The 117,582-nt window shown below is 37.1% G+C and overlaps 8 protein-coding genes and 2 pseudogenes across 16 annotated transcripts; 9 read left to right on the top strand and 1 right to left on the bottom strand.

Moving 5' to 3' along the window:
* The first annotated feature begins 3,119 nt into the window (after positions 1 to 3,119).
* On the top strand, positions 3,120 to 9,550 carry LOC133865870 (probable metal-nicotianamine transporter YSL7). The gene is made up of 6 exons (XM_062302378.1): positions 3,120 to 3,616; positions 6,789 to 6,943; positions 7,251 to 7,348; positions 7,474 to 7,608; positions 7,774 to 7,963; positions 8,225 to 9,550. The coding sequence occupies exons 1-6, from the start codon at positions 3,214 to 3,216 to the stop codon at positions 9,326 to 9,328; spliced, it is 2,085 nt and encodes a 694-aa protein (XP_062158362.1). The 5' UTR covers positions 3,120 to 3,213; the 3' UTR covers positions 9,329 to 9,550.
* Positions 9,551 to 16,152: 6,602 nt separating this feature from the next.
* Positions 16,153 to 19,960, top strand: LOC133865848 (probable metal-nicotianamine transporter YSL7; annotated as a pseudogene).
* An 884-nt stretch (positions 19,961 to 20,844) lies between these two features.
* Positions 20,845 to 22,916, top strand: LOC133865850 (GCN5-related N-acetyltransferase 10, chloroplastic-like). Its single transcript, XM_062302350.1, has 4 exons — positions 20,845 to 21,266; positions 21,909 to 21,961; positions 22,100 to 22,276; positions 22,569 to 22,916. The coding sequence occupies exons 1-4, from the start codon at positions 20,919 to 20,921 to the stop codon at positions 22,792 to 22,794; spliced, it is 804 nt and encodes a 267-aa protein (XP_062158334.1). The 5' UTR covers positions 20,845 to 20,918; the 3' UTR covers positions 22,795 to 22,916.
* On the bottom strand, positions 22,906 to 102,079 carry LOC133865849 (DNA-binding protein RHL1). 7 transcript variants are annotated; one of them, XM_062302346.1, is made up of 13 exons: positions 101,664 to 102,078; positions 99,999 to 100,109; positions 93,193 to 93,279; positions 92,858 to 93,069; positions 91,924 to 92,039; positions 91,501 to 91,727; positions 88,235 to 88,274; positions 88,099 to 88,148; positions 87,017 to 87,062; positions 84,595 to 84,629; positions 82,573 to 82,616; positions 66,848 to 66,925; positions 22,906 to 23,042 (listed from the first exon to the last, which is right to left on the bottom strand). In XM_062302346.1, the coding sequence occupies exons 1-12, from the start codon at positions 101,988 to 101,990 to the stop codon at positions 66,892 to 66,894; spliced, it is 1,329 nt and encodes a 442-aa protein (XP_062158330.1). In that variant the 5' UTR covers positions 101,991 to 102,078; the 3' UTR covers positions 22,906 to 23,042; positions 66,848 to 66,891. The 7 variants fall into 7 exon arrangements, with proteins under 7 accessions (XP_062158330.1, XP_062158333.1, XP_062158332.1 ...); XM_062302348.1 differs by lacking the exons at positions 22,906 to 23,042; positions 82,573 to 82,616 and adding exons at positions 66,544 to 66,673; positions 67,227 to 67,270 and having other exon boundaries at positions 101,664 to 102,079; XM_062302345.1 differs by lacking the exon at positions 22,906 to 23,042 and adding an exon at positions 66,545 to 66,673.
* LOC133865846 (probable metal-nicotianamine transporter YSL7) lies at positions 28,107 to 32,127 on the top strand. Of its 2 annotated transcripts, XM_062302340.1 has the most exons (6): positions 28,107 to 28,669; positions 29,374 to 29,528; positions 29,825 to 29,922; positions 30,048 to 30,182; positions 30,351 to 30,540; positions 30,802 to 32,127. In XM_062302340.1, the coding sequence occupies exons 1-6, from the start codon at positions 28,264 to 28,266 to the stop codon at positions 31,903 to 31,905; spliced, it is 2,088 nt and encodes a 695-aa protein (XP_062158324.1). In that variant the 5' UTR covers positions 28,107 to 28,263; the 3' UTR covers positions 31,906 to 32,127. The 2 variants fall into 2 exon arrangements, with proteins under 2 accessions (XP_062158324.1, XP_062158325.1); XM_062302341.1 differs by lacking the exons at positions 28,107 to 28,669; positions 29,825 to 29,922 and having other exon boundaries at positions 29,410 to 29,528.
* LOC133866797 (probable metal-nicotianamine transporter YSL7) lies at positions 39,634 to 43,512 on the top strand. 2 transcript variants are annotated; one of them, XM_062303443.1, is made up of 6 exons: positions 39,634 to 40,054; positions 40,759 to 40,913; positions 41,210 to 41,307; positions 41,433 to 41,567; positions 41,736 to 41,925; positions 42,187 to 43,512. In XM_062303443.1, exons 1-6 carry the CDS (start codon positions 39,649 to 39,651, stop codon positions 43,288 to 43,290), a joined length of 2,088 nt encoding a protein of 695 aa, XP_062159427.1. In that variant the 5' UTR covers positions 39,634 to 39,648; the 3' UTR covers positions 43,291 to 43,512. The 2 variants fall into 2 exon arrangements, with proteins under 2 accessions (XP_062159427.1, XP_062159428.1); XM_062303444.1 differs by lacking the exons at positions 39,634 to 40,054; positions 41,210 to 41,307 and having other exon boundaries at positions 40,798 to 40,913.
* On the top strand, positions 54,814 to 58,668 carry LOC133865847 (probable metal-nicotianamine transporter YSL7; annotated as a pseudogene).
* Positions 64,455 to 66,472, top strand: LOC133867256 (GCN5-related N-acetyltransferase 10, chloroplastic-like). Its single transcript, XM_062303974.1, has 4 exons — positions 64,455 to 64,900; positions 65,548 to 65,600; positions 65,739 to 65,915; positions 66,203 to 66,472. Exons 1-4 carry the CDS (start codon positions 64,553 to 64,555, stop codon positions 66,426 to 66,428), a joined length of 804 nt encoding a protein of 267 aa, XP_062159958.1. The 5' UTR covers positions 64,455 to 64,552; the 3' UTR covers positions 66,429 to 66,472.
* Positions 74,965 to 78,808, top strand: LOC133865845 (probable metal-nicotianamine transporter YSL7). The gene is made up of 6 exons (XM_062302339.1): positions 74,965 to 75,393; positions 76,052 to 76,209; positions 76,528 to 76,625; positions 76,754 to 76,888; positions 77,053 to 77,242; positions 77,484 to 78,808. Exons 1-6 carry the CDS (start codon positions 74,988 to 74,990, stop codon positions 78,585 to 78,587), a joined length of 2,091 nt encoding a protein of 696 aa, XP_062158323.1. The 5' UTR covers positions 74,965 to 74,987; the 3' UTR covers positions 78,588 to 78,808.
* On the top strand, positions 79,818 to 81,894 carry LOC133865851 (GCN5-related N-acetyltransferase 10, chloroplastic-like). Its single transcript, XM_062302351.1, has 4 exons — positions 79,818 to 80,262; positions 80,905 to 80,957; positions 81,096 to 81,272; positions 81,565 to 81,894. The coding sequence occupies exons 1-4, from the start codon at positions 79,918 to 79,920 to the stop codon at positions 81,788 to 81,790; spliced, it is 801 nt and encodes a 266-aa protein (XP_062158335.1). The 5' UTR covers positions 79,818 to 79,917; the 3' UTR covers positions 81,791 to 81,894.
* Positions 102,080 to 117,582: the final 15,503 nt, after the last annotated feature.

Below are 117,582 nucleotides of genomic sequence, written 5' to 3'. Positions count from 1 at the left end.
GGCCTTGAAATTAAGCCCCAGCCCGAAAAAACCCGACCCGACCCGTATTTTTATCTCAATGGTTTGAAAAACCCTAAAACCTGAAAAAGAAAGCCCCAGCCGCCACCCCTCCTCCACCCCTGCCGCCGCCCCTTATGCGGCGGCCAAAAGAGGCCGCCGCTTTGACGACCACGGCGACCCTTGGGTCGCCGTTTACCGCAGAAGCAGTGGCCAAGAGGCCGCTGCTTGGGTACCGGAACGGCGACCCAAGGGTCGCCTTTTACCGCAGAAGCAGCGGCCCCTTGGCCGCTGCTTGGGTGCTGGAACGGCGACCCAAGGGTCGCTGTTTACTGCAGAAGCAGCGGCCGTTGTGGTACCGGAACGGCGACCCAAGGGTCGCCGCTTTTTCTGTAGGGGCACCCGAACGGCAAACCAGGGGGAGGGGTCTCAGCTTGGTTTCCAGGCAGGGGCAAAACAGTAATTTTCTCTATAAACAGTAAATCCCACAGCTCAGATTCATGCGTTTCTTTCACAGTATATAGATGAAAACCGCAACACTCCTCTACAGAGTATTGACAAACAATAATAAACAACAACAAATAAAATACACTGGATTAATTATCGAAAACGCATGACAAAAACTAAATGCTAAGCAATACGGCATAGAGGTTGGCTCTGATACCATATGTTAGAAATAATCAACATATTATTTAAACTAACATGCGCAGCGGAAAACGAATAAGACAGGATTCAGGCTTACCTCTAGCCATATTTGCTCAAGCATTTCCACGATCCATCTGAAGAACAAGAAAATATTATTTGAGGGATCTTCTAACCTATGCCTATTACCGAATTACCGTACTGATGGTGTACACAGGCTGTTTATTTATAGGCTAGGTCAGGGACCCTCAAATATGGTAAGTACCGTATTGTTCCTCCCATCAAGGAAACAATATTATTAATTGATTTTAAATCAATTAATCGATTCCATTACGGTAATTTAATTAATTAAATTACCTAACCGTAATACCGTATATACTATTCATTTATTAAATTATTAATAAATGCTTCCTTATGTGGCATATAGGCCATATATGGAGATAAAATCTTACATTGTTATGATTTTTTTTAGTAGTAATAAGAAATGATTGTGTGATATATGGTGAAAAAAAAAATATTGAAGAAAGTTGGTAGGTAATATGAAAAAAAGTGATTTAACCCCATTTTTTTTTTTTTTAAGAGAAAGAGAAGTGACAAAAAGGGGAGGACACACCCATGTTTTTCTTATTAAGGCATACCTTATCTACTTTAAAAAAATTATTGTAATACAATATTATTGAATTAATACCATCAAAATATGACCTATTAAACACTTTCTAAAGTGCATTTAGGCTCCTACTAGCAAATAGGGATTCTTTTCAATCCTTGCTAAAAAGAGTGGGGGCAAGGAAAACTGTAGGGGTCAAGAGAAGACTCTTGTTCAAGTGGGCCCCTATTCGAAACGAGAAGCTTTCTCTCAGATATTCCAGACGAAAGAGGAGAAAGGCAAGGATAATAACAAAAATCTCAATTATAGGTGATTGGCGATCCCAAATCCCTATTGACGATCCACCCAATTTCCACTCATATTTAATTTTATATTTCAACAGCTTCCATTACGCGATTAGTTTATTACTTGGCCCAACACAAACGCACTGTTATTTAGATCACTACTTCGCCTTCGTATATAGGGCTATAAATGAACAAGTCCGTTCGACAATCCAGTCTTATAAACTCGGTTCATTTAATAAAAATAAGCAAATCATGAGCACAAAATTATGCCCAATTATTAAACGAGCTATATTTTTATAAACTCGGCTCAACTCGTACAACTTCATTTTATTATTTTAATTTTGTAATTAGAACATTTGAAGTAAAATGAGGAATTCTTTTCCTAATATAATAGATATAGCTTTAGTTATTGTTACTGTGGCTTTTGTCTTTTGATATAGATATATGTGTGTTTGTATGTATGTATAAATATATGTATGTGTGCATAGTAAATTTATTTTATTTATGAGATTGTGATATATCATTTGAAAATCACTTTTGGGGGAAAAAAATTTAGAAACTAGAGTATTTTTCATAAATTTATATACATATTCTAAAACATACATGTAAACTAGAGATTGAATTACTTAAGATCCAAGTTAATTTATTTAATTGCTTTAAATGATAAAATATTGACAATAATTAATTAACTAATAATTAGTATGGAATTAGTAAAAATAAAACCATAATTTTATTTTCTTTACTTTATATTAGAAATGAATGAGTTAGGGATAATTTGAACAATTTATTGAGCCATTGATCAGCTAGTAAACAAGCTTGATTTCGCTTAAAAAAAAAAAAAAAAAAATTTAAGATAAAAGTATACATATCTCCCTTAAACTACCGCTTAATTGTCAATATCCCCTAAATGTCCAAATTATCAATTGCATCAATGTTACCCCTCAAATTATCAAAACATGTCAATATCTTTCCCGAAGACAAACATAAAGACAAAAATAACCATAATTTTTTTCCAAAACGACAAAATTGTCCTTATAAATTCAAAAAAAAATAATAAATAACTTTTAAAAAAAATACAAAAAGAACAATTTTTTTTTTTTTTAAAAAAATAAAAACAAAAAATAACTGAAACTTATATAAAAAAATTTAGAAAACAAACGAAAAAAAAAACCTGTTTTTATTTATTTATTATTTATTTTTTCGTATAACTTTTTTATTTTAGATTTTTTTAAATAATTTTTTTAGTTTTTTTTGAAAAAAAAGTTTAATAATTTTATGAAGATTATTTTTATTATTAGAGAAGAAACTGACATTTTTTAATAGATCGACACAATTAATAATTGAGAAAGAATATTAATGATAAAATAATAGTTTAAAGGAATTAGGTATAGTTTTTTTTTTTTTTTTTTTTGATGAATCAGTAAGCATTATGTATAGTTCGTAGCAAAGTATAAACAGATGCACGACTACTGACTTTCGGGTCACTCTATCTTCACGCCTCGATTGATGTGAGAGGTAATAAGTACCTTCGATAACTCCAAACAGGAAAACTCCCATTATATATTGAAGCACCCCCCCAAATATATTTATTCTCATTCTACAGATTCTAGTTCTATCCACATTTTCATACTCCCCAAAGATTCCAACTCCATAATCCATTTTCTTGGAGAGAAAAAAAAAAAAATGAATCAAAAAGGGGGGGAGGACAAGGCGGAGAAAGTTTACGATCCGGAAGATCGGAATCATAACCACGACATCGGGAAGCTCAAGGATGTGGGAGAGTTGTCTGTGGAGAGGCTATTTGAGGACCAAGAGGTGCCTTCGTGGAGGAAGCAGCTGACGGTGAGAGCCTTCGTAGTGAGCTTTGTGCTGAGCATACTGTTCTGCTTCATAGTGATGAAGCTCAACCTCACGACCGGTATCATTCCTTCCCTCAACGTCTCCGCCGGTCTCTTAGGGTTCTTCTTCGTCAATACTTGGACCAAGTTGCTTGGGAAGTCCGGCTTGTTGAAGCAGCCCTTCACCAGGCAGGAGAACACTGTCATCCAGACCTGCGTTGTCGCCTCCTCCGGCATCGCCTTCAGTGGTATGCCTGCCCTTCACTCATCTCTCTCTCTCTCTCTCTCTCTCTCTCTCTCGTTCCTTTTTTTTTTTTTTTTTTTTTTTTTAAATAAATTACTAATTACCTCTATTTAAATGTACTTTTTCATGCTTTTATAATGATGATTATGTAATTATTACAAAATTTGAAAGCATTAGAACTAGGGGTGTGCAAAACCCGCAGCACCCGCCCCACCCCGCAGCACCCTCCCCACCCCGCCCCGCAGAGGAGCGGATTTTCGAAATTTTTTGCGGGTTAGAATTCTAATTTGAGAAATTTATGCGGGGCGGGGCGGGTTGCGGGTTTAGGCTTTTAAAAAACGCGGGTCCCCGCCCCGCACCGCACAAAGAAGGAAAAAAAAAAAACCCTAATCGTCAATTCACTCATTCCTTCTTTTCCCTCAGCCATTTTCTTTTCTCCCCCAGCCGTCGCAGGTCGCAGCCCTCGCCCTATTGCCGTATTTTTCAATCAGAGGGGTTTCAGAGATTCTTCAACTATTGTTTAAGCCCGGTGAGATCTAGCTCACTCACTTGTGCGCATCGATAATTAGAGAGAGAGAGAGAGAGAGAGAGAGAGAGGCTATGAATATGGAGGCTCGGGTGGGTGTGGTCGTGGAAGGAGGGCAGAGAGCTTTGAACTCCACTCACGGGAGCGTCGTCGACCGGAAATTTCTGCAGCAGCAGCAGCAGCCGCAGCCGCAGAGCCACGCGAAGCCGGAGCAGATTGGCACGGTGCAGCAGCTTCTCGCCGGTGGGATTGCGGGCGCTTTCAGCAAGACCTGCACGGCGCCTCTGGCCCGGCTTACCATCCACTTCCAGGTCCGTTTTTCCCACTCTCTGTCTCTGATTGGTAATCTGAGATACCAAAAATCTTTTCTTTTTTAGATGGGTCTTTGTGGTTTGTGATTTTTAAACGTTATTGGTATTGGGAAAGTGGGAATTGTGACTTATTACATGGGTTGGTTTGGTTGGGACTGGTGAAAGTTTTAAGCTTTGTAGAGATCAGGAAAAGACTTCACTATAATGAAAGTTCTGCCATCTGGTGTTTACCAGTATAGGTTTATTGTTGATGGACAGTGGAGGTATGCCCCTGATTTTCCCTGGGCCCAAGATGAGGCAGGCAACACTTACAATGTCTTGGACTTGCAGGATTATGTTCCAGAAGACATTGAAAGCATTTCTGGTTTTGAACCTCAAAAAACCCGCCCCGCCCCGCAATCCCCGCAATCCCCGCCCCGCACAAACCCACCCCGCAGTGAACCGCCCCGCACGGTTACTCTTTATAAAGTGTGGTTTGCGGGTTGGAAATTTCCAACCCGCAAAGGTGCGGGGCGGGGCCAAAAAATGCGGAAACCCGCCCCACCCCGCCCCATGCCCACCCCTAATTAGAACAAGTAATATTGGAAGTATTAATTAATGGATTGCGTAGGTATTGATTTATAAATCTGGATTAAGGGTGTGTTACCTTGTTATTCTCGCAAGGCCTTTGAGGATGTGTTGGCTTGGCCACTGGCCAGACCACTAAATTAAAATACGAGTAAAATTACCATTTAATAACTTGACCACTTGATGACAGTAAAAATCAGTCTGGTAAAAAAGTAAATAAATAAAATTAAAAATTGATTTTTACTGCTTCTTCATTTCGGTTGTATAAAGATGGTATAGCATTACTTTTAAATAGATTTATTTTGCACTGAATGTGTGACTAAAAATGATACCCCACTCATTAAGAATCTAAGATTATATTCTTCCTTCTCTTCTTTGAGAGATATGCTTGGGTAAATCTAATTTTTAGTTTGCAAGTGCCAAAGAGTCAATACCCCGCTAAATTGTAGTCAACTAAACCGACTGTGCAAGTCAATTTTTGCCGTAATTGGAAAAAAAAAGTCAAACTTTTTTGCTTGTCATGTTGGGCTCTATCAGGAATCTACGGAGTAACGGAGGCAGTGGAGCCTACTGCCTAGCCGACTGAAAAATTTGAGGGAATATTTTAAAAGAGTAAATCTATTTAGTTGTCATCAAATTGTATAATAGTAGTTATAATAGTCTACTAAATAAATAAATAAATAATAAAAAGCAAAAAATTCTTAGTGAACAATATCCCCCTTTCCCCGCATTGAATAGAAAAGAAAAAGAAAAAGAAAAAAATCTTTAGTGAATAATATTCGTGTGTTGCCGAGAGGCCATAAAACAAGTGGCATGAAAGTGTATCATCATGTGCTCTACATGATTATCGGGTTTTATCTTACTTTATTGCTTTTTCATAGGATGAGGCATGTGGAATGGGCACGTGCACCCATAATCTTAGCACCATACCACCACCACCCAGCCCAAAAAATTTGAATGATCTGTCACAAACAAGAAAGAACCCTCCTCCTCCTCACCTTACACAAAAAACAAAGAACCAAAAATAATAATAATAATGGAACATGGAAAAACATGCTTGCTTTCTCTCCACACATGACATATCCTTTCAGGCTGTGTTATCCACAGTAGTTTTTGGTCCCATCTTGGTTACGCATTTTGTCTCTTGTAGTTAAACACGTATTTAATGAATAATGCTACATACCACACAAACATCTCATAAATATTTCATATGACAAGGTTTAATAGTTATTGGATTTTTTTTTTTTTTGGAAAAAAAAAAAAAAAAAAAAAAATAGTTGATCCAAAGACTACTAGACCCTACCACATCAATTTTATGGGATATTTGTATGGTATGTAGCAATACTCTAAGCACAAACATATTGCTTTCTATAGTTGAAGAGTTGTTAATTGTGAAACATATATAACTCTTTCATGATAATTATTGCCCAGAAGTTTTTTGACAAATTCTTGCTCGATTTCTCTTGTCGTCTGCCAAATTATAATTCATTATAGTACACCTTTTGCATTTTACATCTCCGTGATAATTGCTTCAATTTTTCTTCTCGTTCAAAAATATGTTAGTTTGTCGAAAAATCAGAAAACCAGCTGGATGAAGGAGACAGTTTAAAAGTACTGTTGCACAAAGACTTAATTTTTGTTTAGCAATGTCATGTTTCTAACCATGTTTTATGATAAATCTGGCCCAACCCAATATGCAAGCTGAGAAATATTTATTTTCTTGTAATTTATAAATATATGACACGTTTTTCTCAATTGATTTCTATTAACAGGAGGTTTTGGAAGTTATCTCTTCGGAATGAGTGAAGAAATTGCCAGACAATCATCAGATACTCATGATTTCAAAAAACCGTCATTGGTATGGATGATCGGCTTTCTCTTTGTTGTCAGCTTTCTTGGACTCTTCTCGGTGGTGCCCCTCCGAAAGGTATAATAGCATATTTCTCATGCTCAGTAAATTCACATATAAAAGTTATAGGAAAGAATAAGTTAAGAAAACCTGGTCATAGTGCTCGTTTTCTCCTAGAGATGTGTTATACATCCTTCTCTAATCCTTCTTTCATTCTCCTACTTTTCAAAATCACCATTGAATTTGTGGGGTCCATGGGTATCTCAGCATGGACCCCACAGATCCAATAGTGATTTTGAAAATAGAAGGATGAGAGAAGAATATTTAGAAGAGGAAATGAATCATTTCTCTTTTTTCCAATGATGCGTTTCATGTTTGGTGTCAGATTATGGTCATAGACTTCAAACTAACATATCCAAGTGGTACTGCAACTGCCCTTCTTATCAACAGCTTCCACACTCCTAAAGGAGCCAAACTAGCAAAGTAACGTATCTGACACTTAATGGTTTCTAGGAGTGCCTAGAAAGAAAAAAAAAAAAAATGGTATCTAGATAAATGTGACCATATGAAAATTTAAAATGTCATTCTTTTCTGTTCTACTTTTTCAGGAAACAGGGGAGAGAGTTGGGCAAGTTTTTCACCTTCAGCTTTTTATGGGGTTTCTTCCAATGGTTCTATACTGCTGGAGACGATTGTGGATTTGCAAGCTTCCCTTCATTAGGGCTCAAAGCATATAAATACAAGTAAATATATATAATTACCCTTTGACTTTCCTTTTAATAAAATTTCAATCTAGCTACTTTATGCAAAGAAGAATTTGCATTTGAAAAAAATTTTGCTTCAACTAAGCCTAGCTTGTTCTCATTTAGTGATGTTGTGGCTAATGCAAAATCTTGATTGTCGTGCAGATTTTATTTTGATTTCTCAGCAACATATGTTGGAGTCGGAATGATTTGTCCCTATATCATAAATATATCAGTCCTGCTTGGAGGGATTCTTTCTTGGGGTCTGATGTGGCCTCTCATAGAAAAACGAAAGGGTGACTGGTATTCTGCAAAGCTGTCAGATTCCAATCTACATGGTATTCATGGATATAGGGTAAGTTCCCACTAACAGAGACAGCCATAACGCCCCTATATTTTCATGAGGTCATTCTCTCATCCTTTCACTTTTCAAAATTACCATTAGTTCTGTGAAGTCCATGTGTGGGTTCTACCTGAGCCCCACAGATTCAATGGTGATTTTGAAAAGTAGAAGGATGGGAGAAGGACCAGGGAAAGAAGTATAACACATCTATATTTTCATCCTCCACGAGGGCTTTTCTGTTTATTGAAAACTTAATTTATAGCCTTTCTTCAGGTATTTACAGCCATAGCCATGATCCTAGGCGACGGTCTATACAACTTCCTCAAGGTTCTAGGTCGAACCATCATAGGTTTGTCTTATCAGTTTAAGCACAAAGATGTGAGCTCTGATCACCCCACTGCAGACCATTCCTCTCAAGTGAACTCTGAGGTGTCATATGACGACAGTCGCCGGACCCAACTCTTTCTCAAAGATCAAATTCCAGCATGGTTTGCCATTGGAGGCTATGTTGCTATTGCTGCCATATCTATAGCCATTCTTCCACATATCTTTCACCAGCTCAAATGGTATTACATATTGGTGATCTACATATTTGCCCCCACATTAGCTTTCTGCAATGCATATGGTTGTGGGCTCACTGATTGGTCCCTGGCATCCACGTATGGAAAGCTTGCCATCTTTACAATTGGAGCGTGGGCCGGTGCCTCTCATGGTGGAGTTCTTGCAGGCCTAGCAGCTTGTGGGGTTATGATGAACATTGTCTCAACAGCCTCTGATCTCATGCAGGATTTCAAGACTGGCTACTTAACTCTAGCTTCACCCCGGTCCATGTTTGTGAGCCAAGTAATTGGCACAGCAATGGGTTGTGTGATTTCCCCTTGTGTCTTTTGGCTCTTTTACAAGGCCTTTGAACTTGGGGTGCCTGGAAGCCAATATCCTGCCCCTTATGCTGTTGTGTACCGGAACATGGCTTTGTTGGGGGTAGATGGCTTCTCAAGTCTCCCAGATAATTGCCTTAAGCTTTGTTATGGGGTTTTTGCTGCGGCCATTCTGATAAATTTGATTAGAGATTCAGTGGATAAGAGATGGGCGAGGTTCATTCCATTTCCAATGGCAATGGCAATACCTTTCTATTTAGGATCGTATTTCGCCATTGATATGTGTCTTGGGAGCTTGATATTGTTCGTGTGGGAGAAGATAAACAAGGCCAAGGCAGATGCTTTTGGGCCTGCAGTAGCTTCTGGTTTGATATGTGGGGATGGGATATGGACTTTGCCTGCTTCTATTCTTGCTCTGGCTGGGGTTAAGCCACCAATCTGCATGAAGTTTTTGTCACGAGGGACAAATGCTAGGGTTGATAAATTTTTAGGTAATTAATAGGGTAAGTTTTAGCATGTGATATATGGATGTGAAGTCTTAAAAGGTGTGTTAGTCCATCCAAGGACTTGTAAATATCCCTTGTTTCTCTTTTTCCCTTTTCTTTTGAGCCGTGCACAAGGTTAGGTTTGGCAAAGGCAGCCATAAATGTGATCAAGAAAAGTTTGTGTAGTATCTGTATTAGAACATTGTATCGATAAGGTGAATGTTTTGTTTCTTCTCTCTCTCTCTCTCCCCTCGTTTTTGACTATATGTAAGGTACAATGAATCAACGAATTTTACAGAACAAAAACCATTTTCTAAAATAAATAATGCAATCAATTAAAAAGATTATACAGTAAAAACCATAGAAGAGTTTGAGAATAAATATCATAATCTCATTAAAAGTTTCATCCCTAACCTTAACTAGAGATTTAGCTACGCATGTCTATGAAAATATATTCCATCATCAAAGTCCTAAACATCGAGCTAGTAAAATAAAAATAAACTCTCCAGAAAAATAAGAAGAAATATCAGTTGAGAAAAATGTTGAACATCTGGTTCCACCTTTTGTTTTTCTTTTTATCCAAAGCAAGGCAGGAGATTCCAGAGAGCATGAGATTGAGGAGAGAAATGATAACTGATGACCCTTCCTGCTTTCAAATTGTAGATGACAAAAGGATAGGATTGGAAACCTGAAAATTTATTTATCTATTAGTATTAAGACTTTTCACACTAAACAACTAATTGCCTAATGACACATACTCTAATGATATTCTAATAAAATTATTAGCATATTCTGATAGCTATTAATCTAACAAATTAACAAACAATAGCAAATAACATACCTGAGAGTGGCAAAAATTCTACTGAAACTTGTCACTTGGCCAGTTGAACCAATCCCAAAATATAAAGAAAACCTTATAAAAAAAAAAAAAAATGACAATGTTGTTCTCATCAGAATAATAAATAAAAAACTATAATAAAAAAGATGAGTCAATAAAATTATATATACTTCAAATTGCAATTTGCAATGACCGTAAGTAATAAAGAAAAGCAAAACAAAGAAAATTAACTTAATAAAAAAAAGAAAAAGAAAAAAAATGTGGTTGTGGGCCTGACAAGTCACATGACTCACATTGCAACAATTAAAAAAAATAAATAAATAAATAAATAAATAAATAAAAACCTGAAAAGAAGTCAACAAAACAAAAAGGCAAAAAAAATAAATCTGAAAAGTCAATAAATTAACAAAACAAAACAAAAAAAATAAAAAATAAAAATTGAAAAGTTAGAGAAGTCAACAAAATAAAAAGAAAAAAAAAATGAAAAGTTAGATAAGTCAACAAAAAGAAAAAAAAAAAAAAAATCCTGAAAAGGCAACGTTGAAAAGTCAAGATAAGTTGGAAAAAAAAAAAAAGAAAAAAAGGAAAGAAAGAAAATCAACAAAACAGAAAGAAAGAAAGAAAAAAATAAAAAAATCTGGTAACGTTGAAAAGCCGCGAACCACTCAACCACATATTTCACCCCTTACCTAGTTATCTTGAAAGAAAAAAGCAAATGTAAAAAAATCTGCAGTCTATTACTCGTCTCGTCTCATCCACTATGCCCATTGCCCAGTACTAGAAAAGAAAAGAAAAAAAGGTAGATGGCTTGCTTAGTGCTTACCATGAGAGATATTGCCGACTGCAGTTTGCCGAGGAGCGAGGAGGTGGTGCAGATGCCGGAGGTCAGAGAAGAAGATTTGTATTACTGGCTTAATGGCTTCTTATGGTTGGCTTTTGCAGATTTGTATTTTTTTTTCCAAAAATTGTTCGTTCGACCGTTCCTCTTCCTGAGCAAGTGAGAATTTAATGATTGTTGTTGGTTTTTTTTTTTTGATAAAATTTTCTTTGACGGTTGGTTTTTCCATGTAAATGTAATTTTTTTTTTTTTTTTTTTCCTTTTGTTATCAGCAGGAGGGGCGGACTAGCATCAACATTTTTTTTTTCTTCTTTTTAATGTAATTTTTTTAAAAAATATCTGTAAAAAAAAAAATTCTCAGCCATTTAGGGGGGGCGGGCCCTGCCCGCCTGCCTTTGTCTCCGCCACTGGGTATGCAATTAAGTAGGAAACACTATCATAAGAAACTATATTTAAATCTGGAAAAATTCCCAGTTCACTATTTGTTTGCACTGTTCATTAGATGGTGAGACCAGTTTCTTAGGGAAACAAGGGGTTATATCTGTACAGCTTCAGGCATTTTAAACATCTCAGTGGAATCTTACCACTTTCATTTACTAGGTATAGGGTTTTAATGCTACTTTTGTGCCTCACTTGAAGGACTACGTAGTCTTCCTCCAAAGCACGCACCGAAATATTTTAAAATGTTTACACATATATAAGACATTCAATAGGCAGCAGCAGTGGAATCTTTCAAACAAGATGGAGCTTTTTGGCCATAACCCACTTTGCCCCCCATTGTCGTGGCCCTTTTCTGCGTCTACCCCGCCCTACCCAAAACCTCCAAATAAGACCTTCTGTTAGAAACTTCCACCCAAGCCTTGCCCACTGCCACTGAAGAGCCACCCAAGTCGCCGAGAGAATGTCGTGAAGGCAATGCTCTGCTTCCCTCGCTGAAGGACAGCTTGAGAAAATCAACCACCTTTAGCAGCTTGGCAGTACAACTTCTCCAACCCCTCCCTTCGCAACCCTCCGGGATGCAACAAAACCTCTTGGTCCATCACCCCTATATTCCACTAATGCCAAATACCAGTCGTGCCTGTGCTATAAACTCCTTTCTCCCCACCCTCAATGATTTAACAAATTCCTTCAACTCTACTCCTTGGACCAACACCTCCACAATAGTTAATTTAATCATTTAATTTATATTCTAACAAAACCAATTCAAGAATCCCATACAGAATACCAAACAAACGAGGACTGCAAAGAACACCGGTGTCTGAAAGTAACACAATAGGATGAAAACCACAGAATGCACCTACACGTGTCGACGAGAGAGAGACATCAAATAAGAAATTTCTCATAACAAATAAGGATTAATCCCTCAGTTCCTTTCACAACAAAAACTGTTTTAAAGGAAGAAAAATGAAACAATGTTATTCAGTAAACTACTTCGTACTCTTATTCTACCAAACAATCTATTAAAACCTTACCTTCTCCTCCACTTTCTTAAACAATTTGAATATAGTAGTCTGAACAAGTGAACCATTATGACTCGAAGATCTTTTCTTTTCTGTGGTTACTGTTTTTTTTTTATAGATATCTGTGGTTACTGTTGTGGCAGTGTGAGAGAGTCTCTTTGACTTGGACACGGACATAGCAGGCTCTTCATTCTTTTCAGGAAACAGAGTCCTTACTACAGCATCCTTATTGTCAATGTCAAGGGCTACGTAGCCAAGACTTTCGGTTTGCGTTTACAATTTAAGGTAATAAACATACTGCTGATGAAAAGGAACTTTGGCATAATGAAATATAAGACTTATCCAAAAAACAAATAAATATAAAAATAAAGCTCTAATGTTCCAGTATGGCTCGCATGCAGAGATGTTCACTGAAAAAGTAACTTATGAAACAGTTATTAATCAAGACAACATAATCAGGATATTTCCCCTAGTGTATTTTGTGGTTGAAGAATCAACTCCCACAACTTTCTTTTATTCGATCTCCTTCAGTTCTGATACATCTGCATCACTTTCAACAGAATCTTCCCCAGAAGAAGCTTCTGAAAAACTGACCAACAAAAAGAGTAGAGATAAAAGGAATTATGGACTTTTTAAGGGAAAGGATTAACTTAAACTGGATAGAACATCAAAGCTTAATTATTGAAAAAAATTCAAACGGATTGCTGAAGCATGAGCAGAAGCATCAGAGGATCACAAATTCTAATTTTGGTATCTTCTAGATGATCAACAACCTTTCTCATTTCATCCTAAGTTTTTTTTTTTTTTTTAAAAAAAAAAAAAAAAAAAAGTGCAAAAGATTATTCATGTAGCCTACTCACTTGCAATTTAAAGACTGGCCGCAATACTCGCATGATTCCATCCCAAATCATTTGGGAAAGTAGACACTTTAAAGAATTTGCTGTTCTAAAAAGTCTACCTTTTTTAAAAATATTTTTTTAATATATAATTAAGCATAAAATAATTTATTAAAATTACAGGCCGGGCGCCACTTAAATTCTAATTTCTACTTATTCGATGATTGAAGTTTGTATCAAAATCACAAGCTTTTAAGAATTAGAATCCTCTTAAATTATTTGTCCAATTTTGAGAGAATTTTTAGTCAAGTGGGTTCTATAAGTGGTCTCTCACGATCAGTTACCTAAATTCTCTCAAATTCAAACAAATAATTTAAGAGAATCCTAATCATTAATTTTTTGGATTGGTGTGGTGTGGTGTGGTGTACAATCATTAATTTTTTTATACCAAATGAGGAAATTTGAAGATAGACAGATCAAATTTTGCATCTTAAAAAAAAAAAAAAAAAAAAGTAAATATTTATAAAATTGGAGATGTATAACCTCTCCTAAAGATAAAATATAATAGAAATATTAACATCAAGTGAACGAAAGGATATAAAATTTGGGTGAAAATTCCCATAACAAAATTCAAACCCGCTTGTCAACTTGCAAGCATGCATTTCTATTTTCGCTCGAGTCATCTATAATTAACTATCTTTATTCATATCTAATTTTCAAACATCAGATTTTCTTTTTTCCTTTTTATTTCTTAATTTTTTGAGAGTATTTGATCCGCTCATGGCACCCCTAGCCTCATGTGTTAATTGGGGGTATTTATTTCTATGGATTTTCCACTCTTTTGTCCATATCAATCTTTCAGTCAAGCCAACTCACTGATTGCTCGGTCAGGCCTTATTAGCCAAAGTTCCAACACATTTTATGGCTACAATCTATTAGAAGTATCCCGCGTGGACTTGAAATACATCAAGTCAACTTGCCCAAATGTCTTTTTCTATTTCCAATTGGTTTTGGAATTATTCCAGCATTTTCCAATTGGTTTTGGAATTACATGCACCAGCGACGTAAACTCTTTCCCTCAACCACATCTATATAAAAGAGAAAGACACCTCTATTCGGCCTTTTGTGGGGGTGACCGAAGAACATAGAGAGCGACATCGTGAGAACACATTGAGAGTTCAAGAAAGTAGCCGCTCTTTAATACTCCGGCTTAAATATTAAATCGGTAAATGTAATATTTTTGCATATTATCTTTGAAATAGAAAAATTTTGTTGGAGAACATTCAAACTAGTTTGAGAGTTGCATAATTCATGATTGATGACCGTTACTTAAGAAGTTTTACCGGGTATTGCACGGAAGATGCATGACAATTGACATATATCTATGATCATTTATTAATCTAAAGTGTGAAAGCAATAATGTTTAGGCTTGACTCACGCGCTTTCTCTTTTTCTTGTCATATATTTCGAACACTTTGGAATAACGTCCACACGCATGACCCATCATATCACCTATATCATCATCGGTTTGATCACACCTTTGTCCACGTGGTAATTTTTATTTTTATTTTTTATTTTTTTTTTTAAAAAAAGGGAGTTTGACTTAAGTATGAAATCATTTTCTATGACTAGTTCGGCAAAGTCTTAAATCTTATCTCTTTTGCAGGTGTTCGTCGTTTAGAAACTATCGCGCAATGTAATATCATAAATAATGTAATATCATAAATATCTAAGTTTGTTTAGGAAAGAGTTTTGTTATGATTTTTTTTTTTAAATAGTAATAAGAAGTGATTATTGAAGAAAGTTGGTTGGTTTTAACTCACTTTTTTTTTTCTTTTTTTTTTTAAGAGAGAAATGACAAAAAGTGGAGGACACACCCATGTTTTTCTTATTAAGGCATACCTTATGTACTTAAAAAAAATTATTGTAATACAATATTATTGAATTAATACCATCAAAATATGGCCTATTAAACACTTTCCAAAGTGGATTTAGGCTCCTACTAGCAAATAGGGATTCTTTACAATCCCTGTTAAAAAGAGGGGCAAGGAACACTTTAGGGATTAAGAGAGGGCCCTTGTTCAAGTGGGCCCCTGTTTAGAACGGGAAGCTTCCTCTTAGATATCCCGGACAAAAGAGGAGAAGCAAGGATAATAACAAAAATTCTCAATTATAGGTGATGGGGCGATCCCAAATCCCTATTAACTATCCACCTAATTTTTGCTCATATTTAATTTTATATTTCAATAGATTCCATTACGTGATTAGTTTATTACTTGGCCCAACACAAATGCACTGTTATTTAGATCACTACTTCGCCTTCGTATATAGGGCTGTAAATGAACAAGTCCGACAACCAGCTTTTATAAACTCAGTTCATTTACTAAAAATAAGCAAATCGTGAACACAAAATTATGCCCAATTATTAAACGAGTTATACTTGTATAAACTCGGCTCGACTCGACTCGTACAACTTCACTTTATTATTTTTATAGTATTATTTTAATTTTGTAATTAGAACATTTTAAGTAAAATGAGGAAGTCTCTTCCTAATATAGTATTTTTTTATTTTTATCTTTTTGTTTTTATTTTTTTTTCATATATTTTTTAATTTTTGTTATTAAATGAGAAATTGACATTTTTCGATAAATTGACAGAATTAATAGTTTAAAAAGAATATTGCTAATGGGATAGTAGAAAAGTTCAAACAAATGGACGAGTTCGGACTTTTCCGATCCCTCTATCATTCACACCTCGATTGATGTATTAAAGCACCCCCAAGATATTTATTCTCATTCTACAGATTCTAAGTTCTAACCACATTTTCTTACTCCCCAAAGATTCCAACTCCATAATCCATTTTCTTGGAGAAAAAAAAAAAATGAATCAAAATAGGAGGGAGGACAAGGTGGAGAACAATTACGATCCGGAAGATGATCGGAATCTTAACCACGACAACCGGAAGCTCAAGGATTTGGGAGAGTTGTCGGTGGAGAGGCTATTTGAGGACCAAGAGGTGCCGTCGTGGAGGAAGCAGCTGACGGTGAGAGCCTTCGTGGTGAGCTTTGTGCTGAGCATACTGTTCTGCTTCATAGTGATGAAGCTCAACCTCACGACCGGTATCATGCCTTCCCTCAACATCTCCGCCGGTCTCTTAGGCTTCTTCTTCGTCAATACTTGGACCAAGTTGCTTGGGAAGTCCGGCTTGTTGAAGCAGCCCTTCACCAGGCAGGAAAACACTGTTATCCAGACCTGCGTTGTCGCCTCCTCCGGCATCGCCTTCAGTGGTATGCCTGCCCTTCACTCATATCTCTCTCTCGTTATTTTTTATAGATACATGTGTTGGCTTGGCCAGACCACTAAATTAAAATATGAGTAATTATACAATTACCATTTAATAACTTGACCACTTGATGACAGTAAAACTCAGTCTGGTAAAAAAAAAAAAAATAAAATTAAAAATTAATTTTTGCTCCTAGATCATTTCAGTTGTATAAAGAAAGTATAGCATATACTAAATAGCATTACTTTTAAAAAGATTTATTTTGCACTAATTGTGTGACTAAATGATACCCTACTCATTAAGATTTATTTAGTTGACTGCTATAGTAGTGAAAATCATTCTTCTTATATTGTTTTTATAAGAAAAAGTACTGATTCAAAATATTAATATTTACTGTCACGTTATTAAATTGTATAAGAGTAGTTATAATAGTCTACTAAATAAATAAAAAACAAAAATTGTTAGCGAACAATATCCCCCTTTCCTCGCATTGAATAGAAAAGAAAAAGAAAAAGAAAAAAATCTTTAGTGAATAATATTCATGTGTTGCCGAGAGGCCATAAAAAAAGTGGCATGAAAGTGTATCATCATGTGCTCTACATGATTATCGGGTTTTATCTTACTTTATTGCCTTTTCAATTGATTTCTCAATTGATTTCTATTAACAGGAGGTTTTGGAAGTTATCTCTTTGGAATGAGTGAAGACATTGCCAAACAATCATCAAATACTCATGATTTCAAAAACCCGTCATTGGTATGGATGATCGGCTTTCTCTTTGTTGTCAGCTTTCTTGGACTCTTCTCGGTGGTGCCCCTCCGAAAGGTATAATATATAGCATATTTCTCATGTTCAGTAAATTCACATATAAAAGTTAAAGAAAAGAATAAGTTAAGAAAAGCTGGTCATAGTGCTCGTTTTCTCCTTAAAGATGTGTTATACATCTTCTCTGGTCCTTCATTCATTTTTTTACTTTTCAAAATTATCATTAGATTTGTAAGGTTCATGTGTATTTCAACATGAACCCCGCAAATCTAATAGTAATTTTAAAAATAGAAGAATGAGAGAAGAATTAGAGGAGGAAATGGATATTACTCTTTTTTCCAATGATGCGTTTTGTGTTTGGTGTCAGATTATGGTCATAGACTTCAAACTGACTTCAAACCGCTCTTCTTATCAACAGCTTCCACACTCCTCAAGGAGCCAAACTAGCAAAGTAACGTATCTTACACTTAATGGTTTCTAGTGACTAGAAAGAAAAAAAATAAATAAATAAATGGTATCTAGATAAATGTGACCATATGAAAATTTAAAATATCTTTTTTTTCTGTTCTACTTTTTCAGGAAACAAGTGAGAGAGTTGGGCAAGTTTTTCACCTTCAGCTTTTTATGGGGTTTCTTCCAATGGTTCTATACTGCTGGAGACGATTGTGGATTTGCAAGCTTCCCTTCATTAGGGCTCAAAGCACATAAATACAAGTAAATATATATAATTACCCTTCACTTTCCTTTTAATAAAATTTCAATCTAGCTACTTTATGCAAAGAAGAATTTGCATTTGATAAAAATTTCAATCTTGCTCGCATTTAGTGATGTTGTGGCTAATGAAAAATCTTGATTGTTGTGCAGATTTTATTTTGATTTCTCAGCAACATATGTTGGAGTTGGAATGATTTGTCCCTATATCGTAAATATATCAGTCCTGCTTGGAGGGATTCTTTCTTGGGGTCTGATGTGGCCTCTCATAGAAAAAAGAAAGGGTGACTGGTATCCTGCAGAGTTGTCAGATACCAGTCTACATGGTATTCAAGGATATAGGGTAAGTTCCCACTAACAAAGACGGCCATACCGCCCCTATATTTTCATGAGGTCATTCTCTCATCCTTCCACTTTTCAAAATTACCATTAGTTCTGTGAAGTCTATGCATGGGATCTACCTGAGCTCTACAGATTTTGAAAAGTAAAAGGATGAGAGAAAGACCAGGGAAAGAAGTATAACACGTCTCTATTTTCATCCTCCACGAGGGCTTTTCTGTTTATCAAAAACTTAATTTACAGCCTTTATTCAGGTATTTATAGCCATAGCCATGATCCTAGGCGACGGTCTATACAACTTCCTCAAGGTTCTAGGTCGAACAATCATAGGTTTGTATTATCAGTTTAAGTACAAAGGTGTGAGTTCTGATCTCCCCACTGCAGACCATTACTCTCAAGTGAGCTCTGAGGTGTCATACGACGACAAGCGCCGGACCCAACTCTTTCTCAAAGATCAAATTCCAGCATGGTTTGCCATTGGAAGCTATGTTGCTATTGCTGCCATATCTACAGCCATTCTTCCACATATCTTTCACCAGCTCAAATGGTATTACATATTGGTGATCTACATATTTGCCCCCACATTAGCTTTCTGCAATGCATATGGTTGTGGGCTCACTGATTGGTCCCTGGCATCCACGTATGGAAAGCTTGCCATCTTTACAACTGGAGCATGGGCCGGTGCCTCTCATGGCGGAGTTCTTGCAGGCCTAGCAGCTTGTGGGGTTATGATGAACATTGTATCAACAGCCTCTGATCTCATGCAGGATTTCAAGACTGGCTACTTAACTCTAGCTTCACCCCGGTCCATGTTTGTGAGCCAAGTAATTGGCACAGCAATGGGTTGTGTGATTTCCCCTTGTGTCTTTTGGCTCTTTTACAAGGCCTTTGAGCTTGGGGTGCCTGGAAGCCAATATCCTGCCCCTAATGCTGTTGTGTTCCGGAACATGGCTTTGTTGGGGGTGGAGGGCTTCTCAAGTCTACCAGATAATTGCCTTAAGCTTTGTTTTGGGTTTTTCGCTGCGGCCGTTCTGATAAATTTGATTAGAGATTCAGTGGATAAGAGATGGGGGCGGTTCATTCCACTTCCAATGGCGATGGCAATACCTTTCTATTTAGGATCATATTTCGCCATTGACATGTGTCTTGGGAGCTTGATATTGTTCGTGTGGGAGAAGATAAACAAGGCCAAGGCAGATGCTTTTGGGCCTGCAGTGGCTTCTGGTTTGATATGTGGGGATGGGATATGGACTTTGCCTGCTTCTATTCTTTCTCTGGCTGGGGTTAAGCCACCAATCTGCATGAAGTTTTTGTCACGAGGGACAAATGCTAGGGTAGATAAATTTTTAGGTAATTAATAGGGTAAGTTTTAGCATGTGATATATGGATGTGAAGTCTTAAAAGGTGTGTTAGTCCATCCAAGGACCTGTAAATATCCCTTGTTTCTCTTTTTCCCTTTTCTTTTGAGCCGTGCACAAGGTTAGGTTTGGCAAAGGCAGCCATAAATGTGATCAAGAAAAGTTTGTGTAGTATCTCTATTAGAACATTGTATCGATAAGGTGAATGTTTTGTTTCTTCTCTCTCTCTCTCTCTCTCTCTCTCTCTCCCTCGTTTTTTACTATATATGTATAAGATGAGGCTTGAGGAGCCGAATTAGAATTTTAGGTGTGGGGGAAAACTTAAAAGAATGCTTTTTTAAGGGTCTATCTTATAAGAAAACATAAAATTAAGACGAAATTTAAAAATTCGGGGGGTCTATTGCCAAGCATGTAGCTTGTACGTTTCGCGTTCAGCTTGAGGTTTTATCACATGTTGTAACCTCAAGTAACTATTGTTTTTTTTTTTTTTAAGATTATCAAAATGGTACCATTTTGTTGATGTTCTTTCTTTTCAAGAAATTTAAAACATTATTAAGTTTAGATCGCATGTAATTAACGCTCCCAGCCTGTGAGGGCTATGTTATTTAACTAATTAACAGGACTCATGCACAAAAAAATTACCAAAAAACCTTGAGCACAGATAATCTAACCAAAGAATTTATTTTAATGAAGGAACATAATTCAAATAAGAGAAATGATTTTTTGCCACCTCAAGACACAACTCTTGATGACCTTTGCCCTAGCTAGTTTTAGGATTTTTATTTTCTAAAAAAAAAAAAAAATCAAAGTAAAAATTACAAAGTAAACAAAAATAGTCAAGAATTTATGTCTTAAAGTGACAATATACTACACCTCTTCGAATAAATACTCCAATTATGTTCTTACAACATTAGTTAAACAGGAGTGAAACCAGGCCTATATCCTTTCCCTAACCATAGACAACGTTAGTTCTTCAAATGGACACGTGTTAGCTTGCCTTATTCCCTCATTTGGTCTGAATTTATGGCCACTCATGCGCATACATACCTTATCTTTCCCTCTCACGTTCGATCAGCATTAATCTCACTCTTCCATCTTTTATAGGCTATATAGCTAACATATATATATATGGGAATTGTCCCAAAACATCGGTTATTGAGTTGCTCAAAACATTGGACATGCCTCATTTGCTAGCCAACCACCACAGCATTCTTCTCCCACGCACGCCAACAACTACTCTTAGAGAAGGCTGCCGGAGGAGTATGTTGGTGGATTGTGGAGGAAGTTGGAGAAATGCAGGCCAAATGAGAGGTCTTGTGGTGCATTGTAGTTCAACGACCTCGTCGTCATCGGCTGATCAGAAAGTGGGGTCGGTTGGGCATGATCATTTGGTAAATGATTTTGGGTGGAAGGTGAGAAGGTTGGTGGAGAAGGCAGATGAGATGAGGATGGTAGCTCGAGTTCAAGCTGAAGCATTCCATGTTCCTGTTGCTCTTTTCAATGACTTCTTCTTCGACTTCTTTCAGGTTTCCCACCCTTACTTATTTTCTTCCCCTTTATTTACATTTAATTTTATTTTTACTGAGCTCCCTTTCCTTTCCTTTTCCTTGGTTTGATCACATTTCCACTTACTATGGCCGGTTAGGAGTGGCCAGATAAAAGTTTATATAAGCAAACCCTAACTCGACCCATTTAATTAAATGGGTTAGACTCCTCAATCCTAACGGACAAATCTCGTGTTGGGTTCATATTGAATTTACGGATTGAGTCAAAAATTCTCATCAACCCCTAACTATATAGCTATAACATATCCTTTCCATTGTTCTTACATGTTTATTTTCAATCTTTCTTAGCTTTCACTACTTCCATCATTTTTTATGGCCATTACTGTGGATAGAAATTTCTAGCAATTTTGCTATCCAGATTGCTAGTAATTTGGACAGTAATTGTAAAAAATATAATATAGGGTCCACTTGCTCAAGCAAATTTTGGGTTGTTTTTTGTCCGCCCACTTATTTGAGCAGGTGCACCTCATATATAAGAACTCTCTCATATTTGCTATTCAGATTGCTAGAAATTCAAGAATCAAATTGCTGGGAATCTGGACAAAGAAGGTTATATTGAGCATCATTTTGTAACACTTGTATGTTGCACTGCTGCTAATACAGGCTGAAGTGCTTTCTGGGCTAGCATTCAAACTTAGGAGCTCACCTCCTAACAGGTAAATATTATTTTTCCCTCAGATCTTATTTTAAGCCAAATAAATCGTTTGAACCAGAATTTTGTTGGTGTAACCATTTAGGCCCTCAAATTGATTTTACCAAATATTTGATTCAAAATGCTTAGATATCATAAACAGATACGCTTGTTTGGTCGCTCATGAGGCTATTATCACCAATGTTTCTGATTCACAAAAGCAAATTGTGGGTGTTGTGGATGTCACTGTGTTGAGAGATAAAAATGTAATGGTCCATCTCCCACCTCAAGCAGAAGAGTATCTTTACATCTCTGGTATTGCCGTCTTGAAAGCTTTCAGGTTAAAGATTTCCATTCTACTCCCATTTCCTTGATTGTTAGGTTCTAAAACCATTCAATTAGATAAAATGTTCTATTTATTTAGGAGAAACTTCACTTACCCCCGCCCAATGTCACGTGTTTTGCAATCGTTGTCTCGAATTGTCAAAAGGAATTGAAACATGAGATAACAACATTGTAAATTTTGATAATTAATTAAGGTTACGATTGTAAAACCCGTAATACTTGGAAGTTGGAAGTGAAGTTTCTGTGTGTGTGTGTATATATATTAAGAGGTAATATAATGAACACAGGAGACGGAAAATAGCGACAGTGTTGCTAAAAGCCTGCGACGTGCTATCTACTATGTGGGGTTTTGAGTATCTTGCCCTTCGGGCTTATGAAGATGATTTGGGAGCACGCAAATTGTATGCAAGTGCAGGCTATCAAGTTGTCTCAGGTGATCCGCCGTGGCTGACTACGTGGATCGGAAGAAAACGACGTGTTCTTATGATTAAACGGTCTAATTTACATTCGTAACTAGGTTTCTTATTTGTTCATTTGTACCATGGCGTTTGTGTACATTTTCCTCTCATAATGATCTTCCGGAATATTACTTACCAAAAAAAATAAAAAAAAATGATCCTCCAGTATATTGTACATTTCTTCGTATTTCTTCTCCAAATGATCTTCCAGGTAGAATAAATGATCGCTCAATCAACATTAAATCGTGCCTCAAAAACCCGATTTCACACCTAAAATCGCAGTTTCTGAACACGGTTTGTTTCCTGAATAGTTTGGAAAGTGTAGTATTTAAATCAATTTAAAAGAAAAAAATGTAAAACGAACAAAAGAAATAAAATAAATGATCGTTAAGACTGGCTGTATGTTTTGAAGATCAATCAGAAGCCTGCAAGCTCCTGGGATATTAGATGCTTTGACAGGGAAGTAATATACATCATCTGCTTGAGAAGTATTTTGGAATTTCCTGAGTAAGATTAGAATCCTACGCAGTCCAATCTTCATCACTTCCACTGGCAACCTAAACAAGATTGTAATGAATGTAATTAGGAAGATCAGCACATTTGCTATATCACTTCAAATATGCTTCAAAAAATTACTTGCAACATTGTTACAGCATCAATGGCTACCGTGGTAACAGTTCAAGTTTAGTGCCAGTTAAAGAATCATTTATCACAACCTGGCTTCAAGTAGGAATATATCTGCAATTAGTACCAACGATAGCACTGAAATATCTGATGTTTCGTCGTTCACCACTGTGCCTTGAGACTCGGTTTGCAAATGCAATCTAGATATATATATTCTAGTTGGTAAAAACTCACCTTTGAAGAGTTCGAGAATTCTTCAATATCTTCATCTTCAATCTACAAGGTTTATGTAAGGTGTTAGTTACTTGTTCAATGACATTCAAGGACTTCACTCTTAGAATCAGTTGGAAGTTATTCAATGGCCAGCAGAGAAGCAAATCACTTGGTTGAATCGAAATTCAGAAATAGAAGGATCTAAGAAAACCAATCTTAAGCTTTTGAATACAAAAGTCAATCCCTCACAAGCTCTCAATTGCGCTCGTTACAGATGCACCCCATCACGCATAAAAGGCACTGCCTTCCAAGCAACAGTATGCCTTCCTTTACTAACTGCTCCTCACCTAGACTTTAGAAACTACATTACAGACTTGGGCATAACCAAGACTAAAGCGAAGCTAGCTGGCAACCAAACCATGCAAAAGAAGTGATCAGTTGATGCCCCATCATTCTTGCAGACATCGATCCTCGCCATTTCAAATGAAATTAATAGTATCAATTTTATGGTCAGTATTTAAAGTTTGTGCATTTAACAGTGTACATAATGCTACATTATTTAAATTTTTTAAAGGACGTGCCAACATTGACATCATGTATACTATTAGATGCACTAACTTTAAATCTTAGTCATAAAATAGGATCCTGTTCCCATTCTTGCACATGTTCCATTCTTATTTGAAGCAAGTAAACAGACAAGTCCCTACTTAAATTGAATTACTCTTTCTTAACGGTGCATTTATTGGTTTCCATTGCAAATGATCAATCCATCCTAAGCACTTCCTTATCTTGATCACCTCTACCTTTGCAAGCTGAGAAAAGCAGATCTACAGCTCACATTTTTCAATCACCATAAAGCTCCCATTAACTTATCTTGACCCCTTGTCAGTGACCACATCACCCAAGTTCTCCATAAAGTCAGGAATTCTGAAATTTATCTGGTTAACCCTCCTACAAAATTCTAACAGTAGAACTAGGACTCTTTTTTGGTTCAAGTAAACATGTATTCACCAACCTTATATAAGTAGAATATGCCAATACTTCTTTCACAATTTGTTTGCTGATTTGTTAACTACTCCTGTTCAATGTCCTCCAACCCAAGAGACCGAAAAGGTCATTATGGGACAAAGCCTCTACTCATACATGAGACTCTATAGCACCCACAACACAATAGTGACTACGCAAAGATGCTCTGTTGAAACTTCTGGTTGATATACAAGAAGAAATTTTCAAATCTATCACCATTGAGACTCTATATCATCCTTTAAAAATTGTTCTTGTTGAAATCTAAACTTCTGATAAAAGAAAAATGAAAAGGGAAAAAAAAAAAAAGAAAAAAAAAAAGAAAAAGAAAAAAAAGGAGCTATAAGAAAGAGTAGATACTAATAAACAATCGGTGATTTGGCATATGAGAACCCATCCATGATCTCATGAATGCCAGCAAAATTACACACCATCAATGCCAGCCAAATTTAGCTCAATCACAAGCATGAAGCGCACTTCTAGGTTAGACAGCATAATGCTTTCATAATGCTGACACATATCTTTGGCAGGCAGATTCTCCTTTTCATACCTCACTGACAACCCAATGTTTCATGCACGCATGAAGCACGTTGAAATTTATATCACTTGGTGAGTGACAAAGCGGTATCCAAAAATCTACATGTGCGGTTCATATCTACTAAAGACCAGAAAGCTAACATTTTTAAGAAGGCATTGGTGTCAACTCATTTTCTTACATTGTGTGACAATCTCAGAGTCATGGAAGTTCGAGTTATTCTAGACGTCATACCTTGTCCCTCTAATAATGATTTAGTTTTTAAAATTACAATTTGATCAAAATTCAATAATGAATCACAAATTCAATGATGATTTTAAAAGCCACATCATTCTTAGAACTTAGAAGGACATAAGAAAGACATAAATATGACGTCTAGAATTACTCCGCTTAGCTTGAGGGGCCTATTAAGACACTTGATGATATTCCTGAGACTTAGTCTCAGCAACGTTCAAATAACAACAATTCAAATATCAAACGCAAGATAGGAGATGAGGATAAAGATGCCAAGTCTGTTACATAAGAAATAGGGGATCCAGGCGTTTTTGGTGGGATACAGGGGAAAACATCAGTTCATCCTTTTTTGTTGGGTGTCCCAGGCCCGAGTACTTTTCTTTTTCCCAATAATAGCCTAGATGAAGTAGGGAACATATTAAACTTAATTCTTTTATTATTATTATTATTATGATTTATAGGATGGTTCTCATTCTAGGAGACACAAACACGAAAATGCCTGATCATATTCAGAAGAAATAATAACACGATAAAGGCTAGAGAACAAATCTAATAACACCTTTTCAGTTAAAAATATATATCTACACAAACGACTCGACTCGCTAGACCCGTGTATATATATATATATATTAAATTCATGTTGAAACGGGTCAAACAAATCAAGCGAGTTGTGTTTGGGTCGAAAAGGTCATGTTGGGTTAAGCCAAACGAATTAAACATATCGCTTTTGAGTCAAATAAGTCGTGCCGAGTCACTCGCGGGTTGTATCAGAGTTAAAGGGTTTGACCCGTCTAAGTAAACCGGTCGTGTTTGAGTTAATCCTTAATGTGTTAAGCGGGTCGACTAGAACCCAACCCAGATTGCCAGCCGAAAATCAAGCATTAAAACAAAATTAAAGATGATCATCCCCCTCTTCATCATAATACCAAGACAATCAACTTTATATGCAATTCCAATTTCTTATATTAAACTGTGAAAAATGAAGACCCATAGAACTTGTAGGCAGAGAGGCCCTGATAGCATGGCAGGCTGGCAGCTGTATAATCCTGCCTTGAACACCATCCACAATAACACTCAGAACTACCAAAAACAACCCCATTATCCCGCTTTCTCTAGAAAAGGAATTAACAACTTGTATTCATGCATGCAAACAACTAAGGAGGGAGGGAGGGAGAATTTGGGGGGCAAAGACCCAACCACGGTTGGGATTTGGCCAGAAAGCTTATTTCTTGAGAGGTTCAAATTAGTCAACAATTTCCATGACATGATCTCTTATGGAAGTTCGCCAGAAAGTTGATTACAATCCACCAAAAGAGAATTAAGAAAAGGAAGACTTGTTAATTCCACTGAAATTTTCCCCAAGAGCAGATTGTTGCTTGCCTCAAAGAAGACCAAGTTCACCCAGGAAGCAACTCCAACAGGAATTTACCTGAAAATTTGTTGTTTCCGATATCCGGCCAGCCTTGACAACTTCCAAGCAAACTTACTTGAAAGCTCGCCCGAAAACTAGTTGTCAGTTAACATAAAGCTTGCTCACCTGAGAAGTTGTTTTCGTGACGCTGAACCGTGCACAACTAGTACAAAATTTCCAACCCATTTCAGCAGTTCCTTGCTGAGATTGTTAAAAAATGCAACCAGTCCTTGCAAAGCACCTCCATCTCATAAATGTTGAGGCAATTGACCGCTTAGTTGATTTCCTGAGACTTCAAATGCTTCGAATTATTATACCATCTAAATGCCAATGCCTTATGGTTTGGGTGAGTATCTCTTTAATGTTAATACTGAGAATCATGTCAAGTATGCAAGGTGACGACAGTCGTCACTCACTTTTTTTTTTTTTAAGAGAGAAATGACAAAAAGGGGAGGACACACCCATGTTTTTCTTATTAAGGCATACCTTATCTACTTAAAAAAAAATTATTGTAATACAATATTATTGAATTAATACCATCAAAATATGGCCTATTAAACACTTTTCAAAGTGGATTTAGGCTCGTACTAGCAAATAGGGATTCTTTACAATCCCTGTTAAAAAGAGGGGCAAGAAACACTTTAGGGGTTAAGAGAGGGCCCTTGTTCAAGTAGGCCCCTGTTTAGAACGGAAAGCTTCCTCTTAGATATCCCGTACAAAAGAGGAAAGGCAAGGATAATAACAAAAATTCTCAATTATAGGTGATGGGGCGATCCCAAATTCCTATTAACTATCCACCTAATTTCTGCTCATATTTAATTTTATATTTCAATAGCTTCCATTACGTGATTAGTTTATTACTTGGCCCAACACAAATGCACTGTTATTTAGATCACTACTTCGCCTTCGTATATAGGGCTGTAAATGAACAAGTCCGACAACCAGCTTTTATAAACTCAGTTCATTTACTAAAAATAAGCAAATCGTGAACACAAAATTATGCCCAATTATTAAACGAGTTATACTTGTATAAACTCGGCTCGACTCGACTCGTACAACTTCACTTTATTATTTTTATAGTATTATTTTAATTTTGTAATTAGAACATTTTAAGTAAAATGAGGAATTCTCTTCCTAGTATAGTATTATTTTATTTTTATCTTTTTTTTTTTTTTAATTTTTTCCATATATTATTTAATTTTTGTTATTAAATGAGAAATTGACATTTTTCGATAAATTGACAGAATTAATAGTTTAAAAAGAATATTACTAATGGGATAGTAGAAAAGTTTAAACAAATGGACGAGTTCGGACTTTTCCGATCCCTCTATCATTCACGCCTCGATTGATGTATTAAAGCACCCCCAAGATATTTATTCTCATTCTACAGATTCTAAGTTCTGACCACATTTTCATACTCCCCAAAGATTCCAACTCCATAATCCATTTTCTTGGAGAGAAAAAAAAAAAAAAAAAAAAAAAAAATGAAACAAAATAGTGGGGAGGACAAGGTGGAGAACGGTTACGATCCGGAAGATGATCGGAATCATAACCACGACAACCGGAAGCTCAAGGATTTGGGAGAGTTGTCGATGGAGAGGCTGTTTGAGGACCAAGAGGTGCCGTCGTGGAGGAAGCAGCTGACGGTGAGAGCCTTCGTGGTGAGCTTTGTGCTGAGCATACTGTTCTGCTTCATAGTGATGAAGCTCAACCTCACGACCGGTATCATTCCTTCCCTCAACGTCTCCGCCGGTCTCTTAGGGTTCTTCTTCGTCAGTACTTGGACCAAGTTGCTTGGGAAGTCCGGCTTGTTGAAGCAGCCCTTCACCAGGCAGGAAAACACTGTCATCCAGACCTGCGTTGTCGCCTCCTCCGGCATCGCCTTCAGTGGTATGCCTGCCCTTCACTCATCTCTCTCTCTCTCGTTCCTCGTCTTTTTTTTTTTTTTCTCGTGCCTTCAGAGGTGCATGTATTTAAATGTACTTTTTCATGCTTTTATGATGACGATTATGAAATTATTACAAAATTTTAAAGCATTAGAACAAGTAATATTGGAAGTATTTATTAATCGATTGCGTAGGTATTGATTTAAAAATCTGGATTAAGGGTGTGTTACCTTGTTATTCTCGCAAACTTTTTTTGCTTGTCATGTTGGGCTCTATCAGGAATCTACGGAGTAACGGAGGCAGTGGAGCCTACTGCCTAGCTGACTAAAAAATTTGAGGGAATATTAAAAGAGTAAACTATTTAGTTGACTGTTATAGTGAAAATCATTATTCCTCTTATATTGTTTTCATAACAAAAGTATTCATTCAAAATGTTGATTTTTATTGTCAGGACATAAAATTGTATAATAATAGTTATAATAGTGTACTAAATAAATAAATAACAAAAAATTCTTAGTGAACAATATCCCCCTTTCCTCGCATTGAATAGAAAAGAAAAAGAAAAAGAAAAAAATCTTTAGTGAATAATATTCATGTGTTGCCGAGTGGCCATAAAACAAGTGGCATGAAAGTGTATCATCATGTGCTCTGCATGATTATCGGGTTTTATCTTACTTTATTGCCTTTTCAATTGATTTCTATTAACAGGAGGCTTTGGAAGTTATCTCTTTGGAATGAGTGAAGAAATTGCCAAACAATCATCAAATACTCTTGATTTCAAAAACCCGTCATTGGTATGGATGATCGGCTTTCTCCTTGTTGTCAGCTTTCTTGGACTCTTCTCGGTGGTGCCCCTCCGAAAGGTATAATAGCATATTTCTCATGTCCAGTAAATTCACATATAAAAGTTAAAGAAAAGAATAAGTTAAGAAAACCCGGTCATAGTGCTCGTTTTCTACTGGAGATGTGTTATACGTGGTCCGTCTTTCATTCTCATACTTCTCAAAATTACCTTTAGATCTGTGGGGTTCTTGTGTATCTCAACATGGACCCCACCGATCCAATAGTGATTTTGAAAATAGAAGGATGAGAGAAGAATTAGAGGAGGAAATGGATCATTACTCTTTTTTCCAATGATGCATTTTGTGTTTGGTGTCAGATTATGGTCATAGACTTCAAACTGACATATCCAAGTGGAACTGCAACCGCTCTTCTTATCAACAGCTTCCACACTCCTCAAGGAGCCAAACTAGCAAAGTAACGTATCTGACACTTGATGGTTTCTAGTGACTAGAAAGAAAAATAAATCAATAAATGGTATCTAGATAAATGTGACCATATGAAAATTTAAAATATCGTTCTTTTCTGTTCTACTTTTTCAGTAAACAGGTGAGAGAGTTGGGCAAGTTTTTCACCTTCAGCTTTTTATGGGGTTTCTTCCAATGGTTCTATACTGCTGGAAACGATTGTGGATTTTTAAGCTTCCCGTCATTAGGGCTCAAAGCATATAAATACAAGTAAATATATATAATTACCCTTCACTTTCCTTCTAATAAAATTTCAATCTAGCTACTTTATGCAAAGAAGAATTTGCATTTGATAAAAATTTTGCTTCAACTAAGCCTAGCTAGCTTGTTCTCATTTAGTGATGTTGTGGCTAATGCAAAATCTTGGTTGTTGTGCAGATTCTATTTTGATTTCTCAGCAACATATGTTGGGGTTGGAATGATTTGTCCCTATATCGTAAATATATCAGTCCTTCTTGGAGGGATTCTTTCTTGGGGTCTGATGTGGCCTCTCATAGAAAAAAGAAAGGGTGACTGGTATTCTGCAGAGCTGCCAGATAACAATCTACATGGTATTCAAGGATATAGGGTAAGTTCCCACTAACTGAGACAGCCATACGGCCCTTATATTTTCATGAGGTCATTCTCTCATCCATCCACTTTTCAAAATTACCTTTAGTTCTGTGAGGTCCATGTGTGGGACCTACCTGAGCCCCACAGATTCAATAGTAATTTTGAAAATTAGAAGGATGGGAGAAAGACCAGGGAAAGAAGTATAACACGTCTCTATTTTCATCCTCCACGAGGGCTTTTCTGTTTATCGAAAACTTAATTTATAGCCTTTATTCAGGTATTTATAGCCATAGCCATGATCCTAGGTGACGGTCTATACAACTTCCTCAAGGTTCTAGGTCGAACCATCATAGGTTTGTCTTATCAGTTTAAGTACAAACATGTGAGCTCCGATCTCCCCACTATAGGCCATTCCTCTCAAGTGAGCTCTCAGGTGTCATATGACGACAAGCGCCGGACCCAACTCTTTCTCAAAGATCAAATTCCAGCATGGTTTGCCATTGGAGGCTATGTTGCTATTGCTGCCATATCTACAGCTATTCTTCCACATATCTTTCACCAGCTCAAATGGTATTACGTATTGGTGATCTACATATTTGCCCCCGCATTAGCTTTCTGCAATGCATATGGTTGTGGGCTCACTGATTGGTCCCTGGCATCCACGTATGGAAAGCTTGCCATCTTTACAATTGGAGCATGGGCCGGTGCCTCTCATGGTGGAGTTCTTGCAGGCCTAGCAGCTTGTGGGATTATGATGAACATTGTCTCAACAGCCTCTGATCTCGTGCAGGATTTCAAGACTGGCTACTTAACTCTAGCTTCACCTCGGTCCATGTTTTTGAGCCAAGTAATTGGCACAGCAATGGGTTGTGTGATTTCCCCTTGTGTCTTTTGGCTCTTTTACAAGGCCTTTGACGTTGGGGGGCATGGAAGCCAATATCCTGCCCCTAATGCTGTTGTGTACCGGAACATGGCTTTGTTGGGGCTAGAGGGCTTCTCAAGTCTACCAGATAATTGCCTTAAGCTTTGTTTTGGGTTTTTCGCTGCGGCCGTTCTGATAAATTTGATTAGAGATTTAGTGGATAAGAGATGGGGGCGGTTCATTCCACTTCCAATGGCAATGGCAATACCTTTCTATTTAGGATCATATTTCGCCATTGACATGTGTCTTGGGAGCTTGATATTGTTCGTGTGGGAGAAGACAAACAAGGCCAAGGCAGATGCTTTTGGGCCTGCAGTAGCTTCTGGTTTGATATGTGGGGATGGGATATGGACTTTGCCTGCTTCTATTCTTTCTCTGGCTGGGGTTAAGCCACCAATCTGCATGAAGTTTTTGTCACGAGGGAGAAATGCTAAGGTTGATAAATTTTTAGGTAATTAATAAGGTAAGTTTTAGCATGTGATATGTGGATGTGAAGTCTTAAAAGGTGTGTTAGTCCATTCCAGGACCTGTAAATATCCCTTGTTTCTCTTTTTCCCTTATCTTTTGAGCCGTGCACAAGGTTAGGTTTGGCAAAAGCAGCAATAAATGTGATCAAGAAAAGTTTGTGTAGTATCTGTATTAGAACATTGTATCAATAAGGTGAATGTTTTGTTTCTTCTCTCTCTCTCTCTCTGTCTCTCTCTCTCTCCCTCGTTTTTGACTATATGTATAAGATGAGGCTTGAGGAGCCGAATTAGAATTTTAGGTGTGGGGGAAAACTTAAGAGAATACTTTTTGAAGGGTCTATCTCATAAAAAAAAAAAAAACATATAATTAAGCGGAAATTTAAAAATTTTGGGGGGCTATTGCCAAGCATATAGCTAATACATTTCCCGTTCAGCCTGAGGTTTTATCTTGTGTTGTAACCTCAAGTAACTATTGTTTTTTCTTTTTTAAGATTGTCAAAATGGTGCCATTTTGTTGATGTTCCTTATTTTCAAGAAATTTAAAACATTATTAAGCTTAGATAGCATGTAATTAACACTCCCGGCCTATGAGGGCTACGTTATTTAACTGAGAGGTGAGATGCAGGGGTCGGGAAATCGTCCCCTTGCAGGCCATTTTTTATAAAAAAAAGCAAATATAATCAAAAAAATGTCATTTGATATCACATCAAAGGACACTTTTTTATTATATTTGCTTTTTTTCTTAAAAAGATCCTGTTGGGAGACGGTTTCTCATCCCGTGCATATCACCTCTCTATTTAACTAATTAACAGGACTCATGCCCAAAAAATTACCAAAAAACCTTGAGCATAGATAATCTAACCAAAGAATTTATTTTAATGAAGAAACATAATTCAAATAAGAGAAATGATTTTTTGCCATCTCAAGACACAACTCTTGATGACGTTGCCCTTAGCTAGCTTTAGGGTTTTTTTTTTCTAAAAAAAAAATAAATAAATAAAAAAAAAAAAATAATCATAGTAAAAATTACAACATGAACAAAAATAGTCAAGAATTTATGTCTTAAAGTGACAATATATTACATCTTCCGATAAGTACTCCAATTATGTTCTTGCAACATTACTTAAACAGGAGTGAAACCAAGCCCATAACCATAAACAACGTTAGTTCTTCAAATGGACACGTGTTAGCTTGCCTTATTCCCTCATTTGGTCTGAATTTATCACTACAAAAAATTCTACAATTGGCCACGTGTCTACGGTACCTGTTACTGTAGACACGCGTCCAATTAGCCATGTGTATACAGTACACGTGGCTAGAAGGGGGCGCATCACAGTTGGCCGCGTGTAATTAATTACACGCGGCCAACTGGACACGTGTAATTTATACACGCGGCCAATTGGCTGCGTGTATTTTTTACACGCGGCCAGTTGGCCGCGTCTATTTTTACATGCGGCCAGTTGGCCGCGTGTATTTTTTACACGCGGCCAGTTGGCCGTGTGTATTTAATACACGTGGCCAATTGTTTTTATCAAATATATATTGATAAAAACAAATTTTAGTAAGTTTTGTATATGGCCGCGTGTATTTCTTACACGCGTCCAAGTAGCCACGTGTATTTACAATACACGTGTCAAACCGGTTATTTTTTTAAAAAAAATTTCCAAATTGAATTTTTCATTTAAATAAAATTTTAATTTAATTATTTAATTGTATTTTTAAATTAAATTAAAAATACGATTAAATAATTAAATAAAAAATTCAATTTGGAATTTTTTTTCAATTTAGTTTTGTTATTGGTTATTTAAAATTATTTAGTTTGGGTCGAACAAGTCATGTTGGATTAAGCCAAACAGATTAAACATGTCGCTTTTGAGTCAAACAGGTCGTGCCGAGTCACTCGCGGGTTGTATCAGAGTTAAAGGGTTTGACCCGTCTAAGTAAACTGGTCGTGTTTGAGTTAATCCTTAATGTGTTAAGCGGGTCGACTAGAACCCAACCCAGATTGCCAGCCGTAAATCAAGCATTAAAACAAAAAGATGATCATCCCCCTCTTCATCATAATACCAAGACAATCAACTTTATATGCAATTCCAATTTCTTATATTAAACTGTGAAAAATGAAGACCCATAGAACTTGTAGGCAGAGAGGCCCTGATAGCATGGCAGGCTGGCAGCTGTATAATCCTGCCTTGAACACCATCCACAATAACACTCAGAACTACCAAAAACAACCCCATTATCCCGCTTTCTCTAGAAAAGGAATTAACAACTTGTATTCATGCATGCAAACAACTAAGGAGGGAGGGAGGGAGAATTTGGGGGGCAAAGACCCAACCACGGTTGGGATTTGGCCAGAAAGCTTATTTCCTGAGAGGTTCAAATTAGTCAACAATTTCCATGACATGATCTCTTATGGAAGTTCGCCAGAAAGTTGATTACAATCCACCAAAAGAGAATTAAGACAAGGAAGACTTGTTAATTCCACTGAAATTTTCCCCAAGAGCAGATTGTTGCTTGCCTCAAAGAAGACCAAGTTCACCCAGGAAGCAACTCCAACAGGAATTTACCTGAAAATTTGTTGTTTCCGATATCCGGCCAGCCTTGACAACTTCCAAGCAAACTTACTTGGAAGCTCGCCCGAAAACGAGTTGTCAGTTAACATAAAGCTTGCTCACCTGAGAAGTTGTTTTCGTGACACTGAACCGTGCACAACTAGTACAAAATTTCCAACCCATTTCAGCAGTTCCCTGCTTAGATTGTTAGAAAATGCAACCAGTCCTTGCAAAGCACCTCCATCGCATAAATGTTGAGGCAATTGACCGCTTAGTTGATTTTTTTCCTGAGACTTCAAATGCTTCGAATTATTATACCATCTAAATGTCAATGCCTTATGGTTTGGGTGAGTATCTCTTTAATGTTAATACTGAGAATCATGTCAAGTATGCAAGGTGACGACAGTCGTCACTCAGGTACGTAGTTGCATCATGTCAGGTATGCAATTAAGTAGGAAACACTAGCATAAGAAACTATATTTAAATCTGGAAAAATTCCCAGTTCACTATTTGTTTGCACTGTTCATTAGATGGTGAGACCAGTTTCTTAGGGAAACAAGGGGTTATATCTGTACAGCTTCAGGCATTTTAAACATCTCAGTGGAATCTTACCACTTTCATTTACTAGGTATAGGGTTTTAATGCTACTTTTGTGCCTCACTTGAAGGACTACGTAGTCTTCCTCCAAAGCACGCACCGAAATATTTTAAAATGTTTACACATATATAAGACATTCAATAGGCAGCAGCAGTGGAATCTTTCAAACAAGATGGAGCTTTTTGGCCATAACCCACTTTGCCCCCCATTGTCGTGGCCCTTTTCTGCGTCTACCCCGCCCTACCCAAAACCTCCAAATAAGACCTTCTGTTAGAAACTTCCACCCAAGCCTTGCCCACTGCCACTGAAGAGCCACCCAAGTCGCCGAGAGAATGTCGTGAAGGCAATGCTCTGCTTCCCTCGCTGAAGGACAGCTTGAGAAAATCAACCACCTTTAGCAGCTTGGCAGTACAACTTCTCCAACCCCTCCCTTCGCAACCCTCCGGGATGCAACAAAACCTCTTGGTCCATCACCCCTATATTCCACTAATGCCAAATACCAGTCGTGCCTGTGCTATAAACTCCTTTCTCCCCACCCTCAATGATTTAACAAATTCCTTCAACTCTACTCCTTGGACCAACACCTCCACAATAGTTAATTTAATCATTTAATTTATATTCTAACAAAACCAATTCAAGAATCCCATACAGAATACCAAACAAACGAGAACTGCAAAGAACACCGGTGTCTGAAAGTAACACAATAGGATGAAAACCACAGAATGCACCTACACGTGACGACGAGAGAGAGACATCAAATAAGAAATTTCTCATAACAAATAAGGAATCCCTCAGTTCCTTTCACAACAAAAACTGTTTTAAAGGAAGAAAAATGAAACAATGTTATTCAGTAAACTACTTCGTACTCTTATTCTACCAAACAAATTATTAAAACCTTACCTTCTCCTCCACTTTCTTAAACAATGTGAATATAGTAGTCTGAACAAGTGAACCATTATGACTCGAAGATCTTTTCTTATCTGTGGTTACTGTTTTTTTTTTTATAGATATCTGTGGTTACTGTTGTGGCAGTGTGAGAGAGTCTCTTTGACTTGGACACGGACATAGCAGGCTCTTCATTCTTTTCAGGAAACAGAGTCCTTACTACAGCATCCTTATTGTCAATGTCAAGGGCTACGTAGCCAAGACTTTCGGTTTGCGTTTACAATTTAAGGTAATAAACATACTGCTGATGAAAAGGAACATTGGCATAATGAAATATAAGACTTATCCAAAAAACAAATAAATATAAAAATAAAGCTCTAATGTTCCAGTATGGCTCGCATGCAGAGATGTTCACTGAAAAAGTAACTTATGAAACAGTTATTAATCAAGACAACATAATCAGGATATTTCCCCTAGTGTATTTTGTGGTTGAAGAATCAACTCCCACAACTTTCTTTTATTCGATCTCCTTCAGTTCTGATACATCTGCATCACTTTCAACAGAATCTTCCCCAGAAGAAGCTTCTGAAAAACTGACCAACAAAAAGAGTAGAGATAAAAGGAATTATGGACTTTTTAAGGGAAAAGATTAACTTAAACTGGATAGAACATCAAAGCTTAATTATTGAAAAAAATTCAAACGGTTGGCTGAAGCATCAGAGGATCACAAATTCTAAATTTGGTATCTTCTAGATGATCAACAACCTTTCTCATTTCATCCTAAGTTTTTTTTTTTTAAAAAAAAAAAAAAGTGCAAAAGATTATTCATGTTGCCTACTCACTTGCAATTTAAAGACTGGCCGCAATACTCGCATGATTCCATCCCAAATCATTTGGGAAAGTAGGCACTTTTAAGAATTTGCTGTTCTAAAAAGTTTTCCTTTTTTGAAAATATTTTTTTAATATATTATTAAGTATAAAATAATTTATTAAAATTACAGGCTGGGCGCCACTTAAATTCTAATTTCTACTTATTCGATGATTGAAGTTTGTGTCAAAATCACAAGCTTTTAAGAATTAGAATCCTTTTAAATTATTTGTTCCATTTTGAGAGAATTTTTTGTCAGGTGGGTCCTATAAGTGGTCTCTCACGATTAGTTACCTAAATTCTCTCAAATTCAAGCAAATAATTTAAGAGAATCTTAATCATTAATTTTTTGGTTTGGTGTGGTGTACAATCATTAATTTTTTTATACTGAAGGAGGAAATTTGAAGATAGACAGATCAAATTTTGCATCTTAAAAAGAAAAAAATAGAAAAAAGAAAAAAAGAAAGTAAATATTTATAAAATTGGAGATGTATAACCTCTCCTAAAGATAAAATATAATAGAAATATTAACATCAAGTGAACGAAAGGATATAAAATTTGGGTGAAAATTCCCATAACAAAATTCGAACCCACTTGTCAACTTGCAAGCATGCATTTCTATTTTCGCTCGAGTCATCTATAATTAACTATCTTTATTCATATCTAATTTTCAAACATCAGATTTTCTTTTTTCCTTTTTATTTCTTAATTTTTTGAGAGTATTTGATCCGCTCATGGCACCCCTAGCCTCATGTGTTAATTGGGGGTATTTATTTCTATGGATTTTCCACTCTTTTGTCCATATCAATCTTTCAGTCAAGCCAACTCACTGATTGCTCGGTCAGGCCTTATTAGCCAAAGTTCCAACACATTTTATGGCTACAATCTATTAGAAGTATCCCGCGTGGACTTGAAATACATCAAGTCAACTTGCCCAAATGTCTTTTTCTATTTCCAATTGGTTTTGGAATTATTCCAGCATTTTCCAATTGGTTTTGGAATTACATGCACCAGCGACGTAAACTCTTTCCCTCAACCACATCTATATAAAAGAGAAAGACACCTCTATTCGGCCTTTTGTGGGGGTGACCGAAGAACATAGAGAGCGACATCGTGAGAACACATTGAGAGTTCAAGAAAGTAGCCGCTCTTTAATACTCCGGCTTAAATATTAAATCGGTAAATGTAATATTTTTGCATATTATCTTTGAAATAGAAAAATTTTGTTGGAGAACATTCAAACTAGTTTGAGAGTTGCATAATTCATGATTGATGACCGTTACTTAAGAAGTTTTACCGGGTATTGCACGGAAGATGCATGACAATTGACATATATCTATGATCATTTATTAATCTAAAGTGTGAAAGCAATAATGTTTAGGCTTGACTCACGCGCTTTCTCTTTTTGTTGTCATATATTTCGAACACTTTGGAATAACGTCCACACGCATGACCCATCATATCACCTATATCATCATCGGTTTGATCACACCTTTGTCCACGTGGTAATTTTTATTTTTATTTTTTATTTTTTTTAAAAAAAAAGGGAGTTGGACTTAAGTATGAAATCATTTTCTATGACTAGTTCGGCAAAGTCTTAAATCTTATCTCTTTTGCATGTGTTCGTCGTTTAGGAACTATCGCGCAATGTAATATCATAAATAATGTAATATCATAAATATCTAAGTTTGTTTAGGAAAGAGTTTTGTTATGATTTTTTTTTTTTAATAGTAATAAGAAGTGATTATTGAATAAAGTTGGTTGGTAATAAGAAAAAAAAAGTGATGTAACTCACTTTTTTTTTTTTAAGAGAGAAATGACAAAAAGGGGAGGACACACCCATGTTTTTCTTATTAAGGCATACCTTATCTACTTAAAAAAAATTATTGTAATACAATATTATTGAATTAATACCATCAAAATATGGCCTATTAAACACTTTCCAAAGTGGATTTAAGCTCGTACTAACAAATAGGGATTCTTTACAATCCCTGTTAAAAAGAGGGGCAAGGAACACTTTAGGGGTTAAGAGAGGGCCCTTGTTCAAGTAGGCCCCTGTTTAGAACGGAAAGCTTCCTCTTAGATATCCCGTACAAAAGAGGAAAGGCAAGGATAATAACAAAAATTCTCAATTATAGGTGATGGGGCGATCCCAAATTCCTATTAACTATCCACCTAATTTCTGCTCATATTTAATTTTATATTTCAATAGCTTCCATTAGGCGATTAGTTTATTACTTGGCCCAACACAAACGCACTGTTATTTAGATCACTACTTCGCCTTCGTATATAGGGTTGTAAATGAACAAGTTCATTTGACAACCAGCTTTTATAAACTCAGTTCATTTGCTAAAAATAAGTAAATTGTGAACACAAAATTATGCCCAAAATTATGCCCAACTTCACTTTATTATTTTTATAGTATTATTTTAATTTTGTAATTAGAACATTTTAAGTAAAATGAGGAATTCTCTTCCTAGTATAGTATTATTTTATTTTTATCTTCTTTTTTTTTTTTTAATTTTTTCCATATATTATTTAATTTTTGTTATTAAATGAGAAATTGACATTTTTCGATAAATTGACAGAATTAATAGTTTAAAAAGAATATTACTAATGGGATAGTAGAAAAGTTTAAACAAATGGACGAGTTCGGACTTTTCCGATCCCTCTATCATTCACGCCTCGATTGATGTATTAAAGCACCCCCAAGATATTTATTCTCATTCTACAGATTCTAAGTTCTGACCACATTTTCATACTCCCCAAAGATTCCAACTCCATAATCCATTTTCTTGGAGAGAAAAAAAAAAAAAAATAAAAAATAAAAATGAAACAAAATAGTGGGGAGGACAAGGTGGAGAACGGTTACGATCCGGAAGATGATCGGAATCATAACCACGACAACCGGAAGCTCAAGGATTTGGGAGAGTTGTCGATGGAGAGGCTGTTTGAGGACCAAGAGGTGCCGTCGTGGAGGAAGCAGCTGACGGTGAGAGCCTTCGTGGTGAGCTTTGTGCTGAGCATACTGTTCTGCTTCATAGTGATGAAGCTCAACCTCACGACCGGTATCATTCCTTCCCTCAACGTCTCCGCCGGTCTCTTAGGGTTCTTCTTCGTCAGTACTTGGACCAAGTTGCTTGGGAAGTCCGGCTTGTTGAAGCAGCCCTTCACCAGGCAGGAAAACACTGTCATCCAGACCTGCGTTGTCGCCTCCTCCGGCATCGCCTTCAGTGGTATGCCTGCCCTTCACTCATCTCTCTCTCTCTCGTTCCTCGTCTTTTTTTTTTTTTTCTCGTGCCTTCAGAGGTGCATGTATTTAAATGTACTTTTTCATGCTTTTATGATGACGATTATGAAATTATTACAAAATTTTAAAGCATTAGAACAAGTAATATTGGAAGTATTTATTAATCGATTGCGTAGGTATTGATTTAAAAATCTGGATTAAGGGTGTGTTACCTTGTTATTCTCGCAAACTTTTTTTGCTTGTCATGTTGGGCTCTATCAGGAATCTACGGAGTAACGGAGGCAGTGGAGCCTACTGCCTAGCTGACTAAAAAATTTGAGGGAATATTAAAAGAGTAAACTATTTAGTTGACTGTTATAGTGAAAATCATTATTCCTCTTATATTGTTTTCATAACAAAAGTATTCATTCAAAATGTTGATTTTTATTGTCAGGACATAAAATTGTATAATAATAGTTATAATAGTGTACTAAATAAATAAATAACAAAAAATTCTTAGTGAACAATATCCCCCTTTCCTCGCATTGAATAGAAAAGAAAAAGAAAAAGAAAAAAATCTTTAGTGAATAATATTCATGTGTTGCCGAGTGGCCATAAAACAAGTGGCATGAAAGTGTATCATCATGTGCTCTACATGATTATCGGGTTTTATCTTACTTTATTGCCTTTTCAATTGATTTCTATTAACAGGAGGCTTTGGAAGTTATCTCTTTGGAATGAGTGAAGAAATTGCCAAACAATCATCAAATACTCTTGATTTCAAAAACCCGTCATTGGTATGGATGATCGGCTTTCTCCTTGTTGTCAGCTTTCTTGGACTCTTCTCGGTGGTGCCCCTCCGAAAGGTATAATAGCATATTTCTCATGTCCAGTAAATTCACATATAAAAGTTAAAGAAAAGAATAAGTTAAGAAAACCCGGTCATAGTGCTCGTTTTCTACTGGAGATGTGTTATACGTGGTCCGTCTTTCATTCTCATACTTCTCAAAATTACCTTTAGATCTGTGGGGTTCTTGTGTATCTCAACATGGACCCCACCGATCCAATAGTGATTTTGAAAATAGAAGGATGAGAGAAGAATTAGAGGAGGAAATGGATCATTACTCTTTTTTCCAATGATGCATTTTGTGTTTGGTGTCAGATTATGGTCATAGACTTCAAACTGACATATCCAAGTGGAACTGCAACCGCTCTTCTTATCAACAGCTTCCACACTCCTCAAGGAGCCAAACTAGCAAAGTAACGTATCTGACACTTGATGGTTTCTAGTGACTAGAAAGAAAAATAAATCAATAAATGGTATCTAGATAAATGTGACCATATGAAAATTTAAAATATCGTTCTTTTCTGTTCTACTTTTTCAGTAAACAGGTGAGAGAGTTGGGCAAGTTTTTCACCTTCAGCTTTTTATGGGGTTTCTTCCAATGGTTCTATACTGCTGGAAACGATTGTGGATTTTTAAGCTTCCCGTCATTAGGGCTCAAAGCATATAAATACAAGTAAATATATATAATTACCCTTCACTTTCCTTCTAATAAAATTTCAATCTAGCTACTTTATGCAAAGAAGAATTTGCATTTGATAAAAATTTTGCTTCAACTAAGCCTAGCTAGCTTGTTCTCATTTAGTGATGTTGTGGCTAATGCAAAATCTTGGTTGTTGTGCAGATTCTATTTTGATTTCTCAGCAACATATGTTGGGGTTGGAATGATTTGTCCCTATATCGTAAATATATCAGTCCTTCTTGGAGGGATTCTTTCTTGGGGTCTGATGTGGCCTCTCATAGAAAAAAGAAAGGGTGACTGGTATTCTGCAGAGCTGCCAGATAACAATCTACATGGTATTCAAGGATATAGGGTAAGTTCCCACTAACTGAGACAGCCATACGGCCCTTATATTTTCATGAGGTCATTCTCTCATCCATCCACTTTTCAAAATTACCTTTAGTTCTGTGAGGTCCATGTGTGGGACCTACCTGAGCCCCACAGATTCAATAGTAATTTTGAAAATTAGAAGGATGGGAGAAAGACCAGGGAAAGAAGTATAACACGTCTCTATTTTCATCCTCCACGAGGGCTTTTCTGTTTATCGAAAACTTAATTTATAGCCTTTATTCAGGTATTTATAGCCATAGCCATGATCCTAGGTGACGGTCTATACAACTTCCTCAAGGTTCTAGGTCGAACCATCATAGGTTTGTCTTATCAGTTTAAGTACAAACATGTGAGCTCCGATCTCCCCACTATAGGCCATTCCTCTCAAGTGAGCTCTCAGGTGTCATATGACGACAAGCGCCGGACCCAACTCTTTCTCAAAGATCAAATTCCAGCATGGTTTGCCATTGGAGGCTATGTTGCTATTGCTGCCATATCTACAGCTATTCTTCCACATATCTTTCACCAGCTCAAATGGTATTACGTATTGGTGATCTACATATTTGCCCCCGCATTAGCTTTCTGCAATGCATATGGTTGTGGGCTCACTGATTGGTCCCTGGCATCCACGTATGGAAAGCTTGCCATCTTTACAATTGGAGCATGGGCCGGTGCCTCTCATGGTGGAGTTCTTGCAGGCCTAGCAGCTTGTGGGATTATGATGAACATTGTCTCAACAGCCTCTGATCTCGTGCAGGATTTCAAGACTGGCTACTTAACTCTAGCTTCACCCCGGTCCATGTTTTTGAGCCAAGTAATTGGCACAGCAATGGGTTGTGTGATTTCCCCTTGTGTCTTTTGGCTCTTTTACAAGGCCTTTGACGTTGGGGGGCATGGAAGCCAATATCCTGCCCCTAATGCTGTTGTGTACCGGAACATGGCTTTGTTGGGGCTAGAGGGCTTCTCAAGTCTACCAGATAATTGCCTTAAGCTTTGTTTTGGGTTTTTCGCTGCGGCCGTTCTGATAAATTTGATTAGAGATTTAGTGGATAAGAGATGGGGGCGGTTCATTCCACTTCCAATGGCAATGGCAATACCTTTCTATTTAGGATCATATTTCGCCATTGACATGTGTCTTGGGAGCTTGATATTGTTCGTGTGGGAGAAGACAAACAAGGCCAAGGCAGATGCTTTTGGGCCTGCAGTAGCTTCTGGTTTGATATGTGGGGATGGGATATGGACTTTGCCTGCTTCTATTCTTTCTCTGGCTGGGGTTAAGCCACCAATCTGCATGAAGTTTTTGTCACGAGGGAGAAATGCTAAGGTTGATAAATTTTTAGGTAATTAATAAGGTAAGTTTTAGCATGTGATATGTGGATGTGAAGTCTTAAAAGGTGTGTTAGTCCATTCCAGGACCTGTAAATATCCCTTGTTTCTCTTTTTCCCTTATCTTTTGAGCCGTGCACAAGGTTAGGTTTGGCAAAAGCAGCAATAAATGTGATCAAGAAAAGTTTGTGTAGTATCTGTATTAGAACATTGTATCAATAAGGTGAATGTTTTGTTTCTTCTCTCTCTCTCTCTCTGTCTCTCTCTCTCTCCCTCGTTTTTGACTATATGTATAAGATGAGGCTTGAGGAGCCGAATTAGAATTTTAGGTGTGGGGGAAAACTTAAGAGAATACTTTTTGAAGGGTCTATCTCATAAAAAAAAAAAAAACATATAATTAAGCGGAAATTTAAAAATTTTGGGGGGCTATTGCCAAGCATATAGCTAATACATTTCCCGTTCAGCCTGAGGTTTTATCTTGTGTTGTAACCTCAAGTAACTATTGTTTTTTCTTTTTTAAGATTGTCAAAATGGTGCCATTTTGTTGATGTTCCTTATTTTCAAGAAATTTAAAACATTATTAAGCTTAGATAGCATGTAATTAACACTCCCGGCCTATGAGGGCTACGTTATTTAACTGAGAGGTGAGATGCAGGGGACGGGAAATCGTCCCCTTGCAGGCCATTTTTTATAAAAAAAAGCAAATATAATCAAAAAAATGTCATTTGATATCACATCAAAGGACACTTTTTTATTATATTTGCTTTTTTTCTTAAAAAGATCCTGTTGGGAGACGGTTTCTCATCCCGTGCATATCACCTCTCTATTTAACTAATTAACAGGACTCATGCCCAAAAAATTACCAAAAAACCTTGAGCATAGATAATCTAACCAAAGAATTTATTTTAATGAAGAAACATAATTCAAATAAGAGAAATGATTTTTTGCCATCTCAAGACACAACTCTTGATGACGTTGCCCTTAGCTAGCTTTAGGGTTTTTTTTTTCTAAAAAAAAAATAAATAAATAAAAATAAAAAAATAATCATAGTAAAAATTACAACATGAACAAAAATAGTCAAGAATTTATGTCTTAAAGTAACAATATATTACATCTTCCGATAAGTACTCCAATTATGTTCTTGCAACATTACTTAAACAGGAGTGAAACCAAGCCCATAACAAACAACGTTAGTTCTTCAAATGGACACGTGTTAGCTTGCCTTATTCCCTCATTTGGTCTGAATTTATCACTACAAAAAATTCTACAATTGGCCACGTGTCTACAGTACCTGTTACTGTAGACACGCGTCCAATTAGCCATGTGTATACAGTACACGTGGCTAGAAGGGGGCGCATCACAGTTGGCCGCGTGTAATTAATTACACGCGGCCAACTGGACACGTGTAATTTATACACGCGGCCAATTGGCTGCGTGTATTTTTTACACGCGGCCAGTTGGCCGCGTCTATTTTTACATGCGGCCAGTTGGCCGCGTGTATTTTTTACACGCGGCCAGTTGGCCGTGTGTATTTAATACACGTGGCCAATTGTTTTTATCAAATATATATTGATAAAAACAAATTTTAGTAAGTTTTGTATATGGCCGCGTGTATTTCTTACACGCGTCCAAGTAGCCACGTGTATTTACAATACACGTGTCAAACCGGTTATTTTTTTAAAAAAAAATTCCAAATTGAATTTTTCATTTAAATAAAATTTTAATTTAATTATTTAATTGTATTTTTAAATTAAATTAAAAATACGATTAAATAATTAAATAAAAAATTCAATTTGGAATTTTTTTTCAATTTAGTTTTGTTATTGGTTATTTAAAATTATTTAGTTTAATAAACTTTCGTTATTTCAAATTTTATTATTTCCGACCACAAATAACGCAATATTGATTTTACCCAAAAACAGCACAAAATCATATTACACAAACCAATAGTTAATAACGTATTCGTTAACTACGCAAATATTTACAAATAAAAATTAATTACACAAAATATCTACAAATCTGAAGGGCGTCCCTGCGAATCACGAGGTACCGTCCCAGGCGTGTTCTCGCCAACCGGCGATTGCTGCGCAAGGAATGGTGTAGCGGGCGAAGGTGTAGCGACAGTGGAGTGCTGGCTCAGCCGTCGTCCAACAGGCGACAACGTACCAACCGTTGTCGAATTACCTGCAAATAATATAGACAATTAAAGTATATAATATTACTTGCAAAATTAAAGGGGTAATTAAAACAAATTGAAATTAATTTTGTCATACACACAATATAAATCATACCTGCAGATGCACTACTAACAGACGACGTACTACCTACGTGTGCAGGTGAAGGCATAGTACCAAGATATGGTGCTGATGCTCCCATGGAGGACATGAAGACCTCAACCTGTCGCATGCGCTGCTCCAACATGTCATTCCTCGCTCGCTCAGCCTGTAGCTCCGCTTGGATCTCTTCCATCTTCCGAGCGTGTTCGGCCCAATCCCGAGACGTGCCCTGAGATGGTCCCCCCTGTGACCGAGGCCTATATGAGAAACATGTCCCCCGAACAGGTGTGACGTTCGGCCCAACCTGCCGAACCCTCCCTGCATACTCAGGCCTCCCAACCGCCTGTTCGTAAGCATCGTTCGGTGCCCAACGCACCGTGTCAGCGGAGACGCTTTGCGTGGCGGCTGGATCACTGGATAAACTCTGCGTCATCCTCTCCTGTACGTCGTCAACATGAAAAAGTCATATATTGAATAATGACAAATCACACATAATTTAAAAATAATAGTAAATTAAATCAGTAGCATACGCATAGGACCCGTGTACGTTCGTTCACGTAAGTGCCGTCCTTCCTTGTGTGGGTCTTCACAAACGACGCGGCGCGAGTGGGGGGCGTGCCAGATGTACATGTCTGTCGTCATGCAGTTGACATATATAACAAACAGATAGCGATAAAAATAGTATAAAGAAAAATAAAAACAATTAGCAACAAATATTAAAAACATAAACATATATATTTTCATACCTCCTCGTGATTAAATCTGGCATAACTTTTAGATCCCGTACAATGAGGAAGGTCATTCTGCTCCCGCAGCCTCTTCATCCATTCAGAGGTTGCCTACGCATTGAACATGAAAATAAAAATATAAGCATTGACACAATTAAATTAAAACTAAAATTAAATGAACTGTTATTAAAAAACCACAACATTTTTTTGGCCTACATACGATTTTATGCTCACTGCACCAATCTCTCAGCAGGAACTCTACATCTGCTGCGTCATACTTCGCAAAAAAAATTTCCGGCATTCTCGCACGGATACTCTCGAGCGTGTCACCACAATTGGACACGTGTAATAATACACGCGTCCAATTGGACACGAGTATTAAATACACGTGTCCAACTGGGAGCGTGTATGTTATACACGCTCCCAATTGTTGATGTTTTACAATTTGACACGTGTCTCCTAAACACGTGTCAAATTGGACGCGTGTCTACAGTAACCGGTACTGTAGACACGCGTCAAAATGATAAAATTCTTGTAGTGATCATTCTTGCAAACAAGGATCCTCGCCATTTCAAATGAAATTAATAGTATCAATTTTATGGTCAGTATTTAAAATTTGTGCATCTACCAGTTTACATACTGTTACATTATTTAAATTTTTTAAAGAACGTGCCAACATTGACATCATGTCTGCTATTACATGCACTAACTTTAAATCTTAACCATAAAATAGAGAGGATCCTGTTCTCATTCTTGCACATGTTCCATTCTTATTTAAAGCAAGTAAACAGACAAGTCCCCACTTAAATTGAATTACTCTTTCTTAACGGTGCATTTATTGGTTTCCATTGCAAATGATCAATCCATCCTAAGCACTTCCTTATCTTGATCACCTCTACCTTTGCAAGCTGAGAAAAGCAGATCTATAGCTCACATTTTTCAATCACCATAAAGCTCCCATTAACTTATCTTGACCCCTTGTCTGTGACCACATCACCCAAGTTCTCCATAAAGTCAGGAATTCTGAAATTTATCTGGTTAACCCTCCTACAAAATTCAAACAGTAGAACTAGGACTCTTTTTTGGTTCAAGTAAACATGTATTCACCAACCTTATATAAGTAGAATATGCCAATACTTCTTTCACAATTTGTTTGCTGATTTGTTAACTACTCCTGTTCAATATCCTCAAACCCAAGAGACCAAAAAGGTCATTATGGGACAAAGCCTCTACTCATACATGAGACTCTATAGCACCCACAACACAATAGTGACTACGCAAAGATACTCTGTTGAAACTTCTGGTACAAGAAGAAATTTTCAAATCTATCACCATTGAGACTCTATAGCATCCATTAAAAATTGTTCTTGTTGAAATCTAAACTTCTGATAAAAGAAAAATGAAAAGGGAAAAAAAAAAAAAAAAAAAAAAAAAAAAAAAAAAAAGGAGCTATAAGAAAGAGTAGATACTAATAAACAATCGGTGATTTGGCATATGAGAACCTATCCATGATCTCATGAATGCCAGCAAAATTGCACACCATCAATGCCAGCCAAATTTAGCTCAATCACAAGCATGAAGCGCACTTCTAGGTTAGATAGCATAATGCTTTCATAATGCTCACACATATCTTTGGCAGGCAGATTCTCCTTTTCATACCTCACTGACAACCCAATGTTTCATCCACGCATGAAGCACATTGAAATTTATATCACTTGGTGAGTGACAAAGCGGCATCCAAAAATTTACAGGTGCAGTTCATATCTACCAAAGACCAAAAAGCTAACATTTTTAAGAAGACATTGGTGTCAACTCATTTTCTTACATTGTGTGACAATCTCAGAGCCATGGAAGTTCGAGTTATTCTAGAAGTCAGAAATTGTCCCTCTAATGATGATTCAGTTTTTAAAATTACAATTTAATTAAAATTTAATAATAATTAATCACAAATTCAATGATGATTGTAAAAGTCACATCATTCTTAGAACTTAGAAAGATATAAGAAAGGCATAAATATGACTTCTAGAATTACTCCGCTTAGCTTGAGGGGCCTATTAAGACACTTGATGATATTCCTGAGACTTGGTCCCAACAACGTTCAGATAACAACAATTCAAATATCAAACGCAAGATTGGAGATGAGGATAAAGATGCCAAGTCTGTTACATAAGAAATAGGGGATCCAGGCATTTTTGGTGGGATACAGGGGAAAACATCAGTTCATCCTTTTTGGGTGTCCTAGGCCCGAGTACTTTTCTTTTTCCCAATAATAGCCTAGATGAAGTAGGGAACATATTAAACTTAATTCTTTTTTTTATTATTATTATTATTATTATTATTATTATTATTATTATTATTATTATTATTATTATTATGATTTATAGGATGGTTCTCATTCTAGGAGACACAAACACCAAAATGCCAAATCATATTCAGAAGAAATAATAACACGATAAAGGCTAGAGAACAAATCTAATAACACCCTTTCAATAAAAAATATATATCTACACAAACAAGTCGACTCGCTTGACCTATATATGAAATTATATATATATATATATATATATATATATATATATATATATATATATATATATATATATATATATATATACATATTAAATTCATGTTGAAACGAGTCAAACAAATCAAACAGGTCGTGTTTGGGTCGAACAAGTCATGTTGGATTAAGCCAAACAGATTAAACATGTCGCTTTTGAGTCAAACAGGTCGTGCCGAGTCACTCGCGGGTTGTATCAGAGTTAAAGGGTTTGACCCGTCTAAGTAAACTGGTCGTGTTTGAGTTAATCCTTAATGTGTTAAGCGGGTCGACTAGAACCCAACCCAGATTGCCAGCCGTAAATCAAGCATTAAAACAAAAAGATGATCATCCCCCTCTTCATCATAATACCAAGACAATCAACTTTATATGCAATTCCAATTTCTTATATTAAACTGTGAAAAATGAAGACCCATAGAACTTGTAGGCAGAGAGGCCCTGATAGCATGGCAGGCTGGCAGCTGTATAATCCTGCCTTGAACACCATCCACAATAACACTCAGAACTACCAAAAACAACCCCATTATCCCGCTTTCTCTAGAAAAGGAATTAACAACTTGTATTCATGCATGCAAACAACTAAGGAGGGAGGGAGGGAGAATTTGGGGGGCAAAGACCCAACCACGGTTGGGATTTGGCCAGAAAGCTTATTTCCTGAGAGGTTCAAATTAGTCAACAATTTCCATGACATGATCTCTTATGGAAGTTCGCCAGAAAGTTGATTACAATCCACCAAAAGAGAATTAAGACAAGGAAGACTTGTTAATTCCACTGAAATTTTCCCCAAGAGCAGATTGTTGCTTGCCTCAAAGAAGACCAAGTTCACCCAGGAAGCAACTCCAACAGGAATTTACCTGAAAATTTGTTGTTTCCGATATCCGGCCAGCCTTGACAACTTCCAAGCAAACTTACTTGGAAGCTCGCCCGAAAACGAGTTGTCAGTTAACATAAAGCTTGCTCACCTGAGAAGTTGTTTTCGTGACACTGAACCGTGCACAACTAGTACAAAATTTCCAACCCATTTCAGCAGTTCCCTGCTTAGATTGTTAGAAAATGCAACCAGTCCTTGCAAAGCACCTCCATCGCATAAATGTTGAGGCAATTGACCGCTTAGTTGATTTTTTTCCTGAGACTTCAAATGCTTCGAATTATTATACCATCTAAATGTCAATGCCTTATGGTTTGGGTGAGTATCTCTTTAATGTTAATACTGAGAATCATGTCAAGTATGCAAGGTGACGACAGTCGTCACTCAGGTACGTAGTTGCATCATGTCAGGTATGCAATTAAGTAGGAAACACTAGCATAAGAAACTATATTTAAATCTGGAAAAATTCCCAGTTCACTATTTGTTTGCACTGTTCATTAGATGGTGAGACCAGTTTCTTAGGGAAACAAGGGGTTATATCTGTACAGCTTCAGGCATTTTAAACATCTCAGTGGAATCTTACCACTTTCATTTACTAGGTATAGGGTTTTAATGCTACTTTTGTGCCTCACTTGAAGGACTACGTAGTCTTCCTCCAAAGCACGCACCGAAATATTTTAAAATGTTTACACATATATAAGACATTCAATAGGCAGCAGCAGTGGAATCTTTCAAACAAGATGGAGCTTTTTGGCCATAACCCACTTTGCCCCCCATTGTCGTGGCCCTTTTCTGCGTCTACCCCGCCCTACCCAAAACCTCCAAATAAGACCTTCTGTTAGAAACTTCCACCCAAGCCTTGCCCACTGCCACTGAAGAGCCACCCAAGTCGCCGAGAGAATGTCGTGAAGGCAATGCTCTGCTTCCCTCGCTGAAGGACAGCTTGAGAAAATCAACCACCTTTAGCAGCTTGGCAGTACAACTTCTCCAACCCCTCCCTTCGCAACCCTCCGGGATGCAACAAAACCTCTTGGTCCATCACCCCTATATTCCACTAATGCCAAATACCAGTCGTGCCTGTGCTATAAACTCCTTTCTCCCCACCCTCAATGATTTAACAAATTCCTTCAACTCTACTCCTTGGACCAACACCTCCACAATAGTTAATTTAATCATTTAATTTATATTCTAACAAAACCAATTCAAGAATCCCATACAGAATACCAAACAAACGAGAACTGCAAAGAACACCGGTGTCTGAAAGTAACACAACAGGATGAAAACCACAGAATGCACCTACACGTGTCGACGAGAGAGAGACATCAAATAAGAAATTTCTCATAACAAATAAGGAATCCCTCAGTTCCTTTCACAACAAAAACTGTTTTAAAGGAAGAAAAATGAAACAATGTTATTCAGTAAACTACTTCGTACTCTTATTCTACCAAACAAATTATTAAAACCTTACCTTCTCCTCCACTTTCTTAAACAATGTGAATATAGTAGTCTGAACAAGTGAACCATTATGACTCAAAGATCTTTTCTTATCTGTGGTTACTGTTTTTTTTTTTTATAGATATCTGTGGTTACTGTTGTGGCAGTGTGAGAGAGTCTCTTTGACTTGGACACGGACATAGCAGGCTCTTCATTCTTTTCAGGAAACAGAGTCCTTACTACAGCATCCTTATTGTCAATGTCAAGGGCTACGTAGCCAAGACTTTCGGTTTGCGTTTACAATTTAAGGTAATAAACATACTGCTGATGAAAAGGAACTTTGGCATAATGAAATATAAGACTTATCCAAATAACAAATAAATATAAAAATAAAGCTCTAATGTTCCAGTATGGCTCGCATGCAGAGATGTTCACTGAAAAAGTAACTTATGAAACAGTTATTAATCAAGACAACATAATCGGGATATTTCCCCTAGTGTATTTTGTGGTTGAAGAATCAACTCCCACAACTTTCTTTTCTTCTCCTTCTGATACATCAGCAATTCAGCATCACTTTCAACAGAATCTTCCCCAGAAGAAGCTTTTGCAAAACTGACCAACAAAAAGGTAGAGATAAAAGGAATTATGGACTTTTTAAGGGAAAGGATTAACTTAAACTGGATAGAACATCAAAGCTTAATTATTGAAAAAAATTCAAACGGTTGGCTGAAGCATGAGCAGAAGCATCAGAGGATCACAAATTCTAATTTTGGTATCTTCTAGATGATCAACAACCTTCTCATTTCATCCTAAGTTTAAAAAAAAAAAAAAAAAAAAGTGCAAAAGATTATTCATGTGGCCTACTCACTTGCAATTTAAAGACTGGCCGCAATACTCGCATGATTCCATCCCAAATCATTTGGGAAAGTAGGCACTTTAAAGAATTTGCTGTTCTAAAAAGTTTACCTTTTTTAAAAATATTTTTTTTAATACATAATTAAGTATAAAATAATTTATTAAAATTACAGGCTGGGCGCCACTTAAATTCTAATTTCTACTTATTCGATGATTGAAGTTTGTGTCAAAATCACAAGTTTTTAAGAATTAGAATCCTTTTAAATTATTTGTTCCATTTTGAGAGAATTTTTTGTCAGGTGGGTCCTATAAGTAGTCTCTCACGATCAGTTACCTAAATTCTCTCAAATTCAAGCAAATAATTTAAGAGAATCTTAATCATTAATTTTTTGGTTTGGTGTGGTGTACAATCATTAATTTTTTTATACTAAAGGAGGAAATTTGAAGATAGACAGATCAAATTTTGCATCTTAAAAAGAAAAAATAGAAAAAAAAAAAAAAAAAAAAAGAAAGTAAATATTTATAAAATTGGAGATGTATAACCTCTCCTAAAGATAAAATATAATAGAAATATTAACATCAAGTGAACGAAAGGATATAAAATTTGGGTGAAAATTCCCATAACAAAATTCGAACCCACTTGTCAACTTGCAAGCATGCATTTCTATTTTCGCTCAACTCATCTATAATTAACTATCTTTATTCATATCTAATTTTCAAACATCAGATTTTCTTTTTCCCTTTTTATTTCTTAATTTTTTGAGAGTATTTGATCCGCTCATGGCACCCCTAGCCTCATGTGTTAATTGGGGGTATTTATTTCTATGGATTTTCCACTCTTTTGTCCATATCAATCTTTCAGTCAAGCCAACTCACTGATTGCTCGGTCAGGCCTTATTAGCCAAAGTTCCAACACATTTTATGGCTACAATCTATTAGAAGTATCCCGCGTGGACTTGAAATACATCAAGTCAACTTGCCCAAATGTCTTTTTCTATTTCCAATTGGTTTTGGAATTATTCCAGCATTTTCCAATTGGTTTTGGAATTACATGCACCAGCGACGTAAACTCTTTCCCTCAACCACATCTATATAAAAGAGAAAGACACCTCTATTCGGCCTTTTGTGGGGGTGACCGAAGAACATAGAGAGCGACATCGTGAGAACACATTGAGAGTTCAAGAAAGTAGCCGCTCTTTAATACTCCGGCTTAAATATTAAATCGGTAAATGTAATATTTTTGCATATTATCTTTGAAATAGAAAAATTTTGTTGGAGAACATTCAAACTAGTTTGAGAGTTGCATAATTCATGATTGATGACCGTTACTTAAGAAGTTTTACCGGGTATTGCACGGAAGATGCATGACAATTGACATATATCTATGATCATTTATTAATCTAAAGTGTGAAAGCAATAATGTTTAGGCTTGACTCACGCGCTTTCTCTTTTTCTTGTCATATATTTCGAACACTTTGGAATAACGTCCACACGCATGACCCATCATATCACCTATATCATCATCGGTTTGATCACACCTTTGTCCACGTGGTAATTTTTATTTTTTTATTTTATTTTTTTTTTTCAAAAAAGGGAGTTTGACTTAAGTATGAAATCATTTTCTATGACTAGTTCGGCAAAGTCTTAAATCTTATCTCTTTTGCAGGTGTTCGTCGTTTAGAAACTATCGCGCAATGTAATATCATAAATAATGTAATATCATAAATATCTAAGTTTGTTTAGGAAAGAGTTTTGTTATGATTTTTTTTTTTAATAGTAATAAGAAGTGATTATTGAAGAAAGTTGGTTGGTAATAAGAAAAAAAAGTGATTTAACTCACTTTTTTTTTTCTTTTTTTTTTAAGAGAGAAATGACAAAAAGGGGAGGACACACCCATGTTTTTCTTATTAAGGCATACCATATCTACTTAAAAAAAATTATTGTAATACAATATTATTGAATTAATACCATCAAAATATGGCCTATTAAACACTTTCCAAAGTGGATTTAGGAGCGTACTAGCAAATAGGGATTCTTTACAATCCCTGTTAAAAAGAGGGGCAAGGACCACTTTAGGGGTTAAGAGAGGGCCCTTGTTCAAGTGGGCCCCTGTTTATAACGGGAAGCTTCCTCTTAGATATCCCGGACAAAAGAGGAGAAGCAAGGATAATAACAAAAATTCTCAATTATAGGTGATGGGGCGATCCCAAATCCCTATTAACTATCCACCTAATTTTTGCTCATATTTAATTTTATATTTCAATAGCTTCCATTACGTGATTAGTTTATTACTTGGCCCAACACAAATGCACTGTTATTTAGATCACTACTTCGCCTTCGTATATAGGGCTGTAAATGAACAAGTCCGACAACCAGCTTTTATAAACTCAGTTCATTTACTAAAAATAAGCAAATCGTGAACACAAAATTATGCCCAATTATTAAACGAGTTATACTTGTATAAACTCGGCTCGACTCGACTCGTACAACTTCATTTTATTATTTTTATAGTATTATTTTAATTTTGTAATTAGAACATTTTAAGTAAAATGAGGAATTCTCTTCCTAATATAGTATTTTTTTTTTTTTTTATCTTTTTGTTTTTATTTTTGTTATTAAATGAGAAATTGACATTTTTCGATAAATTGACAGAATTAATAGTTTAAAAAGAATATTGCTAATGGGATAGTAGAAAAGTTCAAACAAATGGACGAGTTCGGACTTTTCCGATCCCTCTATCATTCACACCTCGATTGATGCATTAAAGCACCCCCAAGATATTTATTCTCATTCTACAGATTCTAAGTTCTAACCACATTTTCTTACTCCCCAAAGATTCCAACTCCATAATCCATTTTCTTGGAGAGAAAAAAAAAAAAAAAATGAATCAAAATGGGAGGGAGGACAAGGTGGAGAACAATTACGATCCGGAAGATGATCGGAATCTTAACCACGACAACCGGAAGCTCAAGGATTTGGGAGAGTTGTCGGTGGAGAGGCTATTTGAGGACCAAGAGGTGCCGTCGTGGAGGAAGCAGCTGACGGTGAGAGCCTTCGTGGTGAGCTTTGTGCTGAGCATACTGTTCTGCTTCATAGTGATGAAGCTCAACCTCACGACCGGTATCATGCCTTCCCTCAACATCTCCGCCGGTCTCTTAGGCTTCTTCTTCGTCAATACTTGGACCAAGTTGCTTGGGAAGTCCGGCTTGTTGAAGCAGCCCTTCACCAGGCAGGAAAACACTGTTATCCAGACCTGCGTTGTCGCCTCCTCCGGCATCGCCTTCAGTGGTATGCCTGCCCTTCACTCATATCTCTCTCTCGTTATTTTTTATAGATACATGTGTTGGCTTGGCCAGACCACTAAATTAAAATATGAGTAATTATACAATTACCATTTAATAACTTGACCACTTGATGACAGTAAAACTCAGTCTGGTAAAAAAATAAATATATAAAATTAAAAATTAATTTTTGCTGCTAGATCATTTCGGTTGTATAAAGAAAGTATAGCATATACTAAATAGCATTACTTTTAAAAAGATTTATTTTGCACTGATTGTGTGACTAAATGATACCCTACTCATTAAGATTTATTTAGTTGACTGCTATAGTAGTGAAAATCATTCTTCTTATATTGTTTTTATAAGAAAAAGTACTGATTCAAAATATTAATTTTCACTGTCACGTTATTAAATTGTATAAGAGTAGTTATAATAGTCTACTAAATAAATAAAAAACAAAAATTGTTAGCGAACAATATCCCCCTTTCCTCGCATTGAATAGAAAAGAAAAAGAAAAAAGAAAAAATCTTAGTGAATAATAATCATGTGTTGCCGAGAGGCCATAAAACAAGTGGCATGAAAGTGTATCATCATGTGCTCTACATGATTATCGGGTTTTATCTTACTTTATTGCCTTTTCAATTGATTTCTATTAACAGGAGGCTTTGGAAGTTATCTCTTTGGAATGAGTGAAGACATTGCCAAACAATCATCAAATACTCATGATTTCAAAAACCCGTCATTGGTATGGATGATTGGCTTTCTCTTTGTTGTCAGCTTTCTTGGACTCTTCTCGGTGGTGCCCCTCCGAAAGGTATAATATATAGCATATTTCTCATGTTCAGTAAATTCACATATAAAAGTTAAAGAAAAGAATAAGTTAAGAAAAGCTGGTCATAGTGCTCGTTTTCTCCTTAGAGATGTGTTATACATCTTCTCTGGTCCTTCATTCATTTTTTTACTTTTCAAAATTAGCATTAGATCTGTAAGGTTCATGTGTATTTCAATATGAACCCCGCAAATCTAATAGTAATTTTAAAAATAGAAGAATGAGAGAAGAATTATAGGAGGAAATGGATATTACTCTTTTTTCCAATGATGCGTTTTGTGTTTGGTGTCAGATTATGGTCATAGACTTCAAACTGACATATCCAAGTGGTACTGCAACCGCTCTTCTTATCAACAGCTTCCACACTCCTCAAGGAGCCAAACTAGCAAAGTAACGTATCTTACACTTAATGGTTTCTAGTGACTAGAAGAAAATAAATAAATAAATAAATGGTATCTAGATAAATGTGACCATATGAAAATTAAAAATATCGTTTTTTTTCTGTTCTACTTTTTCAGGAAATAGGTGAGAGAGTTGGGCAAGTTTTTCACCTTCAGCTTTTTATGGGGTTTCTTCCAATGGTTCTATACTGCTGGAGACGATTGTGGATTTGCAAGCTTCCCTTCATTAGGGCTCAAAGCACATAAATACAAGTAAATATATATAATTACCCTTCACTTTCCTTTTAATAAAATTTCAATCTAGCTACTTTATGCAAAGAAGAATTTGCATTTGATAAAAATTTCAATCTTGCTCGCATTTAGTGATGTTGTGGCTAATGCAAAATCTTGATTGTTGTGCAGATTTTATTTTGATTTCTCAACAACATATGTTGGAGTTGGAATGATTTGTCCCTATATCGTAAATATATCAGTCCTGCTTGGAGGGATTCTTTCTTGGGGTCTGATGTGGCCTCTCATAGAAAAAAGAAAGGGTGACTGGTATCCTGCAGAGTTGTCAGATACCAGTCTACATGGTATTCAAGGATATAGGGTAAGTTCCCACTAACAAAGACGGCCGTACCACCCCTATATTTTCATGAGGTCATTCTCTCATCCTTCCACTTTTCAAAATTACCATTAGTTCTGTGAAGTCTATGCATGGGATCTACCTGAGCTCTACAGATTTTGAAAAGTAAAAGGATGAGAGAAAGACCAGGGAAAGAAGTATAACACGTCTCTATTTTCATCCTCCACGAAGGCTTTTCTGTTTATCAAAAACTTAATTTACAGCCTTTATTCAGGTATTTATAGCCATAGCCATGATCCTAGGCGACGGTCTATACAACTTCCTCAAGGTTCTAGGTCGAACAATCATAGGTTTGTATTATCAGTTTAAGTACAAAGGTGTGAGTTCTGATCTCCCCACTGCAGACCATTACTCTCAAGTCAGCTCTGAGGTGTCATACGACGACAAGCGCCGGACCCAACTCTTTCTCAAAGATCAAATTCCAGCATGGTTTGCCATTGGAAGCTATGTTGCTATTGCTGCCATATCTACAGCCATTCTTCCACATATCTTTCACCAGCTCAAATGGTATTACATATTGGTGATCTACATATTTGCCCCCACATTAGCTTTCTGCAATGCATATGGTTGTGGGCTCACTGATTGGTCCCTGGCATCCACGTATGGAAAGCTTGCCATCTTTACAACTGGAGCATGGGCCGGTGCCTCTCATGGCGGAGTTCTTGCAGGCCTAGCAGCTTGTGGGGTTATGATGAACATTGTATCAACAGCCTCTGATCTCATGCAGGATTTCAAGACTGGCTACTTAACTCTAGCTTCACCCCGGTCCATGTTTGTGAGCCAAGTAATTGGCACAGCAATGGGTTGTGTGATTTCCCCTTGTGTCTTTTGGCTCTTTTACAAGGCCTTTGAGCTTGGGGTGCCTGAAAGCCAATATCCTGCCCCTAATGCTGTTGTGTACCGAAACATGGCTTTGTTGGGGGTGGAGGGCTTCTCAAGTCTACCAGATAATTGCCTTAAGCTTTGTTTTGGGTTTTTCGCTGCGGCCGTTCTAATAAATTTGATTAGAGATTCAGTGGATAAGAGATGGGGGCGGTTCATTCCACTTCCAATGGCGATGGCAATACCTTTCTATTTAGGATCATATTTCGCCATTGACATGTGTCTTGGGAGCTTGATATTGTTCGTGTGGGAGAAGATAAACAAGGCCAAGGCAGATGCTTTTGGGCCTGCAGTGGCTTCTGGTTTGATATGTGGGGATGGGATATGGACTTTGCCTGCTTCTATTCTTTCTCTGGCTGGGGTTAAGCCACCAATCTGCATGAAGTTTTTGTCACGAGGGACAAATGCTAGGGTTGATAAATTTTTAGGTAATTAATAGGGTAAGTTTTAGCATGTGATATATGGATGTGAAGTCTTAAAAGGTGTGTTAGTCCATCCAAGGACCTGTAAATATCCCTTGTTTCTCTTTTTCCCTTTTCTTTTGAGCCGTGCACAAGGTTAGGTTTGGCAAAGGCAGCCATAAATGTGATCAAGAAAAGTTTGTGTAGTATCTCTATTAGAACATTGTATCGATAAGGTGAATGTTTTGTTTCTTCTCTCTCTCTCTCTCTCCCTCGTTTTTTACTATATATGTATAAGATGAGGCTTGAGGAGCCGAATTAGAATTTTAGGTGTGGGGGAAAACTTAAAAGAATGCTTTTTTAAGGGTCTATCTTATAAGAAAACATAAAATTAAGACGAAATTTAAAAATTCGGGGGGGCTATTGCCAAGCATGTAGCTTGTACGTTTCGCGTTCAGCTTGAGGTTTTATCACATGTTGTAACCTCAAGTAACTATTGTTTTTTCTTTTTTAAGATTATCAAAATGGTACCATTTTGTTGATGTTCTTTCTTTTCAAGAAATTTAAAACATTATTAAGTTTAGATCGCATGTAATTAACGCTCCCAGCCTGTGAGGGCTATGTTATTTAACTAATTAACAGGACTCATGCACAAAAAAATTACCAAAAAACCTTGAGCACAGATAATCTAACCAAAGAATTTATTTTAATGAAGAAACATAATTCAAATAAGAGAAATGATTTTTTGCCACCTCAAGACACAACTCTTGATGACCTTTGCCCTAGCTAGTTTTAGGATTTTTATTTTCTAAAAAAAAAAAAAAATCAAAGTAAAAATTACAAAGTAAACAAAAATAGTCAAGAATTTATGTCTTAAAGTGACAATATACTACACCTCTTCGAATAAATACTCCAATTATGTTCTTACAACATTAGTTAAACAGGAGTGAAACCATGTATCAAGGCAATTGAGGATATCACGCAATCATCCTCACCAGCTCATAACAGCACCTCATCCAACCAACATGGCAAGTATCTGCAAGAGAAGACCCGCGCAAGATCAATTCAAAATACTAAGGAAATAGCCGAGAATCAAGCTACACAAAAGGAATGACAGCATATCAGTATATTCAATACTTACACAATTCTTGGGATTTCTTTTGTAACGGCTATCAATGACTAGTGTATATATATCCATGGAAAGTAATGGAAATACTCACTGATTTATAGCCTCTGTAATTGTTACCTTTGTATGGTATCAGAGCCCTAGACACACGTCCTTTTTTTTTTTCAATCCTCCGCTCTCATGGCCACCACTGCATCTCCTTCAACCTCCACCACTGCATCACCTCCTACACCCGCCCCTAACACCATGCAGGTTTCCCCTGCCTCTCTCTTCAACAATCTCCCCCATCGTGTCACTGCTCAATTAACTCGTGACAACTATCTCACATGGCAGTGGCAGATGGTCACTTATCTTAAGAGCCAAAATGCTTTTGGTTTTGTTGACGGCTCCATTACCTCTCCACCTCAAACCATTTCAAACCCGTCACCCTCCGAAGATTCCCCTGCTACAATAGGCAATCCAGCCTTTCTCACATGGATGCAACAAGATCAAATGGTTCTCAGCACCATTATATCCACTATTTCTGAGAGTCTCATCTCTCAAGTTATTGGGTACTCCACTGCTGCTGAAGTTTGGAGTGCCCTTGAGCGCCTCTACTCCTCACAATCTCGGGCCCGAATAATGCAGGTCCATTACCAACTTGCCACTCTAAAAAAAGGCGGCTCCTCCATCTCTGAGTACTTCCAAAAGTTTAAGGGCCTTGCTGATACCCTTGCAGCTGCCGGTCAACCACTCAATGATTTTGAGTTGGTATCTTTTCTTCTTGCAGGATTAGGATCGGAATTTGATCCTTTTGTGACCTCTGTCACTACCAGGGTGGATCCAATGACAATTGAAGAATTGTATTCTCATCTACTCACACATGAAATGCGACTTGCGCATAACTCCTCCCCTGCTGAACCGTTGTTTCCCTCAGCAAATCTGGCTTCCGCTAGAAATTTTCCCAACAAACAGAGGACCTCCTATCGTGGCCAACATCAAAATACTGGATCCTCTCGTGGTCAACATTATCGATCAAATTCTTTTCGTGGCAGATCAACCCGTGGACGTGGCTCTTATCATTCTTCCAGTGGTCCTTCCTCTCGTCCATTCTGCCAAGTGTGCAACAAACCAGGCCACACTGCACTCACTTGCCATCACCGATTTGATTATTCGTTTCAACAGGAGAATTCCTCCAACATGCAGGCCTTTGCAGCTTCTGCTTATCAAACACCTCCTGATGCCACCTGGTTTCCCGACACTGGAGCTACTAACCATGTCACTGCCGACCTAGCCAACCTCAACATCCAATCTGACTCCTACACTGGCAATGATCAACTTCACATTGGTAATGGTCAAGGTCTGCCTATTATCCACACTGGTTCCTCTCATCTACAATATCCAACTGCTACTTTTGTTCTTAAAAATCTATTACATGTTCCTCAAATCAAAAAAAATCTTCTCTCTGTCTCTCAATTTACACGTGACAATAACGTTTATTTTGAGTTTCACCCCTCTTATTTTTGTATTAAGGATCAGCTCACGGGTCATACTCTGCTTCGCGGATTGAGTAAGGATGGCCTCTATACGTTCCCCAACTGTCCTCCCCCTCCTCGATTAGCATTCATGGGGGAACGTGCATCCATAGATCGTTGGCATAGCAGACTCGGCCACCCTTCCCTTCGCATCGTCAATAAAATTGTTCATGCTCATTATCTTGCTGTTCTCAAAAATAAGTCCTCTGCTGTTTGCCCTGCATGTCGTATGGGCAAAAGTCATGAGTTACCTTTTCCATTTTCTCCTTCTGTTTCAAATTATCCTTTGGAGCTAATATTCACTGATGTATGGGGACCCTCCCCTTTTTATTCTAATAATGGACATCGGTATTATTTGTGTTTCATTGATGATTTTAGCAAATATGTGTGGTTGTTTCCCCTTGCCACTAAATCTACCGTGGCTTCAACCTTTGTTCAATTTCAAACACATGTTGAAAAGTTATTTGATCGTAAAATCAAGTCCATTCAATCAGACTGGGGGGGTGAATTTCGGTCCCTCAATCCCATTTTATCCCGCCAAGGCATTTCCCATCGCATCTCTTGTCCACATACACATCAACAACAAGGTTCCGTTGAACGCAAACATCGACACATTGTCGAAACCGGCCTATCCTTACTAGCCTCTGCATCCATGCCTCTCACCTATTGGGATGAAGCTTTCCTTACTGCCACCTATCTTATCAACCGGCTTCCTTCCCCAGTCACAAACAACAAGTCTCCTGTTGAACTCCTATTTCAAAAATCACCGGATTACAATTTTCTTAAAGTGTTTGGGTGTGCCTGCTGGCCTCATTTGCGCCCCTACAATCAACATAAACTTGCTTTTCGGTCCCAACTTTGTGTCTTCCTAGGATACAGCCAAAATCACAAAGGCTATCGGTGCCTACATGTTCCCTCCGGTCGAATATATATATCCAGAAATGTTATTTTTGATGAAACAACGTTCCCATTTCATCATTTTCCTACAGCTGTCTCTTCTCCTTCGTCTCTCCCTCAACCCGTGTCATTACCTCCTTCACTCTCACTTCATCTCAATCCACTTGTCACCTCTTCTTCACATCCACCTAATCCTACCTCTCAGAATACTCGCCCCTCATTGTCCCCCTCACATGCAACCTGCCCCAATGAGCCACCTGTTGCTCCTATTTCTATACCAAACCCGTGTCCCCAACCAGCCCCTCTTTCCCTCCCTAATGTGTCACCTACCCCACTAAGCACTCAGCCAGCCTTGTCTCCACCGTCCACCTCAGCCCCCCTGCCTACATCACACCCAATGCAAACCCGATCCAAGAGCAACATTCATAAACCACGTGCCTTCACTGATGGCACCATTTCTTATCCTCCACCAAAAGCTCTCCTCACCTTGAAGCCCTCACCTACCACAGAACCTACCTCCTTCACCACAGCCAACCAATCTGCAGAATGGCGTGCTGCTATGAACCAGGAATTTCATGCTCTCTTGCAAAATGGCACTTGGACCCTAGTGCCTCGTCACCCCACCATGAACTTAATTGGATGCAAATGGGTGTATAAAATTAAGAGGAAATCAGACGGCACTATTGATCGCTACAAAGCAAGACTTGTAGCCAAAGGATTTCATCAGCAACCGGGCCTTGACTATGGTGACACTTTTAGCCCCGTGGTTAAACCAACCACCATCCGGACAGTGCTCTCTCTTGCCGTCTCCTCAAATTGGTGTATAAAACAATTGGATGTTACAAATGCTTTTCTCCATGGTTTTTTGCAGGAAAATGTCTACATGATCCAACCTCCAGGCTTCACTCATCCGACTTTTCCAAACCATGTCTGCCATCTTCACAAGTCCCTCTATGGATTGAAGCAAGCACCCCGTGCGTGGTTCTCCCGTCTGAGCACCCGCCTTCTTGAACTTGGTTTCACCAATTCACGGGCTGACTCTTCTCTGTTCATATATGGTGAAGGCCCTACCAAGTTATTCATCCTCATCTATGTGGATGATATTATCGTAACTAGTCCCAGCTCCACACTTATCTCAAGTTTCATCTCCAAGCTTCAAGGTGATTTTCCTGTCAAGGATCTTGGTAATCTTCACTATTTCTTAGGTGTGGAAGTCCTCAGACACAATCAAGGCATGTTCCTATCCCAGAGAAAATATATCCTGGAACTTCTCCAAAGAGCAAACATGCTCTCTGCAAAACCTGTCACTTCTCCAATGTCTTCCTCAACAACTCTGTCTTTGTTTGATGGTGAAGCTTTTGATGACCCTTCCCTCTACCGCAGCATTGTTGGCTCACTGCAGTACCTCTCTCTCACACGGCCGGATGTCTCTTTTGCCGTGAACAAAGTCTGCCAATTTCTCCAACGTCCAACTGTCAACCACTGGACTGCTGTCAAACGAATTCTGAGGTACTTGAAACATACCCTTTTTTATGGTTTTCTCATTCACAGCAACTCAAATTCTCAGCTACATGCATACTCGGATGCCGATTGGGCCGGTTGTCCCGATGATCGTCGCTCTACCGGTGGCTACTGCATTTTCCTTGGTAAGAATCTCATCTCTTGGAGTTCACGAAAACAAGCCACTGTTTCCAGATCAAGTACGGAAGCTGAATATCGCTCCTTGGCGAATACCACTGCTGAACTTCAATGGTTACAGTCTCTCCTCAAAGAACTCGGAGTTTTCCTCTCCTCTCCACCTACTCTGTGGTGTGACAATCTCGGTGCTACTTACCTCACTGCAAATCCCCTGTTTCACGCCCGCACAAAGCATATTGAAATAGATTTTCATTTTGTACGTGACAAGGTAGCTTCCAAAAATTTGTTGGTTCGTTTTCTTTCCACCAAAGATGAAAAGGCAGACATTTTTACCAAACCGCTTGTGTCCACTCGCTTCAGTTTGCTCCGTGCCAATCTCAGCCTCACTGAAATTCCGCTTCAATTGAGGGGGCATATCAAGGCAATTGAGGATATCACGCAATCATCCTCACCAGCTCATAACAGCACCTCATCCAACCAACATGGCAAGTATCTGCAAGAGAAGACCCGCGCAAGATCAATTCAAAATACTAAGGAAATAGCCGAGAATCAAGCTACACAAAAGGAATGACAGCATATCAGTATATTCAATACTTACACAATTCTTGGGATTTCTTTTGTAACGGCTATCAATGACTAGTGTATATATATCCATGGAAAGTAATGGAAATACTCACTGATTTATAGCCTCTGTAATTGTTACCTTTGTACCAGGCCTATATCCTTTCCCTAACCATAGACAACGTTAGTTCTTCAAATGGACACGTGTTAGCTTGCCTTATTCCCTCATTTGGTCTGAATTTATGGCCACTCATGCGCATACATACCTTATCTTTCCCTCTCACTTTCGATCAGCATTAATCTCACTCTTCCATCTTTTATAGGCTATATAGCTAACATATATATATATATATATATGGGAATTGTCCCAAAACATCGATTATTGAGTTGCTCAAAACATTGGACATGCCTCATTTGCTAGCCAACCACCACAGCATTCTTCTCCCACGCACGCCAACAACTACTCTTAGAGAAGGCTGCCGGAGGAGGATGTTGGTGGATTGTGGAGGGAGTTGGAGAAATGCATGCCAAATTAGAGGTCTTGTGGTGCATTGTAGTTCAACGACCTTGTCGTCATCAGCTGATCAGAAAGTGGGGTCGGTTGGGCATGATCATTTGGTAAATGATTTTGGGTGGAAGGTGAGAAGGTTGGTGGAGAAGGCAGATGAGATGAGGATGGTAGCTCGAGTTCAAGCTGAAGCATTCCATGTTCCTGTTGCTCTTTTCAATGACTTCTTCTTCGACTTCTTTCAGGTTTCCCACCCTTACTTATTTTCTTCCCCTTTATTTACATTTAATTTTATTTTTACTGAGCTCCCTTTCCTTTCCTTTCCTTTTCCTTGGTTTGATCCCGTTTCCACTTACTATAGCTGGTTAGGAGTGGCCAGATAAAAATTTATATAAGTAAACCCTAACTCGACCCATTTAATTAAATGGGTTAGACTTCTCAATCCCAACTGACAAATCTCGTGTTGGGTTCATGTTGAGTTTACGGATTGAGTCAAAAATTCTCATCAACCCCTAACAATATAGCTATAACATATCCTTTCCATTGTTCTTACATGTTTATTTTCAATCTTTCTTAGCTTTCACTACTTCCATCATTTTTTATGGCCATTACTGTTGATAGAAATTTCTAGAAATTTTGCTATCCAGATTGCTAGTAATTTGGACAGTAATTGTAAGAAATATAATATAGGGTCCATTTGCTCAAGCAAATTTTGGGTTGTTCTGTGTCCGCCAACTTATTTGAGCAGGTGCACCTCATATATAAAAACTTTCTCACATTTGCTATTCAGATTGCTAGAAATTCAAGAATCAAATTGTTGGGTGTCTGGACAAAGAAGGTTATATTGAGCATCATTTTGTAACACTTGTATGTTACACTGCTGCTAATACAGGCTGAAGTGCTTTCTGGGCTAGCATTCAAACTTAGGAGCTCACCTCCTAACAGGTAAATATTATTTTTCCCTCAGATCTTATTTTAAGCCAAATAAATTGTTTGAACCAGAATTTTGTTGGTGTAACCATTTAGGCCCTCAAATTGATTTTACCAAATATTTGATTCAAAATGCTTAGATATCATAAACAGATACGCTTGTTTGGTCGCTCATGAGGCTACTATCACCAATATTTCTGATTCACAAAAGCAAATTGTGGGTGTTGTGGATGTCACCATGTTGAGAGATAAAAATGTACTGGACCATCTCCCACCTCAAGCAGAAGAGTATCTTTACGTCTCTGGTATTGCTGTCTTGAAAGCTTTCAGGTTAAAGATTTCCATTCTACTCCAATTTCCTTGATTGTTAGGTTCTATAACCATTCAATTAGATAAATGTTCTATTTATTTAGGAGGAACTTCACTTACCCCCTCCCAATGTCACGTGTTTTGCAATCATTGTCTCGAATTATCAAGAGGAAGTGAAACATGAGATAACGACATTGTAAATTTTGATAATTAATTAAGGTTACGATTGTAAAACTCGTAATACTTGGAAGTTGGAAGTGAAGTTTCTGTGTATATACATATATGAAGAGGTAATATAATGAACACAGGAGACGGAAAATAGCGAGAGTGTTGCTAAAAGCCTGCGACGTGCTATCTACCATGTGGGGTTTCGAGTATCTTGCCCTTCGGGCTTATGAAGATGATTTGGGAGCACGCAAACTGTATGCAAGTGCAGGCTATCAAGTTGTCTCAGGTGATCCGCCATGGCTGACTACGTGGATCGGAAGAAAACGACGTGTTCTTATGATTAAACGGTCTAATCTACATACTTAACTGGGTTTCTTATTTGTTCATTTGTACTATGGCGTTTGTGTACATTTTCCCCTCATAATGATCTTCCAGTATATTACTTATAAAAATAAAATAAAAATGATCCTCCAATATATTGTACATTTCTTCGTATATCTTCTCCAAATGATCTTCCAGGTAGAATAAATGGTCGCTAAATCAACAATAAATCGTGCCTAGAAAACCCGATTTCACACCTAAAATCGCAGTTTCTGAACACGGTTTGTTTCCTGAATAGTTTGGAAAGTGTAGTATTTAAATCAATTTAAAAGAAACAAATGTAAAATGAACAAAAGAAATAAAATAAATGATCGTTAAGACTGGCTGTATGTTTTGAAGATCAATCAGAAGCCTACGAGCTCCTGGGATATTAGATGCTTTGACAGGGAAGTAATATACATCACCTGCTTGAGAAGTATTTTGGAATTTCCTGAGTAAGATTAGAATCCTACGCAGTCCAATCTTCATCACTTCCACTGGCATTCTAAACAAGATTGTAATGAATGTAATTAGGAAGATCAGAACATTTGCTATATCACTTCAAATATGCTTCAAAAACTTACTTGTAACATTGTTACAGCATCAATGGCTACCGTGGTAACAGTTCAAGTTTAGTGCCAGTTAAAGAATCATTTATCACAACCTGGCTTCAAATAGGAATATATCAGCAATTAGTACCAACGATAGCACTGAAATATCTGATGTATCGTCGTTCACCACTGTGCCTTGAGACTCGGTTTGCAAATGCAATCTAGATATATATATTCTACTTTGTAAAAACTCACCTTTGAAGAGTTCGAGAAGTCTTCAATATCTTCATCTTCAATCTACAAGGTTCATGTAAGGTGTTAGTTACTTGTTCAATGACATTCAAGGACTTCACTCTTATAATCAGTTGGAAGTTATTCAATGGCCAGCAGAGAAGCAAATCACTTGGTTGAATCGAAATTCAGAAATAGAAGGATCTAAGAAAACCAATCTTAAGCTTTTGAATACGAAAGTCAATCCCTCACAAGCTCTTAATTGCGCTCGTTACAGATGCACCCCAATCACGCATAAAAGGCACTGCCTTCCAAGCAACAGTACGCCTTCCTTTACTAACTGCTCCTCGCCTAGACTTCAGAAACTGCATTACAGACTTGGGCATAACCAAGACTAAAGCAAAGCTAGCTGGCAACCAAACCATGCAAAAGAGGTGATCAGTTGATGCCCCATCATTCTTGCAGACATGGATCCTCGCCATTTCAAATGAAATTAATAGTATCAATTTTATGGTCAGTATTTAAAGTTTGTGCATCTAACAGTGTACATAATGCTACATTATTTAAATTTTTTAAAGGACGTGCCAATATTGACATCATGTATACTATTAGATACACTAACTTTAAATCTTAGTCATAAAATAGAGAGGATCCTGTTCCCATTCTTGCACATGTTCCATTCTTATTTGAAGCAAGTAAACAGACAAGTCCCTACTTAAATTGAATTACGTACTCTTTCTTAACGGTGCATTTATTGGTTTCCATTGCAAATGATCAATCCATCCTAAGCACTTCCTTATCTTGATCACCTCTACCTTTGCAAGCTGAGAAAAGCAGATCTACAGCTCACATTTTTCAATCACCATAAAGCTCCCATTAACTTATCTTGACCCCTTGTCAGTGACCACATCACCCAAGTTCTCCATAAAGTCAGGAATTCTGAAATTTATCTGGTTAACCCTCCTACAAAATTCTAACAGTAGAACTAGGACTCTTTTTTGGTTCAAGTAAACATGTATTCACCAACCTTATATAAGTAGAATATGCCAATACTTCTTTCACAATTTGTTTGCTGATTTGTTAACTACTCCTGTTCAATGTCCTCCAACCCAAGAGACCGAAAAGGTCATTATGGGACAAAGCCTCTACTCATACATGAGACTCTATAGCACCCACAACACAATAGTGACTACGCAAAGATGCTCTGTTGAAACTTCTGGTTGATATACAAGAAGAAATTTTCAAATCTATCACCATTGAGACTCTATATCATCCTTTAAAAATTGTTCTTGTTGAAATCTAAACTTCTGATAAAAGAAAAATGAAAAGGCAAAAAAAAAAAAAAAAAAAAAAAAAAAAAAGAAGGAGCTATAAGAAAGAGTAGATACTAATAAACAATCGGTGATTTGGCATATGAGAACCCATCCATGATCTCATGAATGCCAGCAAAATTACACACCATCAATGCCAGCCAAATTTAGCTCAATCACAAGCATGAAGCGCACTTCTACGTTAGACAGCATAATGCTTTCATAATGCTCACACATATCTTTGGCAGGCAGATTCTCCTTTTCATACCTCACTGACAACCCAATGTTTCATGCACGCATGAAGCACGTTGAAATTTATATCACTTGGTGAGTGACAAAGCGGCATCCAAAAATTTACAGGTGCGGTTCATATCTACTAAAGACCAGAAAGCTAACATTTTTAAGAAGCCATTGGTGTCAACTCATTTTCTTACATTGTGTGACAATCTCAGAGTCATGGAAGTTCGAGTTATTCTAGACGTCATACCTTGTCCCTCTAATAATGATTTAGTTTTTAAAATTACAATTTGATCAAAATTCAATAATGAATCACAAATTCAATGATGATTTTAAAAGGCGAATCATTCTTAGAACTTAGAAAGACATAAGAAAGACATAAATATGACGTCTAGAATTACTCCGCTTAGCTTGAGGGGCCTATTAAGACACTTGATGATATTCCTGAGACTTGGTCTCAGCAACGTTCAGATAACAACAATTCAAATATCAAACGCAAGATAGGAGATGAGGATAAAGATGCCAAGTCTGATACATAAGAAATAGGGGATCCAGGCGTTTTTGGTGGGATACAGGGGAAAACATCAGTTCATCCTTTTTTGTTGGGTGTCCCAGGCCCGAGTACTTTTCTTTTTCCCAATAATAGCCTAGATGAAGTAGGGAACATATTAAACTTAATTCTTTTATTATTATTATTATTATGATTTATAGGATGGTTCTCATTCTAGGAGACACAAACATGAAAATGCCTGATCATATTCAGAAGAAATAATAACACGATAAAGGCTAGAGAACAAATCTAATAACACCCTTTCAGTTAAAAATATATATCTACACAAACGACTCGACTCGCTTGACCCGTGTATATATATATATATATTAAATTCATGTTGAAACGGGTCAAACAAATCAAGCGAGTTGTGTTTGGGTCGAAAAGGTCATGTTGGGTTAAGCCAAACGGATTAAACATGTCGCTTTTGAGTCAAATAAGTCGTGCCGAGTCACTCGCAGGTTGTATCAGAGTTAAAGGGTTTGACCCCTCTAAGTAAACCGGTCGTGTTTGAGTTAATCCTTAATGTGTTAAGCGGGTCGACTAGAACCCAACCCAGATTACCAGCCGTAAATCAAGCATTAAAACAAAATTAAAGATGATCATCCCCCTCTTCATCATAATACCAAGACAATCAACTTTATATGCAATTCCAATTTCTTATATTAAACTGTGAAAAATGAAGACCCATAGAACTTGTAGGCAGAGAGGCCCTGATAGCATGGCAGGCTGGCAGCTGTATAATCCTGCCTTGAACACCATCCACAATAACACTCAGAACTACCAAAAACAACCCCATTATCCCGCTTTCTCTAGAAAAGGAATTAACAACTTGTATTCATGCATGCAAACAACTAAGGAGGGAGGGAGGGAGAATTTGGGGGGCAAAGACCCAACCACGGTTGGGATTTGGCCAGAAAGCTTATTTCCTGAGAGGTTCAAATTAGTCAACAATTTCCATGACATGATCTCTTATGGAAGTTCGCCAGAAAGTTGATTACAATCCACCAAAAGAGAATTAAGAAAAGGAAGACTTGTTAATTCCACTGAAATTTTCCCCAAGAGCAGATTGTTGCTTGCCTCAAAGAAGACCAAGTTCACCCAGGAAGCAACTCCAACAGGAATTTACCTGAAAATTTGTTGTTTCCGATATCCGGCCAGCCCTGACAACTTCCAAGCAAACTTACTTGAAAGCTCGCCCGAAAACTAGTTGTCAGTTAACATAAAGCTTGCTCACCTGAGAAGTTGTTTTCGTGACGCTGAACCGTGCACAACTAGTACAAAATTTCCAACCCATTTCAGCAGTTCCCTGCTGAGATTGTTAAAAAATGCAACCAGTCCTTGCAAAGCACCTCCATCGCATAAATGTTGAGGCAATTGACCGCTTAGTTGATTTCCTGAGACTTCAAATGCTTCGAATTATTATACCATCTAAATGTCAATGCCTTATGGTTTGGGTGAGTATCTCTTTAATGTTAATACTGAGAATCATGTCAAGTACGCAAGGTGACGACAGTCGTCACTCAGGTAGTTGCATCATGTCAGGTATGCAATTAAGTAGGAAACACTAGCATAAGAAACTATATTTAAATCTGGAAAAATTCCCAGTTCACTATTTGTTTGCACTGTTCATTAGATGGTGAGACCATTTTCTTAGGGAAACAAGGGGTTATATCTGTACAGCTTCAGGCATTTTAAACATCTCAGTGGAATCTTACCACTTTCATTTACTAGGTATAGGGTTTTAATGCTACTTTTGTGCCTCACTTGAAGGACTACGTAGTCTTCCTCTAAAGCACGCACCGAAATATTTTAAAATGTTTACACATATATGATATATAAGACATTCAATAGGCAGCAGCAGTGGAATCTTTCAAACAAGATGGAGCTTTTTGGCCATAACCCACTTTGGCCCCCATTGTCGTGGCCCTTTTCTGCGTCTACCCCGCCCTACCCAAAACCTCCACATAAGACCTTCTGTTAGAAACTTCCACCCAAGCCTTGCCCGCTGCCACTGAAGAGCCACCCAAGTCGCCGAGAGAATGTCGTGAAGGCAATGCTCTGCTTCCCTCGCTGAAGGACAGCTTGAGAAAATCAACCACCTTTAGCAGCTTGGCAGCACAACTTCTCCAACCCCTCCCTTCGCAACCCTCCGGGATGCAACAAAACCTCTTGGTCCATCACCCCTATATTCCACTAATGCCAAATACCAGTCGTGCCTGTGCTATAAACTCCTTTCTCCCCACCCTCAATGATTTAACAAATTCCTTCAACTCTACTCCTTGGACCAACACCTCCACAATAGTTAATTTAATCATTTAATTTATATTCTAACAAAACCAATTCAAGAATCCCATACAGAATACCAAACAAACGAGAACTGCAAAGAACACCGGTGTCTGAAAGTAACACAATAGGATGAAAACCACAGAATGCACCTACACGTGTCGACGAGAGAGAGACATCAAATAAGAAATTTCTCATAACAAATAAGGAATCCCTCAGTTCCTTTCACAACAAAAACTGTTTTAAAGGAAGAAAAATGAAACAATGTTATTCAGTAAACTACTTCGTACTCTTATTCTACCAAACAAATTATTAAAACCTTACCTTCTCCTCCACTTTCTTAAACAATGTGAATATAGTAGTCTGAACAAGTGAACCATTATGACTCGAAGATCTTTTCTTATCTGTGGTTACTGTTTTTTTTTTTTTTATAGATATCTGTGGTTACTGTTGTGGCAGTGTGAGAGAGTCTCTTTGACTTGGACACGGACATAGCAGGCTCTTCATTCTTTTCAGGAAACAGAGTCCTTACTACAGCATCCTTATTGTCAATGTCAAGGGCTACGTAGCCAAGACTTTCGGTTTGCGTTTACAATTTAAGGTAATAAACATACTGCTGATGAAAAGGAACTTTGGCATAATGAAATATAAGACTTATCCAAAAAACAAATAAATATAAAAATAAAGCTCTAATGTTCCAGTATGGCTCGCATGCAGAGATGTTCACTGAAAAAGTAACTTATGAAACAGTTATTAATCAAGACAACATAATCAGGATATTTCCCCTAGTGTATTTTGTGGTTGAAGAATCAACTCCCACAACTTTCTTTTATTCGATCTCACGATCTGTTACCTAAATTCTTTCAAATTCAAGCAAATAATTTAAGAGAATCTTAATCATTAATTTTTTGGTTTGGTGTGGTGTACAATCATTAATTTTTTTATACTAAAGGAGGAAATTTGAAGATAGACAGATCAAATTTTGCATCTTAAAAAGAAAAAAAGAAAGTAAATATTTATAAAATTGGAGATGTATAACCTCTCCTAAAGATAAAATATAATAGAAATATTAACATCAAGTGAACGAAAGGATATAAAATTTGGGTGAAAATTCCCATAACAAAATTCGAACCCACTTGTCAACTTGCAAGCATGCATTTCTATTTTCGCTCAACTCATCTATAATTAACTATCTTTATTCATATCTAATTTTCAAACATCAGATTTTCTTTTTTCCTTTTTATTTCTTAATTTTTTGAGAGTATTTGATCCGCTCATGGCACCCCTAGCCTCATGTGTTAATTGGGGGTATTTATTTCTATGGATTTTCCACTCTTTTGTCCAATCAATCTTTCAGTCAAGCCAACTCACTGATTGCTCGGTCAGGCCTTATTAGCCAGAAAGTTCCAACAGATTTTATGGCTACAATCTATTAGAAGTGTCCCGTGTGGACTTGAAATACATCAAGTCAACTTGCCCAAATGTCTTTTTCTATTTCCAATTGGTTTTGGAATTATTCCAGCATTTTCCAATTGGTTTTGGAATTACATGCACCAGCGACGTAAACTCTTTCCCTCAACCACATCTATATAAAAGAGAAAGACACCTCTATTCGGCCTCTTGTGGGGGTGACCGAAGAACATAGAGAGCGACATCGTGAGAACACATTGAGAGTTCAAGAAAGTAGCCGCTCTTTAATACTCTGGCTTAAATATTAAATCAGTAAATGTAATATTTGCATATTATCTTTGAAATAGAAAAATTTTGTTGGAGAACATTCAAACTAGTTTGAGAGTTGCATAATTCATGATTGATGACCGTTACTTAAGAAGTTTTACCGGGTATTGCACGGAAGATGCATGACAATTGACATATATCTATGATCATTTATTAATCTAAAGTGTGAAAGCAATAATGTTTAGGCTTGACTCACGCGCTTTCTCTTTTTCTTGTCATATATTTCGAACACTTTGGAATAACGTCCACACGCATGACTCATCATATCACCTATATCATCATCGGTTTGATCACACCTTTGTCCACGTGGTAATTTTTATTTTTATTTTTATTTTTTTTTTAAAAAAAAGGGAGTTTGACTTAAGTATGAAATCATTTTCTATGACTAGTTCAGCAAAGTCTTAAATCTTATCTCTTTTGCAGGTGTTCGTCGTTTAGAAACTATCGCGCAATGTAATATCATAAATAATGTAATATCATAAATATCTAAGTTTGTTTAGGAAAGAGTTTTGTTATGATTGTTTTTTTTAATAGTAATAAGAAGTGATTATTGAAGAAAGTTGGTTGGTAATAAGAAAAAAAAGTGATTTAACTCACTTTTTTTTTCTTTTTTTTTTAAGAGAGAAATGACAAAAAGGGGAGGACACACCCATGTTTTTCTTATTAAGGCATACCATATTTACTTAAAAAAAAAATTATTGTAATACAATATTATTGAATTAATACCATCAAAATATGGCCTATTAAACACTTTCCAAAGTGGATTTAGGCTCGTACTAGCAAATAGGGATTCTTTACAATCCCTGTTAAAAAGAGGGGCAAGGACCACTTTAGGGGTTAAGAGAGGGCCCTTGTTCAAGTGGGCCCCTGTTTAGAACGGGAAGCTTCCTCTTAGATATCCCGGACAAAAGAGGAGAAACAAGGATAATAACAAAAATTCTCAATTATAGGTGATGGGGCGATCCCAAATCCCTATTAACTATCCACCTAATTTCTGCTCATATTTAATTTTTTATTTCAATAGCTTCCATTACGTGATTAGTTTATTACTTGGCCCAACACAAACGCACTGTTATTTAGATCACTACTTCGCCTTCGTATATAGGGCTATAAATGAACAAGTCCGACAACCAGCTTTTATAAACTCAGTTCATTTACTAAAAATAAGCAAATCGTGAACACAAAATTATGCCCAATTATTAAACGAGTTATACTTGTATAAACTCAGGTCGACTCGACTCGTACAACTTCACATTATTATTTTTATAGTATTATTTTAATTTTGTAATTAGAACATTTTAAGTAAAATGAGGAATTCTCTTCCTAATATAGTATTTTTTTTATTTTTATCTTTTTGTTTTTATTTTTTTTTCATATATTTTTTAATTTTTGTTAATAAATGAGAAATTGACATTTTTCGATAAATTGACAGAATTAATAGTTTAAAAAGAATATTGCTAATGGGATAGTAGAAAAGTTCAAACAAATGGACGAGTTCGGACTTTTCCGATCCCTCTATCATTCACACCTCGATTGATGTATTAAAGCACCCACAAGATATTTATTCTCATTCTACAGATTCTAAGTTCTAACCACATTTTCTTACTCCCCAAAGATTCCAACTCCATAATCCATTTTCTTGGAGAGAAAAAAAAAATAAAAAATGAATCAAAATGGGGGGGAGGACAAGGTGGAACACAATTACGATCCGGAAGATAATCGGAATCTTAACCACGACAACCGGAAGCTCATGGATTTGGGAGAGTTGTCGGTGGAGAGGCTATTTGAGGACCAAGAGGTGCCGTCGTGGAGGAAGCAGCTGACGGTGAGAGCCTTCGTGGTGAGCTTTGTGCTGAGCATACTGTTCTGCTTCATAGTGATGAAGCTCAACCTCACGACCGGTATCATTCCTTCCCTCAACGTCTCCGCCGGTCTCTTAGGGTTCTTCTTCGTCAGTACTTGGACCAAGTTGCTTGGGAAGTCCGGTTTGTTGAAGCAGCCCTTCACGAGGCAGGAAAACACTGTCATCCAGACTTGCGTTGTCGCCTCCTCCGGCATCACCTTCAGTGGTATGCCTGCCCTTCACTCATATCTCTCTCTCGTTATTTTTTATAGATACATGTGTTGGCTTGGCCAGACCACTAAATTAAAATATGAGTAATTATACAATTACCATTTAATAACTTGACCACTTGATGACAGTAAAACTCAGTCTGGTAAAAAAATAAATAAATAAATTAAAAATTAATTTTTGCTGCTAGATCGTTTCGGTTGTATAAAGAAAGTATTGCATATACTAAATAGCATTACTTTTAAAAAGATTTATTTTGCTCGGAATGTGTGACTAAATGATACCCACTCATTAAGATTTATTTAGTTGACTGCTATAGTGAAAATCATTCTTCTTATATTGTTTTTATAAGAAAAAGTACTGATTCAAAATATTAATTTTTACTGTCACGTTATTAAATTGTATAATAGTAGTCATAATAGTCTACTAAATAAATAAATAAATAACAAAAAATTCTTAGGGAACAATATCCCCCTTTCCTCGCATTGAATAGAAAAGAAAAAGAAAAAAATCTTAGTGAATAATATTCATGTGTTGCCGAGAGGCCATAAAACAAGTGGCATGAAAGTGTATCATCATGTGCTCCACATGATTATCGGGTTTTATCTTACTTTATTGCCTTTTCAATTGATTTCTCAATTGATTTCTATTAACAGGAGGTTTTGGAAGTTATCTCTTTGGAATGAGTGAAGAAATTGCCAAACAATCATCAGATAGTACTCATGATTTCAAAAACCCGTCATTGGTATGGATGATCGTCTTTCTCTTTGTTGTCAGCTTTCTTGGACTCTTCTCGGTGGTGCCCCTCCGAAAGGTATAATATATAGCATATTTCTCATGTTCAGTAAATTCACATATAAAAGTTAAAGAAAAGAATAAGTTAAAAAAACCTGGTAATAGTGCTCGTTTCCTCCTAGAGATGTGTTATACATCTTTTCTGGTCCTTCTTTCATTCTTCTACCTTTTAAAATTATCATTAGATCTGTGGAGTCCATGTATATCTCAACATGGACCCCACAAATCTAATAGTGATTATGAAAATAGAAGGATGAGGGAAGAATTAGAGGAGGAAATAGATCATTCCTCTTTTTTCCAACTTTTTTCCAATGATGCGTTTTGTGTTTGGTGTCAGATTATGGTCATAGACTTCAAACTGACATATCCAAGTGGTACTGCAACCGCTCTTCTTATCAACAGCTTCCACACTCCTCAAGGAGCCAAACTAGCAAAGTAACGTATCTGACACTTAATGGTTTCTAGTGACTAGAAAGAAAAAAAAAATAAAAATAAATGGTATCTAGATAAATGTGACCATATGAAGATTTAAAATATCGTTTTTTTCTGTTCTACTTTTTCAGGAAACAGGTGAGAGAGTTGGGCAAGTTTTTCACCTTCAGCTTTTTATGGGGTTTCTTCCAATGGTTCTATACTGCTGCAGACGATTGTGGGTTTGAAAGCTTCCCTTCATTAGGGCTCAAAGCATATAAATACAAGTAAATATATATAATTACCCTTCACTTTCCGTTTAATAAAATTTCAATCTAGCTACTTTATGCAAAGAAAAATTTGCATTTGATAAAAATTTTGCTTTAACTAAGCCTAGCTTGTTCTCATTTAGTGATGTTGTGGCTAATGCGAAATCTTGATTGTTGTGCAGATTTTATTTTGATTTCTCAGCAACATATGTTGGAGTTGGAATGATTTGTCCCTATATCATAAATATATCAGTCTTGCTTGGAGGGATTCTTTCTTGGGGTCTGATGTGGCCTCTCATAGAAAAAAGAAAGGGTGACTGGTATTCTGCAGAGCTGCCAGATAACAATCTACATGGTATTCAAGGATATAGGGTAAGTTCCCACTAACAGAGACAGCCATAACGCCCCTATATTTTCATGAGGTCATTTTCTCATCCTTCCATTTTTCAAAATTACCTTTAGCTCTGTGAGGGTTATGTGTGGGATCTATCTGAGCCCCACAAATTCAATAGTAATTTTGAAAATTAAAAGGATAGGAGAAGGACCAAGGAAAGAAGTATAACACGTCTCTATTTTCTGTTTATCGAAAGCTTAATTTATAGCCTTTATTCAGGTATTTATAGCCATAGCCATGATCCTAGGCGACGGTCTATACAACTTTCTCAAGGTTCTAGGTCGAACCATCATAGGTTTGTCTTATCAGTTTAAGTACAAAGATGTGAGCTCTAATCTCCCCACTGCAGACCATTCCTCTCAAGTGAGCTCTCAGGTGTCATATGACGACAAGCGCCGGACCCAACTCTTTCTCAAAGATCAAATTCCAGCATGGTTTGCCATTGGAGGCTATGTTGCTATTGCTGCCATATCTACAGCCATTCTTCCACATATCTTTCACCAGCTTAAATGGTATTATGTATTGGTGATCTACATATTTGCCCCCGCATTAGCTTTCTGCAATGCATATGGTTGTGGGCTCACTGATTGGTCCCTGGCATCCACGTATGGAAAGCTTGCCATCTTTATAATTGGAGCATGGGCCGGTGCCTCTCATGGTGGAGTTCTTGCAGGCCTAGCAGCTTGTGGGGTTATGATGAACATTGTCTCAACAGCCTCTGATCTCGTGCAGGATTTCAAGACTGGCTACTTAACTCTAGCTTCACCTCGGTCCATGTTTGTGAGCCAAGTAATTGGCACAGCAATGGGTTGTGTGATTTCCCCTTGTGTCTTTTGGCTCTTTTACAAGGCCTTTGACGTTGGGGTGCCTGGAAGCCAATATCCTGCCCCTTATGCTGTTGTGTACCGGAACATGGCTTTGTTGGGGGTAGAGGGCTTCTCAAGTCTACCAGATAATTGCCTTAAGCTTTGTTATGGGTTTTTCGCTGCGGCCATTCTGATAAATTTGATTAGAGATTCAGTGGATAAGAGATGGGCGAGGTTCATTCCACTTCCAATGGCGATGGCAATACCTTTCTATTTAGGATCGTATTTCGCCATTGATATGTGTCTTGGGAGCTTGATATTGTTCGTGTGGGAGAAGATAAACAAGGCCAAGGCAGATGCTTTTGGGCCTGCAGTAGCTTCTGGTTTGATATGTGGGGATGGGATATGGACTTTGCCTGCTTCTATTCTTGCTCTGGCTGGGGTTAAGCCACCAATCTGCATGAAGTTTTTGTCACGAGGGACAAATGCTAGGGTCGATAATTTTTTAGGTAATTAATAGGGCTAAGTTTTAGCATGTGATATATGAATGTGAAGTCCTAAAAGGCGTGTTAGTCCATCCAAGGACTTGTAAATATCCCATGTTTCTCTTTTTCCCTTATCTTTTGAGCCGTGCATAAGGTTAGGTTTGGCAAAAGCAGCCATAAATGTGATCAGGAAAAGTTTGTGTAGTATCTGTATTAGAACATTGTATCAATAAGGTGAATGTTTTGTTTCTTCTCTCTCTCTCTCTCCCTCGTTTTTGACTATATGTATAAGATGAGGCTTGAAGAGCCGAATTAGAATTTTAGGTGTGGGGGAAAACTTAAAAAGAATGCTTTTTGAAGGGTCTATCTCATAAAAAAACATATAATTAAGAGGAAATTTAAAAATTTTGGAGGGCTATTGCCAAGCATATAGCTAGTAGTTCAGCTTGAGGTTTTATCTCATGTTGTAACCTCAAGTAACTATTGTTTTTTCTTTTTTAAGATTGTCAAAATGGTGCCATTTTGTTGATGTTCTTTATTTTCAAGAAATTTAAAACATTATTAAGCTTAGATAGCATGTAAATAACACTCCCAGTCTGTGAGGACTACGTTATTTAACTGAGAGGTGATATGAACCGTCCCCTTGCAAGCCCTTTTTTATAAAAAAGTAAATATAATTAAAAAGTGTCATTTGATATCACATCAAATGATACTTTTTGATTATATTTACTTTTTTTATTAAAAAGAGCATGTTGGGAGACGGTTTCCTATCCCCTGCATATCACCTCTCTATTTAACTAATTAGCAGGACTTATGCGCAAAAAATTACCAAAAAACCTTGAGCACAGATAATCTAACCAAAAAATTTATTTTAATGAAGAAACATAATTCAAATAAGAGAAATGATTTTTTGTCATCTCAAGACACAACTCTTGACGACCTTACCCTTAGTTAGCTTTAGGGTTTTTTTTTTTTTCTAAAAAAAAAAAAAATCAAAGTAAAAATTACAACATGAACAAAAATAGCCAAGAATTTATGTCTTAAAGTAACAATATATTACGTCTTCTTCGAATAAATACTCCAATTATGTTCTTACAACATTCCTGTTTTACTTAAACAGGAGTGAAACCAAGCCCATAACTTACAACGTTAGTTCTTCAAATGGACACGTGTTAGGTTGCCGTATTCCCTCATTTGGTCTGAATTTATGGCCACTCATGCGCATACATACCTTATCTTTCCCTCTCACTTTCGATCAGCATTAATCTCACTCTTCCATCTTTTATAGGCTATATAGCTAACATATATATACATGGGAATTGTCCCAAAACATCGATTATTGAGTTGCTCAAAACATTGGACATGCCTCATTTGCTAGCCAACCACCACAGCATTCTTCTCCCACGCACGCCAACAACTACTCTTAGAGAAGGCTGCCGGAGGAGTATGTTGGTGGATTGTGGAGGGAGTTGGAGAAATGCAGGCCAAATGAGAGGTCTTGCGGTGCATTGTAGTCCAACGACGTCGTCATCGGCTGATCAGAAAGTGGGGTCGGTTGGGCATGATCATTTGGTAAATGATTGTGGGTGGAAGGTGAGAAGGTTGGTGGAGAAGGCAGATGAGATGAGGATGGTAGCTCGAGTTCAAGCTGAAGCATTCCATGTTCCTGTTGCTCTTTTCAATGACTTCTTCTTCGACTTCTTTCAGGTTTCCCACCCTTACTTATTTTCTTCCCCTTTATTTACATTTAATTTTATTTTTACTGAGCTCCCTTTCCTTTCCTTTTCCTTGGTTTGATCACATTTCCACTTACTATGGCCGGTTAGGAGTGGCCAGATAAAAGTTTATATAAGCAAACCCTAACTCGACCCATTTAATTAAATGGGTTAGACTCCTCAATCCTAACGGACAAATCTCGTGTTGGGTTCATATTGAATTTACGGATTGAGTCAAAAATTCTCATCAACCCCTAACTATATAGCTATAACATATCCTTTCCATTGTTCTTACATGTTTATTTTCAATCTTTCTTAGCTTTCACTACTTCCATCATTTTTTATGGCCATTACTGTGGATAGAAATTTCTAGCAATTTTGTTATCCAGATTGCTAGTAATTTGGATAATAATTGTAAAAAATATAATATAGGGTCCACTTGCTCAAGCAAATTTTGGGTTGTTTTTTGTCCGCCCACTTATTTGAGCAGGTGCACCTCATATATAAGAACTCTCTCACATTTGCTATTCAGATTGCTAGAAATTCAAAAATCAAATTGCTGGGAATCTGGACAAAGAAGGTTATATTGAGCATCATTTTGTAATACTTGTATGTTGCACTGCTGTTAATACAGGCTGAAGTGCTTTCTGGGCTAGCATTCAAACTTAGGAGCTCACCTCCTAACAGGTAAATATTATTTTTCCCTCAGATCTTATTTTAAGCCAAATAAATCGTTTGAACCAGAATTTTGTTGGTGTAACCATTTAGGCCCTCAAATTGATTTTACCAAATATTTGATTCAAAATGCTTAGATATCATAAACAGATACGCTTGTTTGGTCGCTCATGAGGCTACTATCACCAATATTTCTGATTCACAAAAGCAAATTGTGGGTGTTGTGGATGTCACTGTGTTGAGAGATAAAAATGTAATGGACCATCTTCCACCTCAAGCAGAAGAGTATCTTTACATCTCTGGTATTGCCGTCTTGAAAGCTTTCAGGTTAAAGATTTCCATTCTACTCCCATTTCCTTGATTGTTAGGTTCTAAAACCATTCAATTAGATAAAATGTTCTATTTATTTAGGAGAAACTTCACTTACCCCCGCCCAATGTCACGTGTTTTGCAATCGTTGTCTCGAATTATCAAAAGGAATTGAAACATGAGATAACAACATTGTAAATTTTGATAATTAATTAAGGTTACGATTGTAAAACCCGTAATACTTGGAAGTTGGAAGTGAAGTTTCTGTGTGTGTGTGTGTATATATTAAGAGGTAATATAATGAACACAGGAGACGGAAAATAGCGACAGTGTTGCTAAAAGCCTGCGACGTGCTATCTACTATGTGGGGTTTTGAGTATCTTGCCCTTCGGGCTTATGAAGATGATTTGGGAGCACGCAAATTGTATGCAAGTGCAGGCTATCAAGTTGTCTCAGGTGATCCGCCGTGGCTGACTACGTGGATCGGAAGAAAACGACGTGTTCTTATGATTAAACGGTCTAATTTACATTTGTAATTAGGTTTCTTATTTGTTCATTTGTACCATGGCGTTTGTGTACATTTTCCTCTCATAATGATCTTCCGGTATATTACTCATTAAAAAAAAAAAAAAAAAAATGATCCTCCAGTATATTGTACATTTCTTCGTATATCTTCTCCAAATGATCTTCCAGGTAGAATAAATGATCGCTAAATCAACATTAAATCGTGCCTAGAAAACCCGATTTCACACCTAAAATCGCAGTTTCTGAACACGGTTTGTTTCCTGAATAGTTTGAAAAGTGTAGTATTTAAATCAATTTAAAAGAAAAAAACGTAAAACGAACAAAAGAAATAAAATAAATGATCGTTAAGACTGGCTGTATGTTTTGAAGATCAATCAGAAGCCTGCGAGCTCCTGGGATATTAGATGCTTTGACAGGAAGTAATATGCGTCACCTGCTTGAGAAGTATTTTGGAATTTCCTGAGTAAGATTAGAATCCTACACAGTCCAATCTTCATCACTTCCACTGGCAACCTAAACAAGATTGTAATGAATGTAATTAGGAAGATCAGCACATTTGCTATATCACTTCAAATATACTTCAAAAAATTACTTGCAACATTGTTACAGCATCAATGGCTACCGTGGTAACAGTTCAAGTTTAGTCCCAGTTAAAGAATCATTTATCACAACCTGGCTTCAAGTAGGAATATATCTGCAATTAGTACCAACGATAGCACTGAAATACCACTGTGCCTTGAGACTCGGTTTGCAAATGCAATCTAGATATATATATTCTAGTTGGTAAAAACTCACCTTTGAAGAGTTCGAGAATTCTTCAATATCTTCATCTTCAATCTACAAGGTTTATGTAAGGTGTTAGTTACTTGTTCAATGACATTCAAGGACTTCACTCTTATAATCAGTTGGAAGTTATTCAATGGCCAGCAGAGAAGCAAATCGCTTGGTTGAATCGAAATTGGAAATAGAAGGATCTAAGAAAACCAATCTTAAGCTTTTGAATACAAAAGTCAATCCCTCACAAGCTCTCAATTGCGCTCGTTACAGATGCACCCCATCACGCATAAAAGGCATTGCCTTCCAAGCAACAGTATGCCTCCCTTTACCAACTGCTCCTCACCTAGACTTTAGAAACTACATTACAGACTTGGGCATAACCAAGACTAAAGCAAAGCTAGCTGGCAACCAAACCATGCAAAAGAGGTGATCAGTTGATGCCCCGTCATTCTTGCGGACATGGATCCTCACCATTTCAAATGAAATTAATAGTATCAATTTTATGGTCAGTATTTAAAGTTTGTGCATCTAACAGTGTACATAATGCTACATTATTTAAATTTTTTAAAGGACGTGCCAACATTGACATCATGTATACTATTAGATGCACTAACTTTAAATTCTAACTATAAAATGGAGAGGATCCTGTTCCTATTCTTGCACATGTTCCATTCTTATTTGAAGCATAGTAAACAGACAAGTCCCCACTTAAATTGAATTACTCTTTCTTAACGGTGCATTTATTGGTTTCCATTGCAAATGATCAATCCATCCTAAGCACTTCCTTATCTTGATCACCTCTACCTTTGCAAGCTGAGAAAAGCAGATCTACAGCTCACACTTTTCAATCACCATAAAGCTCCCATCAACTTATCACTTGACCCCTTGTCAGTGACCACATCACCCAAGTTCTCCATAAAGTCAGGAATTCTGAAATTTATCTGGTTAACCCTCCTACAAAATTCAAACAGTAGAACTAGGACTCTTTTTTGGTTCAAGCAAACATGTATTCACCAACCTTGTATAAGTAGTATATGCCAATACTTCTTTTACAATTTGTTTGCTGATTTGTTAACTACTCCTGTTCAACGTCCTCGAATCCAAGAGACCGAAAAGGTTATTATGGGACAAAGCCTCTACTCATACATGAGACTCTATAGCACCCACAACACAATAATGACTACGCAAAGATGCTCTGTTGAAACTTCTGGTTGATATACAACAAGAAGAAATTTTCAAATCTATCACCATTGAGACTCTATAGCATCCATTAAAAATTGTTCTTGTTGAAATGTAAACTTCTGACAAAAGAAAAATGAAAAGGGGAAAGAAAAAAAAGAATAAAAAAAAAATAAAGGAGCTATAAGAAAGAGTAGATACTAATAAACAATTGGTGATTTGGTATATGAGAACCCATCTATAATCTCATGAACGCCAGCAAAATTGCACACCATCAATGCCAGCCAAATTTAGCTCAATCACAAGCATGAAGCTCACTTCTAGGTTAGACAGCATAATGCTCACACATATCTTTGGCAGGCAGATTCTCCTATAAATAAATAGGGGATCCAGGCGTTTTTGGTGGGATACAGGGGAAAACATCAGTTCATCCTTTTTCGTTGAGTGTCCCAGGCCCGAGTACTTTTCTTTTTCCCAATAATAGCCTAGATGAAGTAGGGAACATATTAAACTTAATTCTTTATTATTATTATTATTATTATTATTATTATTATTATTATTATTATTATGATTTATAGGATGGTTCTCATTCTAGGAGACACAAACACCAAAATGCCAGATCATATTCAGAAGAAATAATAACACAATAAAGGCTAGAGAACAAATCTAATAACACCCTTCCTGCTCCTCCTCTCCCACCCTCCTAGTTTAAACAAATTTCAAATAAGGCACAAGATAATTAACGTTGACATAAGGAATATGATACTATAGACACAGAAATATACCTTTAGTTTTGATTAATGATGACAAGATAGAACTACACAAAACACACATATGAACCAAAACTAAAACAAAGTACCTCATCTTCTTTTTTCTTCGCCATGATTTTTCCCCCTGCAAATTCAGAAATTGCACTTCATAAGTTTGCCAAAGATGCATTTACACACGCTCTTGAAACGACAAAAACTTTGCATAAGGAGGTTCGGAATGAAGCATTGACAAAAATACATAGATTAGTAGTTCTTTAAAAAGATATAAGATTGGTTTCCATTATTATCTTATCCGTTTTAATTAAAAACAAATAAAGACTCCTTGTATCCCATCAAATTCAATGAACCCATCATTTGAATAAAGTAAAATAAAAAAATGGAGTCTATAGAACACAAAGACATACATTTATTCATGATCGGATTATATTAGTTTGATACCCTTTCAGTAAAAAATAAATATCTACACAAACGGGTCGACTCGCTTGACCCGTGTATGAAATTTTTTTATTTTTTTTTATATAATAAATATTAAATACATGTTGAAACGAGTCAAACAAATCAAACGGGTCGTGTTTGGATCGAACACGTCATGCTGAGTTAGGCCAAACGGGTTAAACATGTCGTTTTTGGGTCAAACAGGTTGTGCCAAGTCACTCGCGGGTTGTATCAGGATTAAAGGGTTTGGCCCATTTAAGTAAACCAGTCATGTTCGAGTTGACCCTTAACATGTTAAGCGGGTCAACTCGAACCCAACTCAGATTGCCAGCCGTAAATCAAGCATTAAAACAAAAAGATGATCATCCCCTCTTCATCATAATACCAAGACAATCAACTTATATGCAATTCCAATATCTTATATTAAACTGTGAAAAATGAAGACCCATAGAACTTGTAGGCAGTGAGGCCCTGATAGCATGGCAGCTGTATAATCCTGCCTTGAACACCATCCACAATAACACTCAGAACCACCAAAAACAACCCCATTATCCCGCTTTCTCTAGAAAAGGAATTAACAACTTGTATTCCTGCATGCAAACAACTAGGGAGGGAGGGAGGGAGAATTTGGGGGGTAAAGACCCAACCACGGTTGGGATTTGGCCAGAAAGCTTATTTCCTGAGAGGTTCAAAGTAGTCAACAATTTCCATGACATGATCTCTAATGGTAGTTCGCCAGAAAGTTGATTACAATCTACCAAAAGAGAAATAAGACAAGGAAGACTTGTTAATTCCACTGAAATTTTCCCCAAGAGCAGATTGTTGCTTGCCTCAAAGAAGACCAAGTTCACCCAGGAAGCAACTCCAACAGGAATTTACCCGAAAATGTGTTGTTTCCGATATCCAGCCTTGACAACTTCCAAGCAAACTTACTTGGAAGCTTGCCCGAAAACGAGTTGTCAGTTGACATAAAGCTTGCTCACCTGAGAAGTTGTTTTCGTGACGCTGAACCGTGCACAACTAGTGCAATTTCCAACCCATTTCAGCAGTTCCCTGCTGAGATTGTTAGAAAATGCAACCAGTCCTTGCAAAGCACCTCCATCGCATAAATGTTGAGGCAATTGACCGCTTAGTTGATTTCCTGAGACTTCAAATGCTTCGAGCTTCAAATGCAGGGAATTGTGAGAGGGCTTTCCCTTCTTCTTTTTTTAATATTTTTTTGATATATATATATATATATTTCATTTAGGGTATTTTCGTCATTGGGAGGACATTGTCCTAATTGAAAATTTAAGGGGGACATTGTCAATTGGGTGGTAGTTGGGGAGGATATGTAGACTTTTCCCAAAAAATTAAGTAATATTCACTCTGGCTCAGAATTTGCAATCAAACAATCCCTTATCTAATAACTATCTTATCAAAAAAACTAGTATTGTAGCTCCTAAGAAATGGATTTATAACCAGATTTTATCTCTAGTAGCAACTTGTGTAATATCCCAGCAAATGAAACTATGAAAGCACAATTTCATAATTAAGATCAAGCCAATTGCTCAAAAATAATTAGAGTCTAAAAATTCTTAGAATGATTATACCATCTAAGTGTCAATGCCTTACGGTTTGGGTGACACTATAAGAAGATAGGGGAGTATCTCTTTTTAATGTTAATACTAAGAATCATGTTAGGTATGCAAGGTGACGACTGTCGTCACTCAGGTAGTTGCATCCTGTCAGGTATGCAATTAAGTAGGAAACACTAGCATAAGAAACTATATTCAAATCTGGAAAAATCCCCAGTTCACTATTTGTTTGCACTGTTCATCAGATGGTGAGACCAGTTTCTTAGGGAAACAAGGGGTTATATCTGTACAGCTTCAGGCATTTTAAACATCTCAGTGGAATCTTACCACTTTCATTTACCAGGTATAGGGTTTTAATGCTACTTTTGTGCCTCACTTGAAGGACTGCGTAGTCTTCCTCCAAAACACGCACCGAAATATTTTAAAATGTTTACACATAAGACATTCAATAGGTAGCAGCAGTGGAATCTTATGGCCTGTTAGAGAGAGAGAGACTTACCACCATCTGTTTCCTTGATAACTTTTGCCTTTCTACTAGGTCTGCCCTGCAAAAAGATCATGTAAAACTATTTCAGCGTACATACCTTCATGGGACCGCATGCAAGCAACACGAAGATGGTGTTTGTTTGAATCTACTTTTATTTAATTATAGGAGTTGAGTGTATTTCTATAACGTTTATATTTCTGGACATCGGTTATCTTTCTAGTCGATTAATTCTTAATTTAGATTTTATTATATTTTTGCCATTTTATCTGTGGGTTTTATTACTTATTTTGTTTGGGTTTAGTAGTCAAAATCCATTGAGTCTAGGTCTTATTAGGAGTCCAAGTTTTTTTATAAGTAAATCAATTCCATTAGAAGCGTAGATGGGCGCAACACTAATATATAGACCCTAATATACAGGAAGTATACAAGAGAAGAAAAAATGAAAAAAAAAAAAAAAGAAGATAAATGAGGACTATTATATGTTGCTATCCATGTATAAAAGGACTTGACCATAATATTCTTTAACTCTATCACCGAAGTCTCGCAATTTTCAAAGCACCTTACATTCTGCTCTCTCCAGATGCACCACATTAAATACAAAGTGTCATCTGCCAAACTTCTAAACCGTTTCGGCTTCCCAACTAACCTATCCAACATGCCAACAACTCTATAACCCTTCTAGACATGACCCATCTACACCAAAGAGTCGGAAAATTGAAGCCCATAAATCTTTTGCCACTTCACAGTGAAGAATAAGATGATCTATTAACTCCCCACTTCTCTTGCACATGCATATCAGAATTTGGACCAATTCTTTTCCAAAAATTCATATCTTTAAAACCTAAACCACTTATCCCTCAAAAGGTTAACAAATGATTACAAAGAGCCAATACGCTGCTCAGATATTGACATTGTTTATGCTGCTATGTTATTCGGAGTACTGTTCACAGGTTCTAAAAAAAACGTTCCAACTGCTTTCTACATCTGTTTTAGTGTCGAGGCTTTTGTCCCACATAAGCAGTCATCGCTAAGAAAAAGAAGAGATCATTATACTTGAAGTTCAAAAGAAAAATTGAAGGAAAAAAAAAACTCACCTCATTAATCTTCCTTTTTAAATTGCTATGCAGCAACTTCTGGTCGGAAACTGGACAAAATCAATAGTTCTTGTTGTTCTGAGTTTTCTAATCACAGTAGTCTCATAATAAAAAAGAAATCATGAAAATTAGCAACCTTTTGGTGATGGAGATTTCCTTGGATTTCTTGGTGCTTTCTGAAAATGGAAGAGCTTTATAAGAAAACTGTGAATCTGAATACTAGCTAGCTACACGTTACTTGGCAATATATTTTGAGCCCATTTCCCCAATACACATTATTCTATAGATGTAATATTAATGTTCAAGTTTATAATATTAGTAGATAAGCTCCCTTCTTAACATGTCAGCATCATCAATCTTTTCACAACTGTAACTTTCAGAAGGGATTACCAATAAGGTCCATGCCATCCAAAATTCTTACAAACAAGCTTAAATTCCATTTGAGTTTGATAAATTTCCAAGAATTAATTCCTCTCCTCACAAACTTGAAAATTATTATTTGCATATTTAACAGCAATACTGCGAATTAAGCTTCCCTATGTATGGGGTATCCAAATTTCTCCAAGGCCCAAAGTTCAAATTTAGCTAATGGATTCCATCAAAAATCAAAAAGAAAATGGAACTCTCTAATTCCTCATAAACTAATTTAGTGAGAAGTATTTAGAGTTAGAAATTAAAACAGGGCCGAACCACAAGTGCTAAAAAAATGTTTACAAATTTAAAACTACCAAATATAGAAAATAAATATCGAGAAAGACAACTACCACACTCGAACAAGTTGACTGATGGAAATACTAATAAAATTTTCATTGCAACTTATCAAGTAGGTAAGTTTGGTAATTCAGATTATGTGAGGATATTTTTCAAATGAGTCCATATGATACTCTCAATGAAGTTTAAAATAATAATAACTCCTTTTTGAAGAGTTAAACATAGGTTGGTCAAATTCACGCCATTAATACAATCACCCCTTTGCTTTTTAATCTAGCAGGAGGTAGGTATGAGTCCTCTCCAGCACCAAAAAAAAAAAAAAAAAAATCTTAACATAGTCATAAAGAGAAGGAACCAAGCAAAAAATCCGAAGAGTGGATACAAATAAAGGACACAGATATTTTTTTTTTTTTTAAAAAAATGAAGAAGAAATAAAGAAAAGAGGAAAAAAATCAATATGGGTTCTGGCATAATATTCAATGGACATGCATAATATAGTTAGAGTGTTAGTGAACCCACAAATTCAGAAAACTGAAGGTGTAGTGATAAATTAGAAAGACTATAGTGTCTCTTAACAAAGCTTTTTGAAGCTGGACAAAATATAAATCAATAAAAGGACGATTTTTTTCTTTTTTTTTTTATGAGTAATCGAAAATTCATTAAAAAGCGCAAAGGCGCAACTCAAGCATATAGAAAGTATACAAGAGATACACCTAACTAGAAAAAAGATCAAGAAAATCATGAAAGTTAGAAATATTGTAGTAGTCAAGGGCAGTTGTCCAATGGCAAAGGATATTGAAGAAAAAAAACAATCTTTAATTCCACTACCATCCTCTCACCGTCTTTAAAACTTCGATCATTTTTTTCCCTCCAAAGATCCCACATAAGGCAAGATGGAACCACCTTCCACATTACTACACTTTGAAGACTGCCAAACTACCCTCTCCAACATGCAAATAGGCCTACCACTCGTCTAGACAAAACCCAAGCTAACCCAACAGGACTGAGAATAGTATTCTATAAGGCACTAGCAATCTCACAATGGAGTAAAAGGTAATTCACGGACGCCCCACTCTTCTTACACATAGCACCAATCAATCACTATGACATGCCGCTTCCTTAGGTTGTCCATAGTGAGGATCTTCCCTAAGGCGACCAACCAAGCAAAGAACACTCTCGCCCGCTGGACTCGTGCCCGCCCCCGAGCCCTTGCCCGAATAAGAGGCATCCCTGGCCTGCGTCTTCCTCACCCACTTAAAAGTGGGTTTGCAAAACTCGTGTTTCACTTGAGGGGGATTTGGGCTTTTTCATCTGTTTAATTCAAGTTGGGCTTAGTCTAGTGGTTTTGGGCCTTGGTCTACAAAAGGGAGCTTTTTAGAGGGTTTGGCCCTCGCTAAGTGAATGGGCTTCGCCACTGCAATTTTGGCCTGTTTCGAGTTGTTAATTTCCTCCAACCCAATAATCTCTAGGCCCCCATCCAATTTCGCGATAACCTGGTCCACTTCACCTTTCAGTAACTCCAATTGTTCTCTCAAAACCCTAATGACACCCATCGCACCACTCCCATGAATTGCCATGCCCTTTGCTACAGCATGAAACCTAAGATTCGTTACTTCTGCAATAACACCTTGACCAATGTTCTTTAAGACCTATGGTACTAATGCATCGAGCCTAACGCAGCCCGGTCCAACCAGCACCTCACCAAACGTCCTCTTCCCATCAACCCCTACTGGTGCTCACTCCACCATCATCACAGGTGCCAATGGACGATCCTTCAAACAAGATGAAGCTTTTTGGCCATAACCCACTTTGCCCCTCATTGTCGTGGCCCTTTTCTGCGTCTACCCCGCCCTACCCAAAACCTCCACATAAGACCTTCTGTTGGAAACTTCCACCCAAGCCTTGCCTGTTGCCACTGAAGCCACCCAAGTCGCCGAGAGAATGTCGTGAAGGCAATGCTCTGCTTCTCTCGCTGAAGGACAGATTGAGAAAATCAACCACCTTTAGCAGCTTGGCGGCACAACTTCTCCAACCCCTCCCTTTGCAACCCTCTGGGGTGCAACAAAACCTCTTGGTCCATCACCCCCATATTCCACTAACGCCAAATACCAGTCGTGCCTGTGCTATAAACTCCTTTCTCCCCACCCTCAATGATTGAACAAAATCCTTCAACCTTATTCCTTGGACCAACACCTCCACAATAGTCGACAACCATGCCATGCTAACCTTACCAATGCATACTGCACATGGCACCCCTCTACTCTTTTCCATGAAACATAAAACTAACAGCCCCTCTTCTAACGAAAGCTCGAAGGCTTTGGCCTTGACGTAAAACCTGTTAAATCACCATTTATCCCAAAAGTTTAAGCTAATAGGAAAGAGTTAATTTAATTATTTAATTTATATTCTAACAAAACCAATTCAAGAATCCCATACAGAATACCAAACAAACGAGAACTACAAAGAACACCAGTGTCTGAAAGTAACACAAAAGGATGAAAACGACATAATGCACCTACACGTGTCGACGAGAGAGTGAGAGGCATCAAATAAGAAATTTCTCATAACAAATAAGGAATCCCTCAGTTCCTTTCACAATAAAAACTGTTTTAAAGGAAGAAAAATGAAACAATGTTATTCAGTAAACTACTTCGTACTCTTATTCTACCAAACAAATTATTAAGACCTTACCTTCTCCTCCACTTTCTTAAACAATGTGGATATAGTAGTCTGAACAAGTGAACCATTATGACTCGAAGATCTTTCCTTATCTGTGGTTACTGTTGTGGCAGTGTGAGACAGTCTCTTTGACTTGGACACTGACATAGCAGGCTCTTCATTCTTTTCAGGAAACAGAGTCCTTACTACAGCATCCTTATTGTCAATGTCAAGGGCTACATAGCCAAGACTTTCAGTCTGTATTTACAATTTAAGGTAATAAACATACTGCTGATGAAAAGGAACTTTGGCATAATGAAATATAAGACTTATCCAAAAAAACAAATAAATATAAAAATAAAGCTCTAATGTTCCAGTATGGCTCGCATGCAGAGATGTTCACAAAAAAAGTAACTTAGGAAACAGTTATTAATCAAGACAACATAATCAGGATATTTCCCCTAGTATATTTTGTGGCTGAAGAATCAACTCCCACAACTTTCTTTTCTTCTCCTTCTGATACATCAGCATCACTTTCAACAGAATCTTCCCCAGAAGAAGCTTCTGCAAAACTGACCAACAAAAAGAGTAGAGATAAAAGGAATTATGGACTTTTTAAGGGAAAGGATTAACTTAAACTGGATAGAACATCAAAGCTTAATTAATGAAAAAATTCAAACGGTTGGCTGAAGCATGAGCAGAAGCATCAGAGGATCACAAATTCTAATTTTGGTATCTTCTAGATGATCAACAACCTTTCTCATTTCATCCTAAGTTCAACAAAAAAAGAAAAAAGAAAAAAGAAAATAAAAGTGCAAAAGATTATTCATGTAGCCAACTGTCATGAAAGGAACCACAACACACTGAAAACAATTGTCTCATAATATATAGATCTTACATCCAGTGGGTGCATAAGAATCTTGCAAGATTTAATCTGAAAAAATGAATGCACTACCTGTGTCTACATATGAGCAGTGGCTCATTAAAAGCAGTGCCTTTTTAACTATCCACAACAATTTTTCTCTTTTTCCTTGCTTCCCCCACCCCCTTTTTTGAGGGGGGTTGGAGGGGGGCTGTTTCGAAATAAGAATTACTAATGACCAAGGACATTAAGCCTAACAAAAGAATTAAAGTTGATGATGTTCATCCATCCATCTACATGCATTCATAAATCTGTGCGAGTGAGATCTGTGATGCTCAAGTTTTCTAATTGGTAACCCGAGAACATAAGAGATACCCCAACCCCTTCCTATCCATTTATCACTAGAGCGAAGGGACAGCATAAACAACATTCTATATCTTCTGGCAATAGGAGCATACCACAGCTACTCACATTTTTACGTCAGGATAACAATGTATATCAAGCAAAATAAGACAGTAAGGCTAGTACTTAAATGTTTTCCCAGCAGTTCTCTCTGAATGTCGAACTGGTGTTGCTTTTATCGAATCTTTCAAATTGTTTTCACCATCTGATTGATCAACTTCAAGCTCAGCTTTAGGAGACTGTTCATCTACATAAATCATTCCAGTTTTCTGTAAACCAGGCTTATTTACAGATGCAGCACCTGCACCACCCTTAAAGTCATATTCAACGACTTGTCCCTGAAAAGAACAGACATTTGACATCTTGGTCACCAAGGGACATGATTTTCCAATTACCCAAAACTCAAATGAAATAAAGATGCATTCCAACAACCTGAGCAACTTATATTAAGGGAACCTAACCTCATCCAAGTCCTTAGGAAAATTGAGTCGAGCTTCTTCAGGGTTCTCATCTTTTCTCCCAATCCACCATGCTTCGGAAAATACAATCTGCAGTATCAGAAGTTATTGTTAATAATGAAAATGTGATCCATTGCCAAAAGGCTCAGTTCACAGGGGAGGATCAAACACTCTGGCAGAAAGAATAAAAAAGGCACACATAATTTGTTGTAAACCAGGAACATCATGAGAGGAAGAAGGTAGGGAAGAATGCAAAATGTCTTCAAACGAAAGTCATGCAGGAAGTGGTCCCCTTGAGCAGAGCACTAAATGGTTCGGTATCAGATTGACAATCACAATATTCTAGGAAGGAAAAGATGATAAGTAGCAATCACATTAACCCATTATTTAGATACAGTAAAAAGCATACCAAAAAAAAAAAAAAAGACTTTAAAAGAATAAGAAAACTAGTATTGAAACTATGAATACTCTAAGTGCATGTTCTTTCTATTAAGAGTAATGTTATAAACCACACATTTATCCCACTATGCAGATGTGGCAAGGTCCAATAGCCATTGGATTTTTTTTTTTTTTTTAACAACGGGTAATCCAAGTGCTACTGCACCCTACCACGTCAGCATAGTAAGATAAAAGTGTTGTGTATAGCATTTCTTTTGATAAAGTAATGCATTCCATTAATAAGCGCAGATGAACGCAACTCTAGTACACAAAATGTATGCAAGAGATGACCCCACTAATTGTGAAAAGAACAGAAATTTACAAATTCAAAAAAAAAAAAATTGAAAAATGAGAGAAATTATACACCCTTGTCCAAATATAAAGCGTTTTGACCAAGATGTTCTTGAGCTCTTCAACCGCCATCTCACGATCTTCAAAGCATCTTGCATTCCGCTTTCTCCGTATGTTCCACATAAAGCACAAAGGGGACATCCTCCAAACAGCTAAAACTGACCAACTTCCCAACTGACCTAGCCAACAATCTAACAACTCTATTACCCTTCCGTACATAACCCATTCTACTCCCAACTCTGAGAAGCTATTTCACCAATGTTACCTTTCTTGAGTCTACTCCATATTTCTCCACTGTTAGCTCTCCTGATCATTATGTTTTTAAGTCACCTTCTTCCATCCCTCTTCTTATCCCAAGTCTCTTACTCCATACCAAATCTTCCCACTCTAAGTAGTTAGTTCCACATTCTGCTCCCTTACATGTCTACTCCTGTCACCCACCACCACCTGTTCCTATGCCACCACCAACTTCCATGTTGTCTACAGATCCAATTTCCCCATTGTGACCGACTCTTTGCCCATCACTCTCAGAAAAGGTACTTGCTCTTGTGTTACTAAGCACCCCATTAGTCATTTGTTTCCACTCATCTATTATCTCATTCCTTCCCATGTTTTACCTCCAACATATCTGCCATTTGTATCCCTAAGACAACACATGAAGCTGTATTTGATCTCGGTTGGAGGAAAGCCATGGAAGTGGAAATGGTGGGCCTTGCATTAGAATGGAACTTGGATTTTGTTCCTCTTTCCCCTGGTAAGAAGACTATTAATTGTAAATGGGTATAAACAGTCAAATTTAAACCCGATGGCTCACTTGATCGATTGAAGGCACAGTTGGTTGCTAAAGGATACACACAGACTTATGGTGTTGGTTATGAAGAAACTTGTTCCCCTGTTGCTAAAATTTCTTCCGTAGATGCGATAATATCTCTGGTTGCTAATCTTGATTGGTCACTATTTCAGTTAGATATGAAAAATGCTTCTCTACGGGGACTTATTTGCTCAGGGGGAGTATCAAGGCAGTGTTTGTAAGTTGAAGGCTCTGTATGACCTAAAACAGTCAATGAGGGAATGGTTTGGGAAATTTTCTGAGGCAATTATAGAATTTGCTCTTCATAGATATCAGACAGATCATTCAGTCTTTTACATACTGATGCAGGATATATTCTTCTTGTAGTATATGCAGATGATATTGTGATTACAGGAAGTCACTCTGCATGAATTGCTAGGTTAAAACAATTTCTGCAGCAATGATTTCATACTAAAGACCCAGGACAGCTTCGATACTTTCTTTCAATTGAAGTTGCTAGGTCTTTGATGCAATCAAATAGTAAAAGAACAAAGGCAAAAGGATAAAGGCTACTTCGAGAGAGCTGTAATCTCCAATGGCTACTTCGAGAGAGCCTTGATCTCCAAAACAACCAAAAAGGTTTAGGTTTGATAATAATTCAGCATCCCCTTTATTGAATAAGGTTTACACTTATATAGAAGACGGTTAGGTCATAAGAAATAACCATTAGGTCTAGCCGTCATTACATCATGCAAAAAATAAACTAGGAAGGAAATAAACTAATGGAAAATACATTCCTTATTAGTTAAAACACTTTTAAGGAAATAAAATATGGAGAATTATACTCCTTATTGCAGCCAGCTGGGAGCTGCTTGGTAGCTACGGCATTGCCACCAAACCCTAGGAAAATCTGAACGTATCATCCCTCCCCCCTAACAACTTCCTTGTCCCCAAGGAAGAGTTCCAGTTTTGCACAATTCACTCCCTGCCCTTCCAACCTTGGCTTCATCTCTTCTTCCTTTTACTTCCTATTCGGGTTCAGTTCTGGTTTTGTAAAAATCATTCCCTGCTCTTCTAACCCCTGCTTCCTCTCTTCTTCTTTCTCCTTCACATTCTGCTCCAGCCTCTCCTTGCTGTTTTCGGCTACTTCTGGATAGAGGAACATGAATTCTTTTGACCTGCCCAAATTACCCTTAATGCCATGTAATATTATTGGCACCTTATCCCACATAAACTGCATCTCTAAGGTCTCAAAATTCCAGCGAATGGGCCCCAAAATTCGCAACCATTGAGTGCCTAGCACAACTTCATAATCTTCCAATTGCAGAATTAAAAGTCTATGGTAAAAGTCATGCCTTGCAATTCTACTGGAACTTGAACACACTTACCAGGACTGTGGATCTTTTCCCCTGGAGCGATGGTCACTTCCATCCCTCCCTCCTCTGCAGATTGTAAGTTTAACACGCAGGCAAAGGATAAACTCATGAAATTATGAGTGCTGCCCAAATCAACGAGTACAAAAAACTTTAATAGCCCAATCCTCCCATAAGTCTTCATGGTTTCTGTGGGGTCCTTACCGGTAATGGCATGCAAGGAAATCTCCGGAATGTCCTCCTCCTCTGCCTCGTGTGCTATCCCATCCCCATCTACATCTTCTCTCAAGTATGCCTTAATCATGAACAGCTTCTTGTAGCGATGCCCAGGACCAAACTTGTCGTTGCACTTGAAACAAAGACCCTTCTCTTGCCTCTCCTTAAGTTCTTCCGGTGTTTACCTCTTGATGGAAAGCAATGGCTGGCCCGTGGTGCTCCGGGGGGTTAATGGTGGTCTCCGCGCGTCAGGATGGACATGTTTTCCAAGAGCCATGTTATGGGCCTCATAGACCCTTGCTAGGCCGATAGCTGAAGTGAGAGTAAGGGGTCGTCCAGCAGTGACATCCGCCTTGATTTCCTCCTTTAGGCCGCTTACAAAACAACTAACCTGCTGGCTTTGTGATTAATTTCTTGTTTTTGAGAGTAAGGACTCGAATTGGGCTTGGTAATCCCTTATACTTCCTTCTTGCTACAGTTTGGTTAGCTCTCCAAAGGGATCACAGAATTGGGTAGGCCCGAAACGTGAAAATACCCCCTCTTTGAATTCTGGCCAGCCTATCTCCCTCCCTTCCCGTAGCAGAATTTGGAACCAAAGTTGGGCATCTCCCTCTAAATGGAAAGAAGCCAAAGCCGCCTTGTCCTCCTCATGGGTTCCTTGGAACCAGAAAAACTGCTCAGCCCAGCAAACCCAGCAGGTCGGGTCTTCTTCCCCATTGAGCCGGAGAAAATCGGGCTTGACGTGACGGTGACCGAAGGCATGAGGGCTTTCTCCTCCCTGGAAATCTTCTCCATCTCCCCCACGTGGTCTCCTATGCCAGTTCTCCCTTGCGTTAAGTTGGTCATGGACTGCCATCATCTCGAAAGCTTCAGTAATCCGGGCCATAAGCAGCTGGTTTTCCGCTGTCAAGGCTTGCACCGATTGCTCCAGGCTGCCCATACATCCTTCCATGGCTTGCTGCTGGTTTTGTTGGGTGAATGAACGTGTAACAGGCCTTGCTTCCACCGAAAAGTCTTGGTAGGCCCTGCTCTTGTTGCAGGAACGGCCTATGGTAACTAACCTGCTTCTTCTAATATATATATATATAATTTTATTTTATTTTTTCTGGTTTCTTTTGAGGGAAACCGAGCCTCAAGGTTTAACAATTTCTTCTTAAAAAGAGAGGAACACTGGCTCTGATACCACTTGATGCAATCAAATAGTAAAAGAACAAAAGCAAAGGGATAAAGGCTACTTCGAGAAAGTCGTGATTTCTAATAGCTAATTCGAGAGAGCCTTGATCTCCAAAACAACCAAAAAGGTCTAGGTTTGATAATAATTCAGCATCCCCTTTATTGAATAAGATTTACACTTATATAGAAGACAGCTAGGTCATAAGACATAACCATTAGGTCTACCCGTCATTACATCATGCAAAAATTAAACTAGGAAGGAAATAACCTAATGGAAAATACATTCCTTATTAGTTAAAATACTTAAGAAAATAAAATATGGAGAATTATACTCCTTATGCCAGCCGGCTTGGGGTTGCTTGGTGGCTACGGTATTGCCAAGTAAGCCCTAGTAATATGACCATATCAATCTCGAGCAAACATTAAACTTTTTTCGATAAGTAATAATCCAATCTCATTAAAAACGTGAGGCATCCTTTAGTACACTGGGAGTATACAAAAAGAAACGCCTAACTAGATAAACGAATAAGAGAATCAAGAAAGCTAAAAGATAAAGGGAACACATAAGCTGTAGTCCAAAGATACAAAGTGTGATAAAATGAGGATAAAAGCTCCTCAGAGGTCTTCTCCACGTCCTTAAAGCTCCGGTTATTTCTTTCCCTCCATAAGCACCAAAAAAGGCAAGTGGGCGTTATTTTCCGTACCATAGCACTCCTCGACCAGCCCAATGACCACCAACAAACAAGCAAATCGATAACCCGTCATGACATAGCTTAAGACAACCCAAAGCAACTGAAAAGAGAATACCACAAAGCAGAAGCCACATCACAATGGAGAAAAATATGGTTCACAGACTCTTCCTTCTTCTTACAAACACGAGTTTCCAAACGCGAGCTTCCTTCCTAGATGCTTCTCTTTTTTCTTTTTTTTTTATAAGTAATATAATCTCATTAAAAAGCGTAGAGGGCACAATCAAAATACACAAAAGTGCCCCTAATAAGAGGAAACAAAAGAACATGAATGTAAGAACTCAGCAAACATAAGACGACTCAGGCTATGAGCCGAGACCCATAAAAATAGCGTATTAAGCACATTTTGACACAAGTCCAAAACCGGTAATTCCACATCTTCAAATAGCCTTGCATTCCTCTCACGCCAAAGACCCCACATAACACACAAGGGAACCTACTTCCAAATTTGCTGAACTTGACCATGACCCAACGAAGTGTCCCAGCCCCTCAACAAATCCAGCACTCTTCTTGGCATGACCCACTCCACCCGGAACAAACTATAGAAAAAACTCCAAACAACCCGTACCACATCATAGTGAAGTAAAAGGTGATCAATGGATTCCCCATTCTTCTTGCACATACAGCACCCCTCAACCACCACTATATGATGCCTACGCAAGTTGTCATGTGTCAAGATCTTTCCTAATGCCACTGTCCACACAAAAAAATACACCCGCTTCGGAGCTTGAACATGCCAAATACTCTTCCAAGAAAAAGAGACGACCTCTTGACTAGCTAAGGCTTTATATAAAGCCTTCACTTTAAAGATCCCCCTCTTAGAGAGATTCTACACCAACCTGTCAACCGCTCCATGCCGAATCCGATTAGAATACAAACACTCTTAAAATGAAAGAATCATGTCCAGCTCCCAATCTTGAGCATAACACGCTAGATGCTTCTCTTAAGTGATGGTGGGCTCTCTCTCTTTCACTCCCTCACTACTCTTTTCAATTTTTTGAGGTACATTTAGCATTTATAAAAAAAAAAAAAAAAAAATGTAGTGGATGTGCAGCTATAGGGAGGTTGAAGACAAATGTGCAGCAAGGAAAAAGAGACACTTCTGTCTATAAGTTAGGAAGTATTACAACCGCATAATCGTTTTACGTTAGAAACACTCATATAACAGACAAACTAGTAGAAGCAAAAGTATCTACCTTGGGTTCGTAGAGTGGGGCTTTATTGGGCCATTACAATGGGATCCTAGTGAAGGAGACTCCAACTCGGTTGTAATGATCTAATATTTCAATTATCTATGCTATTTTGATTTGAAAGTTAAAACTTCTTTTGCCTTGCTGCCATTCTTATACATATAACTTTGTAGCTTTGTTTTCTTAATATTGTGGCTGGAGTGAAGAATACAAAATGAACAAATATGAAGAGGTGAGAGATATACTTGCCATTTGGGTTCATATCTCAATGTATATAAGATGTTTGACAAAATGTCTTTGATATGAGGACATCCAGAAAAATAATCATTTTCAGAGTACCAACCATTCCGAAAAATGTTTTCAAATAAAACTGTTTTACGTCAGAATACTTTTTAGTCGACACAAACACAGTCTAAGTATCAAAGGCATGCATTGATCAGTCCCATAGAATTGAAACTAACATAACAATCAATGCGAACAAAACTTGTGTAACTCAAGAGAATTGAACGAAACTAAGAGAAGGACCAACCATATTATCAAAGTAATCCTCGCACATCACATTCTTCCCACCTCTAGGGAACTGCAGCGTCAAATATCTGTTCTTCGGATATACAATAGTCCCAAACAACTTCATTCGACCCTGAGATGGACAATAAAAAAATATCATTTAAGTATAGTATCAATTGAAACCCTACGGCCCAAATATACGATGAGAACCCTGAACCTTCTTTAGCTGCAGAGATTATGAACGAATAAATAAATATGCAGTTCAGAATGCATGGTTTTCCTTGTATAAGTTTCCAGGTAATGAATAGTCATCTTGGCTGAAAAGCACAGGTCATTTCACAGTCACTTATTTGACTTCTAAGATTTTTCAGGCCTTTGTTTCTCTTCTGTTTTTCATTTTCTTCTTTTGCAATGAGTTGAATAATAAAACTTCAACAACAGAAACTTTCAGATTGCTTTTATTCTTTTCCTAAATTTCTTATCAACCAAACACCCTCGGCTTAGTTGCTTAGAAAATGCAAGCATATCAATAACATTTGAAACATAGAACCTGATCCTCTCCATCATTTGAAACATAACCACCCTCCCCCCCAACCTTTGCAATCACCTCTACAAGGTAAAGGGCAGGTCGCGGGGGTGGGAGTCCCCCGCAACCTACCCTCTCCAGCACTATGTTGGGTTGCGGGGCAAGAGGGGGTGATTGCGAGTGCGGGGGTCCCCCACGACCCACCCCAACATTAGAGAGGGTGAGTCAAAGTATCTCACCCCGTAACCACCTCCTTGCGTGTTAGGATGGGTGGAGAGAGTGGGGGTCTCCCACGACCCACCCCAGCATGGGAGACAGTGGGTCGTGGGGAACCCCCACCTCCACAGGTTGGGGGTTTCTGCAAGCCATCTTCACGGGGTGGGGGTGGGAGTGGGAATGGGTCATTGGAGAACCCAACCACCACTCGTAGAGATGATTTGTCCCACTGCCACCCCTTTCTTCTTTTTCTTTTTCTTTTTTACATTGACAATTCACTATTGATTTTCTTTTTTTCATTTTTTAACAATAGCTAATCTAAAGGTGGATTGACAATATCATGTCAGCATAGTAGGATAGTGGTAGAATAATAGTGTAGTATATAGCATTTCTCTTTAGGAGATATGTTGATATGACAAAGATGTACATGTGGTAACGTTTATAAGCCTTACTTGGCTTTTTTGTACATGTGACAAACGGGCTTGACCGCAGGTGGACAGAAGGGTTAATCTTATAAACTCCATATCACTTTTTAGTTTTTAATACCCAGGACCATTTTTGGATTTAACCCCAATTGTTTAACTAAGCAGTCATTAAATAACAGCGAGAGAACAGGCATCCAACCCAATTACTCAGATTTCTAACGTTTTCCTACACTTCCTCAGCAACCAAATATAGCTAATGAATGAGAAACGACCTCCTGTCTAGAAAAGACAGTAAAATCCAGATCTAGAATCTCGTTTACTTTGTTAATTAGGTTACAAATAGCACCGCCAATTTCCAGTGCAATAGAAACATAGAATACTGTTTCTGCTTGCATTGTTAAAATCTCAACAGCTTTTTCTATCCTATCCTTGCTAGCAGTAAAAAAACAAAACTCCAAAAGATTCTCTTATTCAAAACTTATCCAGAAGTAGACATAGGAAATGAAAAAAAGCATGGAACCTGAAGGAAATCGAGGTAGAGAACGGGGTTCTTGGAGCCCAAATCCTTGAGCTCGCCGATCTTACCGCCGCCAAGCGGAGCGAGAAGGCCCGGGAATGAGAAGAGGAACCTGTTCTTTCTCTGCGACTTCTTGACAACGTCCTTGCCGTGGTGTTTGCTCACGGCCTTCGAAGGGCTCAGCGGCTCGTGGACCTTGGCTGGAGTCTCCGAGAGTACGCTGTTGGCGAATGCCAGTCTCTTCAGCCTCTTGCGCTCTGTCACTTCCGGGTTCGCCTCACGATTACTCTCACGCTCCACCTTCTTCGATGATGAGGAACCACGCGCCATTCCGGTACCCTCTGATGACTTCTGTTTGGTAAAGGCGGGAACCACGAACCAGCAAGCCTTTTCCCTTAATAAATCGGGAAGCCCTTATTTGGGGAATGTTTTTAAAGGAAAAGCGAAGAATTTCGTTGGGCACGTTTGACATTTCCTAACCTCACGATGGCAACAATAATTTTTTTTTTTTTTTTTTTTTTTTTTTTAAGTGATGGCAACAATATTTAAAACATAATGAATCTAATTTTTTAAATAAATATGTGCATGCAAGATTGCAAGAACATCATTTATTTACACCTTTTCTCATTATTTTACTTTTTCTTTTCTCGTAGATAAGTGTATTCATGCTCTCACTTGACTGATAGAGTTTGTTAAGTGAATACCTCCGCTTAATGCACGGGGTTACTACAAAATTATCTCCCCTACAACTTAAAGGTGCTAAATGTATAACCACATTTAACCGCCAAATTTGTTAGACAACTTTATTTCCCTCTTCCTAACATCAGTGTGTTAAGTGTATAACTATACTTAATCGCTGAATACCCACATGAATCATTTTATCACATCATTCTTGCATATAATAACTTTACACTTTCTTTCACATGCAATGTCATGACATTTTCACTGGTTTTCCTTCCAACCCTCAATTTTCGTAAAATATTTTTCATTTGGAAACATCTTTTCCTTTTACACACATGAAAATCATTGAAACTATAATCATATTTATATACAAAATATCAAGACTTAATAAAATCGCATATCACATGCTTTTGTTAAATAGTGCAAAGTCAATAAGTATTATACTTACAACTTGGGCTTAATTTCCGAAATGTCCCCTACTATTCTTTCTGCATTAATACCGTGCCTACACATTAGTTTCTACAATATTCTTAACTCCCATAATGCTCCTCAAATCTTACTATTTTTATTCATTTTACCCTAAAGGAATCTGGGCAGTGTAACAACGTGTATACATGTGTAAACGAATCTCATGTAGAACCCATTTTACGTGGTAATATGACAATAACATTTAGAGTTAAATACATTTGACCATCTTGTGGTTTAAAGACTTTCTTTTTTGCACCCTATGATTAATTTTGTATCATAGACGGTACCTCGTTTATAGCTAAAGACGAAGATAGTACATCTGTCCAACTTCCGTTCAAAAATTGATGGAAGTCCATGTCACTGGCCTTAAAAAACAGACATGTGTCTTCATGCCTAAATAAAAATAAAAGTAAAAAGTAAGAAAAATAAACAACTAAAAATAATAAAAACTTATATATATATATTTGAAAGAAAAAAAAAACAAATAAAAAGAAAGAAAGAGGGGTGGCTCCTTTTAGGCAAAATGGGGGTAGTTCGACCACCCCCACAAGGCCAAAAAGAAAATCAATTGTCTTAGGGTTTGACCCTTGGGAGTGGCCGAACACACCCTTAAGCCAAACAAGAGTGGCCGAGCCACCCCCAAGGCTCTTAAGAGTGGTTTCAGCCACCCTCAAACCGAGTATGGAGGTGTTTTTCTTCAAAAAGTTTTTTTAAATATTTTTAGTTTTAAGTTTTAAAATTGTTTTATTGTTTAATTTTATTTTTGATAGGGCACAGGACACGTGACAGCTTCTTAAAAATGTTGACGTGGACTTCCGCCAATTTTTAGATGGAGGTGTCATCTATGTCTTTAGTCATAAACGAGATATAATCTACGATACGAGCATTATAACATCACCATAAATATATTACTTAAATTTATTTAGGCATTACAACAGCACTATTATAATATTTAACTTCGACTTTAAAACTATTTGGGCATTATAATTGCGTTATAAACATAATTAAGTATTATTTTAAAGCTACTTTAACATTATAACAACATATTTAAACTATAAACAAATATTAGAGTTTAAAGATTATGCCACACAACTCCACTTAAGAACCTTCGCACTTCAAAATCGAGATTCCCCACTTCCATAGCACTTCAATACTTTAAAACAATCCCAAATACCCTTAAAACCAAGCTTAAGCAGAGAAAGAAGTGTTGGTGTAGAAAACAAAAGTGGTGAGGGGTTCGGCCTATTTATAAGCCTGACCATCTTGGTTGACCAAGCCATTTGCGAGGTGGCTCAATCCAAGCCTTACACATGTCCATGTCAACCCACCCTCTACTGTCACATGGCACACAGCTTGGGCGCCAGGAAGCCAGCAAAACTTAGGTGCTAGTTTTGGCACGTCAGCATGCTGACCAAGCATATTCATTGTGCACCTCAATTGATCGATGTACTCTAGCTCGGTCGACCAAGCTTCAACTAGTAGCATGACTGCTTTTCATACTCAGTTCGTTTTTGTAACACCCCGCCCAAATACGTGGAAAATATTTTACAAATCACCGATTCGAGCCCGTAAAAATGATATGATTTTAAACTATATGTTACTTTAGTGTATATATAAATATGTTCAAATATTCTATACCTTGTTTTTTAAAATGCCCAAACAAGTTTGAAGATGTTGAAATAACCCAATTCGAACACGTGGTGAGTTAGGTTTTTCAAATACTTGTTTTTAGGGTTTTCAACTAAAACGATCAATCATTGCCTTGTAACGATAGAATGGTACCATGATTTCGAGTAACGGTATCCTTGCTTGAAAACAATCAAATGATACGAATTTGTACATAACTATCAATTGTTGATAGACTGCATGCACTTGAAACATAACATTTTCAGCAAAAGTAGGAGGGACCTATTTAAGGGGCCAAGATAAACCTTAGGTCCCTATTTCACCCACTTTCTGATATCCAACCCTAGAGAGAGAGAGAGAGAGAGAGAGAGAGAGAGAGTTTATATTTTCATAAACTTTCCAAACAAGAAAAGTTGTATGAGAAAAAAAGAAAAGAAAAAAGAAAAGAAGGAAACACATGCTAAAGGTTATAAGATATATTAATGTTCAAATGAAAGTAAAGAACGAGCATGTGTAGAGGTGGAACCATTATTTTTAGGAAACTATCTGACCTAAGAGAAAAAGACGGCGTAACATGATACTAGGGTTGGGATGGAGTGCAGCCATCATAGGTTGTTCCTGAAAAATAATATAATGCAATAAACAAATAAATATAAAGTGGAATAAATAAAGACAAAGAATTACGTGATTCAGTTTATGACCTACGTCCACTGGATAAGGCCCAAATGGCTACATTTTGGTCTTATTTTTTCAATGATGTTTACAATATAACAGGTTTCTATTTATAGGAGAATTATGATAAATGAGAATAATACAAGTAAACTTTTACTACAATTAGGTCTTTAATTATAACTAGGTGATAGTCTTCAACTTTGACTAGGTAATAGACTTTAACTCTAGGTAGGTGATAGTCTTTAGAGACTATGTGATAGACTTTAACTGCGGCTTGGATTCTTAAACTCTATAATTTACTATAATAGTTCTATCACTACAGTTTGCAACGCTGAGTGCACCTATAAGTTAATCAATTGACCCAAATTGACACATCCGCAGCTACGAATGATACTGGGTTCTTCGGGATTTTGCACTAGCCAATACATACATGTAAGAGTGTAAATGAGCCGAGCTTGAGCGAGTAGTGCTAGCTCAAGCTTAGCTCAGATGATTTTTTTCTTGAACTCGAGCTTGACATGAGCCTTGTTTTTGTGTTCGATCTCAACTTGCCAAGGTGGGATCCCTATGCGAGTTCAAGCTCGATCATTTTGGCCGAGCTCGGTTTGAGTACTCCCTCCACGACCCTGATTACAACATCTCCTACGGTCTCAATCTTCGCAAAAAATCCGATTACATGGATGATGATGAACGGCCACAATTTATTGCTCTTGCTTCATTGGAGGCGATGTTGCTCCATAAGCTGAAGGATGACCTGGAGAGGCGATCGGAGGATCGCAGCATGGAGGAGTTCACTGATATCATCGTGGATGGATTTGGCGCCACCTTGCTCATCAGCTACGAATGGCACAAAGGGAATGCTTGAGAAAAGAAAGTAGAGGAAGAAATTATAAGAAAGATGAATTAATTCAAAATGGCAGTGGGCAGAGGAAAATATGTCACGATCTAAGAGAAATGGAAGAAGTTGCAAAATAAAGTTGAAAAAGACCCTTTAATAGGAGAAAAGAAATGATGGAGCATGTGTGATAGAAAGGACGTTGGGTAGTGGAAAGGTTAGAGAGTTAAAAAATGAAGACTGTGTTACATCCTTGCGGAGGAATATTGGCTTTCCCAGCGTTTTGAGTAGCAGCGGCCAACCCAAAACGTTGCATTGCAGCGTTTTGTTTGGACGTCAATAATTGTGAGCTTTGCTAACATATGTGGAGTGAACGCCGGGATAAGTTGGAGCTTTCCTGGCGTTTGTTGAGGTAACGCTGGGATAAGTTGGAGCAAAATGTTGTTAGAAGATTCATCCAAAAAAAAAAAAAAAACAATGATAGAAGTATTGGGATGACATTTCTGGGTTGATGAAATCTTAGTTAAACTTGCCCACCTTCATGAAATTTCGAAACTACCTGATTTCGTTCTATGAATAATCGAACCTCAATCTCCTCAAATTTTTCAATCTCCTGAAACGTGTTGTGTACATAGACAATTCTCTCTATATGTACTGAATGTATCACTGATAATGATCAAGCAATAAAGCTGCAAAATTCTCTTAACTTTCAAATTCTTTCACATATAATACACATCAGAAGCCAAGATTAACGCTACCTCAATCACAAGCCAAGATCAAAGTTCCTGATCAGCCGTCTCGCGTAGCCGCAACCTTAATCTATCTCATTCTTCAGATTTCAAACTAATACCAGTTGCCAATGTCGACTTAAGAAGACAATCTATGAGCAAATTTTTTCACAGTTTCTTACTCATGATTTATGTCTTTTTTCATTGATTTTATCTTTACTGATGAAAGAAGTGTGGAACAATAGAAGGCTTAAATTTGATGGGGCTCTTTCTCGAGCTTCTTCCCTTGATTTAGTGAAGGAGATGGCTAGGAGACTTTGTCTCTAATGAATTCTCGTAGTACTGAAGTTCTTATTTTATGTTTTATTTGAATATGCATGATCAGATAAAGTGATAGTCTTTCAGAAATAGCTTAGCTAGGCTGGCTGATAGGCGTGTTGATTGTGCTTCCTCGAGCAGCACGTTGCTGATTGTTTGGCTTTCACTCTAGGCTTACACTACCTTTATTTAGGTTGTTATATAGAAGAGTCCACGTGGTTCAAACTTCACCACAAATTGTTAATTAACAATTTGTGGACTCGTCTCCTGCATACTTTTTTTTTTTTTTTGAACTCCTGCATATTTAAGTACAACCTTAATAAATGTATTGTAATTTGTAAAGCCTACCCAATTGAAAGCAGATCCGCACTATGAATGCTGTGAAATTTAAACGGCCCAGTCTTGGTATTATATTTGTGTTTTAGAGGACTGTCCCACACGGCACACACTATGACACTATCAAATAATTGGAATATTAAAATAATAATAATAATAATTGAAATATTGGCATCTCATTTTTTTTTTTTTTTTTTTTTTTCTTTTTCTTTTTTATTCGTAAAAATAAGAAACTTTAATAAATCCTCCCTGTCATGATTTTTAATTATTTATTAGTGATTTTGAGAACAATATGTTTTATTTTAATTTTTTTGAAAATAAAAAGAGAAACGTTATTTACCGTATTTTTATCTCGCAATGTTAATATGGCAGTCACAATGAACTATTAGACTAATCAAGGGATTTGTTGAGACTGTCATGATTATGGAATAGTTGTAGGATAAAAATGTAAGGTCCGTTGGGTTTGTGATTTGACAAAAGTAATTTTTAACAACGCAATTAAGCATTTGGCAAATTACAGTTTAAACTTTAAATTTTATTTTTTTCAAAAAAAACACTATCTTACCTGTGATTTGAAAAAAATATATATATTTTTTGCATTTTCAAATCGCAATTTTTAAAATGCAGGTTCCAAACGATTTATATTATACGATTTGATTTAAAATCACACTTATTGTCTACGAAATCATAATTTCAAACACACTCGTAATTTCTAACATTACTTACCAATAAAAGAAAATAATTAAAAAGCTTATAATCCCACATATAGAACCTCCACCCACTTTCTATGTATGTATTAGTTATTTGTCATTATTTTATTTTCATTTTTGTAGAATTTTATTATTGATAAGAATATAATTAGAATTTTATTATGGCGTGACTTAATAATTTGGTGAATGATTATGGCAAAAATTATGTTAGTAATTTGAACGCACGGAATAAATAGTATTTAATGCAATGAAAACTTAGAAAATGATTTTTTTTGAAAAAAAAAATAAAAAAGAAAATTGAAACCTATAGACTTATTTATAAACCTGTAAAAAAGCTGCATGATATTGAATGGTTGTGCATTTTTGTATCGAGCGACCCTCGACAAACTCTATCTCTAGAAAATACTGAAACTAATGAAATTGTCTATTAGTTTCCATTGGTACCTTCTAACCATTTCTCTTTCCTAGTCACTCATTTTTACTTCAAGCCTTCTTAGGCCATTTTCCCCCGTTAATCTAGCAGCGTTCAATATCTATTTATCATGTGGGTAATGTTGAGTATCTTTAATAAAATCCTTGTCATATTTCTTTTCTCTAAACTCTTTGTTGCTCACTTTAGATAAATCTTATTTTGTATAACTTTTAGATGCTGGTTAATTAGTTCCTATGCATTTGATGTAGTTAAGAGATGAAAAAGAGTTGGATGACAGAGAATAAATGGTCGGAAGAGTATGTTAGAGGGGTTAATGAGTTTTTGGAGTTCGCATTTAACAACGAGGTACGATTCGTTGCCTATGTACGAGATGTGCCAATGGCACCTCGTGGGTACAGGGTATGTTATATGCACATTTGATAAATTATGGGATTTGTCAGGGTTACACTTGTTGGTATGCTCATGGGGAACAACTTGGAGCTACTTCTAGTCAAGCTACTAACACTCCTATTCATAGGGAGCCAATACATGATGGTTCCAGCGAGATGCGTGACATGTTGCATGAGGTTTTTCCCACGCATGATCTCAGACTAGATCCTGGTTTGAGTCAATGCCCTATATCAGAAATGGGTGAGGAAACTGAAGGTGTATACGAAGATCGACAAGGTACTAGTGAGGGGACTCAAAAGTTTTATAATGTCCTGAATGATGCTGACAAGCCATTATATGAAGGGTGCACTGAATATACTAAGTTTTCTGCTAATGTAGACTTGTATAATTTAAAGTGTATGGTTGGACGGACTAATAACTCTTTTACATGGTTGCTTGAAATATTGAATAAAATGCTTCCATCATATGCCTCGTTACCAAAGAATACATATGAGGTCAAAAAGTACATGAGGGAGTTAGGGCTTGGATATGAGAAGATCCTGGTCTGTGTTAATGGTTGCATGTTGTTCTGGAAGGACAATAATGTGGAAAACTGTAAAGTGTGTGGAAAGTTGAAGTGGAAATAGAATAAAGATGGGGCTGAGTCACAGAAATTGAAGAGAAAACCAAAGAAGGTATTGCGGTGGTTTCCTTTGAAATCAAGATTGCAAAGACTATTCATGTCATTGAAAACCGCTTCACATATGAAGTGGCATGCTGAGAAGCGCACGAATGACGGTATACTAAGGCATCCGGCTGATGCCTTAGCTTGGAAGGCATTTGATTCACAGTACCCGGATTTTGCTTCTAACTCGCGCAATGTCAAGGTTGGGTTAGCGACAGATGGATTTAATTCGTTCGGCAACATGAGCACTAGTTACAGTACTTGGCCAGTTATGTTGGTACTGTACAATTTTCTTCATTGGATGTGCATGAAACAATCATCTTTAATGTTGTCGTTGCTTATTCCAAGCTGAAAATCGCCATAGTTCAAAACAGATGTGTACCTAGAGCCTCTAATATCAGAGTTGAAGGAATTATGGGATGTTGGAGAACCAACCTAAGATGTATCCTATAATCAGAAATTTACGATGCATGCTGCTTTGATGTGGACGATAAATGATTTTCCTGCGTATGGTGATGTGTCTAGGTGGAGTACAAAAGGACATTTTGCGTGTCCTCGTTGTATGGGTAATACAAAATCTGAGTGGTTAAAATATGGGAATAAATTTTGCAATATGGGACATAGATGATTCTTGCCAATGGATCATAGGTGGAGAAAGGAAGCAAGGTCGTTTGATGGTACCCAAGAATTGGATCATCCGCCTCCTATGCCAACTGGTGATGAAATATGGAGACAAGTTCAAGGCATTGACAGTGTCGCTGAGGCTATTAGGAAGAGGCCGAATATTGTTCAGGTGGGTTGTGATGAGCAATTGATATGGAAGAAGCAAAGTATGTTATTTACATTACCTTATTGGAAAAATAATATGTTGCGTCATAATATTGATGTAATGCACATAGAGAAAAATGTGATCGACAATATTATTGGCACGTTATTGAACATGGAAAACAAAATGAAAGATAACTTAAAAGCACGTCTTGACTTAAAAAAAAATGTTTTGTGACTTCAACTTCACCCAGTTCCCAGAGCTGCAAACAAGACATATTTGCCGGCAGCTTGTTTTACAATGACTAAGAAGGAGAAAAAGGACTTCTTGAAGGTTATACAAAATGTAAAGGTGCATGATAGATATGCTTCAAACGTTTCGCGTTGTGCCAGAGTTGAAGAATGTAGTCTTGTGGGTTTGAAGAGTCATGATAGTCACATTCTAATGTCATAACTTATGTCAATTGCTTTGCGTGGATCTTTAATGAAGAAGGTTGTGGAACCTTTGATTGCGTTGTCTGGCTTCTTTAGAGAGATTTGTTCTAAAACGCTACGATTAGAAAATTTGGATCGACTTGAGTCTCGAATCACTTACATATTATGCCAATTGGAAAGGATCTTCCCATCCAAATGTTTCACAGTAATGGTGCACCTCCTCGTACACTTGACTACTGAATATAAGCTAGGTGGACTCGTTTACTATCGATGGATGTATCCGTTTGAGGGGTATGACATTATTATATTGCAATCTAACATTCTATTGTGCTTTTATTTGACATGATACTTATATACTTCATACAATATAGGTGTTTACATAGATATGAGGGTTACATGTGCAATAAAGTTGAACCTGAAGGTTCTATTGCTGAAGGGTATGTAGCAGAGGAATTATTGACTTTTTGTTCACTCTATTTGGAATCCTCGCAAACGGTATTCAATAGACCACTCAAAAACCCTGACGATGCTAGAGGAGAGGTCAATAATGTTAGTCTTGATGAAAAATCGTGGGTTCATGCATATATACTCTTCAACTCTGATGATTTCATTCCATTTCACACGTGCGTTGTATTTTTTTATTTGTACACTTTAAAGAATCTTTAAATTATGACGATGTAATTGTAACATGACTCTGTGACGCTTTTCACAAATATAGGATGCACAAGGAGGAGCTAAGGACAAGAAATCGTAGGGACCGTCGACTATTAGATAAGTTGCACAGAGATCAATTTTGTGATTGGTTTCGAGGCTTTGTAAGTGTTATTTTAAGTTCAATAATATAACACACTTGATCTTCATTTTTAAGCATTTATCTTGTTATACTCATCGTTATAAACAATGTACAAATATCAGGTTGAGAACATGGATGATTCACGAAGAAATGAACTTGATGGTAAAATTAAATCTCATTCCATAGGTCCTGTAAGGCTGGCCCTATAATTTAAGCGATATGTAACGAATGGCATGATGTTTCGCATTAGAGATTCTAAAAATGGCAAATCAATACAAAATAGCGGAGTTTGTGTATCCACTGAAGATGACACCCCATACTACGGCCAATTAACACGCATAATTGAGGTGCAGTATTATGATGGATCTTGATATGCACTCTTCAAGTGTGATTGGGCAAACATTGCTCTGGGTAGGGGTTACAAGAATAATGAATATGGCTTTATCCTTGTGAATTTTTCGCATCTAATACACAGTGGGGAGCGGATTACTGATGATCCATTTGTATTGGATTCCCAAGTTTCCCAAGTATATTATGTAGCTAATGAAAGAATCCCAAATTGGGTTGTTGCTGTGACTATAAAACCAGGAGACGTATTTGACGTTGGTTAAGGCCATGTGAATGACAATGATGTGGATAACTATTGTGACACTAAGCCTTTCAATTTCAACATTGAAGCAGTACTTGAGGATGCTATTAATAATCTCGTATTGGCTCGAAATGGCATAGAAGGAATAACACTTAATACCCCTGAGGAATTGAGAGAGGAAATTCATCATGGTGAAAGTCAGCAAGGCCCTATGTAGTCGTAGTTATGTATTTTATTTTGAAATGTGAGTATGTCCATGTAGGTGTGTGGATTTAAGTGTTTTCATGATTGCTGATGCATTTATATGTTTATTATGTAATTTGAAGTTATTAGTCTGATATGATGTTACTTTGTATAGGCATATGGCCCCGAAGACGCGATTGAGGACTACCTGATCTACACAGCCTATTGAGGCCCCTACACAACATGCTTCCATAGGTGAGGGGCCTTCATTGGAAGGAGCCACTAACAACGGTGATTTAGGAGATTTTAGCAACGGTGATTTAGGAGTTTTCTCCCTAGCAATGATCCTGAACAGTCACTCTACACGCCTAGGGAGGTAGACACCAACGGTATGTGTAACAAATGGTTGTATTTTTTTTTAATAATTCAAAATATATTTTTCAAACTCTAACATTATATTTCTCTTCTACATAAACTGCAGGCAGCAAGAGAAAGCGGGGCGTTACCCGCATGGCAGACATATGGAATCTACGGGATGATGAACAAGTAGTCATTGAATTTAATGCATTGGTTCAGTCAATTGGCGATCAGGGTGGGAGGTTCAGTAATTTCGCTGGCACACTTGTTAGAGATAAGAACATTATGCCTATAGATTACCCGAATTAGAGGAAAGTCCCTGAGAGACATAAGGAGGACGCATGGAATATGCTACAGGTAATGAACTTATGTTTTATGTTAATGTCTTCTCTATATTTTGTAATTTTTGTTAAATTGCAACAATAATATCATTGATGTTTTAATGTGATTGTAGAAAAAGTTCTTGGTACTAGGACACCAAGTCGTGAAAATCAAGAAGTGGGTATTGCAAAATAGGACAAAGCAATTACGAGGCTACCGGTCTAAATTGAAGAGTACATACTACATCAGTTCTTTAACTGCTATGGAAATAGTGTCGAGGGCCGACTCGACAAAAATTGACATAAGACGATTTGCCAATCTTGTAAACTACTAGAAAAAAGAAAAAGTACAGGTACCCAATGTATAAAAATAATATATAGGCAACAATAGAATAAAAAAAATATTTACACCCATTATATTGACAATGTAGGACAAGGCGCAAACGACTAAGGTGAGCTAATCAAAGCAAAAAATCAAACACGCGTCAGGGTCAAAAAGCTTCGCTCAACGTGCTAACGAAATGGTAAAATTTAGTTAGTAGCACAGTTGAAGTTCTTGATTTTGCTTACAAACATGATAACTTGAAATGTGTATGGAAGATCTAGGGGGGCTATGCTGAGCAAGTCCCAAGTCTTTGTTGACACACATAAGCATAGCACACTTGTGAGCGCAGAGACGAGAAGAATTGTTGTACGCCATATTTTAGTTATTTCTTTACTAGGCTGAATATGCTTACTATTTTAGATCCTCTGATCGACTTGGTTACAGTCTCAGATGGAGGAGGTCCTAGAGCATGAGCCTCCAAACTTGCAAGAGGGTACCCAAGTAGGCAGTATGATGTACCATCAAAACAATGCATACTCAACATTTATGGGTCAGGAACGACACGGACGTGTACGTGGGTTGGGATTAGGGGCTACCCCTTCGTCCCTTACAGATCATGGTAGTTCACAATCTTTTATTGGTGCTGCTAGACCAGAAGATGCACGAGAAATGGAGGCACTAAGGTCGGATGTAACAGTGTTGAGGCCACAATTAGAGGTTAAGTACTTATCCATGTATTTCCTAACTTATGTTATGTTTTATTACATTCCTTTGGTTCCATTCACTATATTTTAATTTTTTTATATATATAGGGAGATACACAACAAAGCGTAGCACGAAGGGAAAATGTAACGGAGTAGAGACCCCTTATGGAAAACTTCAAGCAACGGTGATAGGTTACATTATAACCCAACTATTTCCCAAATAATGTTATGTTGTACTGCATTTCTTTGGTGTCGTTATCTATGTTGTTCTATTTGTTTGTTGTTTGCAGGGTGATGCTCAGGATCTTATTGAATCCGCTAGACCGAAAGATGTAGAATGTAGCAGATTGTATATATTTTTGCTTACTATACTTCATTGTAGTAATTCTAAAAGTTTTAGGATTTTATTGATTATGTTTGATCCTTTTGACATATTTACTTTGGACATGGCTTGGAAGCAAAACAATGTGTTTTTTCTTTTCTTTTCTTTTTTTTTTCTTTTATAACTGGATATTGTACGTATTGGGTTTTAAACTATTGATATAAAGCTAGTTTATTATTATTATTATTATTAAAGGATATGAAGCAAGTTAAACTCATTCTATATAGTACTAGTGATGATATAGATAACTTGTGCATACTAGGCACTTTTATGGTTAAGTTTGGGTTGGGTTAGAGGCTACTTCAAATTATTTTAACACTAGTACAAAGCGCATGTTTCGTGTGCTGTATGTGTGGATAAATTGTTCGCTCACTTTCCAAACTATATATTGATATGGTTTCAATTTTCGGAAGTAAACTAATTAAAACATTTTTTTGGAAATATTAAAAGAGGGGGGGAAAAAAAAAACTCAAGTTACTTTTTTCAGGTAATATGACAACCAACTATTTGTCTTTATATTTCCATACTTTTGCTGCAATGATATGTGTAAATGGACATTCAATAAAACTAATGGAATCCTTCATATAATCACACAAATGGTGGCTCCAGTATTAAGGTGATTTAAGCGGTCGTCTAAAGCCTTCAATTAAATAAAGCATTCAATTAATAATTATACAATATATATATATATATATAAGGCTAAACAAATCATTTTGAGGCTATAATATGGTAAAAAGTTAATAAAATACTTTTTAATTATGGGCACCACTTAATAATTGTACAATAAATATTATTTTCAAAACAAATTTTAAAATTCTAATATGATAAAAATTTAATAAATAGTTTCTAATTTGGGCCATTAATTATGCAAAAGTAATTACAAATTGAAAGTATATATATATATATATATATATATATCATAAATTCTCGAAAAATTCCACTTATTCGTTAATTTTAAAAGCCACTTTTTTACATTCATGAAATTAGCCCAATTTGCATAATTCTTTCTCCAATGTTTATTTGAATTGAACGTTTATAAAAATATGAAAAGACTTCAAATGATCGATAGATCATCCGATCGATACTGATAGATCAATAGGATTAATAGGATCGATAAATCATCCGATCCATTGTGATAAATCAATAAGATTGATAAATCATCCGATCAATCATGATTGATCAATAGGATCGATAGATCATCCGATCGAGCGTGATAAATCGATAGGATCGATAGATCATCCGATTGATCGTGATAGATCAATATGATCGATAGATCATTTGATCCATCATGATTCATGATAGATCAATAGGATTGATAGATCATCCGATCGATAGTGATAGATCAATAGGATCGATAGACCATCTGATCAATAGTGATAGATCAATAGGATCGATAGATCATCCAATCGATCGTGATCGATCAATAGGATCAATAGATCGTCCGATCGATCATGATAGATCAATATGGTCGATAGATCATCTGATCGATCATGATAGATCAATATGGTCGATAGATTATCCGATCCATCATGATTCATGATAGATCATCCAATCGATTGTGATAGATCAATAGGATCGATAGATCATCCGATCGATCATGATCGATCAATATGATTGATAGATCATCCGATCCATCTTGATATATCAATAGGATCGATAGATCATCCAATCGATCGTGATAGATCAATAGGATCAATAGATCATCCTATCGATAGTGATAGATCAATAGGATTGATAGATCATCCAATCCATCTTGATATATCAATAGGATAGATAGATCATCTGATCGATCGTGATAGATCAATAGGATCGATAGGTCATCCAATTGATCCTGATAGATCAATAGGATTGATAGATCATCTGATCGATCATGATAGATAAATAGGGTCGATAGATTAATAGGATCGATAGATCATCCGATCGATCGTGATAGATCAATAGGATTGATAGATCATCCGATCCATCTTGATAGATCAAGAGGATTGATAGATCATCTGATCGATCGTGATAGATCAATAGGATAGATAAGTCATCCGATCGATCCTGGTAGATCAATAGGATCGATAGATCACCTGATCGATTGTGATAGATCAATAGGATCGATAGATCATCCTATCCATCATGATTCATGATAGATCAATTCGATCGATAGATCATCCAATCGATCCTGATCGATAAATAGGATCGATAGATCATCCGATTAATCGTGATAGGTCAATAGGATTGATAGATCATCCGATCCATCATGATAAATCAATAAGATCGATAGATGATCCGATCGATCGTGATCGATCAATAGGATCTATAGATCATCTGATCGATCGTGATAGATCAATAGGATCGATAGATCATCCAATCCATCTTGATAAATCAATATGATCGATAGATCATCCGATCGATCATGATAGATCAATAGGTTATTGATCATTCGATCGATCGTGATAGGATCAATAGATGATCCGATCGATCGATCAATAGGATCGACAGATCATCCGATCGATCGTGATAGATCAATAGGATCGACAAATCATCCGATCGATCAATAGGATCGATAGATCATCTAATCGATCGTGAAAGATCAATAGGATCGATAGATCATCCGATCCATCTTGATAGATCAATAGGATCGATAGATCATCCGATTGATCGTGATAGATCGATAGGATCGATAGATCATTTGATCGATCTTGATAAATCGATAGGATCGATGTGTTTTACTTATGAATGTTTTTAATATTATTTGATTCTCTTATTTAATATTATCAAAAAAAAATTTAAACTTATTTTAAGAATTAAATGATATTAATACTTTTTTAATTGTCTGTTACTATAATTAGGAGTCTTAATTAACAAATATTGACTTTAATTTGAAAATAATTTTTTAAATAAGTCTATGTATATACTAAAAAAACGTTATTAAATACAAACACACACGCACACACGTGTGTGCGCGCGCCAATATAGTAAAAAGAGTACAAAAACGTGGGTTCTAATCAATTACCTCTCATTAAGAATGAGACGTCCAATTTCAATTTGTACTTTCACGATGATAGGCCAATTGGGTACGGCGACGTGGGACTTTAAAATAGTACGAAAAATCGTTCGTGTAATTTTGTGGAATTTTTTGCGATGGTTTATGTAATTGGGTCTCGATTTTATTCAATTACCCCTAAAAATATAAGGATATTTCTGTAATAATTGAGGTCAA

Source organism: Alnus glutinosa, chromosome 4 (genome assembly GCF_958979055.1).
Source record: "Alnus glutinosa chromosome 4, dhAlnGlut1.1, whole genome shotgun sequence".
NCBI lineage: Eukaryota > Viridiplantae > Streptophyta > Magnoliopsida > Fagales > Betulaceae > Alnus > Alnus glutinosa.
This window is presented reverse-complemented; position numbering and strand designations above follow the sequence as displayed.

What these genes read in the sequence shown, in the direction of transcription:
- LOC133866797 (XM_062303443.1), top strand. Translation starts at nt 39,649, where the DNA reads ATGAAACAAAATAGTGGGGAGGACAAGGTGGAGAACGGTTACGATCCG. An exon ending in CGGTGGTGCCCCTCCGAAAG is followed by an intron (nt 40,914 to 41,209) that starts GTATAATAGCAT and finishes GTTTGGTGTCAG; the next exon opens with ATTATGGTCATAGACTTCAA. An exon ending in CAAGGAGCCAAACTAGCAAA is followed by an intron (nt 41,308 to 41,432) that starts GTAACGTATCTG and finishes CTACTTTTTCAG; the next exon opens with TAAACAGGTGAGAGAGTTGG.
- LOC133865870 (XM_062302378.1), top strand. Translation starts at nt 3,214, where the DNA reads ATGAATCAAAAAGGGGGGGAGGACAAGGCGGAGAAAGTTTACGATCCG. An exon ending in CGGTGGTGCCCCTCCGAAAG is followed by an intron (nt 6,944 to 7,250) that starts GTATAATAGCAT and finishes GTTTGGTGTCAG; the next exon opens with ATTATGGTCATAGACTTCAA. An exon ending in CTCAAAGCATATAAATACAA is followed by an intron (nt 7,609 to 7,773) that starts GTAAATATATAT and finishes ATTGTCGTGCAG; the next exon opens with ATTTTATTTTGATTTCTCAG.
- LOC133867256 (XM_062303974.1), top strand. Translation starts at nt 64,553, where the DNA reads ATGCCTCATTTGCTAGCCAACCACCACAGCATTCTTCTCCCACGCACG. An exon ending in TCTTCTTCGACTTCTTTCAG is followed by an intron (nt 64,901 to 65,547) that starts GTTTCCCACCCT and finishes CTGCTAATACAG; the next exon opens with GCTGAAGTGCTTTCTGGGCT. An exon ending in GCTGTCTTGAAAGCTTTCAG is followed by an intron (nt 65,916 to 66,202) that starts GTTAAAGATTTC and finishes TAATGAACACAG; the next exon opens with GAGACGGAAAATAGCGAGAG.
- LOC133865846 (XM_062302340.1), top strand. Translation starts at nt 28,264, where the DNA reads ATGAAACAAAATAGTGGGGAGGACAAGGTGGAGAACGGTTACGATCCG. An exon ending in CAAGGAGCCAAACTAGCAAA is followed by an intron (nt 29,923 to 30,047) that starts GTAACGTATCTG and finishes CTACTTTTTCAG; the next exon opens with TAAACAGGTGAGAGAGTTGG. An exon ending in ATGGTATTCAAGGATATAGG is followed by an intron (nt 30,541 to 30,801) that starts GTAAGTTCCCAC and finishes GCCTTTATTCAG; the next exon opens with GTATTTATAGCCATAGCCAT.
- LOC133865845 (XM_062302339.1), top strand. Translation starts at nt 74,988, where the DNA reads ATGAATCAAAATGGGGGGGAGGACAAGGTGGAACACAATTACGATCCG. An exon ending in CTCCGGCATCACCTTCAGTG is followed by an intron (nt 75,394 to 76,051) that starts GTATGCCTGCCC and finishes TTCTATTAACAG; the next exon opens with GAGGTTTTGGAAGTTATCTC. An exon ending in CTCAAAGCATATAAATACAA is followed by an intron (nt 76,889 to 77,052) that starts GTAAATATATAT and finishes ATTGTTGTGCAG; the next exon opens with ATTTTATTTTGATTTCTCAG.
- LOC133865849 (XM_062302349.1), bottom strand. Translation starts at nt 101,990, where the DNA reads ATGGCGCGTGGTTCCTCATCATCGAAGAAGGTGGAGCGTGAGAGTAAT. An exon ending in GAAATCTCCATCACCAAAAG is followed by an intron (nt 88,149 to 88,234) that starts GTTGCTAATTTT and finishes GATTTTGTCCAG; the next exon opens with TTTCCGACCAGAAGTTGCTG. An exon ending in ACTTCTCGAACTCTTCAAAG is followed by an intron (nt 23,297 to 67,228) that starts GTGAGTTTTTAC and finishes AATCTTGTTTAG; the next exon opens with GTTGCCAGTGGAAGTGATGA.
- LOC133865850 (XM_062302350.1), top strand. Translation starts at nt 20,919, where the DNA reads ATGCCTCATTTGCTAGCCAACCACCACAGCATTCTTCTCCCACGCACG. An exon ending in AGGAGCTCACCTCCTAACAG is followed by an intron (nt 21,962 to 22,099) that starts GTAAATATTATT and finishes TATCATAAACAG; the next exon opens with ATACGCTTGTTTGGTCGCTC. An exon ending in GCCGTCTTGAAAGCTTTCAG is followed by an intron (nt 22,277 to 22,568) that starts GTTAAAGATTTC and finishes TAATGAACACAG; the next exon opens with GAGACGGAAAATAGCGACAG.
- LOC133865851 (XM_062302351.1), top strand. Translation starts at nt 79,918, where the DNA reads ATGCCTCATTTGCTAGCCAACCACCACAGCATTCTTCTCCCACGCACG. An exon ending in TCTTCTTCGACTTCTTTCAG is followed by an intron (nt 80,263 to 80,904) that starts GTTTCCCACCCT and finishes CTGTTAATACAG; the next exon opens with GCTGAAGTGCTTTCTGGGCT. An exon ending in AGGAGCTCACCTCCTAACAG is followed by an intron (nt 80,958 to 81,095) that starts GTAAATATTATT and finishes TATCATAAACAG; the next exon opens with ATACGCTTGTTTGGTCGCTC.